Source organism: Rosa rugosa, chromosome 2 (genome assembly GCF_958449725.1).
Source record: "Rosa rugosa chromosome 2, drRosRugo1.1, whole genome shotgun sequence".
Lineage (NCBI taxonomy): Eukaryota > Viridiplantae > Streptophyta > Magnoliopsida > Rosales > Rosaceae > Rosa > Rosa rugosa.
In genome coordinates this window covers 46,138,616-46,282,794 of record NC_084821.1, presented here as the reverse complement: position 1 = coordinate 46,282,794, position 144,179 = coordinate 46,138,616, and the positions used below count along the sequence as shown (strand labels likewise).

At 40.1% G+C, this 144,179-nt stretch overlaps 8 protein-coding genes and 5 long non-coding RNA genes across 23 annotated transcripts; 5 read left to right on the top strand and 8 right to left on the bottom strand.

Moving 5' to 3' along the window:
• Positions 1–9,275: 9,275 nt before the first annotated feature.
• Positions 9,276–10,106, bottom strand: LOC133734651 (uncharacterized). Its single transcript, XR_009858473.1, has 3 exons — positions 9,916–10,106; positions 9,793–9,828; positions 9,276–9,710 (listed from the first exon to the last, which is right to left on the bottom strand). It is a non-coding gene; the product is annotated as an uncharacterized LOC133734651 (long non-coding RNA).
• A 2,407-nt stretch (positions 10,107–12,513) lies between these two features.
• Positions 12,514–13,505, bottom strand: LOC133730862 (seed lectin beta chain-like). The gene is made up of 2 exons (XM_062158374.1): positions 13,432–13,505; positions 12,514–13,345 (listed from the first exon to the last, which is right to left on the bottom strand). The coding sequence occupies exons 1-2, from the start codon at positions 13,503–13,505 to the stop codon at positions 12,514–12,516; spliced, it is 906 nt and encodes a 301-aa protein (XP_062014358.1).
• A 2,011-nt stretch (positions 13,506–15,516) lies between these two features.
• On the top strand, positions 15,517–18,056 carry LOC133733745 (uncharacterized). The gene is made up of 2 exons (XR_009857866.1): positions 15,517–15,709; positions 16,537–18,056. It is a non-coding gene; the product is annotated as an uncharacterized LOC133733745 (long non-coding RNA).
• A 47,374-nt stretch (positions 18,057–65,430) lies between these two features.
• LOC133734637 (uncharacterized) lies at positions 65,431–74,403 on the top strand. Of its 2 annotated transcripts, XM_062162250.1 has the most exons (20): positions 65,431–65,732; positions 65,806–65,894; positions 66,034–66,146; positions 66,246–66,300; positions 66,862–66,947; positions 67,735–67,801; positions 67,885–67,947; positions 68,187–68,357; positions 68,434–68,527; positions 68,624–68,703; positions 68,799–68,874; positions 69,097–69,140; positions 69,535–69,602; positions 70,234–70,319; positions 70,433–70,590; positions 70,724–72,065; positions 72,183–72,469; positions 73,123–73,317; positions 73,395–73,551; positions 73,892–74,403. In XM_062162250.1, exons 1-20 carry the CDS (start codon positions 65,621–65,623, stop codon positions 74,194–74,196), a joined length of 3,648 nt encoding a protein of 1,215 aa, XP_062018234.1. In that variant the 5' UTR covers positions 65,431–65,620; the 3' UTR covers positions 74,197–74,403. The 2 variants fall into 2 exon arrangements, with proteins under 2 accessions (XP_062018234.1, XP_062018235.1); XM_062162251.1 differs by lacking the exons at positions 65,431–65,732; positions 66,862–66,947.
• Positions 74,404–74,467: 64 nt separating this feature from the next.
• LOC133734638 (E2F transcription factor-like E2FE) lies at positions 74,468–75,963 on the bottom strand. The gene has a single exon (XM_062162252.1). It carries the CDS (start codon positions 75,792–75,794, stop codon positions 74,751–74,753), a length of 1,044 nt encoding a protein of 347 aa, XP_062018236.1. The 5' UTR covers positions 75,795–75,963; the 3' UTR covers positions 74,468–74,750.
• Positions 75,964–77,880: 1,917 nt separating this feature from the next.
• Positions 77,881–78,777, bottom strand: LOC133730861 (tobamovirus multiplication protein 3-like). Its single transcript, XM_062158373.1, has one exon. The coding sequence runs from the start codon at positions 78,775–78,777 to the stop codon at positions 77,881–77,883; it is 897 nt and encodes a 298-aa protein (XP_062014357.1).
• Positions 78,778–81,089: 2,312 nt separating this feature from the next.
• LOC133728793 (uncharacterized) lies at positions 81,090–81,910 on the top strand. Its single transcript, XR_009856014.1, has 3 exons — positions 81,090–81,384; positions 81,527–81,596; positions 81,750–81,910. It is a non-coding gene; the product is annotated as an uncharacterized LOC133728793 (long non-coding RNA).
• A 6,405-nt stretch (positions 81,911–88,315) lies between these two features.
• Positions 88,316–94,007, bottom strand: LOC133734633 (methionine aminopeptidase 1A-like). Of its 10 annotated transcripts, XM_062162244.1 has the most exons (12): positions 93,593–94,007; positions 93,271–93,410; positions 93,031–93,081; positions 92,661–92,822; positions 92,380–92,455; positions 92,177–92,224; positions 91,973–92,051; positions 90,810–90,926; positions 90,579–90,667; positions 90,403–90,489; positions 88,614–88,699; positions 88,316–88,513 (listed from the first exon to the last, which is right to left on the bottom strand). In XM_062162244.1, exons 2-8 carry the CDS (start codon positions 93,345–93,347, stop codon positions 90,880–90,882), a joined length of 540 nt encoding a protein of 179 aa, XP_062018228.1. In that variant the 5' UTR covers positions 93,348–93,410; positions 93,593–94,007; the 3' UTR covers positions 88,316–88,513; positions 88,614–88,699; positions 90,403–90,489; positions 90,579–90,667; positions 90,810–90,879. The 10 variants fall into 10 exon arrangements, with proteins under 10 accessions (XP_062018228.1, XP_062018225.1, XP_062018227.1 ...); XM_062162241.1 differs by having other exon boundaries at positions 88,614–90,489; XM_062162243.1 differs by having other exon boundaries at positions 88,316–88,781.
• Positions 94,008–95,364: 1,357 nt separating this feature from the next.
• Positions 95,365–96,758, bottom strand: LOC133733080 (uncharacterized). Its single transcript, XR_009857483.1, has 2 exons — positions 95,957–96,758; positions 95,365–95,884 (listed from the first exon to the last, which is right to left on the bottom strand). It is a non-coding gene; the product is annotated as an uncharacterized LOC133733080 (long non-coding RNA).
• Positions 96,759–111,918: 15,160 nt separating this feature from the next.
• Positions 111,919–113,419, bottom strand: LOC133728109 (zingipain-2-like). Its single transcript, XM_062155516.1, has 2 exons — positions 113,143–113,419; positions 111,919–112,684 (listed from the first exon to the last, which is right to left on the bottom strand). Exons 1-2 carry the CDS (start codon positions 113,372–113,374, stop codon positions 111,999–112,001), a joined length of 918 nt encoding a protein of 305 aa, XP_062011500.1. The 5' UTR covers positions 113,375–113,419; the 3' UTR covers positions 111,919–111,998.
• Positions 113,420–114,938: 1,519 nt separating this feature from the next.
• LOC133734399 (uncharacterized) lies at positions 114,939–115,624 on the top strand. Its single transcript, XR_009858251.1, has 2 exons — positions 114,939–115,364; positions 115,467–115,624. It is a non-coding gene; the product is annotated as an uncharacterized LOC133734399 (long non-coding RNA).
• A 1,430-nt stretch (positions 115,625–117,054) lies between these two features.
• Positions 117,055–117,758, top strand: LOC133730860 (uncharacterized). The gene is made up of 2 exons (XM_062158371.1): positions 117,055–117,068; positions 117,320–117,758. Exons 1-2 carry the CDS (start codon positions 117,055–117,057, stop codon positions 117,756–117,758), a joined length of 453 nt encoding a protein of 150 aa, XP_062014355.1.
• Positions 117,759–121,920: 4,162 nt separating this feature from the next.
• On the bottom strand, positions 121,921–126,052 carry LOC133731844 (polycomb group protein FIE1). The gene is made up of 13 exons (XM_062159273.1): positions 125,823–126,052; positions 125,511–125,576; positions 125,244–125,366; positions 125,005–125,085; positions 124,830–124,922; positions 124,607–124,682; positions 123,709–123,788; positions 123,562–123,633; positions 123,101–123,160; positions 122,736–122,832; positions 122,519–122,582; positions 122,367–122,426; positions 121,921–122,265 (listed from the first exon to the last, which is right to left on the bottom strand). The coding sequence occupies exons 1-13, from the start codon at positions 125,997–125,999 to the stop codon at positions 122,202–122,204; spliced, it is 1,113 nt and encodes a 370-aa protein (XP_062015257.1). The 5' UTR covers positions 126,000–126,052; the 3' UTR covers positions 121,921–122,201.
• Positions 126,053–144,179: the final 18,127 nt, after the last annotated feature.

The window sequence follows — 144,179 nt, the reverse complement described above, 5'->3', positions numbered from 1 at the left end:
CATATGACCTATGATAAGTCTTTCTTCGTCACGTTGTCCTCCCCATCCATAACACACGTCTCTAATGCCAATGGTGAGTCTTTTCCGGTCTTAGGAATTGGGTCAATCCAGGTTACACCGTCCATTACGCTTTATAATGTCCTCTATGTACCCTCTTTATCTCATCATCTTTTGTCTGTGTCTCAATTAAATACACAAAACAAATGCTCTGTCACCTTTTATCCTATGTATGTTATCTTTCAGGATCTGTGCACTCGGGTGATAATTGGCAAGGGAGATTTGAGGGAGAGACTGTTTCACTTGGATTGCATGTACAGAGGATCGACACAAGCACCATCAAGTCCACAAGGTCATGTTGCCCTGACATTGAGTTCTGATCGGATGAATGAATTGTGGTTGTGGCATCGCCGTTTGGGCTACCCATCCTTTGGTGTCATGAAGAAGTCCATGCCTTCCCTTTTTTTGGGAATAAGTGATTCTATTCTACATTGTGAAACCTGTTCTTTAGCCAAGAGTCATAGGTCTAGTTATCCTTCTAGCTTTCAGTCTAGTACAATGCCTTTTGAATTAATTCATTCCGATTTATGGGGACCTTCCAAAAGTTCAACTCTGTCAGGAATGCATTATTTTGTTTTATTCATTGATGACTTCACCAGATTAACTTGGGTTGTTTTGCTTAAGTCAAAAGATGCAGTTTTCTCTGCCTTTACAGCATTCCATAATCTTGTTCGTACCCAATATGATGCTCGTATTAAGGTCTTTCGGTCTAATAAAGGGGGGAGTTCGTTAACCATTCATTTCTTGATTACTTCCAATCTCATGGAATTGTTCACCAAACCACTTGCCCATAAACACCAGAACAGAATGGGGTCTTTGAGCGGAAGAATCGTCATTTATTAGACATGGGTCGCACCATTCTCCTTAGTGCCAATATACCTAAATACCTTTGGGGAGAGGCAGTGTTGTGTGCCTCCCATCTTCCTCTCTTCAAGGTCGTATTCCATTCGAGGTATTGTCTAGTTATGTCTCTATCCCATCTCTTAATACCCTTCCTGCTCGTGTCTTTGGTTGTGTAGCCTATGTCCATCTCTATAAGAACCAACGTTCTTAGTTAGATGCAAGGGCTCTCAAGTGTGTCTTTGTCGGGTATGGGACTCAGCAGAAAGGATACAAGTGTTATCATCCTCCCTCTCAGCAATTTTATGTCACCATGGATGTGACATTCAGTGAGGATACATGTTATTTTCCACCTTCTACGACTCATAGTCAGGGGGAGCAGGGTGTTTTTTATGAAGGACAGTGCCAAACAGGGCCAACGATCGATTGCTTTATCTCAAACAATTGATCGTTTAGTGAAGAGGAAGTGTCCAATGCCCCAGAAACCAACGACACTCCAACAAAAATAGAAAAGGCAATTGCCGAACAGAGTGTTGCGAGTTCCGAAACAGAAAAAGAAATTGCTGAATCGTCTAGCCTTCGCCATGCAACTGCCAAACAGAGCATTTCAAGTTCCGAAACAGAAAAGGCAATTGTTGAATCGTCTACTCTTCGCCATGCAACTACCGAACAGAGCATTGTGAATTCCGAAACAGAAAAGACAATTGCTGAATCGTCTACCCTTCAAGAAGAAGCTCCTAATCATTCAATCTCTCCCTCTCCATCAGTGGTCTCCCCTGTTCAATCTTCATCTGAGGTACGTAGTAGTTTGCCTTTGTCTGATAACTCACCTTTGTCTGATAGTGTTACTCCTTTAACTGATTCTACACATGTTCAAACATGAGTCTTACCAGAACGGTCCAATCGTGGCCAGCCTGCCAAGAAATATGAACCAAGTTTGTGTGCTAAGACCAAATATCCTGTAGCTAATTTTGTGTCTACTCATAGGTTTTCTAAACCATATGTAGCCTTTGTGAATCAATTATCTTCTGTGTCACTTCCTAGTAAAGTGCAGGATGCAATGAAGGACGAGAAGTGGACAAAAGCAATGGTTGTGGATGTAGTACCCCAGCAATTCGTTATTATTTTCTGAAGATTTTCCGGAATCTAAATTGTGGTTATAGGATGGTTTGTGGCTCGTGGACGGAGCGGAAGTGTTTCGAACAAATTAATTATTTGAAAAGTATGGTTTTAGGGGGGGTGCAAAGGTTGACTTTTTATACGTTGGGATTCTCCGAAAACTTCCTTCATGAAAGTCATAGAATGCGTCGATACGAGTTCGTGGACATGAAAAATTCGAGAATCGGAGTTCGTATGAAGAAGTTATGGGCTTCGGAAAAACTTTCCATTTTTGTATAAAAGGACGAATTTTTGGGAAAATTGCGAAAGAGCCCAGATTTCCCAAAAAGGAAACCCGAGCTCAGTCTCTCTCTCCCGAGCCCGCGCGCAGCCCAGCCATTTCGCCGGCGTCGTTCTTCCTCTTTCGGCCACCATAGGACATGAAATCAAGTGGGCTTTCTTCGCCTCAATCTCCTCTACACGTCTGTGGTAACCATCAGGTGTGGGACGAGCTGTGGTGAGCGTTGCAAGGCTGAGAAGAGGCCGCTTCGGGGATGAAATCGCCTTGATCGGAGTCGGCGATTCCGGCCACCATAGCCGGTGGTTCTTGAGGGCTTTTGGAGCCCTGAGGACGTAGATGCTTCTCCCAAAGTGGCTTGGAGCGATTTCACTTGTGGAGGACGAATCGAAGCTTTGAAGTTCTAGGGTTTCAATCGGTCCGATTTGTTCTAAGGTGCTTGTTGGACTTGTTGAACAGATTGCGGAAATTGTGCTTGTTTTGGTTAGCATGTGAAGACGCAGCGGGATTCAAAGGTGAGTAAATCTCACGATATTTGTTATGAGCATGATCGATATTCGTTATGAGCAAGACTACCCTGTTGTCTTGGAGTTATTAGGTTAACTATGACTATAGATGGTATTAGTGGCATTCCTGGGTGAATGACTACGTATATATATATTTACGTGAAATATATATGTATTGGTGCAATTGTTGTGATATGGGCAGCATAGGACGTACTGAGTTCAGTATCGTGGAAATAGTGAAATTAAGTATTGAATCTTGGTGATGATTTCCATGCAAAGCTTGTGTAGGAATATTTGTGTAATGAATCGTTGAAATCAGTGTGATGAATCTTGGTGATGATTTCCATGCAAAGCTTGTGTAGGAATATTTGTGTAATGAATCGTTGAAATTAAGTATTGAATCTTTGTGATGATTGCCATGCAAAGCTTGTGTAGGAATATTTGTGTAATGAATCGTTGAAATCAGTGTGATGAATCTTTGTAATGATTGTTATTTGTGTGATGACCGGCGAAATCTGTGTGATGACTCGCTGGACAATGGCTATCTGTGTGATGATCGGCGAAATCTGTGTGATGATCAGCTGGACAATTGCTATCTGTGTGATGACCCTCGGAATCTGTGTGATGATCAGTAGGATGATGGCTATCTGCGTGATGACCGGTGGAATCTGTGCGATGATCAGTGTGATGACTGCTCGGTAGCGGAGCTGAATTGTTATTAAGTTAACAATGATCGAGAAGACTGCTGTGATGGTCGGGGTTACCTACGGACGTCAGAGTGTGGGGTTACAGTGACTACTATGATTTGAATTGCTTGACTTAATGTGACTCCTGAACTAAGCTATATGCAGGGGTTACTATGAATTGTTTTGCTTGCTTGAATTGTGATTTCCTTGTTTTCTTCTTGATTTTATTGATTGATGGTTTGATTTATCTTAAGGGCCATAGTGGTGACGAATGGTACTCTGTGGTGAGGATAGGAAGGTGATTAATTGCTTTTCACCTTTGATGTCATGCTGATGACAAAGGCTTCCAGTGGGGAGGGAATGAGTGTGATTTTGGAATTCGCCGTAGTGCGTTAGAAGGGTATCAAACATTGCTTGAGGAAGTCTTGTTTGACTGAAATTTGTGTAATTGGATGCTAGGATTAAGAATCTGAGCATGAGGCTTTAGTCACCAGTTGACTTATGTAAGCACGATATGGAATTGATGGCTGTAGGTGTGAGATGTGTGCTTATCGTTGTTTAGGTTGAGGTGACTTAAGAAATGTGTTTTGCTTTGTGGTTTTGAGTTTACTCATACGAGCTTTCGTAAGCTTACCGAGGTTGTTGTGTGGCAACCCGGTGCACTATTCAATGGTGTAGGGATTAATCCTGCAGGTCAGGGTAATCGTGGCTGAAGCTGAGGTGGCGTGCTGGCAGCATTATGGTAGGAAGCAAATTTTGTGACTTTACCGTTGGAAGGACTTCCGTTGTAGTAGCTTTGAGAAGCATTTACGTTTTATTTTGTTGTGACAATTTAATTCGTATGCATATGTAATAGGTGACTTTGCGGAGCGAGTCTGTATTGATTAGTGGGTTCAGGGCATCAGTATGTACTTGGTCTAAAAAGAAAAAGTTTTTCAGGTATTTTGTATTGATAGCTGAACCATCACGCATGTATAATTATGAGATTATATATCGATTTTTATTTGTGTTAAAAATCAGGGGCGTGACAGTGGAGATGGATGCACTTGAAAAAAATCAAACGTGGGAGTTAGTATCACTACCTCCTAGAAAGAAAACAGTTGGGTGTCGATGGGTGTATACAGTGAAGCACAATTCAGATGGTTCGGTGGACAGATATAAGGCAAGGCTAGTAGCGAAGGGTTATACCCAAAATTATGGTGTGGACTATGATGAAACTTTTGCACCAGTAGCAAAGATCAACACAATCCGGGTACTTCTGTCTCTAGCAGCTAATCTTGATTGGCCTCTGCGACAATTTGATGTTAAAAATGCCTTTTTGCATGGTGATTTAAATGAAGAAGTATACATGGACTTGCCTCCAGGATATGGTACTTCCACTGGAGTCAAGGTGGTGTGTCGTTTAAGGAAGTCCCTATATGGCCTCAAACAATCTCCAAGAGCTTGGTTTGGTCGATTCACGACATTCATGAGGAGGATTGGGTACAGGCAGAGCAATTCAGATCATACCCTATTCCTTAAGCATCAGAAGGGTAAAGTTATAGCTTTAATTATTTATGTGGATGACATGGTGGTGACAGGTAATGATCTTGAGGAGATTACGAAGTTGCAGAGTGCATTGTCAGCAGAATTTGAAATGAAAGACTTGGGGAGTTTGAAATATTTCTTGGTAATTGAAGTTGCTAGAAGAAAAGATTGTATTATGTTGAGCCAGAGAAAGTATGTCCTTGACTTATTAGCAGAGACGAGTATACTCGATTGCCAACCAGCTGACACACCCATTGAGCAGAACCATCAGTTAGCTGAGCATCCAGATCAAGTACCCACGAATAAGACAAGATATCAGAGGTTAGTTGGAAGATTAATTTATTTGTCACACACTAGACCAGACTTAGCTTATGCAGTTAGTGTTGTGAGTCAGTTCATGCATAATCCTAATAAGGCTCATATGGAAGCTGTAGTTCGGATCTTGAGGTACTTGAAGTCTGCTCCTGGAAGAGGGTTGGTATTTTCTAAGCATAGGCATTTGGATGTTTTGGGGTATACAGATGCAGACTGGGCAGGTTGTATAACTGATCGACGGTCCACTTTCGGATACTTTACGTTTTTAAGTGGTAATTTAGTTACTTGGAAGAGTAAGAAGCAGAAGGTGGTGGCCCGTTCTAGTGCTAGCTGAAGCAGAATATAGAGGAATGGCTCATGGAGTTTGTGAGATGTTGTGGTTAAGGCACTTGTTAAGGGATTTGGGGTTCAAGCAGAAGAAAGCCATGCCCTTATTCTGTGATAACAAAGCTGCAGTTGACATTGCTCATAATCCTGTCCAACATGATCGCACAAAACATGTGGAGGTTGATAGACACTTCATCAAAGAGAAGCTGGATCAACAAACCATCTCTTTTCCCTTCGTACCTACTGAGGAGCAGTTGGCGGACATTCTTACAAAGGAAGTTTCTAGCAAGGCGTTTTGTGACTCACTTGACAAGTTGGGCATCCGTGATCTGTATGCTCCAACTTGAGAGGGAGTGTTGGCGTGAGTCACTCTCCATAATTATAGGAATTGTAGTATAATTAGGATTGTATAGTTAAGGAGAATATCACTGTGTAATTAGTTTAGTTTCCTATTAGGAATGTGTATACTTTGTATATGTACTCCATCTTTGGAGAAGATCAATATATCAGAAATTCCCAAACTTCCTCTTTGCCTTTGTTCTGTTTGACTGATACCATTTTAAACAGCAACAAGCGTGGCTCGTGGCCCACCATTGTACCGATACTGTCCCAACTTAACCACCCATTAGTTGTTGGGTTTTAATCACAAAAGACATCGGAACAATTGGGTGAGATCCACCCACTTATAAGTTATATAATATATCAGAAATTCCCAAACTTCCTCTTTGCCTTTGTTCTGTTTGACTGATACCATGTTAAACAGCGACAAGCGTGGCTCGTGGCCCACCATTGTACCGATACTGTCCCAACTTAACTACCCATTAGTTGTTGGGTTTTAATCACAAAAGGCCTCGGTACAATTGGGCGAGATCCACCCACTTATAAGTTATATTTTATTTGTCACTTTTCCAATGTGGGATCTTTCCTCTCCAACACGCCCCCTCACGTGGAACCTAACTCTAGGTCTGCACGTGAAATTAATTAACAATCCAATTCCCACATTAGAAATTGGGACACAAGTCTCATATTGGAGACTTGGCCAATATAATAATCCAAGGCCCACATCGGACACTTGGTAACAATCCAATCAGAATTTTCTGATGGCAATATAAGGAACCCAAATTTGGGCCCATGACAATTGGAGACACAATTGGAGAGAGACCCACTCTGATACCATGTTAAACAGTGACAAGCGTCACTCGTGACCCACCATTGTACTGATACTGTCCCAATTTAACCATCCATTAGGTGTTGAGTTTTAATCACAAAATGCCTCAGTACAATTGGGTGAGATCCACTCACTTATAAGTTATATTTTATTTGTCACTTTTCCAATGTGAGATCTTTCCTCTCCAACAAAATTCGTTGTCAATATAAGCGCTTCCTTCTCGAGTTATATTGACAATATCTTCTTGCTTAAAGCTCGGGAAATTAAAGCTTAATGGAGTTGCAGAAGGACAGAAGAGAAAGATCAAGAGATACAGTCTTGGTGCAAGAAGAAATCGAAGTTTTCCTGACCGGATTGATGTCATGTCACCGGAGTGATTGACAACCATTTTGAGGAGAGTTAGATAGCCAAGCCGTTTTGGATCGCAGACCAAATATCGGTGCTTAAGCAAGTAGGAGTAGAGCCATTGCTTTCCAATTATTGCCCATGCTTATTCTCCTTTGAGGACTTGGACAATTTCTTTTCAAGTCTTCTGAAGACTTGGACGTGGCCGACCATGGACTACGTACTATTCATGTGCAAGAAAGAGTGTTCATATCTTTAAACCCCCCTCGATCAACGCGTTGGTAAATACTTTAATTATGACAAGACCGCACATGCATACAGTTCGCAACTTGACTTGGTTCGCGGAGTGGTTTTTAAATAAACTTCATTTGCTATTTTCATGAGACGACGAGGAGTGGACTCCCTATTTTCCTTGCACTAAAAATCAATTTTCATTCCTGTAATTATCGAAAGTGGAAAATGTAGCATGCTCCCAAATTCCAATTTTGAGCCTTAAATCTTGAAACAAACGAGTCTTTTCGGTGCATCTTTATTTAAATATATTTTTTAATTTTCTACAATATAATCTTTGGTCGTCGATGAATATGTGACACAAATTAGAGGACACTATGCAAATTGCTAATAATAATCATAATAATCTTTTATGAAAACAACATTGCAATGTTTTTCTTTTTTACCCTTTTTTCTTTTGGTTGAAGTTTGAATGTGATATTTACTTTTCTTTATTACATACCAAGAGAAGATTAATATGTAATAAAGAAAGAAAAAAGAGAGAGAAAATTAATGGCATTAGATCAATTAGTTCTGGACAAGATGATACTTACTTAATTTGGTCATCAAATGTTCAAAACCAGAGAGAAGCATAAAATTTGATTAGTGCAAGAGATATATACAGTAAAGTGTGTCAAGAAATTGAAGAGAGAAAAAGAAAGTAATGTGTGTGAACTGTGGACTACTCGGAGAAGGAGAAAGGAAATGAGAGCGAAAATCACTTTCCTTGATTTAGGCTGAACTTTATTGGAAAAAGATGATCAACCAATCCATTCCGAAATGCACACAGACCAAGCTGTGCCATAGCCCTATTGAAAGGGATTTTGGAGACTAATTCTTAGGTGTGGCTACCCGCACCACGTGTACGGTGCGGCTGCCCAATCAAGTCTCAGAATTTTTTGTCTTTGTTTCGGAATTGTCCCTGGTTTTTAAATGTGAAATACCCAAAATACCCCCCTGCTTGGGCACTGATTGGTCAGCCGCACCACGTGGCAGTGTGGCTGCCCCACGCAAGAACCTCTCAATTTTGGATGAATACTGCCTTGCAGGTGACTGACTCATTAGACCATCTCCAACAGATGGGTCTTTTGCCAGATGGACTAAATGTTTTGACCAACCAAACTATTCTCCAACTCATTTGCCTTTTACACGTGTATTTGACATAAGACTCTCCTCTGTCAAATTTGACAGCTTCTTCACTCTCTCTCTCTCGATCTCTTTCCCTTTCACGTCTTTCTTCCTCTCCTCTCACCCAGAACTTCAAGCTTCCTCTCCTCTCACCCAAAACTTCAAGCTTCCTCTCTTCAAGTATCTTTTTTCTTCTTGAATATTAGGAACATGGATCAAAAATTTTCAGATTCATCTTCAAATGCTGCAAATGAGGAATTTTGGGATCTTGCCAATTCATCATCAGACGAAGAATTGATGAATCTACAGATTACTGCTCTACAAGAGAAGGGAAGAAGAAGACGCCGGGGTTTGTGAGCAGCTGTTTGGTTCCTTCATTTGTTGTGAGTAGCTGTTTGGTTGTTTTAACAGTCCAATTAGGTGTGAAACTGAGTTGCTTTTATTTCCAATAGCTTGTTGTGAGAAATTGAGTTGTTTAGAATGTGAACCGAGTTTTGATAAATGCATATGCGTTAATAAATGCAAATAAGTTAAAGCATGTTTGTATTGCTTTCTCTGTTAGCAAAATGGAAAGGAAAGTTGATGTGAGTCAAAGCATGCTTTTTATTGCTTTCTCTGCTAGTTTTTTGGCTGTTTCTGTTTCTGTTTCCTGCTATGTATTCCCATCTTGATATATTCTCATAATCTCAATTGCATCTCTTAAATGGAACCATTCATTGTATGATCTTTGATTACAAGATAAAAAAAAAAATTAAAAAAAAGGAAAAACAACATAAATAAAATTTTATATATTAAAGTAATATTCAAATTTGACATCTCCATTGAAGCTAAAAATAGTCAAAATGTTGCTATATCAAATTTGCCATGTCATATGTCAAATTCAAATTTGACTAAAGCCAAATAACAAAGCCATTGCAGGTGACTCATTAGCAGCCAGTCTCGGGCAGTAGAGAAATTGTCCAGGAGAGCATGGTGGTAAATATCAAAGCTGTTTAAATGAATTACATGTTTTTTTATTTATTTATTTTATCAAAGCTGTTAGTCTGAGCCTCACAGCTAGTAAATTACTAAGGAACTTTAGTAGAATAGCTCACAGACTTAAGCGGAACCTGCAGCTCCCTTCTTCCTTGGTGCAGCTTCAGTACCTATTCAAACAAACAAACCAATTAATCGCAAAACTAAAACCAGAGTAGACATCAAGGAGTACAAAACTAAAAGGATCAATACCTTCTTGAGCTGTCAAATCCTCAAGCAACGAGTAATCTGCAGAGGAAGAGGAAGAAAGTGAGTCGATGTGATGGAATTTATGAACAAACAAAGCCCAGATTCATAATCACCTTAGATACATACTCTCATATATGTGTTTGCAAGGCTGCAAGAATGCCCTTCTATCAAGAGGAACACGAAGAAAGTGAGTTGAAGGGAGAGGATCAAAAGATCGATGTGAGACTGTGAGTCGTGAATGAGGAGCGATGTGAGAAAAGTTTCGAGTGATGGAGAGAATGGAGGCACAGCGGCTGAGAATGAGAGAAGTTTAGGTCTTTACTCTTTAATGGGTTAGTCTGATTCTCAATCGTCCAACCTAGGTCATCTAGAAGGCTGGTCTCCACTCTCCAGATCCAACGGTAGCAAACGGCTACATTTCTGAAAAAAAAAAAAAAATATATATATATATATATATATATATAATATATATTATTTTACGGGATTTTAAGCGCCTATATTTATATATCGTACACTCCAAAGAGCAACCTCTATAAATTCAAAGAAAATGGAAAAACCGACCGTTGGATGAGATTATTACAATAAAATATGAGTGTGGTAAAAAATTTAGTCAATTTCACCATATTTTCGAATCCGATCGAATTGGTCAACCGTCGTCACTTGTATGTCTTCTTGGTTGACTGATGGCTTGACGACCGCGAAACGTGTTTATTTTTTCACATCACGTCTTTAAATATGTCATCGATAGATGTGCGTGTACATAAGATAAAAATTTCAATTTTCATTACAAAGACGTTGGCCTATACCAATTTGCCTCCTAAAGTTGTATGACTTGTACATTGCATTTAAATTGTTGAGGTTCATTCTAAAGCAACCATGAAGTGGAAAATGAATTTAGAGAAACCAACCGCTCGATAGAGAGATTGTAATGTTTTATGGTGGTTGTAAAAAATCCAGTCAATTTGGTTCTCGTTTCGAATTCGATCAACTAGGTCAAACTTTGTTACTCTTATAAACCTATATTTATATATCATACGCTCCAAAGAGCAACCCCTATCAATTCAAAGAAAATGAAAAAACGGACCGTTGGATGAAATTATTACAATAAATTATGAGTGTGGTAAAAAATTTAGCCAATTTCACCGTATTTTCGAATCCGATCAAATTGGTCAACCGTCGTCACTTGTATGTCTTCTTGGTTGACCGATGGCTTGACGACCGCGAAACGTGCTTATTTTTTTACATCACGTATGTAAATATCCCATCGATGGATGTGCGTGTACATAAGATAAAAATTTCAATTTTAATTACAAAGACGTTGGCATATACCAATTTGCCTCCTAAAGTTGTATGATTTGTACATTGCATTTAAATTGTTGAGGTTCATTCTAAAGCAACCATGAAGTGGAAAATGAATTTAGAGAAACCAACCGCTCGATGGAGAGATTGTAATGTTTGATGGTGGTTGTAAAAATTCTAGCCAATTTGGTTCTCGTTTCAAATTCGATCAACTAGGTCAAACTTAGTTACTCTTATAAACCTATATTTATATATTATACACTCCAAAGAGCAACCCCTATCAATTCAAAAAAAATGGAAAAACCGATTGTTGGATGAGATTATTACAATAAATTATGAGTGTGGTAAAAAATTTAGCCAATTTCACCATATTTTCTAATCCGATCAAATTAGTCAACCGTCGTCATGATATTTAGAATATATATGCACATATTGTCATATTCTACATAGAAGTATGAGAACTTCCACACACATATATAAACACACACACACACACACATATATATATATAGTCATATACATACATATATATATGTATGCATATGACTATATATATATATATATATGTATGTATGTATATGACTATATATGTGTGTGTGTGTGTGTGTGTGTGTGTGTGTGTGTGTTTATATATATATATATAGTCATGGGTAAAGCTATGGTATGTTAACATTTCTCATACATCAACTATTTTTACCCCTCTAAGGACTCATGTTATCATTTTGAGAACTAATATTACTATTTTCAGGACTCATATGGTAAACTAAGAAAATTTACCACTTTAAGGACTCATGTTACCATTTTGAGGACTAATATTACTATTTTGAGGACTCATGTGGTAACTAAGAAAATTTACCACTTTAAGGACTCATGTTACTACTTCGAGGACTAATATTACTATTTTGAGGACACATTTTACCACTTTTTAAGACAATTGTATGCATGTCATACGTTAACACATTGTAGAATTTTCCATATTGTCATATATATATATATATATATATATATATATATATATTTATATTTATAAACACACACACACACACACACACACACACACATATATATATATATATATATATATATATGCACAATATATATAAGTATATAACACACATATATAATAGTTTACGGGCTTTTAAGGGCTGGGCCTAGCGGGCTTTTGGCTTAGGTCGGGCCGGGTTTTTGCTGGCTTTTTGGCGGGCCGGCCCACTACCCACCGAGGCGGGCTTTTGCGGGCTTTTTAACGGGCCGAGCCGGGCTTTTAGCCCTCTGGGCCGGCAGGCCTCCATCGGCCCACTTGATCCGCGGGTTTTTTGATGAGGCCTAGTCTGAGGGAAGGGATACCATTATTCCTATCAGACCAAAGCCAACACACCAACTAGAATAATACTTGCACCAACCCCCAACCCAACAACTAGTCCTTTATTGCTGGAGCCTGGAGGTGGGACTAGAACTAGCCATAGGGCTAGGCGTAGGAGCAGAAAGTACACTTACCGGAGTGTTGTCCCTGGCATTCTCATCAACCAGAGGAGTTGAAGTAAAACTCCACGAGACGATCTTAAATATAGCATAAGCAGCTTCACCTGTTGAAGCCGAGAACCCAACAATGACCCAATCCGGTAAGACATTGTTCAGATCAACTGTGTAAGAAAAATAGCTCATCTTTTTGGTACCATTCATTAAAAAAGTTGTGAAGGCAATGCTAAGATTTTTTGTGCTAGAACTGTAACTGATCCGGACATCATTGTTTTGTCCATTGACAATACTACCATTCCAAGGGACGGCAATCCGCGACTTGACAGAGTTGACGTCGATACCCACATGATCTTCGGATGGGTCGTCGACGGTTTCATTTGTGTTGGGGATGGCTTCGTAGTTCTTGAAGATATCAAATTCCACCGCCACAAATGGGTACTGATGATACAAGGGGAGGCCAAGAGCAAAGCCATCTGAGTTGTTGAGTTCGGACCTGTCTGGCGCTAAGAAGAAGGCTAGTCCATCACCGGCACCCCATGTTAAATTGGCATAATTTGGCGCATAAATGGAGAATGTAAAATTTGTGGTGAAATCGGCGAGTTTTCCAGTGGTATTTTCTCGGAGCAGGAAGGGCTGGTAGTACGTGGCTCGACCAATTCCACCCGGTCGCTGGTCTTGTGAGCTATTGGTGAGGTGGAGAAATTCCTTGTCAATATAAGCGTCTCCTTCTCGCGTTATATTGACAATATCATCTTGATTAAAATTCGGGAAAGTAAAGCTTAGTAGAGTTGCAGAAGGGCAGAAGAGAAAGATCAAGAGATACAGTCTATTTTTTTTTTTTTTTTTTTGAAATGCAAGAGATACAGTCTTAGTGCAAGAAGGAATTGAAGTTTTCCTGACCGGATTGATGTCATGTCACTGGAGTGATTGACAACCATTTTGAGGAGAGTTAGATAGCCAAGCCGTTTTGGATCGCAGACCAAATATTGGTGCTTAAGAAAGTAGGAGTAGAGCCATTGCTTTCCAATTAGGGCAATGATATAGGGCCTCAATGGGGCCTAAGATTTGTGGCCTCAAGTCTTAGGTGTCATGCTTACAAATACAAATTTTATTTCAATTCCACATAATATATCTTGCAACATCATACTATTGCAATACCAACTTTACCCTTTAATATTTCCTTTTAGACGTTAGGGGGTAAATCAATTACATTAATGAATTTAATTAAGTGACGAAAAGAAAGATCAACTATTAATTATGTACTAATTTAGGAGATATATCTACAATTTTTTGACCAATATTTTCTTCATTTAATTAAATTTTTTCCTATAATTTTTCTTTCCAATGGCATTAATATATTGAATTAGGTAGTGTCAAGAAGTAGGCATTAACTTTTCTTTCCAAATATTGATTAATTTCATCCAAAAAAATAGCATTAATAAATTGAATTTGGAAAATATGTATGTCTAAATTAAGAGGTAAGAAAAAATTCCATGTGAGTAGCAGCCATTAATTATTAGGGTAAAGCTATGGTATGTTAACATTTCTCATACATCAACTATTTTTACCACTTTGAGGACTAATATTACTATTTTGAGGACTCATATGGTAAACTAAGAAAATTTACCACTTTTAAGGACTTGTGTTACCACTTTGAGGACTAATATAACAATTTTGAGGACTCATGTGGTAACTAAGAAAATTTATCACTTTAAGGACTCATGTTACCACTTTGAGGACTAATATTATTATTTTGATGACTCATTTTACCACTTTTAAGGCAATTGTATGTATGTCATACGTTAACACATTGTAGAATTTTCCTAATTATTATCTACAATCTAAATATAAGGGAAAAAGCAAACAAAAAATAATAACCTCAAATATAACGTTTAAACCCTAGCTACATAAAAAGAAAAAAATAGAACCGTCTGGAGCGAGTTCTTTGCTAGTTGGTGCGTATTTGAATACAATTGTTTAGTAGAGACTCATGATATTATTTCAGGATGTACTCTAGGTGCCTATTGTAATCAGAGGTTTAGGCTCAATGTCTGATAGGAGCATTTTATGCGACGTTTTATGTGTTTTTCTACTCACATTTTGCTATGTTATTTCCTTTAACTTAATCATATTAACTTAGCTTAATGTCTTTAGGTACATTTGAGCTACAAACGAAGAAAATGAGTTGTAGGAAGCAAAAAAATGGAAAGAAATGAAGATTCTTGAAGGTTCTTGACGTTTCTACTTCAAACAAGGCGTGGAAGACATGTGGAAGACATGTGGAAGCATCTAGAAGTCTCAAGAAGATCATTATCGAATTGGACACAAATTGTTCTTTAAAATCAAATCTATTACAGATTCGGAAAACTGCCAGTGCAGATCAGTCAACTTCAACGGAGTGTCAAAAATCGTTCAGAGCTCAGAAAATTATGATCTTTATATGGTTGGAAAGCTACGGATGTCTAGTTTCCAGAAATTTTTACAGCTCATCGATATCTATTTTCTAGAAGAAGTTATGATCATTTTAGTGCACTGAGGTCAAGTCTGCCGGAAATCTGTTTTGTGTCAAAGGAGTTCTAACTCAATTTTGTTTCTTCATCATCTTTCTTAGTTTGTTTTCAAACTTGAGTACCATTTGGACAGAACATTTAGACTGTTATAGTATAAATATATTATAGTATAAATATCTATATCTTGTAATAGGTACTTAAGTGTATAGATAAGTACTTGAGTGTGTAAATATAGGTATGAAGACTTGTGTGGAATAAAGTATATGGAGAAGCATCAAGCATGGCAGCTCTCATAATTGCAGCAACCATGTGGAGTTGCAGCTATGATCATTGAAGCCATTATAATGGACTTCTTACCATTGCATTCACACTACAATGTATTTCTATAAATACCCTATTTTGTGAGAAGAAACCACATCTCTTCCTTCATCCATTTCATCTTCTTTGTCTCTCCATTTTCCTTTTTATTCTCCAGTCTTCTAGTTCTGCATTTTCAAGCAAAGAGGAGAAGAAGAAGAAGCCGTGAGCAATCCTAGCTGCCATCGTTCCACCTTGTGCCGTGATAGTGAAGCCTTGCTTTCAAGATTCAAGATCAACGTCTCAAGTTCTTCATCATCCACTCCATTCACGGTGTAATTCAATCTTTTTCCTTGTAACCTCTTTTGGTTTTCTTTGTTTGGATTTGTAGAACTATGAATTATAGTTAAACAAATAATATTAAGGGCAAAGTTTAAAGCCCGTTTATATGTTTTGAAATAAAGTTGTGATTTCTATATGTTGATTTATATGTTGCTTATGTGAGATTGATCAATTGATTTTGTTTTATGGAAAACTTTTATATGTTTTTGTTCTTTGGTGCGCAACTTAGAATGATTGCATATAATTGGAGCTAGTAATTAGGTTCATGCTTTGTGACCCTAATTCGAATAAGTAGTAAAGGCTTTGGACAAAAGTCGAAATCAATTGGTTTGTGTTATTGAATAGACATGCTTTGTGTACTAGGAATAATACAATTATTGACTAAACTTTCACTTGCTCTTAATGATTTGAAACTTGAGTTTGCATGGTTGCTTTGATTGTGTGAAACCTGTTTTCAAAATATATTGGTTAGGTGCTTTGCTTGATCAATTGTGTAAAGGGAAGTAAAATAAGGGACATTGGTTGCTTTGATCTTTGTTTCTTGGTTGATATATTCTCGTCTCATAGATAACAAACTATTAGAATTGTAACCGGATTTCTTGCATATAGATGTAGTTTTGATCTTTGTTCCTTACGTTCCACCCTTGTAAATGTGTTTTTACATTCTCTTTATTTTATTTAATTTTAAATCCGATTCTATAATCATAAACCCCCCCCCCCCCTTTATTTGTGTTCACTTGTATATATTTTCTTTTCTATCTATTCTTTTTGTAAATAATACTTTATTATTTTAATTCTTTATTTGTTTACACAATTACAGGTGTACCCTCATTCCCCGGATAGAACGATCCCTACTTTCTTTATACTAACATTTGACAACAGGGTTAAATTGCGTGCTACTTTGAGCGTGTCAATTTTTGGCGCCGTTGCCGGGGAATTGAAAAATCACTTGTTAAATTGTGTCATTTATTTTATTTATTTGTTTTTTTTAAAATTTGTTTGAAACTTAGTTTAAATTAACTAGGATGTTATTTATATTGTTGAACGCAAGTTTTAATTGTAAGTTGTAAATTGAGAGGAATAGGTGAAGTCTCTTTTGTTAATATTGGCCTAAACCCCTTAATGGTACCTAGTTTAGGTCCCTTGAGGTTGAGAGCGGCCTTTATTAACACTTGTTGAACTGTCTTCACACTTATGATCTTTTTCATCTCTGTAAGTATATATAGCCTATGTGGAATGGTGTCTAGAAAGGGGACAACGTTCATGACGGGTTTTAGAATCCAGAAGTGTTTGCAAATGGGCCTAAACCACTATGTGGGAGTAGCTCATGCCAAAATGGATTTTTCCTCTCGTGTTCGTCCTCCCCCACCTGGCTATTTCACTAAGGTTGCCCAATGGATGTAGGCAAAAAATCACAAATGGTCACTGAGTTTTCACCCATTCGACACTTAACTCACTGACATTTCAAAAAACCACTTTAACTCACTCACTTTATGCACCGTTTATCATTTAACTCACTGCCGTCTATACAATTCTATAAACTAGGCACATGATCCATCACGTGCACTTACTAGAGGGGCATTATTGTCCAATCTGGGTCTTACTCACTATTGTACAGTATTCCCTCCAAAATGAGTTTAATTTTCCCTCCATATCCATTCCTCTCTCAATGAATCGGTTAAAATCATACATTTATGCCTTAATTACTCTCCTTCAGATATTTCATTGAAACCCATGTCTTTAAAACATTTAATTTCTCAACAAGGAATGATGGAAACAAGTTGAAAAAACACATGTTCAGAATGATGATAATGAAATTGATAATTAAATTGCACTTAAACCAAATTGTTGTCTAGTTGTTGAAGCATACAAAAGATAAAAGGTTGAGTATATAGTAGCAGTTATGAAGCCTAACATCAATTATGATTACAAAAGCTCAACCTTAAATTACAAAATGCAATGTCATCTAATCCCAGCTTCAACAAGACTATTGCTTAATAGAGCTAAAAAAACAAAAGCAGAAACCAATTTAGGTTCATGGCTTCCAATTTGGCTTGCGCTGAGATCTTTCATTTGGTGCAGGGGCTTTGTTGCGCTGAATTCTCATAGGTATTTGCTTCTTTGCTGGTGACTTAGTCTGCATTAGCCTCCCTATCTCAGAGGATGATCCGATAACACTTGGCTGTGAAGACGATTGAGGATGAGGGTAAACTTGTGACATAGATAGGTTTGTAAAAAGTGGTTGCGATGAAGTAGCTCCCACACTTGAGGGTGTTTGTATATGCACCTGCAAGCATTTTTCATTCATCGTTTAATTAACCTTCTCTATCATTAATTAAACTTTCAAGCCACATGTATCTCATTACCTCTTCTATCAGTGTGTTCTCGAATGATATATGTGTATGGGCTTGATCTTGCTGCATAGAGGTGGTGGTGTTTGGTTGAACCTAATAAACACAAATTGACATGTTCAGACTTTCAAAACATATTAACATGCACATCCACAAAGTCTTCTGGCTTCAGGCCCTTTGAAAAGATTGCACAAATTGCATGCGGACATGGAAGTCCAGTGATATTCCATCTTCTGCAGGTACAATTTCTTTTATTGAGATCAACATCATGAGTGCTTATAACACCTGATTGACATGAGACTCCTCTTCCTTGAATTTGGAACCTATTGTTTGAAGATTCTCTTGGTGCGTACTCATGGCTTCTATCAGCATTTTTCTTCAACAGTTTTGCAATTCTTGGACCGACCTTACTTTTCCATCTAAGCCCTGCACACCTTCTATTTGCCAATCTGATCATGACATTTAGTCTCAAATCTTCCAAAAGTCCTAAAATTGGCATCTTCCTAGCAGGCAATATTTTTGAATTCCAGCTCTCACAATGATTGTTTAGTAAAACATCACACTTGCAATCTTCTTTGAAGTGTGACCTGCTCCACTGTTCAGCAGGCTTGTCCTTTAAAAAATTCCATGCTTTTGTGCTCTTAGCATGAATGGTGTCAATGTTCTTCATCCAATGAGACTTAGTTGTCGACCTTGCAGCAGCCCAAAACAAGTCTTTCAGCTCTCCACCAATATTCCCATCTCCTTTGAAGTTGTTATATAAATGCCTTGCACAATGTCTATGCTCTGAATTAGGGAACAACTCCTTTACTGCGTCCAGAATCCCCTTTTGCTTATGACTTATGAAAACATATGAGTGATCATTGTTTAGGCACAGGTCATCCTTCACAAACTTGAAGAACCATATCCATGCTTCCCTTGTTTCTTTCTCAACAACAGCATATGCTATAGGATACATGCCGTTGTTCCCATCGATGCCAACAACTGTTAGTAATATCCCTTTATGCATTGTCTTCAAATGACATCCATCAACTCCTAGGATTGATCTACAACCTTCCATCCATCCTTTTTTCAATGCTCCAAAACAAATATAAATTCTTTTGAACCTTCTTACATTATCACCTACTAGATCTCCTTCGATCCAAACTGAAGTATTAGGATTTGTCTTCTTTAATATTGCTGCATAGGACTCCAAGAGGTTGTATTGGTCCTCAATTGTACCTTCTGCAATAACTGCAGCTCTTCTTTTGGCCCTGTAACACATTTGATACCCAACATGCAATCCAAAATCCCTTTGCACAGCAGATTGTATACCTTCCCTTGACCAACTCTTATCAGCAATGAAAGCATCAAGGTATCCCTTAGCTATGAATGGAGCATTGCAATGATATATTTTCCCTTCAACCACACTGCATTCATGTTCTACTTTGAGTGTCTTAATGGAAAATGTACCTGATTGTTTATCCTTTACAGAGGCCCATATCCGAAATGGACAGTCCGGACTTGTTTTGCACACAACTTGGACCCTTTTTGAATCATTGGTAATAAACCGGATTGCTTTTCTAGTCTTCACTGAAAATACCCTAACTGCATCTCTGAAGGCATCTGCATTCGGAAATTCCATACCAAGCTCAAATACTGGGTTTTTCAGATCAGTTTTCGTGAACTGTCTCCACTTGGACCACCTCTTCTTCTTCTTCCTCTCTCCTTTTTGAATTCTCTCTTCTTCATCCTCACTTGACGTAGAATCAGTCCCGCTGTCAAACCTTTCAGAATCTTCACCTTCTCCATCAGATATATCACCTGCAAATCCCATGTCATTGTACTCATTCACATTTTCAGATCCACCATCAACATTTGATTCAAATAGTACCTCATCATCCTCATCATTAAGTTCCCAATCACTATCTATAACGTCCTCAAAATCTGGATCATCGCTGTCAGATTCTTCACTTTCGTCCGCGACTCCTTCTTCAGTATAACTCATCTCCCCTTTAAATCTAGTGTCATATCTGCTTGGTTTCTTTTTCACCTTACATGTTCTTGCCTCTGGTCTAATTCTCTTACCATTTACACCCACTCCCATTCCAGCTTCAGTTGCTTCACTACTTTGCACATTTACAAACCAGTTTGTAAATCCCATGTGCTTCTTATGCTTAGGTCTACCCCCCTTGTTTTTCACCACATTTGCTTGACTTCCCTTTTCAGATCCATTTGTAATCCCTGGGCCATTTGATGTACCAACACCATTGGAATTGAATTCTAATGGTTCCACTTCTTCTATGTCCTCTACAACATTTCCCATGTACTGTAGGTGATCAATGTCTTTAATAGGCAGAATTTCAGCATCCTCTAGCTCTGCCTCCTCCTTTCTTCTCACACCACCCCCAACAATGTAAAGTTCTAAGACCCTACTACTTGGCATAAATTGCAACATGTCTTGAATATCCTTGTCGTCACTAATTGGCAATAAGCCTTCTCCATTTACACTTCCAGGTAACTTGAACCAATATGCGATTGGAGGATGTCTGTACCCCAAGTCTTCAGCAAAACAGTTCAGACAAGTCCATGAAATCTTATCAGTCTCCATTTTGTCCACATAAGACACCTCTCCTCCCTTGTAAAACCTATTACCACTTCCCAACCTATAAAACCTCCCCCCATGGTGAAATGCAATTGTGAACCAATTAGGATCTGCAAATAAGATACCAAACCATAATCTCAGTGACAAACATATTTGATCGCAATCTCCATGACAGAAATTTCAGAAAAAAAAAAAAAAAAAAACAGTAACAAACAAATTGATCATTGTTCAGAGATTTTTCATATCGAAACAGAGTAGCAAAAGCAACAGTAGAATACATGGATTTGAACTGTACGTTTTCTTTATTTTTCAAGAACAGAGGAACGTTTTCTTTAAACAAAACCCTATAGACAAATCCCAATTTCAGTAAACCCAATCCCAATTACAATAAACAAACCCCATTCCCAATTACAATAAACAAACCCCATTCCCTCCCCCCAAATTTCCATAAACAAAACAACAAACCACAAGTTATACTAAAGCTTAATTTAAAAACCCTCGTTTCAATCCCAATTTCAATCTTCATAATTTAAAAACCCTAACCCCATTTCTGGACCACTTTTATGGATTAAAAACAAAAAAATCGATAACCCAACCTATCATCGGCGTAAATGCCCTTATTGAAGGGGAAGATTCAATTACCATGAGGTCTTGGTGGCTCTCCATCAAGTCTGAAATATCTCCATTTATTTGAAATCTCTGACATCTATACTCATTCAAATTCTCAATGAGAACTCTTGATTTTGTGTCTTCGTCCCTCCCTCTTTCTCTTTCTCGCTCTAGAACTGAATTGATGGCCTGTGGAGTCGAGGTTTCAAAGCAATGGTGAGAGAGATGGGTCGAAAGAAAAACGTTCTAAATCGTTGTCCCTACTGTTGGTATGCAAAACCCTTTTTTCATAACTGATTGGACCAAAATGACCTTGGAAATAACGTCCTTTAACGATTGAGTAGACGGCCTCATCATCGAGTGAGTTAAATGATGAACGGTGCATAAAGTGAGTGAGTAAAAGTGGTTTTTTGAAATGTCAGTGAGTTAAGTGTCGAATGGGTGAAAACTCAGTGACCATTTGTGATTTTTTGCCTAGTAAGAGGGACTTTGTGTCTAGGCGACTATACTTGGGCCGCACGTTCACTTGATTTACCGCTTGGAATTTGATTCGATATCAATAATGTTTATAACAAAAGAAATACTTGTGAATACTCTATACGTGTAAATTATTTTGTTGTTTCACACTTTATACTTGTAAAAATACTTTTTACGTTTTATACTCACTTGTGTACTTAACTTGTGTCTTATGTACAATATACTTGTTAATTATACTTGTAGTTTGTAATTCCTAGTTACTTGTTTATATTTTCTTTGTTAATTATAGTTACTAACTTTATTTAATGTAGGTACCGTCTGGCTGCAAGACGTAAAATACAAGCGCTGCTTGGGAGGCAACCCAATTCAGAATATAATCAGATTTGCTTTCTCTTTCCCTAATTCTTTTTATTTTTCAATTTTTCTTTTTTTTTTTTTATTTTAGGATTTATATTTTTGTCTTTCATTGTGAGTCCTATATATTAAATAAGTAAATAAATATATAAAAAAAAAAAATCTCTACATTCATTCAGTCTTATTGATTTCAAAAATTAAAATAAAATAAAATAAAATAAAATAATAATAATAATAATAATAATATACTATACTAAGCCATGTCAGCAGCTCCGGAGGAGTTGAGACTGAGCTCAAGGGAAATGCGAGAGCCACCGCCATAACCGCTACCTCCCTCGGAAGTAGTCTTCATGTTGCCAAAGATGTCCTCACCATGCATGGGGAACAGTGGAAGGGTTTCAATCTCCTGGTGATCTTCTCCTCGTTGTTCCATGATGGATCCACCAACACCAGCAGAACAAGTTGATCCAAAATTGAGATTAATGGATCCATCAACACCAGTAGAACTAGTTGACCCAAAATTGAGATTAATGGATCCACCAACAAGCCCTGATCTTTGCATGGGCACATGAACATCGGAAGTTAACTTCTTCTTCTGCCTCTCCCGAGACTTGTGGTTCTGGAACCAATAATAGACGTTCTTGTTCTCGACCTGTCCGTACTGTTTCAGCTGGAGACAAATCCCCTGAACCTGCTCTGGAGTTGGGTTCTTAACTCCATTGTCATAAAACTCCTTGAGGATTCTTATCTGATCTGTAGTAGGAGCCCACTTGGTACTGCTCCGCCTGCAATGCATGTTAGCACTGCTCCCGGCTGCTTTGTTGCTTCCTCCATCCTCCGTTGGTTGCTGGGTTTGTGGTTCCATTAATAATGGGTTGAGAGAATGAGAGAATTGAAGAGTGGTGCTGATGAGTGATTAAGAAAGATTGGAGTTGATGAAATGGTTTTTCGGTTGGGGATTTGGGTTTAGACAAGCAATAGCTGAAAGCATGCCATAAATCAAGGAAAAGAAAGGACGCGTAGGGGAATCAAACGGATCTCGAGGAGCTGTGACAGACAAGCAATAGCTGAAAGCATGCCGTAAATCAAGGAAAAGAAAGGACGCGTGGGGGAATCAAACGAATCTCGAGGAGCTGTGACAGACAAGCTACAGTCGAAAGCAGATCTAATTGCCATAAATCAAGGAAAAGAAAGGACGCGTGGGGGAACCAAACGGTTCTCGAGGAGCTGTGACAGACAAACAATAGCCGAAAGCAGATTAATTGCCGTAAATCTCGGAAAAGAAAGGAATTTTTACACGTGGGGGAGTTTTTCATGTGCATACGTGTTTCTTGAGCCGTGAACTGTCATAACTCTTCTCCTTCCCGGAGAAGCTATGTTAAAACCATGTGCCTGTTGAAATTTCTACCATTTTTTGTGCTCTATATATACCTCCTTTTTTGTCTCCTCCGAATTTTACTAGGGTTTGTTTAAGTGTGCAGTTTCAAAAATTCCTTCTCCTTCCTCATGGTTCGAACCAAGGTTACAGCTTGCATGGGCGTCAATCAACGCCGTGTTCTCTCTTTGGAGGAAGAAGGTCGTCAAGCGGCCGCTTGCGCTGGCCTCACTCATCCTGGGGACCGTCGTCCTACACGTGAGCGTACCCGCAGTCCCCCTCCTCTGCCTCGTCGCTCTCCCAGACTACATCCTGGCGAGTCCTCTTCCTCCCCAGCTGCTCATGCTCCTCGGCCTGTGGCCACCCTGAAAAGCTTGTCTGACTCGATTGATGCTCTGCGTTCCTCTCTACGCAATGATATTATGGTGACAGATTGGCGAGTCACATGCATGATCGATTACATCTCTGAGATGAATTTCTCTTTGATCCGCTGTCACACTGCAATGAACAAGCTTGCTCAGGAAGTCCATAACATGCAGAGTTATCCTCCTGGGTTTCCTCGCAAGGACGCTACTGCATCACACCATGAGGACCCTCCTCCGGAGGCTGAAACCAGCAAGAGGGCTACCACTCGCCCGCATACCGCTCCTCCAAAGGAGTAAATGGAGGTACAAGTCTAGGCTGAAAGACTTTAAACATTAAGCGCTGCATGAGAGGCAACCCATTTCATCCGTAGCTGTGGAGGAGCCATCAACGCAGATTTGTTTTCTTGAACTCTTCCCTTCTCTTTTATTTTCGTTCACTTTGCTTTGTTTTTAGGTTTGTTGCGTTATCTCTTATGCCATGCTTGCTTGATGCTTTGTATGCTTTTAACTTGTTTATACATTGAGGACAATGCATGATTTAAGTGTGGGGGAAGGGTTTAACGTTTCACTTTGTTTTTAGAAGTTAGTTTTGTGGTTAAAAAAAAATAATAATAAATAAATAAATAAAATAATCGGAAAATTCAGAGAAAAAAAAAATAAAAAAATCGGAAAAATTAAAAAAATTTGCGTTAACTTTGTTTTAGGTTTTGTGTTTCATGTTTCGGTTTTGTTTTTTCTTTGTTTGTTTGTTTTGTTTGTTTGTTGTTAGAGTCAAAATGAATTTTGGGTAAATATCTTCTTCATTGTAGGCGCATCCAATGGGATGTGATGTCTAAGGTCTAGTTTGGATATGAGAAGTGCTGACAAAGGGTCTCGTCCCCTGTCAATCAAGTGAGCTGAGCTCCGCCAAAATCGTTCCTCTCTTCACCTGGTCATGTTCCAAAGGAGTTACCGAAAGGAGAAGAGAAATGTCCCTAAGTCCAAAACGTTTTTTTCTTGTATGTTGCGTCACTTTATGTGTTGTTTTTGTTTTTGTTTTGTTTTGAGTCTTAGGATGCCCTTTTAACTGTCTAGGATGAGCTTACATCTCTGAAATTAAGGCTAAAAGAGGATCACAAGATTGGGATAATATTTGATGATATTCTTTGGTTAAATTATGATTTATGAAAAGCATATGAATGTGTAGTAGATATGGTGCATGCGTAACTTTGGTACAGAATATGAACATGTGGATGATAAGTTATGATTCATAATAACCCTTGTGAGAATTTGAGCCATGTGCCCTTTCTTTGTTGAGTGATTAATGAAAAAAATGAATTATACTCTTATTTTCTTGGCGATGATTTTGTTGATCTCATTATTCTTTCATCTTGATTGATTACATACCATAGATTAAGTTTGATGGACTAGAGAATGCTAGAATTCACTTTTATGCTTGTTGAAACTTTTATCAATACATGTCCCTGATTTCGGAAAGGATTAAAGGCACTTAGGATTTTTACCACCATAGCCAAATATAGCTTGTTTCCCTATTTGTGCCCGTCGTGGGACTCCCCTAGTTTAACCATTTTGAGCCTACTTTGAGCCTTTTTATTTCATCACCCTCAAAATTCCTTAACCCTTAACCTTAGTATAGTTATATCTTTATCCTTTGTTCTAAAGACTTAGTGGAGCATATTTTTGAGACTTTGCTTGGAGTTTTGGCGTCAAGGAAGACTTTTGAAGACATGAAGAAGTTCAAGTGTGGGGGTAGACTTGTCCATATGTAATATTTGTATGTATTTGCCGAAGAAAAAAAAAATGAAATCGAAAGAAAAAAAGAAAAGAAAAGAATATTAGGGCAAAAAAAAATTAAAAATAAAAAATGTTGTGTTATTGTTTATGTTTATGGATTTTAGTCCCCTACACTTAGTGGATTTGGAGTTTGTTTTAAAGTGAAGGCCCATTGTTGAGAAATTTGGTCTTTGTCTAATTCACACTTGTTCAAGAGAAGGTTAGAATGAAGCATAGGCCCAACATGATGCCACTTGGCCCTTTTATAAAACTTTGGAGGATACATGGCGTCAAGTTTGTATGGTGGATTCGAAATTTAGTCTCTCTACATTAATAAGTGCTCTACTAGGTTTTTAGGATACTTTGTGATTTTTCTATCCCTTTGTTTCTTTAAACCTTAAACCTTGACCCCATTACAACCCTTTATAAAGACCTTTTTGATCCTTAAAATGGGACAACCTTTGATCTGTGGAGATGAGTTTTAAAAGTTGAACCTATGGCTTGGGTCCATTTGTGCAAGTAGTTGATATCTTTCATGAGATCTTGAAAAATTATATTCACAAAGTGCTTTTCATTTCTTATATATGTGAGCTATTTGATTGCCTCAAAATATTTTCTCTCACATATAATTGAGTGATTATAAGCTTTTAAGCATGAGCCTTGAATCTGAGAGAAGAAAGAGTGATATATCCATGTGAGGTTTGAATCATGACTTGTTTGAAATATGTTAAGCTCCACTCACCACCATTGTTTACTCCCAAGTCTTACATGCTTATATGTGGATTATATTTTGTAATTAGCTCTTGAATATCTTGATGATGTGATTCTTGGTTAAGTGCTAATCTTGGTGACTTGAAAGTATGAGATTTCTGAGACAATATGTTAAAGAGCAATAGAGGTCTTTGTGATGTCAACATCTTGGTCTTTGTCTTTGAATTTAGTTTTTGTTTTAGTCTTTTATGTGTGACGTTTTTCTTCTTTGTGTTTTGCTTTGTGTTTTACGTTTTTGGTTTCTTTGAGTCTTTGTGTTTTTGTTTCCATACTTAGTCATTTTTTTCGTTGGTTTCTTTGTTTTGTGTCATAGTCTTTTTGGTTTGTTAGTTTTTGATTTTGCTAAGGGACTAGCAAAAGCTAAGTGTGGGGGAATTTGATAGGAGCATTTTATGCGACGTTTTATGTGTTTTTCTACTCACATTTTGCTATGTTATTTCCTTTAACTTAATCATATTAACTTAGTTTAATGTCTTTAGGTACATTTGAGCTACAAACGAAGAAAATGAGTTGTAGGAAGCAAAAAAATGGAAAGAAATGAAGATTCTTGAAGGTTCTTGACGTTTCTACTTCAAACAAGGCGTGGAAGACATGTGGAAGACATGTGGAAGACATGTGGAAGCATCTAGAAGTCTCAAGAAGATCATTACCGAATTGGACACAAATTGTTCTTTAAAAATCAAATCTATTACAGATTCGGAAAACTGCCAGTGCAGATCAGTCAACTTCAACGGAGTGTCAAAAATCGTTCAGAGCTCAGAAAATTATGATCTTTATATGGTTGGAAAGCTACGGATGTCTAGTTTCCAGAAATTTTTACAGCTCATCGATATCTATTTTCTAGAAGAAGTTATGATCATTTTAGTGTACTGAGGTCAAGTCTGCCGGAAATCTGTTTTGTGTCAAAGGAGTTCTAACTCAATTTTGTTTCTTCATCATCTTTCTTAGTTTGTTTTCAAACTTGAGTACCATTTGGACAGAACATTTAGACTGTTATAGTATAAATATATTATAGTATAAATATCTATATCTTGTAATAGGTACTTAAGTGTATAGATAAGTACTTGAGTGTGTAAATATAGGTATGAAGACTTGTGTGGAATAAAGTATATGGGGAAGCATCAAGCATGGTAGCTCTCATAATTGCAGCAACCATGTGGAGTTGCAGCTATGATCATTGAAGCCATTATAATGGACTTCTTACCATTTGTACATACCTCCAACAATATGGAGTATTTGCTATCTCACCAAGCATAAGTAACGCCCTCTTTGGGACACCCACAAGCCATGGTGAGGCCCAACCGAGACATGCATCGTGTAGCCCTATGTTCAAGCTACGCCACGGTATCCGGAAATGGCAAATCCGTCGCCGGAAAGCCACGTTCCCGCCCTTGCCAACATGCCCTCATAACTAGGCATTTCTATACTAGAATAGTTGTTACTTGTCCCACATCAAAAACAATGTAAAGGAGAAGCATTTCTTCACCTATAAAAGGAATGCCTCCTCCCACTTAAACACGATCTCATTACACACTTTGTAATCTTGTTAGGCCGCAAGGCTCAACACACTAGTATAGCATTCAAGTGGACGTAGTTTCCCGCTAAGGCGGGAGATGAACCACTATACATCTTGTGTCACTCTCTCTCTCTCTCTCTCTCTCTCTAAAGCTAACTAGAGACCCCTCGGTCACTAACGTTAACATTGGCGCCGTCTGTGGGAAACCAACACAAAGGCTTTGTCACTTACCATTGAGTTAAGTCATCTTAACCGAGCTCAAAATAATTTCTTTCTTTGAGTTATATAATTGATATTCTTAGCGGCAACTTGTGCCATCTACCAAGTCAATCCTTGGTCAACGCCGGTCAGGTCTGGTCAACGCTGATGATGAGCGGTTAACACCGAACAAAGCTAAGTCAACGCTGATGGTGTTGGTCAACTCCGGTCAACGCCCATCTCAGAAAGGTCAACGTTGACCTACAAAAAAATCTCATCCTAGCGGTATCAAAAAAAAAAAAAAAAAAAATTTGGTGATTCACTCTGGACTCCCAGAAAACCTCTATGGGCACCCATCCTATCTTCAATCATCATCCTCAGCTGGCGGGGACTGGCGCCAGTTTCAAATTTCAGCTAGATTGGCATCGCCGAGCTTCTGTCAGGCTACAGCACCTAGTTTCACCGCTGGCCACCTCCGCCGGCAAGCCACCGCTAGGCTACACCGCCAACGCCATCAGCGGATCCCATCCGCCAAGCACGACACAGCCAGCTCCAAGCACTAACAAAGCCTTGACGGAGCATCAATCTCCGGCTCTCCGCTGATATCCAAAGGTTCCGCCGGCCATGAGCTCCGCCGTCAATGACCCGTTGACCATGCTCCACTCCATCAACGAGCTCCGCTCCGCCGAACTATACACCGCCGGACTGTACACCGCTGACCCCAAGCTCTTCTGTTCGACTCTCCGCCGAGCACCAAGTTCTCAGCTAGCTACAACACCGCTAGGAGACGTCGGCAGAAAAACCTCCTCCAGCCGCAAAACCGACTGCCAAAACTGCACCGTCGAGCACCTTTGCTCCATTCAGTTCCGAATCTCCGCCCAACTCTGACGCTCCGCTCCACTGAACATAGCGCCGCCAAGCTTCATAGCTCAACTCGTTACTCCATCACGAGTCTACCGCTAGCAGGCTCTACCGTTGAGCACCAAAAGGCTCCGCCAAGAATCATCTCCTCCGCTAGCGAGGCTAACCCAGCGGCCATCTCCCGCTAGTGGTCAGCGACCCAACTCCGCTGTCAGCACCCAGCGGTAATCGAGCAGCATCAACACAGCGCCAGCGGCGGCAAGGCCATCGGTCAACCATCAGCGGCAAAACCTTCAGCGACAACCGTTAGCCATTCCCCGCTGGACACCATCAGCGGCAAATCCCTTCCGCTAAATACCATCAGCTGCGAATTCCTCCGCCAAGTCTTCACTAGGCATCAAGGCTCCGCTGAACTCCAGGCCTCCGCTGACCTCCAAATCTTCGTTGAGCACCAATTCTAGGTTGAGCGCCAATTCTCCGCTGAGAACCAAGTCCTCAGCTAGCTACAACACCGCTAGAGGCCACGGCCGGCAAAACCTCCGCCAGCCGCAAACCGCTGGCCAAAGCTCCGCTACGAGCCACCGCCGACCAAAGCTGCCACCGGTAGCATCCTCCGCTAGCCTCCACCAAAGGCCAAGGCTCCGCTGAGTAGCACCCCCGCTGTCCAAGCTCCGCCAATCTACAATTTGCAATTGCAGCAGTCACCGACGTAAAGGAACATCCAAATCTGATTTGGACACCCACCACCATCTTCTTTGATCTGCACCGACCTCACCAAAGGAGGTTTCAACGATCTTCCAATCTTCTCACATGCCGAAAGATGCATATACTGAGGCAGACTCTGCCTTCATTTATGCAGTCGAACTGTGGGTTTCTATGATGGCCAGAGAGCAACCAGCAAAGCTAAGTCTCTAAGTCTCTATCCCTCACCCTTTATCTGCTATCGAGCTTTATTTTTTTTTTTAAAAAAGCACCACGTGCCCAAACTTTGCACGTCTACTCAACGACAGTTCATCGAGAATGAGCCCATTGTTTATCAATAGTCTGGTATACTAATTATATGCGGCACATGATGATCTAGTACAATGAAAAGCATAATTGGTGTGCAACGCCTACACCTGTCCGTATGACATTTTAAATTATATATGCCTGGCATCTTTGTTCTGAGAATCATAAATGCCTCTATTCTTTTTCTCAAAAGCATGCACAACTTTTGTCATATATAATTATATGTGCAGCGGCACTGAGCCTGACCATCTAGCTACTTAGCTACACAAATATATTGCTCCTTGCAAACTTGCATGTACACGTTTAATTGGTGTTTGGCCTATCTGCCTAAAGCATTATCAAACTTGACGTTGAACTTGCATGCCTTGGTCTTACAATCATATTTTCAGTTTGTATGGCATAAACTACTTGATTACATGCTCTGTAAGGGTATTACATGATCAATTGATATGGGTCATGCCTCAACACATATACTTAATTGACACGTCTATGCTTCATAGCATTTCAATTATTTGCTTCCCCCAAACACTTTCATACTTGCAATTAGGCATCAATAGCTTTGTTACACGTATATGTCTCATAGCCACTTTCTTAATTATGACTCCTCATATCATGCAAAGCTCAGTATGCCATGTCCAGAAAGTTAATTAATTCTTACTTTTGGCCTCACACAATTCAAGCGAAATACAAATTTACACTCGCTCATGCTTGTGAGACTCGAGCATCTAGATCAAAGTTAATGTCGTGAAGTCATCACATGCTATACTTCAACACATTTACATGAAACCTTATGACTAAGTTACTAATCATTTATCTTATATTAAGGGGCATAATCACCGATCACCCCCTCAAGCGGTAAAAGCATCATCACCCTTCTACTAAGGAACTTCGCCGGAGCAACGGAGCGGTCATGCTTGGACAACTCCAACATGATTTGGGTACTTATATCAATTCTAATTCCAACTCGCTCCAAATCGGCATAAGATAAGTAACTTTATCTTCTCTTTATGCTCTCTCAATTTGAGCTAGTGCCATGCTTTTACTACTTCTAAGCATGCCTACAATATATCACACTTGATATGCTTTTACATGCTTCCATAAACTTTTGAGCATGCCAAACAACATTTCGTAGATTTGGCAACACTTTCTAGACCTGACATGCTAGATATGCCATGCTTCGTATACCGATCTCAAACGATCTCTAAGCAAGTTTACAATAATGCATAATGTTATTAGCAACTTTACTACAAGTACATGCTATACACATATGCCATGCTTCTATTTTAATTGCAATTCAATTAAATAAACATGGGACACAAACAAAATATTATTACTTGGTCTATGTGTTTATCATTTTTCATGCAGATACAAACTTTACGAGTCTATGGTCTACGAACAACCGCCAAGCGGTAAGGCAACGCCTCATAATAACAATGACCGCTACGCGGCATTGCAGCAAGGGACTAGTTAACACAGCCTACGGCAGCCATTGATCCGGCAGTTAACCCCGACGCTTGGGTACCAAAGATTGGGATCGCTACCCAACACCCTCTGCTCCGTGCAGCTCCCCCTCAACAACCAATTTACCGACCATCCGGAGGTCCGTCGTGGCTGGGGAGTCAGGGACTCCCTGGCGGGCCTAGCAGGGGCCCACCCAAAAGGGCAAAAGCGTTCACTCCGACCAATTCTAGATGGACGACGCACTCGCACTAATTATGCTTGACTTCGGGGACTTGTACATACAGCCCAGCATAATTCGCACCGGTCACGCTCATGCCTCAGGGCATCACCACGAGCTTCCGCTCACGAGCTTCCCGCTCATGCCTTCCCGGCAACCCTTGAGCTTCCCGCTCATGCCTTCCCGGCAACCCACGAGCTTCCCGCTCATGCCTTCCCGGCAACCCACGAGCTCCCGCTCATGCCTTCCCGGCAACCCACGAGCTTCCCGCTCATGCCTTCCCGGCAACCCTTGAGCTTCCCGCTCATGCCTTCCCGGCAACCATTGAGCTTCCCGCTCATGCCTTCCCGGCAACCCTTGAGCTTCCCGCTCCTGCCTTCCCGACAACCCACGAGCTTCCCGCTCATGCCTTCCCGGCAACCCCGAGTTTCCCGCTCACGAGCTTTCCGCTCATGCCTACTCGACACACCACACGTTAATGGAACATTGAATTCTTCTACCATTTGTCACTTGCGACAAATTGAATTCTTTTCGCGTTCCATTAATGCGACCGACAACCACACAAACACAAAGCGTTCACATATTCATCATTCACGGATTACAAACGCTTACCTTCGCACCGCTTACATTTATCATATGCAATCCATACGCTCACACGACCATACGCGTTCTCGAGTTTGTACGTCATAATCGATCGTACTCGGCACCATTCGCGTATATGCATCAACATGTGTCACGCACCCCATACGTTTATATATGCCAACACATATCCATACAACTCACATTTGTCGCCCAATGCAACGAGCATTCTACGTATGCCTGTTGTTTTGTCTTTGTTGTGCAGGTTAGACGAGTCCCTTCTTGCTTACGGAGTTCGGGGACTTGTAGGGGCTCCGAACCGCCCGGTTACTTATGCTTGGTGACATCTTGTTTATAACTCCCCAACCAAGAAGCTCCTCTTACTTGGGGACTTCGGGGACTTGTACATACCTCCAACAATATGGAGTATTTGCTATCTCACCAAGCATAAGTAACGCCCTCTTTGGGACACCCACAAGCCATGGTGAGGCCCAACCGAGACATGCATCGTGTAGCCCTATGTTCAAGCTACGCCACGGTATCCGGAAATGGCAAATCCGTCGCCGGGAAGCCACGTTCCCGCCCTTGCCAACATGCCCTCATAACTAGGCATTTCTATACTAGAATAGTTGTTACTTGTCCCACATCGAAAACAATGTAAAGGAGAAGCATTTCTTCACCTATAAAAGGAATGCCTCCTCCCACTTAAACACGATCTCATTACACACTTTGTAATCTTGTTAGGCCGCAAGGCTCAACACACTAGTATAGCATTCAAGTGGACGTAGTTTCCCGCTAAGGCGGGAGATGAACCACTATACATCTTGTGTCACTCTCTCTCTCTCTCTCTCTCTCTCTCTCTAAAGCTAACTAGAGACCCCTCGGTCACTAACGTTAACACCATTGCATTCACACTACAATGTATTTCTATAAATACCCTATTTTGTGAGAAGAAACCACATCTCTTCCTTCATCCATTTCATCTTCTTTGTCTCTCCATTTTCCTTTTTATTCTCTAGTCTTCTAGTTCTGCATTTTCAAGCAAAGAGGAGAAGAAGAAGAAGCCGTGAGCAATCCTAGCTGCCATCGTTCCACCTTGTGCCGTGATAGTGAAGCCTTGCTTTCAAGATTCAAGATCAACGTCTCAAGTTCTTCATCATCCACTCCATTCACGGTGTAATTCAATCTTTTTCCTTGTAACCTCTTTTGGTTTTCTTTGTTTGGATTTGTAGAACTATGAATTATAGTTAAACAAATAATATTAAGGGCAAAGTTTAAAGCCCGTTTATATGTTTTGAAATAAAGTTGTGATTTCTATATGTTGATTTATATGTTGCTTATGTGAGATTGATCAATTGATTTTGTTTTATGGAAAACTTTTATATGTTTTTGTTCTTTGGTGCGCAACTTAGAATGATTGCATATAATTGGAGCTAGTAATTAGGTTCATGCTTTGTGACCCTAATTCGAATAAGTAGTAAAGGCTTTGGACAAAAGTCGAAATCAATTGGTTTGTGTTATTGAATAGACATGCTTTGTGTACTAGGAATAATACAATTATTGACTAAACTTTCACTTGCTCTTAATGATTTGAAACTTGAGTTTGCATGGTTGCTTTGATTGTGTGAAACCTGTTTTCAAAATATATTGGTTAGGTGCTTTGCTTGATCAATTGTGTAAAGGGAAGTAAAATAAGGGACATTGGTTGCTTTGATCTTTGTTTCTTGGTTGATATATTCTCGTCTCATAGATAACCAACTATTAGAATTGTAACCGGATTTCTTGCATATAGATGTAGTTTTGATCTTTGTTCCTTACGTTCCACCCTTGTAAATGTGTTTTTACATTCTCTTTATTTTATTTAATTTTAAATCCGATTCTATAATATAAACCCCCCCCCCCCCCCCCTCCCTTATTTGTGTTCACTTGTATATATTTTCTTTTCTTTCTATTCTTTTTGTAAATAATACTTTATTATTTTAATTCTTTATTTGTTTACACAATAACAGGTGTACCCTCATTCCCCGGATAGAACGATCCCTACTTTCTTTATACTAACATTTGACAACAGGGTTAAATTGCGTGCTACTTTGAGCGTGTTAATGTCCCCCCCTTGTATTCGACGGTTTCATTAATCAAGGCTTGAGGGCAGCCGCACCAGCCCTTTATTCAAAAAAAAAAAAAATTAACAAAAGAATATATATAATCATATGAATATGTATTTTTCACATTATATTTTCAAAATTTACAGGAATCCAACAAAGGTTGAATTCATATACACGTTATGCAAATCTATTAATCGAATGTATGTGCAAATCTATTGACTGAATTACATGAAATTTTTTCTATTCTTAATTGAAGAAAAAAAAAATTGTTGTTTAAATCGAAGTATGAGTGTGAAAAGAAAAAATGGAAAAAAAAAAAAGTCAAAACAATTTTATTTTTTATTTTTTAGAAGAAAGCCAAAATAACTTAGAGTCATTAGATTTTGAAAGGATAAGATGATCTTTTTCTCAAGAATTGCATGACATGATTTGACAAATAGGTGATGTGTGCAGATGACATGACACCTAAGATTGAGGCCACAAATAATTTTCCTTCCAATTATTGCCCATACTTATTCTCGTTTGAGGACTTGGACGATTTATTTTCAAGTCTTCTGAAGACTTGGACGTGGCCAACTATGGACTACATACAATTTCGTGCACATGAAGTCTCGATCAACAGGTTGGTAAATACTTTAATTATGACAAGACCGCACATGCATACAGTTCACAACTTGACTTGGTTCGCGGAGTGGTTTTTAAATAAACTTCATTTGCTATTTTCATGAGACGACGAGGAGTGGACTCCCTATTTTCCTTGCACTAAAAATCAATTTTCATTCCTGTAATTATTGAAAGTGGAAAATGTAGCATGCTCCCAAATTCCAATTTTGAGCCTTAAATCTTGAAACAAAATAGTCTTTTCGGTGCATCTTTATTTAAATATATTTTTTAATTTTCTACAATGTAATCTTTGGTCGTCGATGAATATGTGACACAAATTAGAGGACACTATGCAATTTTATTAGCAATATAATAATCATAATAATCTTTTATGAAAACAACATTGCAATGTTTTTCTTTTTTACCCTTTTTTCTTTTGGTTGAAGTTTGAATGTGATATTTACTTTTCTTTATTACATACCAAGAGAAGATTAATATGTAATAAAGAAAGAAAAAAGAGAGAGAAAATTAATGGCATTTGATCAATTAGTTCTGGACAAGATGATACTTACTTAATTTGGTCGTCAAATGTTCAAAAGCAGAGAGAAGCATAAAATTTGATTAGTGCAAGAGATGTATATGTGTCAAGAAATTGAAGAGAGAAAAAGAAAGTAATGTGTGTGAACTGTGGACTACTCGGAGAAGGAGAAAGGAAATGAGAGCGAAAATCACTTTCCTTGATTTAGGCTTAACTTTATTGGAAAAAGATGATCAACCATTCCATTCCGAAATGCACAGAGACCAAGCTGTGCCATAGCCCAATTGAAAAGGATTTTGGATGAATTGTGTTAGGACCAACCCAACAAATCTCTTTTGTTAGCTCACCATTAGCAACCCATTAGGCCCAATATGTAGAAAGAGCTGTTATGCTTGGACTGACGTGACTGGTGGTCCTGTACCACACGATCAGATCCCTTTTTGTCTATGATGGGATACCATCTTTATATGTTGTACTTTTCCTCCAGTGGAGATCAATCAAGAATTATGCATCAACTTTGAATTTCCTTTGCTTTAATCTTTCTTACTGCTTTGGCTCCAACATCTGGTATCAAAGCATGGCTCCATCCAGGACCGTGCAGACTTCCGCCCCCTCCTCCCCACCCACTTCCTCCGCTCATGTCCCACCACCACCCCCTTCACCCCCCATCATACACTTGGCCTCATCTTCCTTCCAATCTGATGACCAAACCGACTTCCATTTGGCATTGGAACTGTTGCGCGAAGAGTTTCATCACTCTTTAGACTCCGTCAACAACAACCAAGCAGCTTTTCAGAATCACATGTCGGCACAGATGGCAGCCCTCCAAAATACCTTGGTGCAGGCCTTAGTCCCCAATCGCCAACAGCAACCTACTCCATCCAATTCTCTCTGCCCAACCACACCTTTAGCCCACTCTACAGTGATACCATCCATGCCTAGCACACCTTCAACTTTCCCTCAAATTGCTTTCGGCATCATCCCTTCCCCTCTACCGAGCCACACTACCTTGGGCTCCATCTCTATTTCCCTCCCAACATCGTCCCCACACACGCCTACCCAACCCCAACTCTCTGTTCCACCAACATATTCCACCATCACCTCACTGTCAGGCCCTCACTTCACAGGGACCTCCATCCCACAGACACAAACTCACACCTCCCTACCTGACTTCACCATCCCACCAACCTCTTACCCCACCATTCCCAGATTTCACCACAACATGCATACCCCCATTTTCAGGCCACCCAAAATTGACTTGCCCCGGTTCACCGGAGCTGACCCTATTGGTTGGTTTAACATGGCCGAGCGGTACCTCCGCTCCCAACGCATTCCCCCACACGAGCATATCCCCACTGTGGCTTCCCATTTCGGACCTAACGCATGTATGTGGATGAGTTGTTTTGAACAACGTTTCCCGGCTGCGACTTGGGAAAGATTTGCTACTTCATTTCTGGAGTACTTTGGCGCCGGCAACGATGCAGACTTCCAGACCTCCCTGGCTCATCTCCAACAAACCACCTCCGTAGATGACTTCATTGTGGCCTTCACTAAGCTCGCTTGCAGAGCTCCGGGATGGTCTGATGCCCAACTCCTCTCTGTCTTCCTCGGCGGCCTCAAACCCGAGATTCGACATGACGTCATCGCCTTGGAGCCACGTTCGCTGACTTCAGCACAGCGCCTAGCGCGCCGATTTGAAGCCAAATTGGCTGATATCCGATTCTCGAGGCAACAACGAACCGCATCATGGGCCCACTCTAACAGGTCTGGTCAATTCTCTTCTCACCCATCTGCCTCCCCCTTAAGCCAAACTGGCTCACAAACCACCCACAACCAGCCAAATTCCTCAAATACCTCCCACTTCAATCCCAACAATAAGCCAAAATCTGATGTCTCTTACCGCAAATGGTCCCCTAATGAGCAACGTGAACGCAGAGCCCAAGGCCTCTGCTACACTTGTGACGAGACTTGGTCAAAGTCACATGTTTGCAAAAAGCCGTTCATGGCCATCCTGGAGTCACCATCCCTGCCAGAGGACCCACCTTTCGAGGACTGTCCAGAGGAGGAGCCCACCTCTGATTCTGAGCAGACCGTGCCCCTCCATGCCATCACCAACACCACCATGTGCGAAATGATGAGATTCAAAGGCGAGATCAACGGGCACACCGTCGATGTTTTTGTCGACTGTGGATCAGCCAGGAATTTCCTCCACCCCAGCGTTGCTTCCAAATTGGGTATTCCAATTACCACCGCCGAACCGCTTCAGTTCACCTCGGCCACTGGTCAAACGGTCTCCCCATCCGGCCAGACCATCGACATCACAGTCACCATCCAAACTTACCAATTCAAGAGTTCCTTTCTCCTTCTTCCGGTACCTGGTTGTGACTTACTCCTTGGTGCGCAGTGGTTGGATACCCTCGGATTCGTAGGCTGGCATTTCTTGGACAAGATCATGATGTTCATGGCCGACGGGCATTGCCATGTTCTCCAAGGCCTCCGAAAACAACCCTCGCTTTGTGACTCCTCCTCTCTCATGGCTCTTCTCTCACACGAGCAGTTGGACTCTGGGCTTCCAACAATGAGTCCTAAAGTGCCACAGACCGAGGCCTACGGTCCAGAAATACACCAACTACTCTCAGTCTACAAAGGTTTATTTGAGGAGCCCACGGGTCTTCCCCCCATCCGGCCCATTGACCACCGGATCCCACTCTTGTCGTCAGCTGGACCAATCAACGTTCGGCCATACCGCTACCCTCACAGCCAAAAGGCAGAGTTAGAAGCCCAAGTGAAAGACATGCTTGCCAATGGGCTCATTCGACCAAGCCGCAGTCCATTCTCATCACCGGTCCTCTTGGTCCGTAAGAAGGAAGGCACGTGGCGTTTTTGTGTCGACTACCGCTCGCTCAATGAGGTCACCATCAAGGATCGATTTCCTATTCCGGTCGTGGATGAACTATTGGATGAACTCCATGGTGCCCATTATTTCTCCAAGTTAGATTTGAGAGCCGGTTACCACCAGATTCGAATGTGGGCGGACGACATCCACAAGACGGCATTTCGTACTCACGACGGCCATTATGAATTTGTGGTAATGCCCTTTGGGCTTTCTAACGCACCTTCCACTTTTCAATCCTTGATGAATCATATCTTTAAACCACTTTTACGAAAATATGTATTAGTGTTTTTTGATGATATCTTGGTGTATAGCCCGGATTTTAAATCACACTTGGCACATCTTACCGAGGTCTTCCACTTATTGCAAGAACATCGATTGAAAGTTAAGCTTTCTAAGTGCTCCCTAGCCCAACAATCAGTGAGCTACTTGGGCCACATTATCTCAAGTGATGGAGTTGCTATGGATCCGGATAAAATTCAGTGCTTGAAGGAGTGGGCCAAACCCCAAACCGTAAAAGGCCTCAGGGGCTTCTTGGGCTTGGCCGGTTATTACAGGAGGTTTGTGAAGAATTTTGGGCTAATAGCCCAACCCTTAACAGCCATGCTCAAGGCTAACAATTTCACTTGGACACCCCAAGCAGAAGATGCCTTCCACCAGTTGAAGATCGCCGTCACCACGGCCCCGGTTCTGGCCATGCCTGACTTTTCCCTTCCGTTTACAGTGGAAACGGACGCTAGCGGATTGGGCATTGGAGCGGTTCTCTCCCAAAACCGGCACCCGATTGCCTACCTCAGCAAGACCCTTTCCCCCAAGAACCAAACCTTGTCGGTTTATGATAAGGAGATGACGGCTGTCTTGTATGCGGTCGAAAAATGGCGGCCCTACCTGCTTGGCCACCAGTTTACTATTCTCACAGACCATCAAACTTTGAAGCATCTGCTAGACCAGAGGATCTCCACTCCTTCACAACATAAGTGGTTGGCCAAATTACTCGGGTACGATTATAAGATTGAGTACAGGCCCGGCCATCTCAACACCATCCCCGATGCCCTCTCCCGCAGTCATGAACTTTATGCCATCCAGGCGGTCTCGGCCCCCATTTTCGACAGCCTCCAACAGATCCAACAGGCATGCTCAAGAGACCCAGATGCCCAACTGATCCTTCAAGCTCTCCATCAGCAACAACCCACAAAGAAAGGCTTCTCGATGATCAACAATCACCTCATGTACAAGGAGAAATTCTTCGTACCTCAAACCTCAGAATGGCGAGCCAAGATCCTTCATGAGTTCCATTCATCGCTCGAGGCTGGCCATTCGGGCTATCTCCGCACCTTGGTTCGCTTAGCCCGCAATTTCAAATGGCCGGGAATGAGGAAGGATGTCAAGACTTTTATAGCCGCCTGCGACCAGTGTCAGAGACAAAATTATGAAGCCATCAATCCACCTGGGTTGCTCCAGCCTCTCCCAATTCCCACCGGCATCTTCTGCGACATTTCCATGGACTTTGTCGATGGTCTTCCCAATTCTCAGGGCATGAATGCTATCCTGGTGGTTGTCGACCGCTTATCCAAGTATGCCCACTTCATTCCCATCACGCACCCATATACAGCTTCTCAAATTGCTGAGGTTTTTGTCAAAGAAATCTTCAAACTCCACGGCATGCCTCGTTCTATCGTGTCGGACCGAGACCCCATATTCCTCAGCCACTTCTGGGAGTCCTTCTTCAAATTACAAGGCACTCGGCTTTGCCGGAGCTCAGCCTACCATCCCCAATCGGACGGCCAGACGGAAGTTGTCAATCGCACTCTTGAGCATTATCTTCGCTGTTTTGTTGCTGACAAGCCTTCCTCTTGGCATGGCCTCCTTCATTGGGCAGAGTGGTGGTACAACACCACCTACCACTCTACCATCAAGATGCCCCCCTTCCAGGCCCTCTATGGGACTCCACCGCCTACCATTCAGCGATACCTGCCTGGTTCGACCACCGTCCACGCAGTGGATTCAGCCTTGCAATCTCGTGACGAGCTATTACAAACCCTCAAACATCACATGCATTTGGCACAGAACCGTATGAAACAACAAGCCGACAAACGTCGTACTGACCGGGAGTTCGCTGTTGATCAGTGGGTTTTCCTCAAGCTTCATCCATATCGCCAAAAGTCTCTGATCAAGAGGCCTTCCCATAAGCTATCACCCCGATTTTACGGGCCATTCAAGATCGTGGAACGGATCGGCAAAGCTGCTTATCGGCTAGATCTGCCGGCGTCCTCCAAGATTCATCCCGTTTTCCACGTTTCCTTGCTGAAGCACCACCACGGTGACTCTACTCCAACATCTCAGACCCTTCCCCACTTTGATGCAAACGGAGAAGTAGTATGGACTCCGGCCAAGGTATTGGATATGGCAGTTGTTCAGAAGAAAGGTCGTTCTGTGACCCAGTGGCTCATTCAATGGACAGGAATGCCTAGAGAGGACGCCACCTGGGAAGAGGCGCAGTCCATAATGGCTCGCTTTCCTCACTTCAGCAGCCGTGGTCGGCCTGCCGCTTAAGGGGGCCGGACTTGTTAGGACCAACCCAACAAATCTCTTTTGTTAGCTCACCATTAGCAACCCATTAGGCCCAATATGTAGAAAGAGCTGTTATGCTTGGACTGACGTGACTGGTGGTCCTGTACCACACGATCAGATCCCTTTTTGTCTATGATGGGATACCATCTTTATATGTTGTACTTTTCCTCCAGTGGAGATCAATCAAGAATTATGCATCAACTTTGAATTTCCTTTGCTTTAATCTTTCTTGCTGCTTTGGCTCCAACAAATTGTCCATAAGATGAAGACTGCCTTGCGGATGACTCATTAGAGCATCTCCAATGGAGTTTTCTTTTAGCTTGTGTCAAATTCAAATTTGACATGTGACATGGCAACCTTCTATTTTGCCTAATCTTACTCCAACCGATATGTCAAAACTTCATGTTATTTTAATATATTTTATTGAATTTATTTTATTTTTCTCAGTATAACTAATTTAAAAAAAAAAAAAAAAAAAAAAAAACAGATCTCATCCTCATCCCTTTCGCTGCTTCTTCTGTTTCTTTCAATAATCTTACTCCAACCTACTGATAATGCTGTTTTCACAGCTTAAACACAAATCTCCACCACTCTGCCATGTCCCAAGTTCAATGGCTGAAATTTTGAACACAAAGTAATTCCCTGGTAATCCTACCTTTCCTTTCATTCCCTCAAGCTTATAAACCACACAGATAGATTCTAAACAACCCAGAAACCCAAAATCAACAGGTGACAATATAACACAAACCGAATTCTTTTTTTCCATATACAAACCGAATTCTGGTCTATAAGCACCAAGCAAAGCCCAGAATTCCAGATCTCAAATTGCAGATCCCAAATCCAGATCTCAAATCCATCAGACCTCACTTCATCTCGATGTCTCAGAGGATACAGAACATCTTTTTTGAAAATATTAAGCTGTCATCCTTGACACCAGAAACATCAGTTTGAACTAAATGAGACGGTTAATACTTTATGATTCATCACAGACATTCATATACAATTCTAGGCTAATACTTTATGATTCATCATAGACAGTCATATACAATTCTAGGCTGATACTTTATGATTCATCACAGACATTCATATACAAGCAACTCTTAATCTAATTGAAATCAATTCCAAACAAATCCAAGAAATCATTATCTGCTAAATCTCCATGCTGAAAATTATAGCAAAGCCCAGATTCATTAACAAATATTGAGGCAATGAAATCTAATGAACCCTGGACGGCGGCGCCGGCGACTGCTGCTGCTTTTTTGGCTTCCGCGTAGAGTCGACGGTTGCGACACCATCAACAGAGTAATCAATTAGGTCACAGTGACTTCGAGTTATAGTTGGAGAGGAAAACCTCAAACTCAATCCTTAATTCCAGATCTCAAATTGCCATTCCATCAAAGCCCAGAAGGATCCATGAAGGTTTTTTATGAGTTGCTTTGGTCTGGGTAGGGGGAAGGGGGAGAGAGAGAGGGAGATGAGAACGCAGAAGGGAAGAGAGAGAGAGAGAGAGAGGGAGAATGAAAGAAATAATAAAAAAATAAAAGACAGAGAGAGTTGGGGCTGTCAAATTTGACAGAGGAAGCCTCAATGTCAAATCCACGTGTGTATGACCTATGGGTTGGAGAAGTTTTTCATCAGTCATTTGTTACCGTTTTGCCCTCCACGTGGATTTGACCAATCTGTTGGAGATGGTCTTAGCAGCCAGTCACGGGTAGTAGAGAAATTGTCCAGGAGAGCATGGTGGTAAATATCAAAGCTGTTTAAAAGAATAAATAAAAAACAATAGAAAATTACTTTTTAAAGATGACTTAACAAATACATCATTTAAAGATTGAATTAAACATATATGGACTAAATCTTACAAATAAGGACAATTTACTCTCCACTTGCCACATGTCAATTTATTTTTTTACCCTTAACTACTTCTTTTGACTTTTAATCCCTTTATAAGGATTAAATTTTACAAATAAAGACAATCTGCCCACCACTTGCCACATGTCATGAGTTAATTTATTTTTTTACCCTTAACTACTTCTTTTGACTTCTAATTCCTTAATATTACTTTTTTTTTTCCTGAGAATAATCTCTTTATTCGTCCAGTTATGCTACTGCACTTGTACTCGTGTTCTGCTACTGCACTCGTCATCGCCTAATCCTGCTACTGCACTCGCTGCACTCATACTCGTTGAATCTGCTACTGCACTCGTCATCGCCTAATCTTGCTACTGCACTTGTACTCGTGTTCTGCTACTGCACTCGTCATCGCCTAATCTTGCTACTGCACTAGTTCAATCCTGCTACTGCACTCATACTCGTCCAATCCTGCTACTGCACTTGTCATTGCCTAATCCTGATACCCAACATCACCATTCAAAACTCACTCAACCAAATTCCAAACTACCATCACAATAATAACAATTTGGCAAATTCAAACATGCAAGTTCATGTAATCAGGGAATCCCATTTTCAATCGCATCAACCAGGGGCATTCAAACCCCAACCAAAGCAACTATAATTCACCCACAAACTCCAAGGCCTTTTCCAATAAAATTTCAACTCACCTTATTTACAGTAACAAGAAATGGACCTTAAGCTGTTGTCCTCACTTCACGACAAGAACACAACAATTCTTGAGAAATTCCCTTCTCTCAGTTTCACCAACTCTGTAAATTAAACATATCAAACATCAGTTCTCATGCTAACAGTAAGAATCGAGCTAGTAATAACCTAAGGAAACCCGAAATCAACACCATGAATAGTTATTGGAACGAAGATTGTAAACGCCCAAATCCAACTTCCCCCAAAACGTAATCGAATTCAAAATCTATCTACACTAGCATGTAGAGCTCAGAGAGGAGATTAAGTTTCATACCATGCATGGCTCAGTCCCTAACCGAATTCGTCGGAAAATTCCCAGAAAGCTCGCCCGAAAGCTTGAGACTTCAGGCTTCAATTCGACTTCATCTGAGCTTCTCTGTGAAAACCCGAACCACAGACGTGATCGAGACACCGAGACCATTCGAACGTTGGTGGTCCGCCTCCGCATCACCGCCGGAATTTACAGAGAACCCGCCGAGATACTCAGAGCTTTTGAGCTTCGAATAGTCGCCGTCCGATGTCGGATCGAGAAATTAAGGACATGGATCACACCGCCGCACAGATGGTTCGATCTCTGTCGGGTAGATCGATTGGGTCCCTGATTCTGCAGAGGTCGCAACCGAGGCCAGGCTCGAGAATGGGTCGAGGCGTCGAGCTATCTTGATGCTTATCTGTTTTGGATTTTCGTTTTGGGTGTTAGTATTTGGTCAGTGGAATATGCGTAAATATTTCATCAAACTGAGCATTTTGGTCATTTTTCATTAAAATTAGTAGGATTGGGCATAAATCGGTTTTTCTAACCGCACCGACCGAACCGAACCGATTTTTCCAGTTCGGTAACCGAATTGTGATCAAAACGACGTCGTTTTGGAATAGAACCGCACCGAACCGCTTCACTGCGGTGCGGTTTCGGTTCATGGCTGCGAACCGCCCGCATTGAACCGCACCGGACCGAATTATTATTATTATATATATATAATTATTTTTAATGATTTTTATATATATATATATATATATATAATATCATTAACTTACCCTAGCTTAGCAGATCGCCGTTTCCTTCATTTTTCATTTTTTCCCTCATCTTTCAATCTCTCCATCATCGCTCACAGTGTGAGCCTCACACAACTACCACCACCGCCGGTTTTTCAATCGAAACTGACCCATCGAGAAGGCCTGAAGATCCGGCGATCGTGAGCTTTGCTTGTTACGGTGGTCTACGGGCCTGCGGTGGCGGTGGTCTCGCATGACTCAGCTTCTCTCGGCGCCTCTCTCTCAAGTATCTCAGCTTCTCTCATGGCTAGAACCCCATCGCCGGTAAGGATCGAGTTCCCTTCTCTTCTCAGTTCTCTCACTTCTCTGTCTCTCTCGATTTTTTTCTTTTTCCAGTTCTTGTGTTCAAAACCAGTTGATACTTTGATGAGATTATGACTTATGAGAGTGTGATGACTGATGTGACTAGTTTGTGTGATAGTTCAACGATGAGTCAGTTCTCTCACTTCTCTGTCTCTCTCGAATTTTTTTCTTTTTCCAATTCTTGTGTCAAAACCAGTTGACACCAGAGTATATAGTAACAGAGAGATAGAATGATAGGTTTACTATCAAGTTATTTGATAGCTATACCCAGCTAAGTGACCGTTGGAAATAGTTATGGAATTATGGAAGATAAGTGTGAAGTCTTGTTTTGGATTTGCTGCAGAGTTGATTGAAATAAATTGTTTTTCATGGCTACTTGCAGATAATGGAAGGGATTTCCTCAACTCCGACATCTTCACCAGCTGGAACTGTAGACTATAGCATCGGGACGACCCCCACACCGAGTCCAATTGCTGCAGTTGTTCAAAGTGATGCTCCAGTACCACCACGTCCACCACTTCCCCCACAAGGTGAACAACAAGACGGAACAAGCAAGCGGAAGAATAGCTCAATTGTGTGGCAGCATTTCGAGAAATGCAAGAATCCAGATGGGAGTTTCATGAAGCCAGGGCGTTCAAAGTGCAAGTACTGCCCCCAAACCTATGCAAGCGACTCCAGAAGCAATGGCACAACAGCAATGAGGACACACGTGATGTTCCAGTGCAGGAAATCACCAATTTATGCCCCGAATAAGAGGCAGAAGTACTTGACATTTGATTCGGCAGATTGTGGAGGTAAATTAATTTCTGTTGCTTATGATAAGACAACTTCTAAGCTAGCTTGTGCGAAAATGGTGGTTCGTGATGAATTGCCATTTTCTTTTGTTGAGAATGAAGGGTTTAGAGAATTCATGAAGGTGACTCAGCCTCAATTTAAGCCACTTTCTAGGAGAACAATAGCTAGAGACATTTGGAAGCTTTACGAGGCTGAGAGGGAGAGAATTAGGGGGTTTTTAGCTTCTAGTCAGCAAAGGGTTTCACTCACAACGGATACTTGGACAAGTATCCAAAACATTAACTACATGGTGTTGACCGCTCACTTCATAGACTCTAGTTGGAACCTACACAAGAGGATTTTAAACTTTTGTGTGATTCCAAATCACAAGGGTAAAACAATAGGCAAGTTGGTTGAATCTTGTTTGATTAAATGGGGGATCGTTAAGGTTTTTAGCATTGTTGTAGATAATGCAAGTCCAAATCAGGTGGCCCTAGATTACATGAAGGAGAAGATAGGAAATTGGAATCAGTTGGTGTTGGGAGGCAGCTTTTTGCATTTGAGATGCTGCTGCCACATTCTGAACCTCATTGTGAGGGATGGAATGGAGGAGCTAGACTCCTCCATTGATGGCATTCAGAATTCTGTCAAGTACATTAGATCATCACCTGCAAGATTAGAGAAGTTTAGGAAGTGCGCAGCTCAAGAAAAGGTTGAGCACAAGGGAGGAATTGTACCTTTAGATGTTTGCACACGATGGAATTCAACATACTTCATGTTGGATCTTGCATGCAAGTATAAGAAAGCTTTTATGAGGCTTGAGGATGAAGATCAGCAATTTGAGAATTACTTTCAGGAGAGAGTGGGTGCAAGCAAGAGACAAGGGCCTCCTAGAGCTGCAGATTGGGAAAAGGCAGCAAGGCTCGTTAAATTTCTCAAGATCTTCTATGAAGCAACCTTGAAGTTTAGTGCCACTAAGCGTGTAACTGCTAATGAGCCTCTTCTTTGGATGTGCACAATTGTTGGTGAGCTTGATAAATGCATAGCTAGTGAGGATCCTCTTCTTGTTAGCATTGGCACCTCGATGAAAAAAAAGTTTGACAAGTATTGGCTGCAGCTTGAAGATCTTAACAAAATTTTGCTTATTGCTGTGGTTTTAGATCCAAGATACAAACTATTGTATCTTGAATTCTTCTTCCCAAAGCTGCAAGCAGACCAAGGATGTGTGGAAGTGATGATCGATGAAGTGAAGACAACCTTGAGCTTGCTGTTTGATTTTTATGCAGGTTACTCTTTATTTGTTTTTTCTGTTCTCACATTTTTGATTTTGATAGTTTACAAAATATAGATACACTAATTTCTCAACTTTTCCTTCAATTGCAGACGAAGATCCAGCTGCTGCAGCAGCTTCAAGGAACGTGACAATGCCAAGGATCGAGTCTATGCATCAGCAAGTTGCTGAGGATAGTCATGCAGCAAATCTGCATCAATTCAACCTTTTGCGACAGGAGAAGGACATTGTGGTGATCAAGAATGAGCTGGACAAGTATCTATTGGAAGCTTCAGAAGACCCTTCGAACCCCGAGTTTGAAATTTTGGCTTGGTGGAAGGAGAATGCTCAAAGATATCCCATTCTGTCCCAAATCGCCAAAGATGTGTTTGCTGTACCTGCTTCAACCGTGGCGCCTGAAGCTGCATTCAGCCTTGGAAAAAGGGTCGTGGACCCTTTTAGAGCTTCCCTTACCCCTAAGATGGTTGAGGGATTAGTTTGCTTGAGTGATTGGCTAAGGGGAGCGGGATTTGATGTGTATAAGGAACCAACCAAAGATGAGCTGCAGATGTATGAGGAGTTGGAAAAGCTGGAAATTGGTAAGGGTTTCACCGTTTTAATTTTTTGTTTTTGAACTTCCTGATTTGTAAAATAGCTGTGTTTTGCATTGTTAATTCTGCGATCATTTATAAGGATATGAATCTGTAGTTTCTTTGGATTTGTAAGATAGCTTTCTGATTTGGATGGGTTTATTTGTTTTTCTGCTTTGCACTTGTTGGGAATTTGATGGACAGATGGAAGGGAATCTGCTGTTAGTGACACTGAGGAATGAAGTGAAGGAGTTGGATTGCTTGGAGGAAGCTTGAAGTCGGCACTCGGCAACTCTGAGTTTGGCACTTTGGCATTTGTTTGCTTGTTGGACTACCATTTTATTTTGGTCCGTAATTTGGCACCATTATGAACTCCCATTCTCAGTTTCCCACTTTCTGCATTTGGTTAATTTGAAGTTTTGAACTTTAACAAATGCTTTGTATTAGTGTAATTCACTAATTTGAATCTATTCAGACCGATTGTATTAGTAGTTCTGTAGTTGGTTTGTAGAAGTTTCAGTTTTTAGTTGATTTTTCTATTATTTTCAAGTCTGCAGGTTTTCAAATTTCCAGGTTTTGGTTGCATGTTTTAGTATGCGGTTTTGGGTGCAAACCGCACCGCACCGCACCGATAAAACGGTGCAACCGAAAATGCAGTCCAAACCATTTTAAAGCGGTTGCGGTTTGTAAAATAGGCCTACCGAATAATGCGGTGTGGTTGCGGTTTCAGGTCCAAACCGACCCGAACCGCACCGCGCCCAGCCCTAAAAATTAGGAGTCAGACGGCCTGGGCTCATGTCCTTATTTGTATAAATCTTTTTGAAAGTGAGTTTTCTGTGTTTACATCTTTGGTCATGTGCTACTATGTAATTTTCTATAGAATTACCAGTCGAGTATGATTATAAGAACATCTAAAAAAGTGAAAGTATTGAACAACTGAACATCACAAGGAGACATTTTGGGAACTCCAGTTGGTAAGGCTATATATAAAAAAGGCTTGTCCTTGTGTTGCGAGAAAAATTGCACAAAGTGTAAAATGTCACCCAACGTAATTTCACTCGTATTCATTAACTGAATAGAGTTTTAATTATTTCGGGTTCGACCCATTCAAGACAGAATGTGTCTCTTAATTACAATCCCTTGTTACAAGGGAACACCCTTTGATTCCATTTATGAAGAAACCAGTGTGTGGTTGTTTGTTTTTGCGGCTGCACCCGAATTTTGGAATGGGTTGCCTACGTACCCGGGAATGGATCAAGTCACTCGTAGTTCAAGAGTTCCAATGAGTGAATGACCCATTGGAAGGCTTGGATTTTTTTGAAATAGGAATAGTGTTTAGGATGCGGTTGCATCTAGATTATTTGATTCTAGATTGCCTACATACCCTTGCGGGATCAAACCACATGTAGTTCCAGGCATTTGAGAATTAAATGGGTAGATGACCCATTTATTTTTGGATTTGTGTTTGAGATATTTGTGAGGGTTTAGAGCCCTTGCATTTGCTTTTGGATAATTTGGGAATGATTTTATTTTTCTGGTGTTTGGGTGAATTTGACTGGTGGAGTCAGAGATTCGGATTGGCTGAATTTGACTGGTGGAGTCAGGGATTCGATTTGCATTTGTGGTTGCATCTAGTGGGTCGCTAGATTGCCTACATACCCTGTGAAGGGATCAAACCATTGTAGTTCTGGCTTTGTGGGTATTTGGGAATTTTCTTGGTTTTGTACCAAAAGGATATTTTTAGGTTCCGAAGTATTTTTAACGAAACCAAAGCCCGTGCATTTCGAAAAGGACACCCGCAGCACCATGCTTTGCCAAATTCTTCAAATGGGCCCTAATTTAAGATGGGCTTTGCTTGTGAGTCATGTTGGGCCCCAAATTTGATATGGGCACCCGTAGTGACCGAGCTGCTGGGATTATGCACCTCTCCCTTCATTTCCTTTTCATTTTTCACTTGTTCACCAAAACCAGATAAACACGAAGCGATGTCATAATACTCCTGCCGATCGATAAAAGATTTGGAGATGGACTGTAGATCTCCCAATCTGATCTGGAAGTGGAATCGCATTTGTGTTCTTAGCAGGGGAGGATTTCATCATCTGAAGGTTGTGATTGGTCCTCTCACTTATCTTTTGGTCTTGCCAGTCAGTGAATTCAAACAGGTGGAGTGCATCACGGAGAATACATTTAGCTTCGTGCGGTTTGTAGGAGAAGAATTAACTTCTTTTTGCTTGTTTGCAGGTGTCATCAGAACTCTAAATTCAAATATTGTATTTTTGACAATAGGTGTCATCGAAGACGAGCACACACACGTCTTGTGGTAAACCTCTTTGCCTGGAACATTTTTAAATTGGTTTACCCTTTTCTTGACTTGTATTTTTCCCTTTTGTTTAGAATTCCAGCAGTATACTTTGATGACAAGATACGTTAATTAGACTTTCATGCTTGGTCTTGCAAAACCCACCGCTCCATGTAAAAAAGCTTCCTTTATCATGTTCTCCCTCTCTTGTTGTTTTTTGCTGGCAGCAACATACTCCAAAACAAGAGTCCAGAACATGACACTACCTCCATTATTTCCAATTGCGATCAACAAAGAAACACGTAGCTCTTGACGCAGTTTTTGTCTTCATCCAATCGTTTTTTACTTGATTAGGATACATTTATGTAAACCTCCAGCAATTGCCTTCATATTTTGTTTCTTTTGCCTTATATATGTACCAATGCCATTTTGAGGTAGTTTAAATGCATACTCCTAATACGTGGCTTTACAAGGGATAATATTTTCATGCTTTGCTAATTATATGCAAAGGCCAAAATTTGTTCCCTTCAGCAACTTGGTCACCTAAAAGCCTCTGCATGAATGCAAAGCGTGTTGCAGCTTCATTTATCAATTTGGCCGGGTGATTTGTACATGTTTTGCAGCTTTTTTTTTTTTACTCATCTGTTGTGATGGTGTTCAGCTACGTAAAGAGCCTCGGCAAAGCTCGAATAGTGACCAATTGCCTTGCTTCTGGCATGGAGGGAGCAGTTTTTCGTATATGCTTCAAGACCAATGGTCACGGTTTATGATCAAGGAATAGCACATCCAAAAGAAGAGAGGTGCGTGGCTCGTCAGTAGCAGTGGTAACCTGCAGCTTTGACTTTCTTTGTGAGTTTGAAAGTGCTACAGAGACGAGACGCTGCTGCCAGGATTTGAGAGAGCAAAGTTGCCGCTGGGGGAGGCCTGCTGCTGGGATTTGAAGATGATATGGTACCCGAAGGCACCACCGGAGCTCGACGACATGGTACCCGAAGGTAACGGACGGAGCTTGTGGATGATACGGCACCCTAAGGCACGCCGTTAGAGCTCGACGACAATATCGGCACCCTAAGGCACGCCGTGTCGGAGCTTGAGGATGATACGGCACCCTAAGGCACGCCGTGCTGGGGCTCGACGACAATATCGGCACCCTAAGGCACGCCGTGTCGGAGCATTTTATGGTATCGCTTCGCTTGAGGCCTGCATCATTTGAGAACAGCAAAGGAAAAGATGCAGATTGGTGAAAGTCTCACCCTCTTCTTTCTTGCTTTCTTCCTCTCCTTGGCTGCTGTCCTCTGTTTTTTTTTTCACAGTCCTCCTATTCGTCCGCTCCTGCTGCCTCTTCACGTTGCGGCCTCCTCTTTTTCTTTTCATGTGGTGCTTATATACTGCACTAGAGATGAGTTTGGCTTGTGTACAACATTGAAAGTTTTAGAGTTCAACTTGAAGTGAAATAGCTGGACACCTTATCTCCTTTCTCTTTTGACGTCAAGGTTGTAACTTCTTTTTTTTTTTAACTGCTTGTCTAGACTTTCAAAGAAGCTAGAAGTCAAATGCTTTATAAGCAGCTTAAAAACTCTAAAGCTTTTTTTTTTTTTTTGCTTTTTGTTTAGAGTTTTATTAGCTATCAAACTTGTCCGTCCTTTTTCTTAATTAGAGGCTTTTAAACTTATTTAAATAAAGCACTCATATTTCTTCCAATGAACAAAATTCATTGCAATTGGGTCTGTTTTTTTTCATTTCAACACCTTGTGGTTGAAACCTGGAGTACATTGTTTTTGATTCTAGGCTTTTAATTGACCATGTTATTACAAGCACTAGTACAAGTTCAGCTTGTAGAATTTCTTTGATTTATGGGCATGCATCCTTATCAAGGAGAGAAGTCCTATTTCTAGAATTCCTCCCTCATACGGTCATACCATATGGGAAATTAAGACGGCTGAAGTCATCGGTCTGATTAATGTCATATGGGGTTCGCAGAGGTTAGTAAATTGATTGATCTTGGCTATAATATGAGGGTGAAGATTTTTTAAATTAGAGTATAAAGTAGCAATTATTTTTCTTATGGAAACGAATTTGAAAGTTGGTCTTAGTAGATTTCGATAATAGTTTAATTTATCTAGATATGCAATTGGTAGAACTGAAACTCGTGGTGGCGGTTTGGATCTATTGTGGTGGTCAGATTGGCGCATGGATATTGTAACAACATCAAATGGCACATAGATGGTATGGCAATTTCCCCGAATAATGTTCCTCACAGGATTATGCGGTTTTATGGTAATCCTTTGAAAAATCTGCGATCTGTTTCTTGGGAGCTACTTCGGCGTATTTCCGATACATTGAGTTCAGAGTTGTTCGTGTTTGGAGATTTTAATGAGGTCCTTACTTAGGAGGAAAAGACAGGTATGCGTGAGCGTCCTTTGGTTCAAATGCTGAGGTTCCGAGCAGTACTTGAAGAATGTAGCCTCTCCTCCGTGCCTTTTGAAGAATATCACTTTACTTGGTCAAATGGACGGGAGGCGGATGACTTGGTAGAGGAAAGAATTGATCGGGGATTTGTTAATGTGGAATTCATCGCCTGCTTCCCACATATAGTGTGCCACCATTTGGTGTCTAATTAAGTTGTCTGATCATAGACCATTATTGTTTGAGATCCTCACTGAACTACAATGGGCGGCTTCTAAGGTCAAGAAAAAACGCCGATTTCAATTTGAGGAGGTATGGGTTTCAGATGAGAATTGTAGAACTATTGTTGAACAGAGTTGGGCAACTGGTTACTGAATGTGTGGCGTCTTGTGCATAAGCTTTATCACACTGGGGCACTCATCTTTTTGGCAATATTGGAATGCAACTTCAACAAGTACGCCGTCGACTAGATAAGGCGTATACATTGGATCACAACTCTATGGCTACTTCATTTATCTCCCAACTTGAATCTCAACTTTTGGAATTAAAGAAAAGGAGGAGGTCCTCTGGAAGCAATGGTCTAGAGTTACTCGGCCTAAGTTTGGGGATATGAACACGTACAAGACATTTTCACGAAAGAGCCTCAGGTAGAAGAAGGACTAATATGGTGCAAGGTTTGTTTGATTCGGATGGCATCTGGCAAACTGATTCAGAGACTATTGGCCTGGGAATTTATTCGGTGCTTATTTCTCCAATGTTTTTTTTACTAAGGGGGGTGTATTGTATATGGAATTAGTGGAACTTTTAAAGAAATCTATGGAATTTAAAAATCTGGGTGTATTCAATATAGACTTTTAACAGTCCATGAAAGTCTTGAGGTATTCAATTAGGATTTTTAAAGACTTCATGAATTCCACCAAAATCTAGGGGTATTCAATTAGGACTTTTAAAAATGAATAAAAGTACCGAGGTATTCAAAATATCATTCATACTTATGGAATTAGAAAATCATGGATAATCATGGACTTTGTAGTGTTAACTATATATACCAAACTCCAATAATTTTCCAACTTCCAGACCAAAGATTTCAAAATGTCTATCAAAGTTTCCTCTTAAAAAAAAAAATAAAAAGGTCTATCAAAGTTCTTCTCGCTACGTACGAAGAAGTTTGTTCTTCATCATCTCTCTTTCTTAATTTTTTGTCTTTTCTCTAATCTTTTATGATATCAACCTTTTTTGATACCCAACATGCTCATTGTAGTTGTTGAATGTGAATATTTTTTTTTTTCAATTGTGATACTTCTAACCCTAATAGCAATAAAAATGATTTATGAAACTCTAATATTGTGGTCTAACCGCAAGACCTTGAACCATACTAAATTTTATCTTATTAATAAATTATTCTCATTAATTTGAATTTATATTATGGTTCAAAAAAAGGTTGAACAATTGAATTTCAATTTATTGATTATAGATCAAGACATTGACCAATATTGCTACAATATATATTAATCGGCGAAAACAAAATTGATGAGAATAATTAACCATAAACATCAAGTGATCTATATTGTATTATTTATGTTGTTGGGAGATTAGGAATGAAAATAAACTCGCTAGACAGACTAACAATATTGCTACAATATATATTAATCGGCGAAAACAAAATTGATGAGAATAATTAACCATAAACATCAAGTGATCTATATTGTATTATTTATGTTGTTGGGAGATTAGGAATGAAAATAAACTCGCTAGACAGACTAACAATAATTTATTTGAGTCAATTTCTCTTAGAAGATACTGGAGCATTGAAGAGACAACAAGTTATTATTTTGTTTTGTGTTTGGGTTGCATTTGTTTTATTTTTGTTTTTATTTTTTTTTAATATATTTTGTACATTCTAGGAAATTTGTAGAAGTCATTCATAATAAAGTATATAGATTTTAATGAATCAATATAAGTCTGTTGCTAAAATCAATGGTTTTAAGAAATTCAAAACAGTCTATCAACTTTTTAAAGAGTCTGTGGACTTTTCAAAAAGTCTGTCATTTAAAAAAAGTCTGTACAAATCCAAATACAATACACCAAGTTATTGACAAACTGATTTGAGCTAGGCCTTTAGTTTTTTTTTTTTTCTATTTGGAAACAAAATTTAGAGACAAATCCACTTAGAAATTTCCATACTACTTGTAATCAGTTCACTACTCGTGTTAAAGAGTTGGAACAAAAATGTTTTTGGAAACATTCTTAAGAAAATAGATTACTTGAATAGTAGAAGTAATGAGATAATGATCTTTCCTTTTTCTGATTATTTGCAGCAACAAAAAAAGCTAGTCAAGGATGCTCTCATGCAATGTTACCAAGATGAAGAAACCTATTGGGCACAAAAAGCCTAGCTAACTTGCTAAACTGGTGAAATAGGAATACAAAGTTCTTCCAAACTCAAGCCAGTTTAAAAAAAAGTACCTTTATTTCAAAAATCAAAGATAGCCTAAAGATAACCACCACAGGTGGTCGAGTTGGTAAGAGCCTCCAAGTGTGGAACCCCCACACATAGTTTCAAATCCCGACATCGCTGATTGAAGTTTAAATCTCAATCTATTCTTGGTGGTCAAGAGGGGAAGTGTTTTGACGTGACTCCCGCACAAGGATTAATCTCTGAGCTTAGAAAACTTTTAAGGATACAGTGTGATCTCGATTAAAAAAAAAAAAAAGATAGCCTAAAGATATCACTAATGTCTTTGTACAGGATTTCAAGAGAAGATTTCACGCATATACAAATCCAAGCTTTAATAGGCTTGAAGACTTTCTCCAAATAGTAGAGCCTTGTATAACTGATATTGATAATACATACATCTTTACTGAAACAACAGATATCTGCTGAGGAAATCTTAGATATGTGAAATCTATTGGACCACTTAAAGCTCTTGGCCCTGATGAATTACATGCTGCCCCCTTTTTCTTTTCTTTTTTTCAAAGCTGTTGGTTTGAGGTAAAGAATACCATTATTCCTATAATTAAAACTATTTTCAATCAAAATAGGCCTTTACATCTCATTTATCATACTAATATAGCTCTGATATTAAAAGTGGATAACTCAGAGTTGGTCACAGACTTTAGACTTATAGTTTATGTAATGTGTCCTACAAAATCATAACAACGATTTTAGTTAAAAGGCTAAGGCCTACCTTAGAAAATGCATTTCCAAAAGCTAAGGTGCCTTTGCACTTGGTAGATCAATTCAAGATAACATCTTGATTGCTCATGAACTTTTTTTCTGATTTTCAAAAAAAAAAAAAAAGATGAGAAAAATAGAAGCCGTGACTGTTAAGCTAGACATGCAAAAAGTTTATTGTGGGAGCATGGATTTTTCCATTTATATAGACTCGACTGATAGGTCAGGATACCTGCAGAAGAATACTGCCTTCAGTACACTGTGAACCACGTAAGAGTTTGGTAGCATGGAAGATAATTAATGGAATGATTCTTACTGATGATGCTTTGCAAATAAGAGGTATTTTTTTATGCTCCCAATGTTCTCTTTGTCGTACTCAAGGTGAGACAATCAATCATCTATTCTTTGATTGTCATCTAGTTCATGAGTTTTGGAGTTGGCTTGCCTCATTTTTTCAAGTGCAATTGATGCCAAGCACAAGTCTTTTGGACCTTATCTTCCATGATTTAATTAATACCATGGTCCAATCTACTAGACTATTATGGGGTTTTGCTTTTTGCAATGCTTTATGGTGTCTCTGGACGACTGGACTGAGAGGAATAAGATTAGGTTTGATCGATGAGGCTTCTTTTGATTTAACAAGGTTTAAGCATTTCTTTCTCATTTCTTTGAAGGAATCTGCTTCCATCCATTTTGCTCCATGTGTAGTAACCTCGAGAGTACATAATATGTTCAATATGCTTGGGCTTTCGTCGTTAACAGTAAAAGCTCCAAAATTTATTCCTTTGCAATGGGTGTCTCCACCGGTTAATTGGTTGAAGGTCAATACTGATAGTTCTTTTTGTGACCCAAGCACAGCAGGTTTTGGAGGTATTTTCAGAGACCATGATGGCTTATTTCTGGGAGCTTTTGCCAAGAGAGTTGAGGTCCCAAGAGCCATTGATGCAGAGGTGTTGGCAGTGATTGAAGCTTTGCAGGTTGCCTGGTCAAAGCGATGGACTCATATTTGGCTTGAAACTGATTCATCTCTTGTAGTTCATTACTTCAGAAATCCATTGCTTGTGCCATGGATACTACGGGTAGCTTGGAATAATTGTCTTTTTTTGGTTCGCATGATTCAGTTTAAAGTTAGCCATATTTACAGGGAGGGGAATACAGTAACAGATGCTCTAGCAAACTATGGTGCTATTAATGTTGGCTCTAGCTGGTGGGATGCTTTACCTGCCTTCATCGCTGGCCCGTATGTGCGTGATTTGTCTTCAGCAAATGTTTATAGGTTTCGTTAGCCTTTTTTCGTTTGTTCTATTTTCAGTTCGTATGTTGGATTTAGTTGGTCCTTATATTAGTACTTTCTTGTTTTGGTTTGTGTATTGCGGAAATGGTTTAGACCTAGTCCCCCATTTCTATGTACTTTTTCTTATTATTAATAAAATTTCGAATGAGAACGAGGAGTTAGCCTTTATTTCGCTTCTATAAAAAAAAAAGGATTAAATACTTGTTACTCCCTGTACTTTGCTCCAGAAAACAGTTCAGTCCCTCACCTTTTAAATTAAACAATTTAGTCCTTATTCTCTCTAATTCTCACACAAAAGGTCCAAAATGATTCAAAGTGACTATTATACCCCTCACTTCGTCTTTTTATTTTTTCTCTATTTTTTTTTCTCCCCTTTTTTATACTCTCTCTCTCTTCTGTCTTTCTCTCTCCCTCCCCCTTCCTGAAAACAAAATTCCTCTTCCTCTCTTTTCTTTCTTTTCTTTCTTCTTCTTCGCATCTTCTTCCTCCTGAAAACAAAATTCCCCTTCACAGGCCGCAGATCCCGCACACCTAGCCCATCTCGATCCGGCAGCAGCCTGCCCACCCGCGCTGCCCACAGCCGGCCAGCCTCATCCCCGCGCCCTCTAGCAGACCTGAACGCATCTCCACCCAGCGTTCACCGCCTGCATCACCGACCGCAGCCCCAGTTCCCGGCGTCGCTCCACCTCCTGCGCGTTGCTCCCAGCCCACTGTCGCATCTAAGCCCCGTCGCTCAAGCACCCAACCCAGTCTCCGCCGTTGACTTGAATCGCGTCCCCTACGACAACGCCAAGCTCGGAACCAACGAGCTAGTTCTAAATTGTACTTGGTTTCTGGTTTTCATTGTTGTTGCTGGGTCGAGTGATGGTGGACTGAGTCGTCGGAGGAGGAGGAGGAAGGGTTCCGGCACCGACAGAGGGATGAATCGGAAAATCTAGAGGAAGAGGAAGGGTACAATGGGGTTTTCGAAGCGGAGGAGGGGTAGGATTTGGGGTTGGGAAAGGTAAGGTTGGGAGGAGCTGGGGTTGGAGCAGAGATGGAAGCCATTGAAAAAGAAGAGAGAGAGAGAGAAGTGTGGGTGGTTGGAAAGTTTGGATGAGAGTGAAAACCAAGAGAGAGAAGATCGATCTGTGGAGAGGGAGAGAGAGAAAAGCAGAAAAAATAAATAAAAAAAGAGAGAGAAATTGAAAAAAGAGAGAAAAAAATAATAAAAAGGATCTTGGGGGTAGAATAGTCATTTTAGATCTGTTTTGGACTTGTTGTGTGAGAATTAGAAAGAATAAGGACTATCCAGTTTAATTTGAAAGGCGAGGGACTAAACTGTTTTTCAGGCAAAAGTTTGAGGAGTTGTTTGGACCCAAAATGAACATTTTGGCCTGACAAGGCATGTGTTGGAGAAATTGAGCCAATGTCAGTGGCTCAAGCTATATATTGTCGACAAGCTCGAAATATATATTTAGAGGCTAAATAAAGCCTACTATGGAAGTATGACAAGTCAACTTTAGCACATTTTCCTACTTCGGCTAGGAGAAACCGAGCTAAACAAGGAAGGAGGGGCGGCCGCCTGACCAAATGAACTTGAAATGAGCTGAAACTCTGCAGATCCATTCTAGACAGCCCAAGGATCATTTCTTATGAAGAGTGCAAGAGCTTTTTTTTGAGTGGAAGGCCTTCAAACAATCAGCCCAATTTTCTACAGAAGCAAAACTGGAAAACTGGACCTGTAAGAGGTCCAGCAGCATTTTCGGCCCAACCACATGGAATAAAAATCTGAAAATTTGTCAGAATGATCTACACTCATAGTGGAACATTTCATATGAAGAAGTCGAAGGCATATAATGAAGTCTTGTTGGAGAAATAATTGAAGGAATAAAGGGGCAGAAACTGACCTAAAACCAGCTCAATATTCACATGTTCATGTTTCCTACCCACATGAAGAAAGCTAGATGCTTTTCTCTTTTTCCTTGGATATATTTTTCAAGACAATCTCTTTAATAGATCATCACCACTTCCATGTTGCTGCACCTTCATGCTTTGCTTTCATTTCATCTTTTCTCTATCTTTTCCATATTTTACAAGTGAACTTAGATCTACTTTCATTATTTTTCTTCCACTCATCATTTCACTCTTCTTTTTCTTCCCTATATAAACACCTTCTCCTCTCATTCTAAGACACACATTCACAACACAACATCAAAACATCTCTAAGATGATCTAAGTTCTCTCTAGAGCAACCTCTCTAAGAGCAACTCCTCTCCTTCTCTTTCTCTTAGCGGTGATCACACTCCTAGTCCTAGTCTTCTCAGAAGCCGACTTTCAGTGCCACCAAACCCTCTGTCAACGTGCTTCGGTCCTAGTCTCCTCAGGAGCCGACGGTAGTGCCGCGACCACAACGGTTACAGAACCAGCCAAGCAAGGGTAACGCCCTAGCAACCCAGCCAAGCTAAAGTCACGCTTTAGCAAGTTCTCCTCCCTTCCCAGTGGTTCTCGCTCTGCTCGATCTACAACATCGAGTATCGATTGTGATTTTCAAGAAGCTCAGCAAAAGTCCTCGCCACGAGGCACAAAGAATCCCACGACGAGGTTGGTGCTCTCCTCGTCCACAATTGCTTGAAAGAAGTCAGGTCAAGGGACACCCCCGACGACCGCACCCGAACGGTGCTGGCACGCCCGCGCAACAAAAGAGACTGTTGACCAGCTGCAGTAAAATTGGAGCCAAACAGGAGTAACAAGTATTTAATCCAAAAAATAATAATAATAAAAGAGGCAATACACTCTGTGAACCAATAAGCCTTAGAGGAGGCCTATTCCAAATAATATCCCCTTAGTGAGCCTCGGGGGAAGCCCTAACTAATAAAGTATCCCTGTGATAAATGCCACACATCTTATGTAATATCCCAAAAGGGAAGGAAATCCTAAGGGATCCCAAGGGATATACAGCCCGAATATGATTATAATGAAGTATTTTGCATACTAGATTCAGTATGTATATAACCCTGGTGTGGTACCAGACAAAGACCTTTCAGCAAGCTTGATCTTTCTTTTGGGGATCAGACACAAAATGCCCTCATTGTGGCTTGGGAACAGGTCTGTACATCTAAAGGTGTAGGAGGCTTAGGAATTACACCTTTTGCAATTTTCAGTAATGCAGAATTAGCAAAACTTGCTTGGAAAATTGTCCATGACCAAGATAACTGGTGGGTTCAAATCATGAAAAGAAAATACCTGAGAAAGGTTTTATGTTTCCTTTTAGGCTAAGAAGAAACAATGATTTCTTAGCTTGGAAGGGTGTGCTCGATTCTAGAGAGATCATTTTACAAGGTATGAGATTAGACCTGTAAATTGACCGGATTTTGATCCGGACCCGCTCTGGATCCGTGGCTATTGGATGAGTTTGGATTGAAAATTTTGATCCGTTGATCCGTTAATGATCCGAATCCGTTAACCCGTTTATTTAACGGATCAAATACGGATTTAGGTCGATCCGATCCGTTTTCATAATAATAAAATATTATTTTTTATTAATACATTATTATTTTTTGAAAAATATAAAATATTGAGAATTTCTTAATACAATTTTTTTGCAAAAATCTAAGGGACGGTCTTCATAAATAGAGTCCATCAGTCCATCACTCAAGAAGCATTATTGATAAAGGCTTTGTTTAGTTTACCAAAAAGCTAAGAAGGTTGTAGAATCACAATTAATCTCATACACATCTCCTAACGTCTCTCTTAATTTATCAGGTCTAGTGAATATTTTGATAATGTAATTCTACTTTCGGTGATACTCTTCATGTTGTTTTAATATTTTATTAATATTTTATGAGGTATCATGATATAAATTTATTATTACTATTTAAAATGTAAAAATATTTAAAATTATAAACAGATCGGGTATCAGTTAATCCAGCCAATACGGATTTGGATCGAGCTATCAACGATCTGCTGGGTTAACGGAATGGGTTCGTGTTGAAATTTTTTATGAGTAAACGAATTTGGATTTTAGAATGGGGTGGACTAAAAAAATTATTTTATTAAAAGTTTACTAAATTTTTTTAAAGTTTTACAAGTAACCTATTTTATTCTTTTCTTAAATTAAACCACATCATAATTAAACACATTTCAAATAATCAAATAGCTAACTGATCCAAAAAAATAAACATTATAACATTTGATAGAAATTTAATAACAAAAGTCTAAGATGAAATAATATACCTACTCAAATTGTACCCTGCGCACTTGGCTAGAAGTGATATATTAATCTATAATTAGTAAATATGTATCATAATTCTCAACCAACTCTTTTTCAATGTGGACAATCATATTATCGGTCAAAAAGTCATTCTCCATCTTGTTGCACAATGTTGTTTTGATATGTTTCATAGCTGAAAATTCTCTTTCTGTAGTTGCTGTAGAAACCAGCAAAGTCAAAATAAGATGAATCAACCGATCAATCATTTGATATCTCTGTGATATTTTGTTTCAAAAAATCCTCAACATAACTCAGAAAAGAGTAGTCACATTCTTTAGCACATCATGATGAGGTACATCAGACTCATAAATGATCAATTCACTTCTCAAAAGGAAATAACATATATCGGACCAAAAATAAAATAATATATGGGCTAAGTTTAGAAATTTGAGGTGGGCTACTTTTTGATATTTAATTTTTTAAACTAAAATTAAGCTACAAATTAATGTTTTTTTTTTTTTTTCAAAATTTGGGGTGGGCTGTAACCCACTGGAGCCCGTATGTAGTTACACCCTTATCAAAGTATAGTAGATTAAATCATTAGAATTCCTATCCCTGCTACTAATCAGGAAGATGAGTTTGTTTGGGGTCCTGCTTCTAACGGTAAATTCATTATTAAATCTGCAATTTGGATGCAATATGGAAATTCAGATAAGTGTGAGCATATTGACCTTATCAATAAAATGTAGAAGCTTAACATTCCACTAGAGGTTAAGATGTTTGCTTGGGATCTGGCTCCTCTAAAGTGAGGAGGTTGTAAATTTACGTCAATTTCATAAAATCTTAACCATCTGTCTAATCTAAGGGTCCTGACAATTGACACATCACTATTCCACCAATTTTTGGTTTTTCATCTTAACCCTAGTTAACTTTCCGTTAACTCCAAAAAAAAAATTAAAAAAAATTGGGAATTTCTCGTCAAGTTCCTTCTTCGTTCTTCCTTTCCTATTTTTCTTTACTTCCACGGCTGCGTACTAACCATAGAATGACTTCTTGCACTTGTGTTAATTAATAAATTCATCAAGCTAGAATCAATTCTATGTTATTCATTCTATTTTCATAATTACGACTCAAATTATCAAATTGTTTATGGTTTTGGTACTAGAGAACTCGGATGACCAGATTCAATTTTCATAATCCTATGCTCATCTTTGATGGACCTGAGAATTAGAAAATTGTTTATCAGCTTGATCATGCATCATCAATATTAATGAACTCATCTTCAGCATCGCAATTGAGAATCTGCTATGTGATGAGTTCAAAAAATTAATCATGAAATTGAGTTCAAGAGTTCTTAAAATTCATCAAGATGCAATACTAAATTGGGATATATTAACTCCATTGGAAAAAAAAAACAACAAAAGCAAGTTCAGTGTGTATTTTGGTCTTCGATCATGGTTTAGGTATCTTCAGATGTCTGTATTAATGGAATTCCACTTCAAATCAACATTTTCAAAAGCCCTAATCCTCTGTACAGTGTACAACATCAGATTTGTGATTATGAAAACAGAATAAATAGCATAGGATTATTTCTTTATGAATTTATTAATTAACAGAACTGCAAGAACAGTCATTCCATGGTTAATGCACAACCATGGTAGCAAAAGAGAAATAGAAAAGGAAGTACAAAGAAGAACTTGACGCAGAGAGTTTCCTCTTTTTTTTTTTTTAGAGAGTTAACGGCAAGTTAACTAGGATTTAGATAAAAAATAAAAAATTGGTGGAATAGTGATGTGTCAATTGTCAGGACCCTTAGATTAGATAGAGAGTCAAGATTTTATGAAATTGACAGAAATTCACAACCTTCGAACTTTAGAGGAGCCGGATCCGTTTGCTTGGCTCCTCCTGAGAGGTAGACTAAAACCAAGGGACATGTTTTCCAGACTTAAAGTTATAGATAATAACTCTTGCCCCTTTTGTGATAGTGATAATGAAACCGCTAATCATGCATTTGGCTATTGGCAATTTACTAGAAAAGTGTTGAGATTTGCCAATCTAACTTATCTTTAGATCGATTACAATACTGGCTATTTAAAGGTTTTTCAGGATTTTTCTATTAATCAAGCTTATGATTCTAAGTTGTTTGCTAGAATGATTACACTTTGTTGGAAGATTTGAAAGGCAAGAAATAATGTTGTTTTTAGATAAAGCTCAACTAATCCAGCTTGTGTAGCAACTACTGCCGCAACCTTGGACAATGTTGCTATTCATGTAGGAGAGAAGGGACTAAGTAAGGTTGTATATCAAAACACCAAACCACTATAATGTGGCAACCTCCTCCTAATGAAACATATAAGATCAACTTTGATGGCTCAGTACTTGGAAAATCGATAGCTAGTGGATTTATAATTAGAGACTCTAATGGAATCCCTCGGGCTGCTACTGCAAAAAGGGTTGGAACAACTACTATTCTGGTGGCTAAAGCTTTAGCATTTCATGACAGCCCGCTTAGAGCTCTTCGAAATAGCTACAGAAGTATACACCGTGGAAGGAGATTCTAATCTAGTCATTGATTATGCTAATGGAATAACTACACCACCTTGGAGGCTTTTGGAGATTATCCAAAATATTCGGCAACTTACTCAAGCTTATGACACGATCTTTTTCAAGCATTTTTTTAGGAAGGCAAATTTTGTAATAGAGGCAATTGTAAATGGAAGCCTGTTGTCAATAATTTCTAGTGAGGCATTGATATTTGGATGGTCTAGTGTGAACCAATTTCATATCTAGTGAGGCTTCTAGAGCCTGTTGTCAATAATTTCGCCAGAATCTATCTGTGAGGTTTTGTTGATTGATGTACTTTGTCATTATTAGTAGATAATTGCCCATCACTTGCTCAAGAAAAAAAAAAAACCGAGTACTTTAGATCTTAAGAGAAAATTAGCAAGAGAAATGATTTTGTATACAATTAGCTCATCATCTGTGCTAAACAAGTAGCTCATCATCTGTGCTAAACAAGAATTGTCTATCTCTACCAACTATACTACTAATCTGCAAAACATATTCTTATGTTCCTTTGGGTGAATAGACTCATTCACCGGCCCCCTTTAAGACTGAAGCATATTCACTTTATAATTTCATAATTCTACTATTCATGTTTTATAACATAATGTAAAAAGATCAATTATATCCGAGACATTTTTTTTCGGGCAACGCGGAAGACAGATTCATTGATAAAAATCATACGACCTTATAAGGTTGGAGAGGTCCCAGAAGCTCTCATAATACATCACCTGCTCAATTTTAAAAGACTAAAATCCGAAAGAACCGGAAACTCTAAAAACTAAAATCCGAAAGAGAAATGCAAAAAACGAAAATGTAGAAATATATATGAAATATATGGACGGTTCAACATAATACTATTGTTCGATACAAATTGACTGTTAACCGATCCGATTCAATTGATATTAGCAGAGATAATTTTTAAAGATAATTTAAAAATATTTAAAAATATTAGCAGAAATAATTTTTAAAGATAATTTAAAAATATTTATAGCTGGAAAGGTTGGGGTTGATGAGGGTTTAGAATTATTTATCAAATTAATAATAAATGTAACGCCTCTCTCTATAGCATTGATACCAATAAAGACAGCTAGACGAGACCAATTTTTCACCCCAGACGCTTCTTCCATCAAATTCTAATGCCTTTTCTTCAAACTTAAATACTTATTATTTTCTGTGATAAGGTACAGACATTCTTTTGCATGTGATTGAATGAATAATGTATTCCCACCGACCGATTTCAAACTATAAAACATTGTTTTTCAATTCAAATGGAAGTTTTCATTTTTTTTTTTTCTGGATCGAGGTTATACAGTATCATCAAATGTTTTCTAGGTCTAGAAATTAATCCGTGCGGGGTCATGTCAGAACTTTTCCTTCCATAAACACTGAGAATAGATTGAGATTTAACTCCAATTAGCGTCGACAGGATTCGAACTCCGATGTGGGGTTCCACCCCTTCAAACTCTTATCAACTTGACCATTTTAACCGCCAAAGGCTCTCCTCTACAGTCTTAATAACAAAACACAATTTTTTTTATCTTGCAATCTCAAAGATCTCAACCAATCTTACAATCCCATTTCTTCAATCCATAAAACTCCAAAGACCGTTCTCGCCGAAGTCCAAACTAAAAGCAATTTATAGAGCGACTACAATTTCCAACAGAAGTGACCGAGAAACCAAACTTTTACAGAACGGTAGATCACAAGTTTGAAGGTTTGATTGTTGATGCTTTGAAGGTTTGATAGCTGATACTTGGGTAAGTTACAGTAGATGCGGTAAAAAATATGAACGGTAAAAAAGGTTAGAATTGTAATTTCCCCACTGAAAATATGCCGACAAATCCACTGTAGAGACTGCCATGTCTCTGCCGGGTTTCTGACACATGGGGGGCACAAATCCCCAGATCCAACGCACAATAAATCTAAAGCCTCACGTGCCCCAGACTCACGGTCACGTGCCATCCACCCCCAAACCCCCCCCGCCTCTTTCACCTCCCATTGTTCTCAGATTCCCACCGAAAGCAAGAAAAGAATTTCTCCTTTCCCTCTCACAATTCGCAAACCCCAGATGCCCGATCCGAACCCGACTAGGGTTCTCGCATTCCCGATCGCCTAGATCCGAACAGCTCCGGAGCTCCGCCGCAGCTTGTCGGAATTCCGAAGGTCATTTCCAGCAATGGAGACCCTTCTGGGTCGAGCGCTGGAGTATACTCTCAAGTACTGGCTCAAATCCTTCTCCAGAGACCAGTTCAAGTGGCAGGGACGGACGGTTCAGCTTTCCAATTTAGGTAAATTCAGCTACTCATTGCCTCAATTTTGCAGCGATCACGGTTCGTTAATCGCGGTGGTTTTGGATGACAGATATGGACGGCGATGCTTTGCACTCCAGCATGGGATTGCCGCCGGCGCTGCACGTGACCACGGCCAGAGTCGGCAAACTTGTGATAGTGGTTGGTATTTTGATTCTGCATTCATTTTGTTACCTATTCGATATAATTCACTTTTCGAATAGGTGTAGTGAAAATTGGAAGGAAATGAAATGAGGAGTTTCATACTTATGCGTTTTTTTTTTTGGGTATGATTTAATAGCTCCCATCATCTTTGAGCAATGTTCAAGTGGAACCGATAGTAGTGCAGATTGATAAGCTGGATTTGGTTTTAGAGGAGAATTCGGAGTTGGATGCGAGAAACAGTCCGAGCAGGTTATTCGGAATTATATGTTTAGCTTGATGTTACATACCAAGCTTGTAACAAGCTTGGCAGCTGACTGTAGATACTGAGCACTAATGTCTTGCATGCAGTTCGCCATCATCCACTAGCTCCGGGAAAGGAAGTGGTTATGGATTTGCTGATAAGGTTAGGTTTGCTCAATGCAGTTAATGTGTGCATTTTATATCAACAAGGTCTTGTCCTTCTTTCTGTCTATTGGAACTGTCAGCCTCAGAACTTGTGCCTTTGATACTACTTTTGCGATGCTAGAGGTAGAGTACCATTTTTAGGTAAAAAATTGAACATGGTGAGATTGTTGTCAAAATGGTGATCGTAGCTTGTTAGCCAAGGTACTGAGTATATACACACCCTTAAACCAGCGAGGAAGCTGATAAACCATACTTCTCTGTTATATTCCAAACAGTTGAACTCCTCTGGGAATCTTTCAACAAAATGTCTCTCCAGGCACTTAAAGAGCCAAGCTTGTTTAGCAACCTATTTTGCCATTTCCTCATTGACTAATTCTCAACCCCCCCAAACCCTCCCTCCCTCCCTCCCTCTCTCTCTCTCAAAGCTGTTACCTCTGAGACTTTTTATATATTTTTTCTCTTTTTGTTCATGTCATTCTTCTTTTGCTCTCCTTCTTGTATTTCATCTCCCACAGGACTTTTATTAAAGGTACATTATTTGACCTTTGTAAACTATCAGATTGCAGATGGAATGACTATAGAGATTCACACAGTTAATCTTCTACTTGAAACTCGTGGGGGTGGTCGCCAAGGAGGGGCAGCTTGGTAATTCTGAAGACCATTTGTCTAGTTTTACTTTTTATATTCCCATATGGCAGTATCCTGCTCCTATCTGCTCCATGAATTGCCCTTAAGATTTTACTACCTTATTATAGATTGTATAATTTTGGAAGTTATAGTTGGTGGGAACACCTCAGTTTCTGATTTTAATTTGCTGCAAGCAGTAATGGTCTCTCTGTGCCTGGAATATACTATATAGTTGTAAGTAAGTACCTTTGGGCTCTGAACAAGGAATTGGTTTTTATAAGTTTATAAATGACCGTGGTCAACAAGAATAAACCGTTCACCCTTAAATGGCATATGTAAGTAGTAAGGGATTGTAAGTTGGTGCCGTTGTGCACTATAGCTGTCTTTCTTAAATAGCTTTCTTTTTACTATTAAACAGATTTTTTTTTTTTTTTTGACGTAGTACATATCGTAATGTAGTCAGTTGTTTCAGGATTTGTGAAAAATTAAAAGTTGCAAGTCCTAGGACTGTTAAAGGAGGAACATTTACTTTGAAACAACAAGACGTAGAATATTGAACATGATGGAAAAAAGTAGGAGGAAGCTAAAAATTTTGCTGCTGAGATTTTTGGATGGCACTGTCTAAAGGATTCAAGGATGTCTGCATAATTATTTTAGATTAAAAAGTGTAGGGTTTATGAGTTCAGGTTCTTGGACAAAAAAAGAGTAGAGACTAGGATTTCTTCCAATTTTGATTGATGGACTTGTAAGTAACTTCTTATGCTCATCCTTCTCTCATTATTTCAATTTTTTTTCCTTACCCCAGGGCATCTCCTCTGGCTTCTATCACTATACGCAACCTTTTGCTGTATTCTACTAATGAAAATTGGCAGGTAATATATTGTTATGCACATATGATAGTTGTTGACTACTTCTGTAACGTCAGCTGCTTACTTGAACAAATGCTCTGTGACAGGTAGTAAATCTTAAAGAAGCACGGGAGTTCTCCACCAACAAAAAGTTCATTTATGTTTTCAAAGTAAAGTGCCTACCTCTGTGTGTTACAACGATTATTTCTCTCTATCTTTATTTTCTCTTACATGTGGTGGGGTTGGGGTCCTGCTCTTTTTTCGTGAACTGCTCTTATTGTGTTTTCATTTCCCATTGTCTTGTTTCTCAAATGTATGAACCTGCATGTGCCATTGTTCTCTGACCAGGGATGTTTTACTTTTCAAGTTTAAATTAGTATTACATGATGATAAATTATTTTCTTACTAGAAAATTGAGTGGGAATCTTTGTCCATCGATCTCCTGCCTCACCCTGATATGTTCACGGATGCTAATATAGCGAGCACTCAAAATGGAGGAACCCAGAGAGATGATGATGGTGCAAAGCGAGCTTTCTTTGGTGGGGAGCGCTTTATAGAAGGAATTTCAGGAGAAGCTTATGTAATGCAGATCTAAACTTTGTAGTTTCCTGGTATTGATGTTACTGTATCATTCTTGACTTGGTGATTATGACCAGATCACAGTGCAAAGGACTGAATTAAATAGTCCACTCGGGCTTGAGGTTCAGTTACATATCACAGAGGCCATTTGTCCTGCAATAAGTGAACCAGGTAATGTTCGGAATGTTTGTAGATCACTTGTTTCATTGGTCTTAAATTATATGGTGTACATATAGCTCAGAGCTAATATATGATCATGCCACACAGGACTACGTGCTCTTCTCCGCTTTATGACTGGATTATATGTCTGTCTGAATAGAGGAGATGTTGATTCAAACACTCAGCAGGTTTGCAGTTTCCTTTACTTTATTTACTTACTATTATCATGCTTAGGGACCATCTTAATTTCCCCTTGTCTTTCTATTGTGATGGTATTTTTCAGCGGTCAACTGAAGCAGCAGGCCGTTCTATCGTTTCAATTGTTGTAGACCACATATTTCTCTGCATTAAAGATACTGGTATGTGAAATAGGGATTTCATACTTTTGTTACATGTAAGAAACAGGATTCATCCTAATGAACCAAATTTAAGCCAAAATAGTCTGGGAGTTCAGTTTGTTGGTAGCTAGTTTTCTTACTCTGTTCAAGGTTGCATGTCATGTTCTTTTTCGGATTATACTGTTTGTATTTCTGATGTAATTCTACGTAAAGAATTCTTAGAATTTTTGACTTTACTTGCAGAATTCAAGCTTGAACTTTTGATGCAGTCACTCTTCTTTTCACGGGTACTGTTCTGTGACTTAAAGTTAACATGGTTATCAATTCTGCTATCAACATTTTAATATTATGATACTCTATTAGACGCAATCGACATAGTGCTGATACTTCAAGGAGGGTTCTACATTATGTATTACACTTCATGAATGTGTCTGGGTTTAATGTGAAAATGATTTGGCATTGGAAATGTGTTAAATATTGAAAAAAAATCTTATATATGTACTAGAAGAAAACCACACTTTTTTTTTTTTTGGTTACATACAGTCAGATTTCAAGCCATTAGATATCATTGGGGAGCCTACAAATTGTAGGCTGATCCATATCTTGTAGTGTTTGTGCTGTGCCATGTTTTCTCTACTCATTTAGCAGTCCAAAAATTTATAAGAATATCCACTTTTGCAGACAAGTGTTTCTGATGGAGAAATTGACAATAACTTGTCTAAGGTTATGATTGGTGGGCTCTTTTTAAGGTAAACTTTGTTCTGTTTCAATTTTTCTAGATATTTGATGCTTAGACAGCTAGTAAATTTTTCTGGCGCACATTCTCCTGGAGTTCAATGTTCTACAGTTTTGATTGCATGTATGTAAACATATGTGTGGCGCATATATGAAAATTTACCACCTTTTGGGTGTTTGTGCATTTGTCCCCTTGTCTTTTAGTTGTGCAGACAAGGATATTGATATTTTTTTTTTCAAGGGTTATATTACTATCAAAGTATGTGTAGAACTTGAGTAGCTTTTCCCCCTTATCTTTTAGTTACGTGCAGACAAGTTATTTTGATTATTTTTTTTTTCAAGGGTTGAATTACTATTAAAGTATGTGTAGAACTTGACTAGCTGATCCTATTTGTTTGGCTAAAAGCATAATTGGTTAAGTAGTGTTTGTCTGTTGCTTACCTGTCACAGTTCAAATTTTGCCTCTGCAGAGACATCGGCACTCTGTAATCCTTATGTATACCTACTTATTGAAGCAAATAAATTTTAATGGTGTTTCGGAAGAGAAAATTATTAAGTTGTACAACAGTATAGAATCGTCCCTGCTTTCAATTTTTATTCTGCTAGATGACTAAATCATAGTTAATGTTGGTGGCTGGAATGTAGGGATACCTATTCGAGACCTCCTTGCACCTTAGTGCAACCATCAATGGATGCCATTTCCGAAGAACCTGTGCATGTTCCTGACTTTGGTATGGGCTAAATTTATTATATATTCTGGAAAAAAAAAAAAAAAGAGATTTTATTTGTGTATCAAATTATGGGTATGTGTAATTTGAAGTTTATCTCCATTTTTTTTGGACAGGTAAGGACTTTTGCCCTCCCATATATCCTTTGGGAGCTCAGCAGTGGCAGTTGATCGTGGGTGTCCCTCTTTTATGCCTTCATTCTCTTCAGACCAAGCCCTCCCCTGTGCCTCCAGCTTTTGCTACACAAACAGTCATTGATTGCCAACCCCTGATGGTATGCAATACTTGTTCCCTATCAACACCTTATATGAACAAACGGTCATTTATTTTAGGTCTGTCTTTTATTTTCTTGTTCTTTTCTGAATTTGAAAAGTACCGCTTCTTAATCTTTTTCTTTTTAATCCCAGATTCATCTTCAGGAAGGATCCTGTTTGAGGATCTCTTCCTTCCTGGCCGATGGAATTGTTGTCAATCCCGGTGCTGTTTTACCAGATTTCTCGGTAAATTCCTTGATTTTCACCCTCAAGGAATTAGATGTTACTGTTCCCTTGGACGTGGACAATTTGCGTAGTCATGGTAACAACAGGAGCAGTATCAACCAGAGTTCCTTTTCTGGAGCAAGGCTTCACATTGAGAACTTGTTCTTCTCAGAGTCACCTTCACTAAAACTAAGGCTACTGAATTTGGACAAGGATCCTGCTTGCTTCTGTCTCTGGGAAGGTCAACCAGTTGATGCTAGCCAGAAGAAATGGACTACTAGAGCATCACACCTTACTTTGTCTCTCGAAACGTGTACTGCATCAGCTGGACTTCAGAGTTCTCTTGACGGGACCTCAGGCTTGTGGAGATGTGTTGAGCTGAAAGATGCTTGCATAGAAGTAGCTATGGTAACTGCTGATGGGAGCCCATTAACAAATGTTCCTCCTCCTGGTGGTATTGTCAGGATAGGGCTAGCTTGTGAAAAGTATCTCTCAAATACTTCTGTTGAACAGTTGTATTTTGTTTTGGATCTTTATGCGTACTTTGGCAGAGTTAGTGAAAAGATAGTTCTTGTTGGAAAATATCCTAGACCAAAGATGAGTACGGATGATACGTTCAAGGGGAAGCTAATTGACAAGGTTCCCAATGATACAGCAGTTAGTTTAGTGGTGAATAATCTTCAGCTACGATTTCTGGAATCTTCTTCCATGCATATTGAAGGAACGCCTCTAGTTCAGTTTGTTGGGCATGATCTCTTTATAAGAGTTACTCACAGAACTCTTGGTGGTGCAGTTGCTGTTTCCTCCACTATACGTTGGGATGGTGTTGAGGTGGACTGCGTAGACAGTGAGGGAAACTTGGCATGTGAGAATGGCAGCGATTTAATTTCTATTGAAAATGGTCATGGTTTTTTGGCAAGTGGAAATGGGTATCCTCAACTAAGACATGTCTTTTGGATACATAACCAAATAAACCATTCATCAAATGGTAAAGCTATTGTAGATCGATTTCTTGACATAAGCGTGGAACATGTAATTCCTTTAAATGAACAAGATGTAGAGTGTCATAGTTTGAATGTGTCAGCTTGTATTTCTGGCATTCGCCTAGGTGGCGGAATGAACTATGCTGAATCCTTGCTGCATCGCTTTGGAATACTTGACGCTGATGGTGGTCCTGGGAAGGGGCTATCTAAAGAGTTGGAGAATTTACGAGCAGGCCCTCTTTCAAAACTTTTCGAACCAGCATCTCTCATTGTTGATTCAAAAGAGGGTATGTGGCAATTGCATTTGGGTGTTGTTATGGTGTTCTCTGTTCAATTTTTTTTTTTTAAATTTTACTCAATTTAATTTTACTGCAATCGCCCTAATGTTCAATTTTTTTTTTCAGATGGAAGTTCAGGAGATGGGAAAAAGAGTGAGGTTTTGCACTGGGGAAAGCCAGATGATGTGAGCGTGTCCATAGAATTGAAAAATTGGTTATTTGCTCTTGAAGGTGCACAGGAAATGGCAGTGTTTAGAAGTTCCTACAATCAGGAGGGTGTGAGCAGAGAAGAGAGGTCTTGGCACACAACATTCCACAATCTGCACCTAAAAGGAAAAAGCAGTCCAAAACAAATGATGAATGGCATTAGAAAGTCATACAGGACACCAAAATATCCTTTAGAATTGGTGACGGTAAGCATGTCTCTCTCTTGCCTTGATCCCTATGTTTTTATGTCCTGTTATGCTAGAGAGATGCAAAAATTGTTTGATCATACATGCATGAATATTTATTAACAGTGAATGAGACTGTTGGATGGATTGTTTGTTCACCTGCTAGCGCCAGCTTGGGTATGTTCGATTTCAACAAAGATAATCACTTAACGGAAACAATCTCTCCCCACTTCCCCCTATTAAAATTACGTTTTCATCATTACATTCTCTCTTTACATAGACTAATAGACACATACGAATGTCTTTTGTTCAATACATGCATTTGATGTCTTACATAATTTCTAATGTCTTACATAATTTCAGTTTAATTTTTTATAAATTATTCATCGTTTCTCTTGACTGTCGACGATATCAATAGTTAGGGTCAGAGGCTGAATGTTGGACTAGTGATGAAAATATTGATATCAAAATATCTGTTAATATTTCTGTAAGTTTGAGTTCTAATATTTTTGTAACTGGTTCCAACATCAATGTCATACCCTAAATATACATTAACACTGTATTTCAATATAAAGATAGATGTTTGTGATTGATTTCTTTATGTGTCTTTATATAATCTTGGGATTAATAGAGGTATCCGATTATTTTCTCTTACATCATAAAAATGGTTTCAGGTTGGTGTGGAAGGCTTGCAGATATTGAAGCCACATGCCCACAACTATCATAATCCTGCTGTCTTACATGTCAATGGGACCAAGGAATCTGCAGGTGTAAATCTTGAACTTCGCCTGGTGACAATGGAGGACAGTGTTGATCATGAAATGGGGGAATGGGTTGTAGAAAATGTGAAATTCTCTGTTGAGCAACCGGTAATTAAATTTTCGAGTTAATTATTGTCTTATTTTCTAAAATAGTGTTCTGCATTATCAAACTTTTTTCTCTACAGATTGAGGCGGTTGTATCTAAGGATGAGCTGCAACATCTTGTTTTATTGTGCAAGTCGGAAGTTGACTCAATGGGTCGAATAACAGCTGGAATTCTGCGGCTATTTAAGTTGGAGGAGACCATAGGCCAGGCTGCTATGGATCAACTGACCAACCTTGGTATGTAGTAAACTGTTTGCCAGTAAATAAGTACAGTTCATTAATTCTGGTCAGGATGTATGCTTCTGGTCTTCCAACATCCAAGTTTCCAAAGTTCATTCAAATGGCATTTCTTGACATATGCACTTTGCTTCTCCGCCCTACATGTGTTAAGTTGCTCAATTTATTTGTGGAAATCAGATATCATTTTGTATTTTTCTTTAGCTGTCAAGTTTTATTTCTGGCTTATATGATTGGGGTACTGCTGGAATAATTACTTGGTATTTCAGTTTGTGCCGAGACTCATGCTCAGTTTTGTTTGTCCGATCTTCATTCATGAATTTTGGAAAATGAATTGCAGGAAGTGAGGGCATTGACAAGATCTTCACTCCTGAGAAGCTCAGCAGGGGTAGCAGCTTCTACAGTGCTGGGCTCTCTCAATCAAATTTGATAAATGAAGGCCCAGTTACAAGTACAAGCACCTCAGAAATGACCGTGGCTTCACTTGAGGAGGTAGTTACTGATTCACAGGTCAAGTGTGCTGCTCTTCTTACCGAACTGGGCACTTCAGAATCTTCCGTGCAACATCTTGCAACTGTAAAGCAACTCACTCAAAAACTTCAGAGTATGCAGAGTTTATTGACAAAACTAAAGTCTCAGATATAGTTGGCCATTCTTTCCCCTGTAATAGTTTGGGATTAAAATGATCCCATTCAATAGCTTAGCCATTCTTTTTTTGTATATAAAGAGAGACATTGGCATGGTCGTGGGTATATCCGTATATGTAATAGACCGGTGATCAGTTTTGTACGGATTTGAGTTCCCAAAGTAATATATCATCCTCAACTTCAATTCAACAATATTACGTTCACACTCGATTCAAGTTTTGCAAGTTTTAGCAAATAAGCAGACAGTTGATAAAATTACTCGTGCAATTAGTAGATGCTCTTTTTCATTCATATGCCAATGTTGGGTAACAATCTATAAACTTCTTTTCCTTGCTAATATAGGAAACTCAAAATGAGGAAAGCTGAGAATACAAGGATAGGGAATACACATCAGTTGCACAAAACAAAGCAACCAATAAATCTGTGTCGAATGTCAATACAATGAGACTAACAATGTCACCAAAACCAAAATGAAATATGAGTCCAACAATATGCAGGTGACCCATCTCTTCTTTGTCGAGTCAACAAAACAATGAGAATCGAATCGAAGCATCAAGAACTCTGAATTGGATTCTTGTCAGCAACTTGAGAGTTCCACAACATCCACGCTTCCCTATAATGCGAAAACAGCTCCTTCATCGCTTGGTTCTGATACTGAGGCCGATAATAAGCCCCCAGACTCTCCCAGCAAACCTTGTTGATGTCAACACCCTTCCTAGCTCTTGGAACCGCCACCGGAGCGAAAGGACCAAACTGGTAGCTCTTCGAACTCTCCTTCGCCCCACAGCCATCCGAATTGCAGTTCTCAACCTCACCCTGATCTTGAACTCTCTTCTCCACAACCTTGCTCCTCTTACTACTCGCATTCGTCAGATCTGTCCCAAAGCTCCTCTTCTTAGCCTGCTCCGAATTCGGCTCCGAATTCAAATTCAAACCATCTCTTCTCCCATTCAGCCCCAACCACCTGTACGCCGGCTTCCCTGTATCCGCCGTATGAGTCTTCTCAATCAAATTCACCGACGACAATACATTCGCAATGTCATAGATCCTCCTCACCTTCGTCCTCATCACTGATACATTGTGAGCATCTCCAACTCCAAGCAGTAATTTTGCAGCTTCATCAAGAGAAATCGATTTCGATTCCGATCCGGTACACACGAACAGCTTCACGAAATTCTGAGCCAGAAGCGCCAGAGACTTTTCCCTCTTGGTCTCATCCAGGGTGTTGTTGTTATTGCAGGCCGCCGGGATCGGAGTCAGATCCAGGCCTTCTTCTCTGAGCTCCTTCAGGGCGTTAGGGACCGCGCCGAAACCCTTCCACGTGTACGTGTTCTTGGACTTTCTTGATAGGAGCCCGACGCTCTCCAGGACGTTGACGATGTCGTAGATCCGGCGGCGGACGACGCCGAGGCGCGAGGCGGCGTCGTCGAGGCCGATCAGGGCGGTGGCGCCGTCGTCGCGGTTGTAGAGGCTGAGGAAATTGGAGCAGAGGAGGCTCAGGGACTTCTGCTTTCGGCTGTAGGAGGCGTCGCGGCGGGTGGTGGTGGTGGTGGCCGGAGGACGATCGACGACGGCGGCGGCGGAGGAGGAGGACATGGTCGAATTGAAAGGACCGTTAGAGAGAGAGAAGAGGGTTTGGGTTTGAAATTTGAAATTCACGAGCGTTTGGTTTTTGGGGATCTGAAGGAAATAGAGAAATAGAGAGAGAGAGAGAGGGAGACGCACCGACTTGGATTCAAAAATTAAAAAAGGTTTCAAGGAGCGGGAATCTTTTACATCAGCTTTTTTTACTTTTTAACTTTCCAAATTAACCTGTGTACACTGTACATGGTAGACTTTGGGTTCTATTTTTTACCCACCTCCTTATGGTCTTTTTTCCCATTTCGGGTCATTGTATGGATTTTTCTCCGGCCTATTAAGACAATTTGACGTAATCTGTTTGTTTGTCGCACATTAAGTTAAATTTTATCATATTGTTTGAACGACTCTGATTACTATTTGTGCGAAAAGTTTACTTTGATTTCATGGATTATTACTACGTGTTTATACTAATGTAATAGTGAGAATTTTGTGCGAGCTATACATGTGAAAAAATCATAAAAGAAGGCCATCTGACCAATTGACAACAAAATTAGGTGAGCTGGACCAATCAAGTTAACCTAAAGTATCGTACACGTGGTATTCTGAAAATGTATGAAAATATCCCATTTATTTGTTTATCAATTTCAAAAAAAAAAAAAAAAAAAAAACAATCAAAATTTTGCGTCTGTTCTTCAGCCTGAAGCATATGGCCCAAGGTTTGGCTTGCCTCTGGGCATAAAGACTCAAATTACCAATGTTTGAGTACACAAATTCCATGGAAAATTCAAATCATAATTCAAGATGTCAATTTCCTAAGTTTCAACTACAACTCCATCTATACTTAAATTTTTCGAGAAGTAAACATGGTGGACAAACTACCTTATCAAAGTCATAATCTGCATAAAAACACTTTGTGCATGGTTTAACAACTTTTCGTACTGAAATTTCTCATGCCAGACCGAACCCCAAACCCTCCCCTTTGCTGAATGCTGATAAGCCCCAGTCCATCCCTTTTAATCAGTCCTGGCCACCAATCAAACGACATCGACAGCCTCCTTGGGCAGGAGACCCACCTAAGCGTTCAAAGCCAACGCCCTCGCATATCTTCTCACACCCCTAAAACCTGCCACTAGCAATATGAGTATAGCTTTCTGGCCGTCGTAGACAATCCAATAAACTGGATTGTCTATGTCACCATGAGAAACAAAATCACTCCAGCAATGCCCAACAAGCCCTGCAAATCTTCCTAACGATCAGAATCGTCGTTGAGAAGGACGCTCACCAGATCGAGGAGTGTCTGGATGCTGAACATTGAGGATGGGATCCTACTCATCCTAGCCCAAAATGACTAGGGTTAGGCTCTATTCAAGCCTTTCTTATTTAAGATCCATAGCGGAGGATATTGTTTTTAACTTTTATGCACATCCATAAAGATAAAAAATTGTACTTTAAGCATTTTAGGGCTTGACTAGTTGACCTGGCCTAGTCTTTTTATTGACTCATTCATCGGTGCTTAAATTGTTATTTAAGCATTTTTGGGCTTGATTAGTCGGCTTTATTTATGGCATGTTTATGGAGATAAAAGAGATGACTCCAATACGTACATGACTTCCCTTGCGTTTAACCGTTTACAAACACAGTTTGCACTGAAATACAATTTAGACTCCACATTGTAAACATGACTTCCCTAGCCTTTTCCTTTTTTTTTTCGTTACACCAATTAATACATATGTTTTTTTGAACTAAATTAATAGAGATGTTATCGATTACTCCTATACGAAACATATATACATACACTCCTTAAAGACGCTGTTCAAACTTCAAACTTCAAACAACAAAGCACCAATCATATGATTTGACGACAAACAAAATAAAAACACCATGATGCTAAGTTACTAACATACACGAGACACTCCTTAAAAAGGCTAGGTCAATTCTTTTTGACATATCTACCACCCCTGCTGAGAACAAAAACTTCCCAATACAACAGTTCAGAATGGTCATCTTTGAGTCGTAGCTTGATGATGATTTCATTGTCCTCAAAAGTAGATCTCAAAGTCCATGTAGTCCTTACTGCCTGACCCTTGGTTAATTGCTTTCATCATACCTTCAGAGCGCGATCGCGAATAGGTTGATATTGTGTGATCCCAATCTTTGGAGGCAACTTCCTCAGAATGAAAAGAACCAAAGAAGAAGGCGATATCTCCACCAACAGGTAATAGATCAAGTTTAGAAGGTGATTCAAAACATCAAGGTCTGCCGCCTTGTCGAATGCACATAAGCCCATCATTACGCATCTCACAAGGAAACACGTAAAACATATGGTTGTCACGTAGCCAACCTCATGCAGCTTCTTACGTCTTGCTTTCGATTCCACAGGAAATCTCTGCAACATCAGAAACAGTCTTCCACCATACACAAGAAATCCAAGGGCTGCAAATAAGGAGACCCCTGCGAAGAACAGTTTAGATAACAAGACCACGACTGGGATAGGGTTCCACCATAATATCAACCACATAGATATCTGAACTAGATAAACCGCAGCGTTGATTGTAAAGAAGCTCGGCCTTAGTCCATCTGTAGAAACAGCACGCGCCTTATAGTAGATTTCAGCCCAGAACAGAACCAGAAGCGCGTAAGTTGTGAAGAAAGCCAAACTTGGCATATCAAGCAACACATGTTGGAGAATCTCTGGATGCAGCTTCTGTACTTGCCGGCGGAAAATAAACACTGCTGATCGAACTGCATTGACAATAAAATTGAGAAATTGGAAGACCTTCTGGGTGGTCCAGCCGTACTCCGGCACTCGCACCTGTGTCCCAACCAATTGAACTAGGGCAACGAAAGCGACGAGGACGTAGAGAATGGCGAGGCCGTGGAAGATTCGGTCTTGCCAGAGCGGCGAGGCATTGATGTCGTGCCACCAACTTGACGACTGTCTGAGATTGTAAGCTATCACCGCCGCCGCCGACTGCACCACACCAACGCTATGCCCCATCACAGATTGCCGCGAATTTTCTGTGAATTTTGTGATGGACCGAAGAGGTTGATTGATTTAGATTTGGGATTGCAACCGCGAGAAGAAACAAATGATTAAAATCCAAGCTCAAAGTCTAATGCATTTTTTTTCTTCTTGTTGTTTCTGTTATTTATATTTATTTTTCTTTTTCCGGAAAGCTGGAGAATTCCAAGTCGGGCTAAGTGGCCAACATACCTTTTCCTTTGTGAAATAGGTTTTATGCAAAACCTAGAGCTCATAAATAAAGTCTGTAAACAAAAAAGTAATCTATATCTCGGACACACACACACACACACACATATATATATATAGGGGTTAGACGGTTCATTGGATAAATGAAAACAATTTCAAGGTTGGAATAGTACATACACCAACACAAAACACAGGCCTACACCTACATTGATACACAAATTACTCCAAAAAACATTAAAGCACAAGAGTCTAAAACTAATAAAAGAACTTCGGTTCATTGTGATGACTACGGTTAAGTCAGTGAGCTATTCCATTCTGATTAATGGTACTCCTACAGGTTTTATCTTGCCTTCTAGTGGTATTCGACAGGGAGATCCTCTCTCCCCATATCTTTTTATTCTATGTGCTGAGGGTCTCTCTGCATTAATCTCTTCGTCAGTTCATCAGGGATTGGTCAAGGGTCTGAAAATGTCTCCCACGGCACCTACTATTCATCATCTCCTATTTGCGGATGATAGCTTTCTATTTGGAGAAGCTTCAGTGGGGGAATGCCTAGCCTTCAAGCACATCTTAGCCGTGTACGCCAAAGCTTCCGGTCAGCATATCAATTTACAGAAATCAAGTGTGGTCTTTAGTGGTAATGTTAGCCTTCAGACGAGGAATCAACTAGCTGCAATCTTGGGTGTGACATGTGTTAAAGAGAATGGCTTGTACTTGGGGCTTCCTATACATGTAGGGCATAACAAGACGGCCATCTTTGCCTATCTGAAAGAACGCCTCACAAAAAAGCTCATTAGCTGGCGTGCTAAGATTCTCAGCGTTGGCGGTAAGGAATTACTTATCAAAGTTGTTGCTCAAACCTTGCCAACTTATGTGATGAACTGTTATGCCCTACCTAAGTCTCTCTGTGATGATCTCCAGCAACTTTGTTGCCAATTTTTTTGGGGTAGTATTGATGATAAGCGTAAAATCCATTGGCACTCTTGGGAGCGAATGTGTCTTCCTAAAGAACAGGGAGGTATGGGGTTCAAGCATTTATACGCTCATAATCTTGCCATGCTAGCTAAGCAAGGATGGCGTCTTCTTACACATCCTAGTTCTCTTGTGGCTCAAGTCTTCAAAGCCGTTTATTATCCGCATGGAACTTTTCTTACGGCAGACATGGGGGAGAGGCCATCTTACTCTTGGAGGAGTATTATGGAGGCTAGGGCGGTCTTGCAGGCTGGTTTATCTTGGAGAATCGGCAATGGTAGTTCTGTGGGCATTTGGGATTCCGATTGGATTCCTTTTGTTTCTGTTCACACTCTCACTCGGCCTCCGGATACAGTTTTTGAGCGGGTTGCAGATCTCATTAATGCGGACACCTGGTCGTGGGATGAAGCTGTTGTTCATTTATGTTTTGATCCTCACGTGGCTACTCGGGTTTTGTCTATTCCACTTAGTAGACGCCATGGTCAGGATAGAGCGTCTTGGAAATTGGATAAGCGAGGTTTCTTCTCGGTGAAGTCTGCTTATGTTATAGCTCGTGAGTTTATCATGGGTCATCATTTTGCTTCCTCTTCCGTTGGTGATCCATGTGGACCAGTGTGGAGGGCCTTATGGATGGCCAAAGTCCCCCGTAAGGTCGCCATATTTGGGTGGCGAGCTGTTCAGAATCTCCTCCCTACTCGTGCTGCCCTAGCTACCAAGGGTTTCTCCGGTGATCTTCAGTGCGTCATTTGCTCCGATGAGGTTGAAACGGTGGAACATTTGTTTTGTCAGTGTCATTTATCCACTGGAATTTTAGGTGCTGCCCCTTTTTATATTCAGCCTTCTTCTTTGACCTGGAAGGATTGGTTTCTGGAGAGAGCTACTACCACTACTAGAATAATGTTAATAGACATCATGTCATAGACATCGGTCAGGAATTCACGCGATGTAAAAGAGATTTGTAACATCAGTTCTTGGAAAATCGATTTCTATTTCTACAATTAACATCGTTTATCATTTTTGACCGATGTCTCTGTTTTTTTGCAAAATTTTGAGAAAGCGCGGAAACGACTAAGTTACAAAATTGATGAGGCGGGGGAACAAATTTTCGTTTGCCTCCAACACTTTGTCAGTTTCCCACGCGACTACACTCGGTTAATTTTCTCTCTTAAACCCTAAACACCACGACTACACTTCGTTTGCCTCCTCTTCCTCATCCTCCTCCTCCGACCAGCACCCAACTGCTCTCTGCCTCAGCCTCTGCCTCCACTCTCCTCCGCCTCCGCTATCCTCCTCCTCCTCTTCCTTTTGGCACACCTGTTCTCTCATCTCTCTTCTCCAATTCACCAGATCTGCTAAAGACGCAGTCCACGCCGGAGCTCCGCCTTGCCCCTCCTCCTTCTCTTTTCTCCTTCCACCCCGACGGTATCACTTTCATCTTTATCCTCTCAATTTTGCTTGAATTTTTGGGTTGAATTGAATTTCTGGGTTTAATGTTTTCAATCGATCTGTTCTGGGTTTACAATCGATCTATGTCTCACTCTTTCGTTAATTTCTGGGTTTTCAGTGTATCGGGCTCGTGGTCAACTGATCTTGCTCTTGGAAACTTGGTTCGATTCAGAAATTTTCAAGCTCGGGTAAGTTGCTGCTTTACTCTTGATTAAATGAATGAATGTTCAAATTGCTCTTGCTGCCTTGCTGTTGGTTCGATTTCATTCTGTCAGTTCCAATTGGGTTGGATGCTGAGTCCTAGTTATTTCGCTTATCAAGTTGTGCTTGGGTCTTTGCAGATACAAGAGTATGTTGAAACTACAAGCTTCTGTCAATTCTGGAGGTAAGGAACATAAAATTAATGTTGACATTTATGAATAATTTTCAGATGGGTTTGTTTTGATTTTTGTTGTGTTCTTGATTTTATTTGGTCATTTTTGTTTCCTGGTGGGTTTTTGGGAGAGAAGGGGCTTTTGGATGGCCTGGTTTGGCACCTTTAACAACTTCAAGATGAGAGCAACCCAGATTTTGTTGTGGAAGTGGTGTCTCTGTTCTTTGATGATTCTGAGAAGCTTCTCAATTATATCACCAGAGCTCTGTGAGGCCCCAAGATTTTTCTTTTTCAATCTGTCTTTATATCTTTTGGATTGGGTTGCTTTGTTTTGTGCTGATGCTTTGCTTTTGGATACTTCGATTTTGTTGTTCATCAAGATATAAACCAAAACCGATGTCTAAAACAATTATGGACATCGATAAAAACACAAAACCGATGTCTACAATTAATATGGACATCGATATATAAACAAAAACCGAAGTCTAGAGTAACTATGGACATCGATACAAACATAAAATCGATGTCTAGAATTAATATGGACATCGATGTATAAACAAAAACCGATGTCTAGAGTAACAATGGACATCGATATAAATACAAAACCGATGTCTAGAATTTAATATGGACATCAAGATATAAACAAAAACCGATGTCTAGAGTAACTATGGACATCGATCTAAGTAGAAAACCGATGTCTAGCTTATGAACCAGATGTAAAAATTTATTAGAACCGATGTGTAAAATATTATTAGACATCGTTTCTAAATCAGAAACGATGTTAAAATGGATAATTGTGTTGTTAAACTTATATTTCATTAAGCATCTAATGCCAAAATATGAAGGTTCGACAATAGATAAACACACCAAAATGGTGATCACATAAACGTTTTTACATCGGTTCTTAACCTTAAACCGATGTCTTGTGGCAAACTAGACATCAGTTGTGAACCGATGTCTTAGTTTTGGTGATCTTTAACATCACCCACTAAGACATCGGATTTTTTTTTTTTTAACATCAGTTGTGAACTGATGTCTATGAACTTTATCCTAGTAGTGTACTCTGACAGCTGAGTGCTTTGATAAGTTGTTGGTGCTGATGTGGAGTATCCGGAGGAATAGGAATGAGAAGTTGTGGAGGGATCGATCTCAAACAAGGCTGGGCCTTGTGGCCGGTGCTATGGCCTGATATGAGGAATTTTCTCGAGTTCAGCAGGAATCTGGTGGTCGTACTCAGACTGGTCTTGTACGTACAAATATTTGGACGACACCGCCTATGGAGGTTGTTAAGTTGAACGTAGATGGAGCTTTTCTCTCGGAAGTGCAGTATGGAGGCACAGGTGGTGTCCTGAGGAATTCTTTTGGACACTTCATTGCGGGGTTTGCTTATAGAGCCAGTTTGGTGAATTCTGCATTACATGCGGAACTGCTCGCTGTCCAGAATGGTTTGGACTTTTTGAGGGCCTTGAATGTTACCAAGGCTGTGATTGAGAGTGATTGTCTACATGTCGTCCAAGCCATCAACTCCTTAACTGAGGATTTGTCCGAGTTCGCAGCTCTGATCTTCGATATTCAAGGCTCACTGCATGAGCTGGGGGAGGTTACAGTCTGTTTTGCTCCTCGACAGGCCAACGTGGTGGCTTATCGTCTAGCTGGTTTTAGTTTTGATTCCAATATTCATATTGAATGGTTTACTCATGCTCCAGATTTTATACTGGATGCCCTTATATACGATTGTAATTGTATTTAGTTAATAAAGTTTGTTCTATTTCAAAAAAAAAAAAAAAAAGAACTTCGACTTCAAAGGAAAATATACCTAGGTAGTTGCTTAACCTACATCAAGCATGCAATTGTAGTACGCACGTTGGGCAACACTTCTAAGAAGACTCATAAAAAATCTTCAACTAGGCTAGACTAGACCAAGACCAAACCCTAGGCAAGCACCATCTCCTTCCCCTTAGGATTAGAGTTCCCATCTTCACTAGGCTAGCTAAAAGTTAGCTCTCCCTTCTTCTTGTTGGTTTGGCTCAAAGCAACAATCATGAGCCCAAATCCAAGAGCCCTAATCATGAGCCAATAGTTTGCCCTACACAACTTGGGCCCAACCCAAATACCACCAAGGTAATAGCACCGCTACCACAGCTATACTCCGAGGCTCCTCCGATGCAGAGAATCACCACGCCATTCGCACAACCTCTTGGACCACCACCAACGTCTAGCTCAACCACATGCGAAAATCTCTTCCCATCACCGACCCAGATTTAGAAGATAACCTGGGCGAGAACAATTTGTTGTCAGATTGGTAAATCTTTATGTTTTTATCATTAATGAAATGATTACTTCGATGACCATGCACTTTACCACAACCCACGGCAACTGATGTAAAAGCGGTAATTTTTGTTCTATTAATAGTAATTATTCAACCTAAACTAATGTACTAGTTTATGAACAATTTAACAAGTGTGACAACAAATTTGTTGTTATAGTGGTAAATCTTTATGTTTTTATCATTAATGAAATGATTACTATAATGACTACACATTTTACCACAACCCATGCCACAACAATTGATGTAAAAGTGTTAACTTTTATTCGATTTGCAGTAATTACTTCAAAAACTACATCATTTACAAGATTATCAACATTTTACAATTCCAACAACATTTGTGTTGGGAATATGGTAAAACAAATATTGAACAAAAGATATGTAAGTACTCAGTATTGTAAGGAGGTTCTCCATTTGATAAAAGTTGTCCAACTATGATATTTACATCTTTGACCACTCAATTACAATACCCATAATAAGTGTCGTCATAAGTCGTAATTTTAGTTCTACTATGTGTAATTTATTATTTTGACCATATTTGTTACATGTTTCTGAACAATATTACACTTCAAGAAAGAATGTGTTGTTAATATGGTAAATTTTATTTTTAAAATGATCGACACATGTCAACATTTAAGCAGGTAACCTATTAACCAGTTCAATAGATTTCCACTACATTAATTTATTAAAAATAAAAAAATAAGGGTATGACATACATCAAGGTACCCTAGACGACCCCGAAGAAGAAATCGTCCTCGAGTACCATTCCAATTTGTTCAAACCGTTGTTATTGGTCTGATCTTCCAGTTGAGCTGTCACGATTAGTGGCTGAACGTCTGATGTCTCATTATCCTGATTTTCTTACCTCTTGTGGTATGCAAAAACTGGCAGCGAGCTTTTTCTGACCGCGGTGAGCTTCAGCAACGTGAAATACTTCCTATAATGCGGGTTGAAGCTTCTCTTTACTCCTATGGTACCGTTTGTATAGCACAGTTCTTTGATTTGGGGTCCAAAAAAATTAACCCCATTAGAACGGTGGTTGAAGAACAAGTGCGAAAAGCCAACCTCGATCAAGTATCCAAGCTTTTGTTGTTTATACTCTGGTTGGTTTCTTTTGTTAATTAAAATAGGGCTAAATACAAATTACTACCCTGTGGTTTAGGTCCAAAATCAATTCAGTCCCTGAACTTCTAATTTCATCAAAAACACCCCTGCACTTTCAATTTTGATCTAATAGGTCCAATTTGTTAGTTTTCCAATAATTGAGTTATTTAACTTGTTAATGTGGATCATATATGGCCTATATTTTATGATGTGGTGTCAAGGTGGTCTGCATTGTCAATTTAGGAGTGAGTCCTACTATTAAAAATAAATAGTTTTTCAACAAATAATCCAACTATTTGAAAGAATATTAACGAATTGGACCTATTAGATCAAAATTGAAAGTGCAGGGGTGTTTTTGATCAAATTAGAAGTCCAGGGACTGAATTGATTTTAGACCTAAACCATAGGGTACTAACTAGTATTTAGCCCATTAAAATAAGATTATGATACAAAGGGATCCAAGTTCTTTGTTCATAATCCTTTTTGATATGAGACTGTGCAAGTGAAACTGCCTCGATTAGGTTGGTGCATACTATGGACAAAGGAAAGTCGATGTAGCAAACTTCCTGACCACTTCAACTTCTCTTAATTGTGTAATCTTTGTCTTATGGAAAATTTCCAATGCAATGGTTATGACTCTGAATTTGGTTATGAGGAGTGGGATGAATTTACTATAACCACATGTAGGCCTGGGATTTTGAACTCGAGAACCGGTGGAACCAGAGGTTCGGTTAGGTTTCAACTTCTGAAAACATGACTAAATGGAAGCACCGAACCATTTTAGAAAACCCGGTTCGGTTCCGGTTATGCCTTTTCCATACTCTCCAGAACCGTTGGAACCGGTATATGCAGGCCTGTAGGTCCAGTAGCCCATATATTCATTCACTAAAACCCATGTATATGCAGACCTCACGACCTCAGGCCCGTTTCTTTACAAGTCAACACGACATCACGACTTAAACACTCGACAACCTCGACCTAAATGGCTAAACCTAAAACTCTTAACTCTCTCAACTCTCAAAGCCTCAAACACTCGACCTCAGACCCGCAGTCGAACACAGTGCACTTCCCTCAGTTCCCTGATTCAAAGTTCCAAACCCAGAATCTGTCTATATTCATAACCCCATATGTGCTTCAAAATCCAAAATCCCAATTCCTAAATCCCAATTTGTATCCCAAACTGGCAAATCGTAATCCCAAATTCCCAATTCCTCCCAAATCGTTCAACATTTCGACTGCAAATGAGTTCGAATTCACTTTCTTTGAATTCAAGTACTTGGAGTCCTCGAAATGAGATTGTACCTGCAACACAACAAGGAGAAGAGACTGAAGGAGTTCAGTCGCATCATCTTAGCACCACGAAGAAAGGTGCTGCAAAGAGAAAGAGGGCAGAGAAAGTTCAGAAATTGAAGAAATCTAAGGAGAGAAGTTGGATTTGGGCACATTTCATAAAGGTGGAGCACCCGCTTATGGAGAGTGTGGATGGAATTGAGCAGGAAGTTGGCCGCACCACAAGAGCACAATGTAAGTATTGTCCTACTCACCTCACATGTAATTCGACTAGTAATGGAACTAGTTCTCTGATTAAACACATAGAGGCTAGGTAATATGCAAGGAATATCCGGGTAGAAAAGAATTAGCAGCGAGTCAAACTCAGCTTGGTGCTGATGACTTGGATGAAATTATGGTAACTAGGCACTGGACTCAAGAAGCTTGCATTCAAGCTGCTACGGTTATGATAGTGATGGATGAAATGCCTTTTAGTTCCATAGAAAGACAAGGGTTTAAGTATTTCTGTAAGGTGGCTATTCCGAAATGGAAAATTCCTTGTAGGAAGGTTATAGTGAATTTTTTTTTGAAAATGTATCAGTCGAAGAAGGAAGAGCTTAGAAAAGAATTAAGTTGTCATTGTGTGTGCTTGACAACCGATACTTGGACATCCCTTCAAAACATCAACTATATGGTCTTAACTGCCCATTTCATAGATAATGGGTGGAAATTGCACAAGAGAGTTCTCAATTTTTGTGTAATTTCAAATCATCAAGGAGTTACAATCGGAAAATTTTTGGAGTCATATTTGAGGGCTTGGTCTATTGATAGAGTCTTAACTATTTCTATGGATAATGCTTATGCAAATAAGCATGCCATAGATTACATTAGGAACAAAATGAACGATTGGGAAAAGAGTGCTATTTTTGTTGGGAAATATCTGCATGTCCGCTATTTAGCACATATAGTCAATCTCACTGTGAGCTCTGCCCTACCACTACTAGAAATCTGTTCATTTACATCAGTCCAGAACCGATGTAAAACTAAATTCTGACCGATCTCTTAGTGGCTGATGTAAAAGATGCAGACATCAGTATAAGCGCGTTTTTAACCGATGTCCTAGACAACGACCAACATCGATTCTAAAACACAAATCGATGTATAATCGTTATAATCATCATAATCTTATATGTTAACTATATTTAATTCTTCATATTTTCACATTTTATGCTTAATAAAGTATATCTCGAACAATACCTAAGTGAACATTTAAATCGATTACAATTTCAGAAATGATGTCTAATACTCTTGTAGACATCAGTCTCCAAAAAATTTTGTTTGTTCGTGTCCATTTTTACGTGCATCTTGCCGCCTTATTCTTCTGAGAACGATGTATGTGCCTTTAGGCAACATCAGTTAATCTATTAAGAATGATGCTTTATGTTACTAGGAACATCGTTTTCGTTAGTTGAAACGATGTCTAGTTGTTTTGTAGACATCAATTCTATTTTTCAAAACCGATGTCCTGTATTTCATGGTAAATCGGTTTACTTTATAACAGCTGATTTGTACGTTGACAGTAGATAACGGTTTGGTGTTTAGATATCGATGTGCATTGATTTTGTGTACATCGATTTTTGGGTGACATTTCGATATGTTCATAATCATGAGACATCAGTCCAGTTTTAGGTACTGATTTGTAATCTCTGAATTGACATCGTTTTCTTTGACATTAGTGTTTTGTTTCCCATTTATATGCATCAGTTCATATATAAGAATGATATGCAAATAATCATCTAGCTGCTGGTGGTGGGAAAAGATAATCTAGAAATACATTTCTCATCATCCAAAAATTGGGACTTTCCATTAATTTTCTCATCTTCATTCACGATTCTACATAATTCACAAAATAAAACCCCAAATCCTACAAAGGCTAGCCCATAAACATAATAGCAACCAACTACATTATCCATTGCAATATTGAACTTGGCTGCCCTCTCTGTCAAAATCTTCCGAATTTCCCTACTAACAGTCTGAAATTGAAAGAATAAACGAATGTCAAATCACAGACGTTGTCCAATCTTCAACTTATCCTTCAGACAATGTACAAAGATGGAAAAGGTCTATTCATACCATCTAGAGGTCACGGCTTCCAGCAGTGCTGTCCACGAAATGGGGTTGTGCGCGGACATCATAGATGATTGGCCTCTCATCTATAACTGTATGAAAAAATAAATAAGATAGAAAATTCCACCTGACACTGCGTTTGAGCAAGTTTCCATATCTATTGATCATATCCACCTGACATTAGAGATTGTACATTCGACATGCATAATTGCATATTACGAAATGATCATATCAAAGACCATCCAAGACATCAGAAATTCACAGCCTATCTATAAATCTAACCAAGAGCTGGAAAATATATCAGCATGTTCATATTGATTTAAAAATTATCAACTGAAATCAAACCTTCCAAAAGAACTGAAATGAAGGTTCAGATGAAATCAGCAACCAAAAGGTTTGAGTGAAGTATATAGGCAGTAAGAATAAAAAACCATATTCACAGAAAGAGACAGAAACCTATGAAAAGGTATATACCTGAGAAGCTAAGTTACTTCAAAGCCTAGAATGAAAGAACAGCAGCACAAAACATAGAGCTGAAGAGAAGAGTAATGTTACACAATTTTTTATTGTTATCCTAATTTGGTTATCTTTCAGCTAAGGCTTTGAAACTAAACAACTAAATGAATGCTCCGACGTTACACCCCAAACGGAGGCATTCCCGACAGAATGTTGACCTCAGTGGCTGCGTCCCATTTGCTCATCCTTAACAGTGAATGCAGTAATATACAAATTCTCCTTTTCACAACCAAAAAAAAAAACTTTTTACAAACATGGGAAAAGAATAAAGTGGGAGGTTGAAAGTTCATCTCAAAAGCATACAATATCGGTAAAGTGTGAAAACCATTAAAATCAAAAGATGAAAACCAGAGCAATTTTCAGCTTTTATGAAATCCAAAGGTAGATGTTATTATGTATGGATTGCAAATTCTAAAAATATGAGTAATATAAAATAACATCACAACAGAAAGTGCATCAATTGATGAGAACAAAAAGCAGCTGATGAATCATACCATATATGATTAGCCAAATGAATGGAGAGACACATATAGTTATGCTGATATCTACTACCAATTGTATCTTATCTGCTTAGCCAAATGAACGGAGAAGTAAACGATGAAGCAAATACTGCCTAATATCCCATTCAACTGATGAGAACAAAAAGCAGCTTAATCTAACCAAGGTGAGGCTTAGTTCTACAAATTTAATACAATTACTTCATCCACCTGAGGCAAGGCTTCTAATTTTCAGACATCAGAATGCTTTGGGAGTTACTACGTAACTTTCTATAGCCAGATACCCAATGAAAGTAAGATATGTTTTCTACACCATAAATGAATTATTGATCAATCGTAAATGAACTAACAAAAGCATTGACAAAAACGACAGCTTCCGCCTTAGCAAAACTGACCCCAAAAAAAAAAAAAAAAAATTTGAAGCTTAACTTTCTTTGAGGCAGGAATAAGCATTGCCAAACTTCTTTGTCAATACTCCGATTACTTTTTCAAACTCCCTACTTCTCTACTTTGTCTAGTCTCTCAGTTAATACTCCGATTACTGAAATCATATTAAAGACTTAAACTCAGATAGGACATCATGCCTGCATGCACTTTTCCTCATAACTCTTAGGGCTGAGATCAATTATAAGCAGTTATAAACCAACCTATTTTACATATTTCATCATTCTTTATTTTATTTTATTTCATTTCATTTAGGATTTTAGATAATCCAGTACAAACAAATAACCTTTTTGTTATCACATTTATGTAAATCTTCACTTGAACATGACTCTTATTACCTGTCAACTCCAAACCATTTCCCATTCCCCTTCTTGGAGTTCCAATTCACCTATACTTTGATATAAGGAAATAAACTCCTCGATTACCTGCAGTATTAATATGGTAGCCAGAAACCATATCAGCAAGAAAAGTTGTTTTGACATACAAAGTACACAATTGGATTCACAAATATTACCTCTTTAACTCTTGTACCAGTGGACATGATTGTCAATAGTCTTTGCCTAAGTTCAGCTCTCTCTTGCAGAACAAATGTTGTTCCCTGCACTACAAAGTTATTTGTCGATATTTTTAGCTAGGAGCAACTGAATTTTAGTTTTAAGTAACTATACATCACTACATGGTCGGATAAAATAAAGCAGTCAACAGTTAGAATATAGAGCGTGCTAGATATTCAAGTCACTATCACCTTATTTCTTCTTGAGATACGAAAATTGCTAGATTGGGACAGATATGTGGTATCCAACCAACCCTTTGCCTCATCTCCAAGTAGTGATGTATATTCGTTTTTGATTATTGCTTCTGCCTGTGCAAAAACAAAAAAAATTGAACATAAAGGAGAAGAAATACTCCAAATCTTTTATAAAATTTGCTTATCTTCTCCTTTAATGTTCAATACAAAATGGTTAAAGTAACTCTTCTTAGAGACTGAGCAGCAAATAGGATTTATCCAACTGAAGTAACAAGCTTAGCAAGAGTAGTTAGAACAAGCAAACCACCATCAGTCCTAATAACATTTCTCCCTTAGACTAAATCACTCAATTAGAGACTGAGCAATAGCTAGAGCTTCACCATGTGTGGGCTTATTCCGAAAAGAAAACATTGATCAGAATGTTCTGATCAGAAAGCATAGAAAACACTGGTTTGTAATTACTTTCGAACAAAGACAACCTTTTCTAAGCCTTTCGAACTGAAGTTAAGTTTCAAGGCATGCTTTGCATGTCTAATCCGACTCACTAAAGATCGAAGACAGAAAAATAAGTGTAAAGGTTCTCAAATCAATTGTTTGCAACAATAAGCTGCAAGTTTGAGAAAATTTCAGAAAACTGGTAACAAGCAAGAAAATTTCACCAACAATTTTGTCTTTTAGTGATTTCAAGCAAAACTTTCCAGATTTGAAGTAGACATGCAAAGCTACTATTTTGCAAAGTTTCATGCTAATCGAAGTTCAAATGGAGGGTCAAACAAGAATCTGAAATTACAGAAAAGCTGGATTCTGCAGAAATCCTGAAACAGTGCAGTAACTTCAAAATAGCACTAGTATCTCATTTTAACTCCGTTTTTCGTGAAACCAAGCTCAAAATGATCATTGAAGAGTCTACTTTAAGCTGTGAAAAACTGAGAGTAAAACAAGGAGTATAGGTTTTTCGAAAATGATAGAAAGCCCACTGGTTCAGCTTGGGTGTTGTCTTTGAGGCATAACATCAAACACTTGGAGTGCAGTAAAAAAGTTCAATTCCAGTCCTATCCATCCTAATGGGGTTACCAAAGCTGGGTAATTATCAAAAGTGCATTCCACAAGAACCTTGAATAGATTTAAGAACAGGAATTTAACAGAGTAGAAGTTCTTACCAAGAGAAGTAGATTTCTGGTATTGAAGCAAAATAGAGAGAAGCTCAGTGGTTTGAAATCTCAAAGTCCTCCATTTGTTCTGTCATAGTGAAATATGTGAATTAGAAGAGGTGGGGCAATTGTTGAATTGAAGAAGAAGAATATCTGAATACAATCACCAAGCCTGCAAATTAAGGCAGATTAACTTATCAAGTACATCCTTACCTCAACAACACGCTGCAGGTCACTACTGGGTTCCTCTTTTGGGATTCCCTGCAATTTTTCAAAGGTCAAAACCATGACGACATATTTGCATCTAGAAGTAGCAACACAATGCAACATCTACTTCCAATTTTTTACAGCAAAAGATGCAGTGCATCTATGCAAATAAACCATGAGGATTACATAGAAATGATTCCAAAACTTACATCAGCTGCCCAATCAGGTAGATCAATATGAGAAGGTACCACACGCTTACTAGATATAGGATATGGTCTCAATGTCCTGCACAAGACAGATATCAGTTTCCGAAACTCCATAAGCTGAGCAATTCTTGTGATTTATAACAATTTATATGATGTCATAGCCATGATACGTAACTTTTCACACCATAAGACTAAGAATGCCAAGAGTCAGACCCGTCCAGCATGATTAACATTAATGCATAATTAACATTAATGAAAAGGCAGGCAAAAACATAGAAACATACCCTGTCCAATCAAAATAAAGAAGTTTCGGAGTTCGACCCTGTCCTTTCTTCATGCAATATTGCCAGCCTTCATTCTCTGGATTTCCCGCCCCATTGGACTGCTTGGCCTTTAAATGTACTGATTTATGCAAGCTCCACAAAGCCTTAAAACAATCCTGAGTGCTGATAAGAGTCCAAATCTCCATAATCAGTCAAACTTTCAAATCATTTTCAAACTTCTATCAACATACGCTATCGATTCTAGTCAAATCAAACCGCTAATGTGTTCTAAATCCTGATCAAGCTAAACCCAAAAAGCTCAACTCACTATAATTTCTACAGGGCACCCTAATAATCCACTATAAACTCAAAGAAGGAAATCATTACAAACCAGAAAGCGGCATCTTCACGAGGAAGCTTCAATGCCACACACTTGGGACACCTGCAAATGGAAAATTAAAGCTTAATTCAACAAAAGTTCCAGTCTTTCAAGCCATGAACATTCAAGAATTCTCAGAATCAAGTATTTCTGATTCAGTAGCATCAAGATTATAGCTTTATTAATAAATAAAAAAATCATAAAGATTAGCGAAATTGAAAAAAAAAAATTGAGAGTGAGAAATTGACATACTGAAGATTGGCGGGTTTGCTGCAACGAGCACACGACAGGGTGACGACGTCGGCCATGATCGCATTCAGTAGCCTCATGCGAGCTGTGAGACAAGAGGAGGAGGGGCTAGGGTTTGAGTTGAGAGGGAAAGTAGCTCCAATCTGGGCCAGACCAACATATTCAGATTATCAGGATACATTCATACATACAATTTCATTACTCTGAGGAATTCAATTTCAATTTCAAATGGGTGATTCATGATTCAATCAGATTAAGAAGAAGAAGATAAGAAGAGGAAGAGGAGTAGAAGAAGACGGAGAGGGAGACTGGGAGAGAGAGATACCTGGAGCTCGGAGAGGCTGAGACGGAGAGTCAGAAACGGCGGAGACGGAGACACGTAGTCACGGAGAGAGTCAGAAACGGCGCAGTTGAGTGCAGCTGGGTTGCTGTGTTCGGGTTTAGGGCTCCAACCCCGACTTCGGTGGGGCTTGAGAGGAAAGAACCATTCCTCTTTAATTTCTTCAACTCTACCAATCTCAGATCGAGGCCGGGGTCAGGATTCAGAGCTGTTACTTCAATTTTAGATCGAGGTCGGGATCTCGGCGCTTCAGATTCCGCCCGAAAATGGAGGAGGGAGGATTGTGATGGTGAGGAGCAGGAAGAGGAGCTCGAGTTTAGGAGGAGCTCGAGTCTGGGTTGAGAATGGAGGTCGACACTGAGCTTAGGGTTTGTGTTTCAATTTTGGGGTCGGGCGCAATTTTTTTAGTCCCCGCTTCTTCATTTCACTTAAAAGACTTATCGCTTTTTGCAAACATAGGTTCCCACAAATTTTCGAACTAAATTTTTAACACCAGTCATTTTAAGAACTGATGTTAATGACATACATTTAAATCGGTATTTTCATAAAACGATGTTAGATTACTTTTTTACATCGTGGGCAAGTCTGACCGATTTAAATGATGTGATGTAAATGAACAGATTTCTAGTAGTGTACATTTAATGGATAAATCTGTGTCTAGTATAAGGAATGCAGTTCGATATGTTAGATCAAGCTCATCAAGGTTAGATGCATTTAGGTCTTGTATTGAAAAAGTGGCGGATGATTGCAAGAGGATTTGTGTGTTGGATGTTCCAACAAGGTGGAATTCCACCTACATTATGTTGGAAACAGCTTTAGAGCTTAGAAAGGCATTTGATAGGCTAAAAGATGATGAGGACAGCAAGTACAAGTCTTATTTTGATGAAGATGAAGAGGCTGTTGAGGAAGATGGTGAAGAGCCGGATGATTTTAGTGTTGATTTATCTGCAATTAGGAGCAGGGCATCTAGGAAGAGGGTTGGACGACCTAATGCAGCAGATTGGGCAAAGGCAGTTGTGTTGGTCAAATTCTTGAAGGTATTTTACAATGTGTTGAGACCGAAATTTTCACAAACCCAAAATAAAAAAAGTGGTTCGATGCAAAAGTGAGAATCCAATAGCTTTCAAGTTGGTTAGCTTGATTATCTCCAAAGCATGATAATGTATAGGTTTGTTGTGACCAAAGAAAGAAGAGTTCTAGTTGTCTTCAAATGCATAACAGAAACTCTATCTTCAAAATAAATTTAAAAAAAGAGAAGAAGAAAGCAACATAACAAATCATGCATGCATCACGTGGATTGGTACTCAATGCATCAGAATTCAAATTTAGAATCTTGGATAATCTTCCCATCTTGCAAATTCAAGACCGAGTCAATGTTGATATCTATACAAAGTTTGAATGACCAAAAGACATCAGAAACTTTCAACGTGGAAGATAGAAGGTGGTTGTTGCTATAATCGTTTCAATTCAAATTGACAAAGGCTATCATAACCTCAATTTGAATTGAATTGATGGCTATCTTAATCAAGTTTATCCAGTTGCCTATAAAAAGGCACGTCTTCTGCAGCAAACGAGGAGGAGAAAGACTGGAGAGCAGCAAAACAAAAAGAGAGGGCAGAGAGGCAACGATAGAAGAAAAAAAAAAAAAAAAAAGAGAGAGCAGAAGGGAAAAACGCAGGAGCAGAGAAAGAAGAGAAGAATAATTCGAAGCTAAGAAGAGACCACGAGAAGCTACAAACATAGAGCAGTGGGTATAATTTCTTCTATATGCTGTCAATTATCATTTTCACTCAAGTGTTCTCTTTGTTCTACATTATATGATTACAGAAAGCGAAATAGGTGATCTTGTAAGACTATGAGCACTCCAAACAAGAAGTTGATGGTCTATCCTCTCTCCAAGAGTCCCTCGTTGTTGTCATCCTCACAAATCTCACCAATGGCTTCCGGGTAAGACACAAAGTCGACATCAAGCCCTCATTCACAGCCGTGGTGTCACTCCATGCTGCACTTGCTTTCGATGCCTATACTGCGGTGCGTCTTGCGTATAGGTGGCGGAAGCAAGCTTCAAGTACAAGGGGGTTCACCATACTTGTTTTTGATGCCTGTATCGCGGTGCGTCCTGCATATGGGTGGCAAAAATGAGTATGTCAGGTGAATGCTTGGTGGCTGCCAGTTCACGTCAAGTACGGTCCTGCAAAATTCCCGAGTTCACAATAGTGGGGAAGCTGCTCCAAAGTGATCCCCGTGCAGGGTTTCAACGCCAAGCTATGGCTCCACCTGCATCAAAGTTATCATCAAAATGCTGCTCCTGAAAGTAAAGTGGCCACCTCTCTATAAAAGGGTGCCTACCTCCAGCCGCAAGTTTGCAGAATGCTCGGTTTACCTTCAATCACAAATCAGCAGCGTGTTCTACTTGGCTCACCTGCGATCACAAAAACTGCAGAAAACACAAAGTGACTGCAGCGGTGCTTGAGTAGTGAAGACAATGAATGTCGAAGCTCACAACCCACCATGAATGAAGAAGTCCAGATGCCACAAAGGATGGAATAAACCAGAGCAATCCCAGAACATATGTCAAAGTTTCAAACGTGACTGCCTCTTGTGGAGTGATGACTTGTATGTTATTTTGTGTCTGCAAGACAATATTTGAATCAAAAGGCAAAGAAAGCAAATGCAAGTCTACAATCGGTGTCGTGTTTGATTTCTTCCTCAAGATTGAAGCAAGCGGCAAGAAGGTCAACAATAAAATCCTTTCGGCTTTTCCGCTCTCTGTTCAAGTTATTGTACTATTCAATATAAAAAAAAAGGGCAGCAGCTCACCTCTCAAGTAGCCACGTTAAACTTGGAGGTGGAGGAATGTTCAAGACCTGCACCAAAAGGCAAAAGAGTTTTAAATTATGATTGTCAAAGTTTGCTGCAAGGTTGCTTTGAATAAGAGTCAGGCAACGAGGACCAAGAAACAATGCAAGTTTAAGTTCATGAAGTGATAAACACACAACAAGACAAAAATCTCATTGTGCAATTATGCATAATTGTCAAACCATGGTGTTGTTGTAGCTTTATTCTGAAATGGGGATTAAATGGCAAGATGACAGAGAGCTAATGTCCAGGTCTTTGAAAAAGAGACAAATCATGCAATTGAATCGGTGGCATAAATAAAAAAAGGGCTAAATGAAGCGGTGCCGTACTCGTGCAGTTCCAATGATGTCTACTGCGGGTCTTTGAGTTTGTCGAAAACAAAAATTGGGCTCAAGTTGGGTACATATGTAAAATTAATGGGTGTCCATATCACTCTACGCCTTGCAAGCTTTTGGGTTGTTTCGGTGTACTACAGAGCCTACTTCAAACCAGCATCACGCTCAATAAACTTCAGAGGCCCAAATCCCGTTTCAAGTCTCAAGGCCTGTTAAAAATCTCGGCACGACAGGGGGCCCAAATCAAATCGGTGGATACTCTGCCAAATTGGATGTCCACCCCAGAATATATTTTTGCTTGACGGATTCAAAATATGTACACATCCATCAACACAAAAGTCGGTACAAAACCGAAAATTTAATTCACTTGAACTACAGTGGTTTGATCCCTTCACAGGGTATGTAGGCAGTCTAGCGACCCACTAGATGCAACCGCAACTCCAAACAGAATCCCTGACTCCGCCAGTCAAATTCTACCAGTCTCAAATGAATCACTGACTCCAGTCAAATTCTCCCAGCACCAGAAAATCAAATCATTCCCAAATCACACAAAATTCAAAGGCTCTAAACCTTTCAAATCTCCCAAACACAAATCTAAAATAAATGGGTCATCTACCCATTTAAATCTCAAATGCCGGAACTACATGTGGTTTGATCCCGCAAAGGGTATGTAGGCAATCTAGAAACAAACTAATCTAGATACAACCGTGTCCTAAACACAAAATCGAATCCCTGGTCCATTTAAACCAAATTCGTCCCAAACACTACTCTCATTCCAAAATCAAAGCCCTCCAATGAGTCATTCACTCATTGGAACTCTTGACCTACGAGTGGCTTGATCCCTCTCCAAGGGTACGTAGGCAACTCATTCAAATATCCGGGTGCAGCCGCAAAAACAAACATACACACATCCCATCAATTGGTTTCTTCATAAATGGAATCAAAGGGTGTTTCCCTGTAACAAAGGATTGTAATTAAGAGACACATTCTGTCTTGAATGGGTCGAACCCGAAATAATAAAAACTCTATTCACTAAATGAATACGAGTGAAATTATGTTTGGTGACATTTTCGCTCACTGTGTGCAATTTTCTCTCAACATAATTTTTGGCAAGCCCAGTGGGACCCATTCTCCTTTTCATCTCCATTTATAACTAATCATATTTGTTACTTGTTTGCCAGAGGATACAATATGGCACCACAAGTGAAAATGAACATCCAAGAGCTCAAAGCTACTGAGTCAAAGGCTAGAGATGTAGGATGAGCTGATCATCGTGTTTCATGCATCATCGATCAAGCTCTAATCACAAGTGACATCCTAAAGCTCAATCATGCCCCCACCACAACTCAGATAATGATTGGTTCTATTCCAATCACTTTGGTCGTTACACCACATGAGGTTCCAACAAGGCCCGAAGCCCGGTCCCTCAAGTCCCCACAACAAGTATATCTGCAATCACCGACAGCTAACATAGCTTCCGAACCTCAGATAGTCAAGTTCACCTCAACCTCTGACAGCTCATCTGGCCGGGAGGACAAAGTTGTTAAAGTGCACCACCAACAGAGTCTATCAGCGGTCAACAAAAAAGTTTCTACAAAGTCCAAGAAAACATGTATACCAGTGGGGGCATTCGAAGCACGTAAACTACAGGAGGCATTCCCGGACTCTTTAGCAGAATCAAGACCACATATGGTCCCTGTTGTTAGTCCAAATACTCAAGAAATTTTTGAGACACATAACGGCGCAAAGCCTGAGACCATGTCAGTTATGGTCACAAACGCATCAACAATAGAAGAGCAGCTAGAAGAAATGAAGACAATGCTAGCTGAAAAAGATGCTCAAATAGCAGCACTGACTTCTCAATTAGCCGCTATGGCTAACATTGGCAATCACAAAAATCATGAAAAAACTGATTGTGAAAAGAAAATAGGAGGACATGGATCCGTAATCGCAAGTCTTGAAGACATAAAGACACTAATTGCAGAAGGAATCCGAGAAGTATACACGTCCTCAAACCCACAGTTCTCTGGGTACTTGAAACCCTACCCTGCTCATTATGATGCATTACCATTCCCTAAGGGTTATCAGAGGCCAACTTTTGACAAGTTCGATGGAGTAGATGGCTCTCCGCATGAACATTTGGCTCATTTCTGTTGTATTGAACTAGATCATCTGAGGTGACTCAAACTGCTGGCAGTAGCAGATACACTTCAACTAGAGTTACCAGCAAGATGGTAGATATGCTTGAGGACTGGGATAGAGAGCTTGAAGATGGTGATGCAGTGGTGGTGAACATGAGGTAGATAGGTACATTCTAGACCCTATAGAGAAGCCTCCCAAAGGCACTGAGTTCAAGATTTTGACATGGTGGAAGCTGAATGGTCCTAAATATCCTAACCTCCAAACTGGCAAGTGAATCTACTTTTAGCACCAGAAAGAGGATTATAGATCCTCATAAGAGTTCTTTGACTCCTAGATCAGTTGAGGCATTAATTTGCCTTCAAAACTGGCTGAAATCAGATTGCATTACCGGCTTGGCTTATGTTCCTACTCTGGAGGAAATGGAATAGTTTGAAGAAGTGGAACAAGGTGTGATAACTTGAGTTGCTTGTGTTTTTATTTTTCTGTCACTTTCGATGCAGTTTCTAACTTTCTGATCTAATCCAATTGTTTCCAATATTTGTTATGCAGAACAAGATAAAGAAGAAAGGGAAAGGAAGGAGAAGGAGGCAACTACATCATCGATATATACCTTCAAAGGCTAGTAAGGTCAGCAGGACATCCACAATTTCTGATGCAGCTAAGTCAACCAACAAAACTTCAAGAACCATCAAACTGACTGCCTAAGGTGAGCAACTTTGTTTCTGTTTTGATTTCAGTGTGTATCAATCAATTTGTGACTTTGTTCAATTCAGTAAGTATAGAATGCATGCAGTTTATGCTGATGATATCAGTTTATACTTTGTTCATTGTGTTATGTATTAATGTCTAAAAGAGTGATACAAATCAGTTTATGTCATTTTAGTTTATGACTTTATGCTTTGTTCATTTTGTTGTTCAATTTTGGCTATTTTGTTCAATTTGTTAGTATCAATTTTGTTCATATCATTAGAGCCACTTGACTTGTTAGTATCAAATTATCAATTTTGTTCATTTTAGTTTGATATTGCAATGATGCAATTGTTTGAACCTAAATTTGGCAAGGCCTACGTGACATTAAGCCAGGTCACACATGAAGCAGGCCTGGGTCATAGTGAGCCGTGATATAATAAATATTTAGCCGAGGCCCGACTCACTTCAGCTGAGGTTCGGCTCACTTCACCTCAGCCGAGGTCCGACTCCCTTCACCTCAGCCGAGGCCCGGCTCACTTCAGCCGAGGTTCGGCTCACTTCACCTCAGTTGAGGCTCGGCTCACTTCAGGCTCACTTCACCTCAGCCGAGGCCCGGCTCACTTCAGCCGAGGTCCGACTCGCTTCACCTCAGCCGAGGTCCGGCTCACATGAGTCGATTTCTGGTTTACTTGTGGCTGAGAAAGTCCTATCCAAAACCCGTCAGAGACACTGATAGCATGACATTATGAGCAGATAAATGCCAACTTCTACGTTACAGCACTAAGTGTGGCTGTTACAAAATAATCATTGAAGAGTCATGATGGCTGATTGTCAGTTATGCACATCAAATGAATTTTATTCTTAGAATTCAATTTGTAATCAATCCAGTCTCAACAATTAAGGCTGAGATTGTACGTATTAGTTTTGTTATCTTTATTCTGTACTATAAAAGGGGCCATAGACATCTTTGTTAAAGGTCCTCGACCAAACGCTCTACGCGATTACTCAAATTTTATCTCAATACATTTCAATATTTCTGCAACACTTATCAATCTTCACGCGTTTATCTGATTGCTTTTATTTTACCGGTACTTATCTTTCCTGCACTTTACTTTGTCGTTCTTTACATTCCAGCAATTTATCTTTTTGCTTGTTACTTGTCTGCACTTTATTTCCCGCGGTTTATATTCTTGTTGTTTATTTTTATTTGCTGCACTTCTACTTTGCATTATTTACATTCTTGCGCTCATAAATACAAAATCACAAAAAGAATCAATCACCGAGTTACACAGCACTGCGGCCAGATAAGGCCGATCTGTGCTAAAGTCCTTGCATTCAAGGCAGAGAGAACCCCGCGGCCGAGATTGATCCTTCCTCGGCCCACAATCAACTGATCAAAAGTCAGATCGGCGCAAGACCTACAATCTATAACAAAACCTCGCTTGGCCCACCAGCCGCGAGTTGGCACGCCCGCGCACACGTCACCACTCCAGAAGGACACGTGTAAGCCAAAGAAGCCCTCGGCCTAGTGACACGCGGCCGAGACAATTTTTGAGCGAACATCTTTTGGCACGCCCAGTGGGACCACATTTGGTGAATTTAGTGAAATATTAAATATTATGTATTTCCACTAATGAGTTATTATGAGCCGAATTTACACGGCTCTATTTCAATAAATGATTACAATGACCAATATGGCCGAGATCAATTTTATGGTTATGATGGAAGATATAGCTATCATGCGTATCAAAGTTTTGTTGATTTAAACTGCCATGCATCTTTGGATCAAGAAAATCCCACAATACTACCTCAATATGGCTTTGATCACCAAAATGGATATGGTAGCCAGCATGGTTATGGGTCGGCCAACGAGCCGTATGATAATTGTGGCCAAACAGTTAATGCACCATACAATAGTTATGATTCAAATTATAATCATAACAACCAAGATGGCTACAACCAAATAGGACCCTACAACAATTTTGATGGCTTGAGTAGCCAGCCTGTATGGAAAACTCAACTAGCCGCGCCCCTGTACGATCAACAAGTTGGTCACAATCAAATGGTTGAAGAAAATGTAAGCTCTTGGGGAGGTGTTGTAAAATCTTTTGAAAAAGCCATAAATGTCAACAAGATCATTCAAAAAGGGGTGGCAGAAATAGCTGCACACTTTTCTATTTTCAGAAAAGAGATGAAGTCACACCTGAATAAGATGAAGATGCTAAGACATCAAAAAATACTAAAGGAAGCACGCCACTATAACCACGACCATGACCTCAAAAAAGAAGTATCCATTGATGATCAGATAGAAACTCGGCCACCTGTTGTTCTTCCTTCAAATTTGGAGGCAAACATGGTAGGCCAAAATTTGCAAAATGTCAAGGAGAATGACCATCGCATGGTTGAGTGTACAATTAACGAGACTATTCATATGGATAGGTTTCTCGAAAAGAAAGTCAACCTCAACAATTCGCGGCTTGATGAAGATCTTAATCTTGTAGCCAAGGAATGTCGACTCGCTGAGCATAATGTGGTCAATGGTGGTGATCAGCTAATTCAAGATGTCATGCATGTTGACATGATTATTGGAAACAAAGCTGACTTGGAGAAGCCACTGTCAGATAAAGTGGAACCGAGTACATTTGAAGAGCATATAATTTCGGCTCACATGAAAGCTGAAAAGAAAACAAATCTCAATCATTCCCTTTGGTCAAAAAAGATCAACCTCGAAAATTTTGTAATTCATGCCGAGAATACAAAATGTTCAAAACTTGGGGTGAAACATTGTTGGCCACCTCCATAACGGCACATAAGATTTTTACATTTTATTTTCTTGCTTTAGTTTCCGCAAAAAAAAAAAAATAAATAAATAAATAAATAAAATAAAATAAAATAAATGAAAAGTTGTGTTTCTGGGAGCCGTTCAATTGCTCGGTAGGCTGAACGGCTCGAGACTGTAAGGCCGAAATATTTCTATGATCACGGCTGGAAAAAATTTGAACGTCATTCGACAATGAGGACGACTTTGTTTATTAGTTCCTTCACCACTCGGCTCGAGCCGAGGCTCAAGGATTTAGGGAGGGAAGTCTACGATATTGCTTGACATGGGCTTGAATTAATCCAATTAATTGAAGGGAAGGAAAGTATATGCATGCACGTTTCCTTGGAAGACAAGAGCAGCATTATGGAATGCTCAGCAAACTCTGAGGCCAAGATTTATAAAAAAAAATTTCACAACTCATCAGCTTATGCCAAGCTATAAAAAAAAAGAGAGAGAGAGAGAGAGAGACTCGACTAGAATTATTGTTCATGATGCTGAGCTATACCAATATTTATTATGCTAGTACCTTGAGGCCTAGTTACCTTAAAGGGAAAGTCACGGCTTGATTTGAAGCCGAGTTATAGAAAGAAAGGAGAGTTCGGGTAGCTTTCATGAAGCTGAAGTTCCAAAAAGTTTTTACCTCAACTAGACTTCATGAAGCCGAGCTCCATAAATTATTTGTGTTTTGACTCAGCTAGCTTTTATGAAGCCAAAGTTCATAGAAGTATTTACCTTTAGATAGATTCATGAAGCCGAGATCTATAATTTATTTTAACTCGGCTAGCTATTTTTGAAGCCGAGGTTGAAAAAAAAATACGGCCAAGTAAGGCCGCGATCAGGTGGCAGCCCAGTTGAGTTGCTTACAAAGAATGGAAGTGTACCAGACATGGCATGGTGTAGGTTGGAGCAGATGAGTTAGAAAAAGTAGGCCCTTGCCAAACCAAAGTACATCGGTAATCCTACAATCCCTCAACCACTCGGCATTGAAGCCGAAGCTCAAGGGACTGGGGGGGCTCTGTTTGAACCTAAATTTGGCAAGGCCTACGTGACATTAAGCCAGGTCACACATGAAGCAGGCCTGGGTCATAGTGAGCCGTGATATAATAAATATTTAGCCGAGGCCCGACTCACTTCAGCTGAGGTTCGGCTCACTTCACCTCAGCCGAGGTCCGGCTCCCTTCACCTCAGCCGAGGCCCGGCTCACTTCAGCCGAGGTTCGGCTCACTTCACCTCAGTTGAGGCTCGGCTCACTTCAGGCTCACTTCACCTCAGCCGAGGCCCGGCTCACTTCAGCCGAGGTCCGACTCGCTTCACCTCAGCCGAGGTCCGGCTCACATGAGTCGATTTCTGGTTTACTTGTGGCTGAGAAAGTCCTATCCAAAACCCGTCAGAGACACTGATAGCATGACATTATGAGCAGATAAATGCCAACTTCTACGTTACAGCACTAAGTGTGGCTGTTACAAAATAATCATTGAAGAGTCATGATGGCTGATTGTCAGTTATGCACATCAAATGAATTTTATTCTTAGAATTCAATTTGTAATCAATCCAGTCTCAACAATTAAGGCTGAGATTGTACGTATTAGTTTTGTTATCTTTATTCTGTACTATAAAAGGGGCCATAGACATCTTTGTTAAAGGTCCTCGACCAAACGCTCTACGCGATTACTCAAATTTTATCTCAATACATTTCAATATTTCTGCAACACTTATCAATCTTCACGCGTTTATCTGATTGCTTTTATTTTACCGGTACTTATCTTTCCTGCACTTTACTTTGTCGTTCTTTACATTCCAGCAATTTATCTTTTTGCTTGTTACTTGTCTGCACTTTATTTCCCGCGGTTTATATTCTTGTTGTTTATTTTTATTTGCTGCACTTCTACTTTGCATTATTTACATTCTTGCGCTCATAAATACAAAATCACAAAAAGAATCAATCACCGAGTTACACAGCACTGCGGCCAGATAAGGCCGATCTGTGCTAAAGTCCTTGCATTCAAGGCAGAGAGAACCCCGCGGCCGAGATTGATCCTTCCTCGGCCCACAATCAACTGATCAAAAGTCAGATCGGCGCAAGACCTACAATCTATAACAAAACCTCGCTTGGCCCACCAGCCGCGAGTTGGCACGCCCGCGCACACGTCACCACTCCAGAAGGACACGTGTAAGCCAAAGAAGCCCTCGGCCTAGTGACACGCGGCCGAGACAATTTTTGAGCGAACAGCAATATGTTATTTTGTTCATTTCAGTTGGTATCAATTTTGTCCTGTTTATGTATTGATACAGTTTCTGGTTTGATTATGGCATTATGCAGCTTTTGACTCATTTGTGTACTCAGTTCATTATTGATGTAGTTTGCCACTTTCATTCAATGTGGTTTTTGATTCTCTTTTGGTTTGATTATTGCCACTTGCATTGTGTTTTTGCTTCTATTTTGGTTCCAGGTTTTGGAATTGTTTTGCTTCTGTTTTGGTTCCAGGTTTTTGAACTATTTTGCTTCTGTTTTGGTTCCAGGTTTTAGAACTGTTTTGCTTTTGTTTTGGTTCCAAGTTTTGGGAGTGTTTTGCATCTGTTTTGGTCCATGTGTTGGGCACTACAAAAAAGAATTCAAATTGCCACGGCGTTGTGCCGTCGCGGAAAGTGAAATTGCCGTCGCAAAAGAGCAATGGCGACGGCTAGGCGACGGTAATTGCGCCGATGTCGTTGAGGGCGTCGCCATTGGTATCTGCGACGGCAATTGTGCCGTCGCAAGCTTAATAGCGACGGCAAACCTTGCCATCGCAAGAATTTTGCTACTGAAAAATGCCGTAGCAAATATCCATGGCGACGCCACCGACCACTACCAAAGCTTTGCGACGGCAATTTTGCCATCGCAAAAGTTTATTTATGAATTAAAAAAAAAATCTGGCATGCAAAATATGCATGCTAGATATATATATATATATATATATATTTTTTTTTTTGGGTGGATAAAAGCTGTACAAAATGAAATTAAGCATATTGAAAAGGAAATGTTTCATGTTAATTTTTCTCATGAATGTCACAAAGGAAATGAAGCTCTTATACATGAGTTTACAAGATAATACAAGGTAGTTTTTTTTCCCTATACTTCAAGATAAGCCTTGCCGGGACCTCCCAAGAACTTGAAGATGCTGTGAAACATAATGGATGATTTAAACCTGCACAATATCTGTCCACTCCTTTATTCAGGAAAGAAATATGCAAAGATAAACTGAAAACAGAATAATAACACAATAAGCAAACTGATTTAAAATTATCTTGGAAATCATAACCATATCATAGGAGTCACTTACTCTGCTTGAGATAGATCCTATAAACACAATTAAAAGAACATGAGCTCAAGAACCTCCACCAACACCTAATTTACATCACAGTACTGGAAGCTAGCATATATAGCAGTTAAACCACATAGTTGCACAAACATTATCTATAACATAAGCTACAGCTAATGATTTGGGGTCCTATTGCAGACATATAATCATAATCTACTAGCAAACCTTAAAGCAACTTTTACTTAAGAAACTGAAAGTGTAGCTTCTAAATATATAGCAGGCTACAGTCTGAAACAGATACAAGAGACCAAAAAACATATATGTTTAACATCTAGAGTTCAATATTAACCTTGTCGGTCCTGAGCTGAAATAAAAACTTCATAAGGCACAAGCACCTGTCAAAGAAGAATTATAGTAATCAGTATGGTGAAACTAGATACCATGTCCCCGTGTCAAGTTCATGAAGAATGAGAGGTGCTAAAAAGTTAAGTTGTCTTGATATCAACTATAGGCAAAACAGAAAGGTTGTCCTAACAATAGCTTCATGTCTATGTATAAGTTACATAGTACTAGGACTTCTAGCAGTATATGATTATGTAAAAGTTATGCCTCAAAATTTCATTTAAAAAACCACAGCTCACCTTAGTTAAGATACCAATAAACATTACGATCTAGGCATTAGAAGGCCCTTAGAAACATATCTTGTGTTAATTCGGCCAAAACAACCAAAACTATCCTTGACACACACAACCTGCAGTCACTACAAAATCAAATTGGATTAGAATTCCAATATATTTTCTTTCTCCACATGTCTAACAACAACTGAATTACTAACTATTCAAGTACATATTTTTCATTTCTTGTACGGACTTCTGCCTCGTTTCATAAGCTGTCTCCTAAAAGAAAACATAGAAATGAATAATCACAGTACTTAAAAATCACTCAAATAACCCTGGAAACAAAAATATCAATTCTGAAGGATCCCCAATCCTAGAAACACAGTCAAATTCATGCACATACCAAAACATAGGACCAACAGATCATTCTGCAATCAAATTCAAGAAAATTGTAAACTGAGCTGACCTTCAAGTGCGCAGTGGCTTTGTCCTTGTCAGTGAACACTCCAGTAGACTCCACAACAATATCGGCACCAAACTGACCCCATGGGATCTCCCTTGGAAGAATGTAATAGAGCTACCATTGAAAGTACACAAAATAGAGCATTAGAATCAACCTACGATAAACAAGACCATACCATTGGAATGATGATACTTATCAGCCATCTAATATTAAACAAAGCTACTTATTGAAATACACAGTAGCATGACTGATACAAAACTCAAATGAACACATCTCCGCTCAAGCAAACAAAGGTAGCAGAGCATTCACCAAAGCTTCAAATGAGCTAGATCTTGCAAGTTGCAATAAGGATGAGCAATATTTCTTTGTGATCTACATGCTTACAGACATGAGGACACAAGCAGAGGTTTGACTGTCTGGGCAATGGGGGTAAAACAGAGAATTGCAAGGAGAGATATCAATACCTAACCTCTACAAATCCATCTGGATGATGTTCTAAAATATACAACACCTACTCAAAGAATTCTCAGGAGATATCAAAGTTAACAGACTACCAAGCTTTTTGGGGGGCAGCTGAATTTTGAACATCTAATAGCTCGAACAAATTGTACAGGAAATGCAATTTATAGTAGCAAAGGCAGAAAAAACAAAATCATGCAATTGCCACAGTTCTAATAATTAAGTTTGCGTTTGCAGTGAGTAAATGCTGACAGAGAAATGCAACAACTTAATAGTACAAATTCACAGCCACACAATGATATCTACAAATCAAGCTTGTAAAAAGTAATTCATAATAACCCTAACATTTCTTTGCAGTAAAAGCCCTAACATTTCAAAACAAAAGAAAAATTGCAGAAAAAGCACCAACCCATGAGTTTTCCCCAAACAAGCACCAACCCAGCTTTGCTCCATCCTTTCTCCAAAACTAATACAAAACCATTCACTCAATACGATCAATTTTGAACCTCAATTCATGATTACACTAGAAGAAATCTTCAAGACGTCTTCGAAGTTCAAATGATTACAGAAACCTCTCACTGATCCAAACAACAAAAAAGACAAAAAAGTTCAAATGTTCAAAAGTTCAAATGTTAAACTGTGAAAAACAACTAAAGAAACTTACACATGGCTGTGCAAAGACAAAAAAGATAGAGATTGTGCAAAGACAAAAAAGATAGAGAACATAGCAGCAACATATGGAACCTATAACATTTCAAAATGTATCATAACACGAAACCATTACAAACAGAACACCACATACCGAAGAGCTAATGATGTCTTCTAAGGTCTTCTTAAAATTTTCATCTAGCAACACCTCGTTTCCGGCCCAAGGCTTACAAAGTGTATTCTCCTCCTTAAGGGACTTAGAACCAATGGAAGTAGACCTACATTGTTCATGACATGTATCTATCAGCCATTAATAAATAGAACTGAAGAGACTAAACTATTAACAAAGTATGAATTGATCAATAGAAAATAACTCAATGACAGTAAAAGATAGGTAAGATCTATATCAGATTGCTACCCGTTGTATCTGTAAATAGGTGCAAAAATCAACCAAGACCAAGAGACTCTACCTGTGAAGGGAATTTGCAAACTCTACCTGAAGTCCCATTGAGGATACTAATCTTAGCATTTCACCAATAAGCAAAAGAAACTAGTGCCCAGAAGAAGATAGTAGAAAGTTTGAAACTATATTTACATATACACATCCCAAAACATACAACCTAAATGGTGATAGCAGATGTGTTTTATTTCAAACTACATCTCTTTCAAATCCCAATTTTCAGTCTAGATGGTACAGGAATGATATAAGATAGCCCCGAGGAACTGAAGGCACACACGGTTTGCATATCTAGCTACAATGAGTTTGGCCACACACGGTTTGCATATCTAGCTACAATGAGTTTGGCCACGGTTTCCATCCTGATATGTAGATGTTAAGAAGCCAGTACAAGAATAAACTGCACTACATATTCTGGAACCACCAGTTACCAAATGGGCATGCTTCATGGACTTTTGAATGAAAAATCAACCAAGTATAATCAAAACCCATAATCAAATACCAAACATGAATCTAAAGCAAGAGATCAACCCCAGAAAAAGATAATTGAAAAAGTAATAAGAAACCCCAAAAAAGCAGAAAGAGAGAGAGTATGTTCTACCTGAGAGTGCAGAAATGAAAAATTCGAAATAAACCAAAATTAGTACGAAAAACCCTCAATTTCCTCAATTTTAGAAGAAATTGAACAATTCAATAAGCCATATACTCATCATATAAAATAGAGACAGTGAGAAACAAAGTGGTGTTAGAATTGGAAGAGTAGAATAGATGAAAGTGAAAGTGATTTTTGTTTTCCCAGAAAGATGGCTGGAGATTTAAGTAAAAGAATCAAAATTTAACTTAGCCAAACAAAGAGAGCAAAGATCTAGGAGAAATAGGAAATACCAGAGACGAGCCTCGAACTGTGAACGATTTCATTGAAACGACGAGATCTAGGGTTGAACGAATGGGTGACCAAGAGACTACAGAGAAAGAAGATGTAGTTGGGACTTTTGGATTCGAGTACCCAAACGCTAGATAGTTCATCGATCATAGATCTGATGAAAGAAAGACAGAAAGAAAGAAGCACGTAGAGAGCAGAAATTCAACAGAGAAGGCGTCACCCAAAGAAAAACTGCTCGACTATTTTTCTGTTTATGATTTGATTCTCTTTTGCAATCTAACATAGAGTTTAGAACCCGACGGCAGAGACTTGGGGTAGCAATTGATATCAAAAAATGCGACGGGGTAGTTTTGCCGTCGTATAAAAATATGATTTATGCGACGGGGAAGTTCTGCCGTCGTATAAAAATATGATTTATGCGACGGGGTAATTCTGCCGTAGTACACCATTCTTGTCTCTGCGACGGAGTCAATTTGCTGAAGCAAATTGTCCACTTTCCGCCACGGCAATTACACGCCGACGCTAATCAGTGTAGCCAAAACAATTCTTTTTTGTAGTGGGGACTGTTATGCTTATGTTTTGGTTCCATGTTTTGGTCTCATGTCCAATTATACTATTAATGCAGGAATTCAGTTTTAAAGCAGCTCTCTCTATGGATCACAGAAGGATGCAATTTGGAAGTTGGAATGTGGAGTAAACTGGTTTATTGATTTCAGTTTGGTTCCTTTTTCATTGAAAGATGTTTATGTGCAAGACTGCAACATTTGTGGATTAATGCTTTGTGCAATGTAGTGATTGTACTGCATCAGTTCATTGTTGGACTGTTATCTTTGTTTCATTGAAAGATGTTTATGTGCAAGACTGTAATATTTGTGGATTAATGCTATGTATTTCACTATTTCTGGAGATGGAACATTGAAGTTCATCAGTTGAATCAGTTTATATGTGCTGTGCTGCAGTCTTGTCACTCTTGTGTAGCTGGGAAACTGTAAAACACTTTCAGTTTGTGGTTATGTACAGGAACCGAAAACAGGTCAAAACCGAACCGAACAGAACGGTTCGGTTCAAGAGCGGTTCCTACTAAAAATAACATTGTAATCTAACTGGAATAAGCTAAACGGTTCGGTTACAGTTCCGGCTAAAACTAACGTTTTCAGAACCGATCCCAGGCCTAACCACATGTAACCAAAAAGATAGAATATGGAATATCTATAAACTTCCACTTTTCAATCCCAATAATGAGTAGTGGAATAAGGACGTAGTTTTTGTGGATGGAAGTTTTTTATTGTGCTGTTCAATGTATGCATGGATTCATCGGTTTTATTGGGCAGCTTCAATGTAGCACTTAAAAAGTGGGTTATGATGAACAGTTCCACCTCCATCCTGAGACTGCCGTATCGCCCTATACACGTACATCTGCTTGGTTCAATCTGATCGGGAGCTCTTATTGGTGGCTGTTTATCATAAGGAGCAAGGTGGTGTTGAACTTCTCTGCCATATTTACTGGTTTGATTTATCACGAAAAAATTGAGAAGAGTTAAGAATTTGGGAAACCCAGTATTGATTTTACGCGCGTCGCTCTTCATCCATACTCCATAGCGACTCTAGCTGTTAGCAAATTAGCAAACATGATATTTTCTCATGGTTCGGACAGCTGCTTTTACTTGGGAAAATGAAGGCGAATGGAGATGGCGGTCCAAAAACAATGAAGGAAATATTCGATGGCATCAAAGCCTAGAGATCCAACATGGTTTGGCTCTAAATTATTAATTCTATATTACTATTTCAGAAGAAAATTATTTCTCTTCATTTTGATGCATGTATTGTATGCCCTTTTGTGTAAGCCATCTTAGAATTTGCTACAGCGATCACAATGGAGGAAAGCAACAGTAAGAACAAGAAAAATCATATAGATGTACATAATGGATATGCATATTTGATAGAAAACTACTTGGAGACCACACTAATCCGCAGATGAGTTCTCACATCTGATATAATCAAGTCATTAACGGTACACTTTGAAGTTCCTAAACCGCTTTTTCTAATTTCGACCACTAAACCAACTCGCATTGTGAAACCCTAATTTGACACACTCGATACAACTAGACTCAAACAGACCTTCAGTAAATGATTCAAAAAGGCCATTGTAGCAAAAAGAGAGCTAGGGTTTAGAGGGGGAAAGGTTACCATTTCTTTGAGGATATTGTTGCCGTCTTTAGTGATTATTTCAAGCAAAAGAACTTCTTGTACGTTCCTATCAAGCCAATAAATTCTATAAACACAACAGATTAATTAAAATAAAAATAACCCTTAGTTTTTTTTTTTCATTACATTCTTGATAACATTTGAAGGCTACCTATAAGATATCCAAAAAATAAAAAATAAATAAAGAGAGGGAGACAGTTGCCGTATAAAATCCAGAAGGTTGCCTAAAAGAATCCATTCAGGTTTGGTTCCCATTTCTCAAAAGCATAACATCTCAATGCATGAATGGGAGTAGGAAATTCACAAAACGAAGATTGGAATAATTAAACTGAATAGAGAAGTTTTGCAGAATTCAAAGCACCAAAAGTAATCATATAGGCTTTGATTAATATTACATGAAAAACCGGATCAAAATCATCAAGTTATAGCTAAGTTCAGTAATCACTTTTTATTTCTTAGTTTTCTTTCCATAGAAGGACATGAGATGAGATGATGACTTAATTGTAAGTACGTCTATCCTTCCGGGGTTTGACCTGGACCCCCAACTATCTTACTTGGACCTTCGGGGTTTGACCGGGACGGAGCAATATCATCGGTTGGGTATATAGGAGCACTAGCAATTCCGCAAATACCTTCCGGCTTAGTCGCAACATTCCTTCGCATTTTCATATAACCCTTGTCACCCCATTCCTCTCCCCATGAATTTTTTATTTTCCAATAATCTACACCGTTTTCAGTCCCGTACCCAACTATAGTAATGGCATGGTTCGCCTTATCTATATCAAAATTACATTTCCCCTCTCGGTCCTCAAATATATACCAACCTGTGTAATAATCAAATTCGTCACATGTGAAAACTGAGGCAGTGACTGGTTGATTGGCCACAGCTCTCATCAGATCCATTTCATTATTAGGGACCCGTTCATAGCCAGTTATTGTGGCTGCTGGATAACTGACGGTGGTGTTGTCGCATGCTTGCGTGTCCGTACCTTTGTATGGATACTTGTCACTATAAGCGACTCCATGTTCTTTAATGTAATTAAAGGCCTTCAATCTGTGACCACTTCCCCTGCAGCCATTGGTACCAAAGTCTCTACTGCAGTCCAATAGTTGTTGCTCCGACAATACTCTCAATTCGCCGGTCGCTCTTTGGGCAATTCCTTCGACAGCAGCTACAGCTGCAAACGCCCAGCAACTACCTACACGTACACACAAAATGATTCAAGGGACAAACTTAAAAACAGTTATGCGCGGACTGGAGACTTGCAACTCCATTATCGTATATAAAGTTCGTCATTTGCAATATAATTCACAATGCTAGCTGAAAATTCATGTACTTTAGACAAGAGAACAAGATGAACTTGATTTGATTATAGTGAAGCAGCGAATAGAACCCCCTCCTACTAAATAAATGAAAGGAGAAGCATCCCTCATGCCAATGACCACCAAAAAAGCTAAAAGCAAAATGGAGAGTGTTTCAATTAAGCCATGTTGCAATTGTACGTACCTATCTTTTTGTAATATATGTGATATACAACAATTTAGTGTCTAGCAAATAATAAAGGATGACGATTTCTTCTTAAAGTTAAAAGAAGACAAACGATTTAAACAACAAATTAAGATGACCACACAAGAAAAATTATTTGTTGCTTCTTACCACACCCTAGTTGGTTCTTGACTGGGGTAACTAGTCCTTCTTTTACCCAGTCGATTTCTGTGGGAAGATCGTTAAGGTTCAAGCTTTTGTACCTAAAGTTAAAAGATGAGTTTGATGATAAGGTGGTGGTGGTATTAGTGGAACTCGGTTTTGTTGGGGGCATGCGCGGTGTGGCTTCAGCAAACAATGGCAAGAAAAATAGGGTAACAATGAGAAACATTTTCTGATCCATTGGTTATCTACGGAGAAAACAGAGAGTTAGAGAGTTGGGGTTATGGTGTATGGGTTCTTGACTTATTGTTCTTAAGTCTATATATATAGTACTGCTAGCTAGTTAGGTTCAGTCATTCAGATGTTGAATTCATTTCAAGGATATATCTGTTTCTTTATAAATTGGATTACATAATTATGATCTGTTTGTGTCTAAACGATTTGTGCATGCTAGTTGCTTCGTCAACATCTAGATTGCGTCACCATGCACTATCTAATCGTTTCCTGTCACTATGGAAATCCACTAAGTAATCGTTTCCTGTCATTGTCGATCGATCACCATGCATATATACTCATTCGTCTCATAGCTAGTTTGTCCAACCTTCAAATGTCCCGAAAAGGCATGTACGTGCTGCTTTCAGTAATTTTCTTTTTCCACTCTATAGCCTATGCCCTATGGGATTCCTCCTTAATCACGAATACGCGTTTTTTTTCAATATTAGCTTAATCTGAAGGAAGGCTGCTTCAGCGGTTTGCTTTCTTTTATAGTTTTCCTAAATTTTAACCTTTCTTAAATGTTCATTTCATGCATAAAAAGCTATTTCTTTGTTTCTTTTCTTATTTCTTCAGCCAAATCCTATCCTACATGAGCTCCAAAACAAGGACTTGAAATTTATATTATTGTCCTGACCTACTCTTTTAAGTCTTTCTTAAATAGACTCTTCAAGCTAGTTGCATAGCCGTTTGAATTGTACCTACGTAGTGATAACGTACAGCTAGTAACCTAGTAGCAGTAGCTTCGATGAGTTGATTTGTGTCATTTTGATCACCAATACGCGTTTAGAATTCCCAATGTGAATTGAAACCTGCTTTACGGATTTGCTTTCTGTTTTAATCTTCCTAAATTGCCTCCTAAATTGCCAAGGGCCGGTGTTGATCGAACTGCATGTTGATCATCATCCATACCCCCCTTTCTATTTGAAGAACTAATTTTTGTTTCATGGTTTTCGGTCCTTTTTGGACCCCTACGATATACCTTCAGTCTTTATAACAATCAAGCCTTATATACTTTCGCATTTAATTACCAGTTGTTATGTTTAAATTTTCAAGCCCTTGATCGATGGACTATTACGAGACTATTTGTATGTTAGACTAAAGGGTGGACTCAATGTCATTGCTTCAAGAAAATTCACATTAATGACATCGATTGTCCATATTTTGAGACCAAGATTGGTAAAAGCTCCCCATAATTTCACTATCGGATTAGTCAATGAATGTATTTTAGGGTCAGATTTTATTTGGTACTTTTGCCTTTTCAAAGATCGTAGAAGAGATTGATGATATTTCAAACCCATAGATTGATGATATTTCAAACCCACAGATTTACTCGTATATCATGGGGGTTTTGATTGATTGACGTTTTATATATCCAAATTTGGATTACACGCATTACTCTTTTTGAATGATGGCCAACTTTTTATTTGCTTGTACTGTAATATCCGGAGAGTTACTGAGCTGTAATTCCACGTACACCAGCGACTTAATTAATTTGCTATATAAACAGCACCACCAACTCTCTCCCTCCCTCAAGGATCAATACTTACAAATTAAACAGAATCAGAAGGGGAAATGATGCGTAACTTTCTCCTCCTCGTTCTCTTCGCTTGTTTCCTCCTTTCTCCGGCTGCCGCAGACGCCTCTCCTGGACAGAGGGACGACATTGAAGAAGGCGGTTGGGAAGAGTCCTATAACATAGACAAAGCTCAACGGATCGCCGGGTGGGCGCTCTCCAAACACAACTCGAATTCTTCCTTTCTCGATACCTATTTGAGCCTCGCGGGCATCGACAGCGTCTACACTCAGGTCGTATCGGGACATCTCTACAAGATTAGGATGAAGGTCGTCATTCCGTACTCCAGTGACCCTTCTTCTGAATACACCTATGAAACTCTTGTGTGGGAGCAGCCTTGGATCAACTTTAGGCAATTGGAATACCTCCGTGCAGTGTGATGGTGAGAAGTATTATGGATCAGGCTAGGCCGGTTGTCAATATTTCTATCCTAGCTATGTACTCTGATTCATCCTCTTATCGTTTTGTTTGTTCTGATTTACAGGGTCGATCAAATGAATGAAATAAAGGCTCAATAAAACTATTTTACCCTGGGTTTCTGACTATTTGGGCCTCTTTCTGTTTGTATTTACTGTCTGTTTTTTCTGTACTGTGTTCACCAACAAAAAATGAAATGAGATGTACGCTTATTTAGTTAATGTACGTGTTCTAATCTTCTCTCCTTAATCTGCCTTTTAATGTTCAACTTTTACCCAACTTAGTCTGCCAGTGACATCGTTTCTTCATTTTCTTAACTTCAATTTTGTTATAAAACAATTAACAATTTTGACCTCCAATTCCCAGCTTAACTAGCTTGGACCCATAATTTTTCCTTCAACTTGCATTGAAATTTATTTTTTGTAGAACTTCGTAAATTTGTTTTGCCAAATTAAATAGCATGTTCTTGTGGAGTAGTTCTGGGAGTTAATTTCTTTCTACTACACCAGCCTCATTCGCAGCACTCAAAACACTATTTCCTTGCTTTTCTTAGGCCATGGAAACTCCATTTCATAAACTTTAGGTTTCCTATTAAATAAGCAAATTTATAGAGGTATTATGGACATGCAACTGGATATGATCACACAACATTGCACAGTCGATCAGATGAGTTTGCTTTGGCGGCTTAATTTAGAATGCTATCAGCAGAGAGTAAAATAAAAACCATATTAGTGAGATTGAAGTCATGGGTTGGTTATGTTATTGTGTTTTATGAGATACATGAATTTGAGAGAGCTAGTTTTCTCGCGTACTAGGCTACTAGCTAGCGGTATGTTTTTTTGTTTTGTTTTTATTTTTTATTTTTAATAGATATACTATGAGTAAGTTAATTTCATAAGATGAGATGTATGTGATATCCAAAAAAATAGTTCACCTAACATTACTTTACTTTAGAGTTTTAAAGCAGCTCATTTTGCAGATGAACAAAAGAAATTGGCTGCTTCTTCTAAGTTAATTAATTAGAAGATCGCATTTCATTTAGGCTAAACCTGCCAATGAACTAGATTTTGATCCGTCTCCATTCTTAACTAACGGATTTGAATTTGATAATTCAGATCCGTTAACAATTTGGATCCATTAATCCGTTAACTTAACGAATCAAATACTGATATAAGTTGATCCGATATTTCTTGACAATAACAAAATATTATATTTATCAGTATATAATTATTCTCTTTAAATATAAAAATAATTATATATATAGATTTAGATAAAAATTTACAAAAACTAAAAATCTTTAAACAGTTGAATATTTTACCATTTTGTATTGCCTAGCTATTGTGATAAAAGTTTAATACTTTTCATTTAAAAATCTAATAAGACTTAAGACTTAAGGGTCCTTGACCCACAGCACTAAAATGAGCAAAAATTATATCACTCACTCCAGCAACAGACTTTTATTCCCACTAACCTAATTTGAAGCAAACTGACTATTCTACCCTCAACTTAATTACTAAATTACAGCCACTACCTCTCTCTCTCTCTCTCTCTCTCTCTCTCTCTCTCTCTCTCTCTCTCTCTCTCTCTCTCTCTCTCTCTCTCTCTCTCTCTCTCTCTCTCTCTCTCTCTCTCTCTCTCTCTCTCTCTCTCCAACGATGCCGGCATATAGGTAAGGTAATTGCTTATGCTTCTAATAGTTGAAGCCACATGAGTTGAATTATCCAACACATGACCTTGAGCTTGCAGCCATAGTTTTTGCCCTCAAACTGTGGAGACATTACCTATATGGAGCCCAGTGTCAAATCTTTACAGACCATAAAAGCCTTAAGTATGTGTTTTCACAGAAAGAACTAAATTTGAGACAAAGAAGGTGGATGGAATTGATTAAAGATTATGATTGTACTATTGAGTATCATCCAGGCAACTTGTTGGCCCTAAAATTATCGAAATCACAACTGATAAAATCAAGGTGATCAAGGAGAGGCTCAAAACAGCACAAAGTAGACAAAAGAGCTATGCTGATAATCATAGGAGGCACCTTGAGTTCCAGATAGGTGATTGGGTTTTCTTGAAGCTATCTCATTGGAAAGGTGTGGTAAGATTTGGTAAGCGTGGGAAACTTTGTCCAAGATACATTGGTCCTTATAAGATTGTGGAGCGAGTTGGTCTTGTCGCCTATCGCTTGGCATTATCCCCACAGTTGTCTAGGATACATGATGTCTTCCACGTATCCATGCTTCGCAAGTATGTGGCTGATCCTTCACATGTGTTACGAGCTCAACCCATTACACTCAGGGAGTATTTAACTTATGAAGAAGAACCAGTTCAGATCCTTGACCTCCGTGAGCAAGCACTCTGAAACAAAGTCATACCTTTGGTTAAGGTATTATGGAGAAATCACCTGGTCGAAGAAGTTGCTTGGGAACCAGAGGATCAAATGAGACAGCAGTACCCATGTCTTTTTTCTTGACAGGTACAAAATTTTGGGGACGAAATTTTATAAGGTGGGGAGAATGTTATTCCCCGTACCAAAATACTTTAACTTACTACTAGTTACAGTTAGTAAAAGACGATTTTCGCTTCGTGGACTTCTACTATGACTTGGTATCAGTGTTGGCAGTCGACCGAGTTGAAGTTGATGGCAAATCGACCGAGTTTGTGTAGCCAGCGATCGTCGTGCGGCGGCGCCATCGATCATGCAGCCGGCGGTGACTTCGTGCAACTCCGGTAAGTTAGCTTGAAGACGCTGCTGAAGACGACTTGGGTCCCGGGTAGACCTGTAAATGGATCGGATCGACCTAAATCCAAATCCGTTTACTTAAAAAAAAATTTGATCCAAACCCGCTCCGTTAACCCGGTGGATCATTGTTAGCTTGATCCAAATCCGTATCCGCCGGATTAACGGATACCCGATCCGTTAATCCGATCCGTTTATAATTTCAAATATTTTAAAATTTTAGATAGTAATATTAAATTTATATCATGATACCTCATAAGATATTAATAAAATATTAAAACAACATGAAAAGTATCACCAAAATTAGAATTACATTATCAAAATTCTTAATGCTTCTTGGAATCTTGGGTGATGGACTGTCCCTTAGATTTCTGCAAAAAAATTTGTATTAGAAATTTTTCATATTTTATATTTTATATTTTTTTTTAAAAAAATTATATTAATAAAAAATAATATTTTATTATTACAAAAACGGGTCGGATCATTAACGGATCGGATAGACCTAAATCCGTATTGATCCGTTAAATAAATGGGTTAACGGATTCGGATCATTAACGGATCAACGGATCAAAATTTTCGATCCAAACACGTCCAATAGCCACAGATCTGGAGCGGGTCTGGATCAAAATCCGGTCCATTTACAGGTCTAATCCCGGGTCTGTAACCGGAAGGAGAAGAGGAAGTGGGTGCCCAAATCATTTTTTTTTTTGTAAAATGAGTGCAGAATTATTATTACTATTATTTTTTTTTTTGGTAAAATGGGGGCAGAAGGCGCAGAAAGAACGAAAAAAGAAAACAAAAGTTCTATTGGGGGGCAATTAATAAATGTTTTGAATTGATGTAATCTCCTTGTTTTTTTTTTTCCTTAGTCAAAGTTTTATTTGTCTAATTTTAGAGAGATTAATTCGCATTCCGGCGATCGAAAGGTCTACTGGGGGGCAATAAACCTCTCCGCTCCCATGTGAGATCTCCGACAACCTCTTTGGGGACTTCCGGCGAGGTTTCATAAACCTCTATTGCCCCCCAATAGGCCCCGAATAAAGGTCTATTGGGAGGCAATAGACGTTTATTGCCCCTCTATTTGGGGGCAATACAGATCTATTTGGGGCAATAAAATTTTCCGGCGACCTATGAGATCTCTGACGACCTCTTTAGGGACCTTCGGCGAGGTTTTCAGAGAAGCCCGGTGGACAGCAGCCGGTGACGGGAATCCGGGGATCGATGGCCGGACTCTGGTGAAGTCTCCTATGACTTCTTTCTCTTCCATTTTCTCTCTAACAAAAGGGTGAAGGTAAAATAGTCTTGAAAAAAAAAAATCTTAATTGTGTATTACGGAATACCTTATTAGAGTCTTTATGGGTAAGGGAGAATTAAAAAAACTTAATGGGGTAAGCAGAAAAAAAATAACTAGAATTAGGATAAATGGACGAAAACCTAGACTTAATATACTAAACGAAGTGGGATTAGTGAACCGAGTATTGGATCGAGGTTGAAATTTATTTGTTACTAAAGGGATCTGTATTTAGGTTTTTCTCTTTTTAGCGGCCAATAAACCCTAATTAGAACCTATAAATACATACATACAGCTACTTGTCGGCCAGTAGATTTCTTTTCTTTTCCCTGCCGAATCACAAAAACTCGAGTTGATCCTATCATTCATATCGAATTATTCGATCATGATGAAAAATTCTAACAGAAAGAAAAACTCGTGTGATCAAACTCGAGCAGATCGTATCACTCCAACCCGTTCAAACCATCGTTGTTGGTCTGATCTTCCAGTTGACCTGTCAAGATCAGTGGCTGAGCGTCTCATATATCCTGATTTTCTTCGCTTTCGTGCCGTATGCAAAAACTGGCAGGGAGCTTTTTCCGACGACGATGACCTTCAGCGACGTGCAGTATTTCCTTTGATACGGGTTGACAGTTCTCATTACTTCCACTCTACCAAAACCCAAACCGTTTGTACAGCGCGCTTCTTTGATTTGCTGTCCCCATTACAAGTCTTCCCTATCAGAAACGTCCCTATCAGAAACGTGGTACAAGAACAAGAACAAGTGCAAAAAGAGGACCTCGTTTATCCAAGCTTTTGCTGTTCATACTCCGGTTGGTTGCTGTTGTTAAAATCACATCCCTCAGATTACTATAAAGAGATAAAGTCCAGACTCTTTGTTCATAATCCTTTTTGCAACGAGACTCTGGAATTGCATCTGCCTCCATCACTTCGGGGGCACTACCTAAACAGAGAGGTAGAGGTAGCAGGCTTCTCGACCACTCCAACTTCTCCGGATTGTGTTATCTTTCTCCTGTGGAAAATTCATAAATGCAATGGTTATGATTCTGATCCTAATTACGAGGAGTGGGATGAGTTCTTTATAACCACATACAACAGAAAACATCGAAACCAAAAGTATAGAAGTTGGAGTGTGCATGAACTTCCTCTTCGCAATCCCAAAAATAAGGAGTGGAAATTTATCAAGGACGTGGCTTACGTGGATGGAAGTTTCTATTGTGCTGTGGATATGAATTCAAAGGTTGTATTGGGTACCTTCAATGTAGCACTTCAAGAGTGGGTTATGATGATGAAGAGATCCTTGAGACTACCATCTCGTCCAGAACTCATGAACTTGGTTAAATCTGATGAAGGGCTACTATTGACAGTTTGTTATAAGGAGCAAGATGGTGATGAACTTTTCTACCATATTTACCAGTTTGATTTGTCACGAAAAGAATGGACAAGAGTTAAAAGTTTGGGAAACCGAGTATTGATGTTGCATAGCCGTCCGTCAGTTGCGACTCCGGCGGTGGGGATGATCAGTAAATTAGCAAACATGATATTTGTCCGTGGCTTGGACTCGGACAGCTATGTTGCTTTTACTTGGGAAGTTGAAGGCGAATGGAGATGGCGGCAATTAGATAGCATTATATCTCAGTAGTCAGTAGGGATTTCGACTTTGAATAGTCTAGACTCTAGAGAACATGGTTCAGCGTTGAATCAGGATTATCGTAGGCAATCATCTCTCTAGATTATGATCGTCATGGCTATGGCATGGTAAATTTCAAACCACAGTCGTCAAGGTAGTTCTCATTTGTAGGCTTTAACTGTAAGCCATCATTCAGGCGTTACTTGGCAATTCATCAGGTTGGTTGAAGGCCAATCTTGATAGAGCTCCTTTAGTCACTTTTAATATATTCTTTATTTATTTGGTTTCTAGCAGTATATGACATGGTTGATGATTCTTTGGTTCTTCTGTCAAAGTTTCTTTCCTTTACTAAGGAAGTAGTCCAGTGCTGAGATGAATTTATGCATCAAGTTATTATAAACAGCACGTAAAATTTGAAAAAGAAGATGACACAGAATCGCATATTTTGGGCTATATAGGGTTATAAGAAAGCAAACACATTGGCACTCCTGGTTTTCAAAGGAATACATGGTTCTGCGCTCCTCACCCGATTTGTTTCTATTCATCTGGAGTTAAAACGGTTTAGTTCTGGAGTAATAGTTGGGAGAGAAGATAGCAACCTAGGTATGACATATCATTCATATATTTGTACGTATGGAAACTTGAAGCAACTCGTTTATCTTTCAGAAAACGGACATAGTTTAACACCTTAACACAACAAATGAATTTCCAGGCAGCTTCCAATTCAGAGAGGAATTGATGAGTGGAATTGATACTAAAGTCTAAGTGGTCTCTGATCACATTAATTGCGGACTACAAAATTGCAGCCTTAAACCCAGTATTTCTTCACATAGGTAACACTCATGCAATGCCACAACAGGAAATGCCAATCCAAGAACTATAACATACTTTTAGAATATTTCAATTACAGACTCGGAACTAGAGTTGCTATAAACATTACATAACTAGGCTTGAGTAAAAAGGTTCACAATTTAATTAACTCTACTCTAAATTTCCATCCGTATTTCATGCCAGTAAGGTTGCTCCCTTGGTTCTATTCTGAATAACACCAAATACATTACCACAAATGAAAAAAAAAAAAAAAAAACTGACCAAGAACATCGCTAAGCCCTTTGACCAATTAATCCACATGGATAGGCTAGCTTTAAGAATTTTCCATGACATCCCAGCGCCAAATAGTGCCGTCCTCACAGCAGCTGAGAATGGTGCTGCAATACACAAACAGGAAAAGTTGCAAATTATCAGTTGTTATTGCAGTAACAATCATAAAATATTTATGCGAAGAATAAATTAACCGTGCAAGAGTCACCTTCCATCAAAGGACATGGCAGTTTGTCTAATTGGAGATTTTGATTGAGGATGAGACAACCTGAAAAAGGTACAAGGGTATGATTACTGATGTATATTCAAACGAGCAACTTTCTTTAGCATGGACTTTTGATAACAGCAAGTCAAACTAACTTTGCGATAAGGACTGGGGGGCTCGATTGTAGTTCCCAAATGAATATCTTTCCTTCTCTATTCCCTGCAAATCAGAAAAGTATAGAGACTAAGTAGTCTGCATATAATTGTGCTACAATTGGCCGGTGTTTCTGAAACTTCAAAAAACTATAAAACAAACTAGTGTAAACTGTAACTCCAACCATGTAACAGAACTTCACAATGCACTTTGCATTACCTATAGCAGCTGCATTATAATGGAAATCACAGGAAAACTTGATAAACCAAATATCACACCCTGGAACAGGGTACTTTTGAAGGATGTCAACAGTGCCCTAATGAGAAAGCAGCAAATAATATTTTAGGCCAACATAATGAGAATTACTGGAGTTCTACACAAATAAACCAAATGAGACAGATGACAGAGGTGAAGCTGAGAAGAGAGAATGATTTACTCTATGGAATTGTTGTTAGATTTTATATATTCCCTTTCATCACCCTCCTCTTATCTCCAACATATTTTCTCTAGTCTCTTGAGTAAAAGAAGGATAACATTATCTAAGGGGCTCTTAACATAAAAAAGAAGAGGGTAGGTATTCTAACCTCCCCGGGAGACTGCTCCTTCATTTTCGGTTCCCATAGCACAATTTCACTGTCAACACTCTGGAAATTCACAGCATACAATTAGCGTAATCATTTGAATATATGAAATATGGCTGTAAGGAGTCTAGAAGCAAATATAAGCGGCCCATATGTGCAACTCATTTTATATCTGGACAAATCATATTACACCATGGAAAATCAATCAAATAGCATTTAAACTTTATTTGGCTTTTGGTTGCTCGCATAAGCTATGTAGATGTTCATACCACCACAAACAGATAGACCAACTTTTGAGAAATATGAATCCGTGTTGATTCGAGTTAGCCAATCAGAAAAGCCAACATATAACTCAACATAATGACATAGACTTTCCATCCCAACAATGCAACTCCTTTCCATTTGCAAAGCACCTTTAGATATGATATGAATAAAAGCACATGATGGATAAAGTTACAACTCACCTTTGAGAGCATAAAATCTCCAAGCCACCTATTACAGTCAACATAGTTTGTGTGAATGGAGGCTAGGAATACCTGAAAGATTAAAGTATTCTCAGTTAAAGTTGGAAAAAACTCTAATGTGTAACACAGATAACAAGAAGTACTCACAGGAAATTGTACGTATTTTGTAGGGAATTTTGATGGAAGATCTGTCCATGTGAAAGATTTCTCTACATATGTCCAGAACTCTGAAACAAAACCAATTATGTAAAGGAAAAAAATAGAAAAACATTTGAATATGCACAGACGACAACCATCCAAACAAGTACACAAGCTGAGCTTCAGAAAAGTGATTACTTTATAGCAATAGCATTACATATTCATGCATATAAGAAGTAGCAAGTTAACAAAAAGGTCAATTTTGCACCAGGTATAGCCCAAAACTCCACATATTTTTTTACTTATCGTAAGACTTGGCTGACACTTATTGCCAGGCAGTAAGGTCTATTGCTCATGGTACTGACTTGCTTTTACCTCATTTTTGTCCTCTTTGTCTCTTGTATCAAGCCTAAAAATTGTAAGGAATTACATGCAGGGAAGTAAATTTGATTTTTTTTTTTTATCAACAATATTGAAAATCTGAAAGCTGTGTACAAAACTGCAGACAGTTATTGCAAAAGTATCTCCAAACAGTTCGAATGGCTCTGTGTGCTGGTCTGCAAAGGAATTTCCAGTTTGGTGGTTAGTTTTCGTGAAATTACTTTCCTAGTAAAATGAAGCTAATTAACAATCAAAAAGAAATTTGAAAAAGAGAGCGGCTTCCTACGTTGTGTCATTAATGCTTCTCTACCTCCCTTAAAGATTATAAGTACACACACTCTACTGACACTTTTGCCTGCAATCTGTTCAATCTCAACAATCCAGTCTAGCAGACAGGATATCTTGAATGGCTAAAATAAATATTGCCACTTTTGTAATGCATGTCATATGCTCGCATCAAATAGCAGAACTATGTCTTAACATCAAATGTATAAATACTCGTATGGTCAGCACCATGAAGTCTTACCTTTCATCGACCATATCTTAATTGTGTTGTCCATGCCACAACTTGCAATGCGATAAATGTCAGATGGATGGAAGTCCTATAATTGTGAGCAAAAGATAAGTAAAATTAACTTCCGAAATCATTTTTTTGTAATCTTCGTTTTTCAAATAATGAAACAATGGAGTTGTCTTTTGAGAAAATTTAATGAATGGGCAGCAGGACATAACTCCTTTTATATACATACCACACTCAAGACTTCATTTCGATGACCCCCTGCTCCAGCGAATATCAAAATACATATTCCAGTATGAACATTCCATAGTCGAACTGACTCATCCTGGTCACATGTGGGATTAATTATGCAGTAGATATATAACTTATATGAAAACGAAAACAAGAAAAGACGTTCTCGTATTTACTTTGCTCGCTGACACTACAAGTGATGACTTCAATGGCTGAGTCCTGATTTCGTTTATCGAGTCACCATGGCCAACAAAACTCTGCACAAAGATGAGTATGTTATAGGGAAAAATCATGGAAGGAATAATAATATTTTTCCTCTATTTTCATTTCAAGTCAAGCATGTTTATATACTTAAGAAAGTTTCAGACTGCACCACGACAAAGTCTAGGAGCCTCAGACCCTAGTAACAATTTACCTTGTCTATCTTCTCACTGCCACAATCAATGACACGCATTGTACCATTGAATCCTCCAGCCACAAGCAATGGTGTTCCATCAACGTTGCACGCCCAGCTCACAGTGTAAAAAGACTCATCCTTCTGATCTACATAGCGCACGAAAATCACATATTCGCAAACAGCTTTAGAAACAGCCAAGGAATACACCACCATTTGATTCATAACCACTAAATAAAGACTAATGCATTCGACAAAAGAACCGAAAGGGCGGCCGTCTTTACTTACATCTTCATCAATGTAAGACTGCAACACAGCTATCACTCCCCCTTCTAAGCATTCATACACAGTCACCTGAAAATTTTCAGAATAAAAAACTTTTTACTCATATGATTTCAATTACTGTAATTTCAGCAGTAAATCTATAACGTTGTGCCTGACATTGAAGTAATTAACCCTACATTACAGCTCAGAATGACCATAATTACCACTACCCTAAAGTACAATTGGCAAATTACTAATCTCTTACAAAGACAAGTTCTTTGTATTTGGGTTTAGTATATCCTAGTGGAGGGCTTATAGGGGATGAGAGAAACAAACCCGGTTGCCGCCGACGGTGGCGAAGACGTTGAAGTAGCGAGAGTCGATGAAGTTGAAAACGACGGCGTATATGGGTTTCTTGCCCTCTTGGAGGCGGTTGGTGACTCTGTACTCTCTCTTCTTGGAGGATGAGAGGGAGCCCACCACCGGTTCCGATCCTAAAGCGAACTTGGCCATGGCCGCAGATACCAGGTTCAACGGCAACTTCTTTGTAAGACGGAATTTAAACAGAAAAATAGGTCCATTATTTTATTTTCCTTATTTATTATTATTACTAGCTTTCCTGCACGCGTGCGTATGGACCGAACTTGCACGTGTATGGTTGAATATTTAATTTTTTGGAGCATTTATTGGCATACTTCTTTTTCATTCGTTGGATAATCTTACGTCTCTAGTTTAGTTAACTTGGATAGGTTGGATCTAGTTGGGATGTCTACTGGATCGAAATATTGAATTTACAATTGCTCGATTGTACGAAGTCTGGGTGTTGGGACCTAAAAATATATAACTGGACCTTCCCAAGCAGCCAGTTTGGTTCAGTGTTTAAGAAAAGAAAAACAATTATGGTTTAGTGTCAAACAGGGCTCATTTAGTGGAGATATTTTTCATGGCATGAAATGAATACATGGTATCGATAGTTTGTGTATTCATGGTGACAAACTTACACATGAAAAATTGATGCATAGTCAAGTGCATGCATTGGCCATAAATGCATAATTAAGTTGATGCATTGAGAATATATGGTGACCTCTAGAAATTTATTTGTCGAGCTAAGTTGATATCGTTGGGAATATATGGTTAATTAATTAAGTGTTCGAGGATATTTTTTAGAATTTTTCACAAGGTTAAATTTTTTATTTAAGAGTTTGATAATAAAGTATGCGACAAGACGAGTTCGTGGGAATTTTTTTGATACCCGAGCTAATTATTATAATTTTTCAAAGTTTTGGAATTTTGAAAATTATTTAAGAAAATAGAAAATCACATGGTGCGATCTGGGCCGTCCATTTTCACCACCGCTAAGTTAGAAGGGGCCAGATTAGATGATTCAAGATAGGTCCAGAAGCTTCGAGCTTCCTCGACCCGAAAGAGAAGCCGCAGACTCAGAAACAAGATATGACCAGAAATTCGTCCCCCTACCACCTCCGGCCAGCGAACCGGCACCATCTTCTTTGTCTCAGCATTGCCGTCACATATGTAGTCTCTGTTCATCCGATTGTCCACCGTAGAGGAAGAATCGAACGCCGAAAGTTTCTGCAGCTCCGACGGTTTCAGCTTTTTTCAGCGACTCCGACCACCTTGAAGAAAACTAGATAGAAACTTGTGGAAGGTTTTCTGGTATATTGCTTCTTGAAGAAAGACAAGCATAAGATTACACTATATAGATACATTGAGGAGGAAACAGACTTCCATCACCCTTAATCTAAGGAACAACTCTATCAACTAAACCCGGCCATAACTATGATCACAACTCTTTCTTTCTTAACAAACTCTATCAACTAAGGTAAGGTGAGGTAAGGTATTAACAGTAAAAGATAATGCTAGAGTCTGTAAAGTGATATAGCCATACTGCCAATACTTCCCCTCAAGCTGGATCAAGAGGATTTATTGATCCAAGCTTACCCAAAAATTTTTGAAATTGAGCAGTAGGAAGCGATTCAGTGAAAATATCAGCCAACTGATCATGGCTTCGAGTGTAATGAGTATCAATGATCTTGGATTCAACTTGAGCTCGAATGTAGTGATAGTCAACCTCTATGTGTTTCGTTCTTTCATGAAAAACTGGATTAGAAGCAATGTGCATTCTAGCTTGATTAATGTCACAGAAAAGAGACATTGGTTGACTACTAGGATACCCCAAATCACATAGAAGACCTTTCAACCAAATAAGCTCACAAGTAGTGGAGGCCATCTCTCTGTATTCAGCCTTTGCACTAGAGCGAGCAACAACAATTTGCTTCTTGCTCTTCCAAGTAACTAGGTTACCACCAACAAATGTGCAAAACCCAGTAGTGGATTTTCGATTAAGAGAGTTGCATGCCCAATCAGCATCAACGCGTATCCCATTATGTGAGTGTTTCCATTGTTTTTCAGTAAAATGCCTCTACCAACAAAGCCTTTGAGATAACGAAGGATTCGCTTTACAATGTGAAAATAAACCAAGGTTGGAGCATGCATGAATTGGCTGACAATGCTTACAGCATAAGCAATGTCAGGTCGAGTGATGGTGAGATAGATAAGCTTACCAACTAATCTTTGATAGGAACTTAGATTAAAGAGTGGCTCACTCAACACATCAAGTTGCAAGCTTGCTATCAAGGGGAGTGCGAGCTAGTTTGCAATCCCTCATATCTGCATCTTACAGCAGATCAAGGACATACTTTCTTTGGTTGAGAAAGAGGCCTTTATGAGAAGTAGCCGTTTCTATACCAAGAAAATACTTAAGGATCCCCAAATCTTTGATAGCAAAATTGCTTCGAAGAGATTGTTTAAGAGTATTAATCGCTTCAACATTGTCACCTATCACAATTAAATCATCAACATATATGAGAACCACAAGCTTACTAGTTGAACCAATTCAAACAAACAGAGAGGAATCAGCATTGCTTCTGTGAAAACTGACTTCTTCAAGTACTGAACTGAGTTTGGCATACCATTCACATGGGGATTGTTTTAAGCCATAAATGGCTTTGTGTAGCTTGCACACTATATCAGGATCATGAGACTTAGAATGATCAGGAAGCAACTTCATATAGACCTCCTCTTCAAGATCACCATGTGTACTTACATGAGCATTTGCTAAGCATAATTAGTTAGAATGAGCCACGCTCATGCTACCGCCAGCGGTACCAACTACCACCAACGGTGTAACCTACGGAAACACAGCCAAGCAGGTTACCGCCTGAGCCCCGGCTCACACCCAGATCACCGCTGACGCGCCGTGCCAAGATAGCATCAGAAGCTCCAGAAGCTGGGAATTGAAGCATATCAGTCCCACATCGAAAGTAAGGAAGAGGTCAGCCTCTTCCCAACCTATAAAAGGTTCTCTCCTCTCTCCTCATTAATTACGCATTTACTACTTACCTACTGTTACGTTGTCAACATAAATACATTGACTAACTTAGGCATCGGAGAAGAGAAGACCGCCCAGTGCGGTCTCCCTTTGACGCCTCTTTGTAATTTACTTGACAGGTAGCGGGAGTATCGATCATATCTCAAGTAGCGGTCTGCCCATCGGACCAGCGTTAACCAAGGTTCAGTTACTGCTGAACTTTAGACATTAACATTGGCGCCGTCTGTGGGAATCCTTGAGCAAAAGGCCCATCCCACCATAACAATCACCATGACTAACGGTAGCGAGGCAAACGCTGAAGAGCAGGCTGATCAATCCGCCAACCCCCATCCCACCAACCCAACGACTAACGTTAACCCAGCGGTTAACGTTAACCGTGCATTATTCAATACACCGATCAACCCTAGCGGGGAACCCCAGATTACTCCCTAGGTCCCACCAACTCAAACTACGGCGGAGGCTCGGCCGAATAGCAGTCGCCCACAGGTGCAGGACCTCGCCGCTATGTATGAGATGGCACTGGCGGACCTCCACAAGGCAAACAGGGAGCGCGAGGAGGAGCGTAGAGAAAAGGCTGAGGCCCAAAAGCAGGTGGCCACGCTGATGTCAAGATTTGACGAGCTGAAGAAGGCTAACCCAGCGCAGAGCGAGCAATCACGGAGCACCAGACGCAGTCGACCCAATACCGGCGGATTGGTACCCGCACCAATCATACAAATGCCAGTACCGCTGAACCCACCAGAACTATTCAGAATGGGGCCACCTCCCCTGCCCCGACTAATGTTGGAGCAGGAAGCGGAGTCACAGCCGCACACCAACTGCTCGTTAATCAGGGCTAGAACTTAAGGTAATCCACCTGCCCCCAGGCGGGAGCTGGCACAGCGGAACCTCCAGGCGGGGCCTACTGGTGACTCAACCGCTCTAATCCTGGAAAGGATGCAACAATTGGAGCAAAGGCTAATCCAGGAGAAGGCAGGCGCCCCAGCGCCAATTCCAAATCCGCTCTTTGCGTCCAGGTCAGGACCATTCACCGCCAGGATCCTGCATGCCATCCGGCCGGCACATGCGAAAACACCAAAGTTGTCACATTACAGCGGCATGACTGACCCCTTCGTCCACATGGACACCTTCAAAAAAGTCACTAACAACAAGGGGTTCGATAACGCCACACTGTGCCACTTATTCAGCGAAACATTGGATAGCGAGGCAATGAGTTGGTTCTTTGAGTGCCCGCCAGGATCCATTGACTCATTCCACGCACTGTCAAACGCTTTCCTCTCTCGGTTCATCCTGTTGGCCGCCGGACACCACAACACAAGTCAGTTGTTCAACGTCAAACAAGGCGCAGAGGAAACATTGAAGTTATTTGTCACCAGGTGGCGAGCGGCGGCATCCCAGTGCCGAGATCTTGATAAAACAATGGCGCTGGCAGCCTTCAAGCAAGGACTTCTAAAGGGACTATTCCTCTATCATCTCAATTATAACCACCTAAATGCTGCATATGACCACATCATGGGCGAAGCTGTCATCCATGCGCAGGCAGAATTCATCACATATGGAGAAACACCACCTCCTCCGCCAACACCAGTAAAGGCCACTCAGCCTTCCTCCAGCCATCAGGAGACCGCTAACAAAACCCCTGCTTCACCGCCAACTGATAAGAAGAGAGAGTGGCAACAGGGCAACTACCAGAGCAAGTGGCAGAAAGACCAACATTACCACAAAGGCAACCGCTCATCCTAGGGGGATAACCGTAACAAACAGACGGAGTCCTCCCAGTGGTACGCAGTGTTTACAGTCCTCACGGCCTCGTATGAAGAGATATACGACCAGTGCAAGGACCAGATCCCACCGCCACCCCCAAGAAAGTACCCAAGAGTGGGAAAATCGAGAAACACTGGCAAGTGGTGCAAGTACCACGAGAATAGCGGTCACAACACCAACAACTGCAACGCTCTCAAGACGGCAAGTGAGACTTTATATCGTGATGGTAAGTTGGAACAGTTCAAGGTACATCAGCCGCCACCTGTGGTCACCAACATCGAGCCCATGCGCCGCATCAACACCATCGACGGCGGCGCTCCAATCACCAACATGTCTCATAGGGCAAAAAAGCGTTATGCACGCGCTAACCACCCCAAGGAAGTTTGCAACATCCGTTATGAGAGATCCGCTAAACTCCCAAAGGCTGGTTGGGAACCCATCACCTTCTTGAGGAGGAGGAACGCGGCGTGTACCTGCCCCACGACGATCCATTCTTGATCGACGCCATGCTCGATAAATGGTCATTGGGAAGGGTCCTGGTCGACAGCGATTCCGCTGTCAATGTCATCTTCAATGGCTGCTACAACCAACTACAGCGGAATAGGAAGCTACTCCAGGATCATGAGCCGCTGCTCAGCTTCTCCGGTGACGTCACACAACCCCTTGGTTCTGACTACTGCGCCTGGTCATCGGCGCAAGCCCATGCACAGCAGAAATACATACAGAGTTCATCGTTGTCGATTGCTTCAGCTCATACAATGCCATCATTGGTCAACCAGCGCTCAACAAACTAAAGTGCATCACAGCCGGGTACATGCTTCTCATGAGGTTCCCTACTCCCAACGGGACAGGCTGTGTGAAATGAAGTCAGCAACTGGCACAAGAATGTTATTCAACGACTGTGTCACGGTCGACGCGCCGCCATGAGATCTTAACGGTGGGAAGCCATGCACCAGCACCAGATCTTTTTTAGGACCCTAGGGATGACGAGGAGAAATATGTAAAAAAGGAGCCTGTCAACCACGAAACATCGTTGAAGGTCATCAGCATCTCCGACGACCACCCTGAGCGGACAGTCCGCATAGGCGCTCAGCTAGCCCCAGAGATAGCGGCAGAGCTCACTCAGTTTCTAGGTGACAACGCCGCTGTCTTTGCATGGTCCTACGCCGGTATGCCAGGCATCTCCCCTGAAATCATTACGCACAAGTTGAGCATAAAACCATCCTTCTATCCAGTCAAGCAGCGGCGAAGGGCCTTTGACGAGGAGAGATATCGTGCAATAGGGGAGGAAGTCGCCAAGCTCCAGGACATTGGATTCATCCACCAAGTCAATTATCCTTAGTGGATTTCCAACTTGGTCATGGTCAAGAAACCTAGCGGCAATTGGCGGATGTGCGTAGACTTTAAGGGTCTCAACAAGGCATGTCCCAAGGATAGCTTCCCGCTACCCAACATTGATCAATTGGTCGATGCAACCGCTGGACACGAGTTGCTCAGCATGATGGACGCCTTCTCCAGCTATAATCAAATCAAGATGCACCCCGACGACCAAGAGTGCACCACCTTCACAACCGACAAAGGCCTATACTGCTATAATGTCATGCCTTTCGGTTTGAAGAACGCTGGGGCAACATACCAGCGGTTGATGAACGCCATGTTCGCGGAACACCTTGGCAAAATAATTGAGGTCTACGTGGACGACATGTTGGTTAAGAGTATCAAAGCCAGCGGACACGTGGCAAACCTCCGCATCATATTCGCCATTCTTTTGGCCTACGGCATGCGCCTCAACCCAGAAAAATGTTTCTTCAGCGTCACCGCCAGCAAATTTATGGGTTACATCGTCAGTGAACGGGGCATTGAGGCCAACCCTGACAAGGTGAAAGCCATCCTCAACATGACGGCCCCAAAGTGGAAGGTACAGGTTCAGAGCCTACAGGGAAAGCTAACCGTCCTCTCTCGGTTCATCTCCAGACTCACTGACAGACGCCTCCCATTTTTCAAAGTTCTGAAAAGGACCCACAAGAAAGAAATTGACTGGACCCCAAACTGCAAGGCGGCATTCCAGAGCCGGAAGGAATACTTGGCGGCAGTCCCACTTCTTTCCATTCCTGTACAAGGCGAGGTACTGTACATTTACCTGGAGGTATCCGCATCAGCGGTAAGCTGCGCCATTGTTCGACGGGAGGACCAGGAAGAGCTCCTAGTATTCTACGTTGGCAGAGGCATGAATGGGGCAGAAACAAGATATACCCCCTGGAGCAGCTCGCCCTCGCACTCATTGTCGCCGCTAGACGCCTCCGCCAGTACTTTCAGGCCCACACAATTCATGTCCTAACAAATCAACCGCTGAGGCAGGTAATGCAAAATCCTGAGCACTCAGGGCGCCTTAGCAAGTGGGCCATCGAGCTCAGCGAGTTCGATATTGACTACAAGCCAAGGACCGCCATGAAAGGCCAAGCGGTGGCAGATTTCATCGCTGAGCTAATCCAGCGTCAGAATGAACCCAACCCAAGGGTAGAGACCAGCACAGAAATGGTAACCGCTGAAGAACCAGCCCCACAGCAGTCAGACTGGAACCTCCATGTGGACGGCTCCGCTTGCGCCAAGGCATGCGGTGCCGGAGTCATCTTGAAGGGACCGGGGGGACTAAACGTGGAATACGCGTTAAAGTTCAATTTCACAGCCTCAAATAACATGGCGGAGTATGAAGCGTTCATTGCAGGCTTACTCCTTGCCATCGACTCAGGGGCTGACAGCGTCAACATGTTCAGCGACTCCCAACTAGTCGTTAACCAGGTCAACGATAGTTTCCAGGCCAAAGACCAGCAGTTAGCGGCGTACTTGGGGTACGTCAAGACGCTTCTAAAAAAATTCAAATTTCACACCATCACATAGATCCCCAGGGAAAAAAATGCCAAGGCTGATTCACTGGCAAGACTAGCAACCGCCCAACCTCACCAAAGTCCAGCGAACACACGGGTGGAATGCCTTGACAAGCCAAGCATCACAAAAACCTTGGCCGAAATTTTCAGCATTGAGGTCAATCCCAGCTGGATGGATGAGATCATCGAGTACAAGCGCAATGGAACACTGCCCACCGACAAGGTCGAGGCAAGGCAGCTTAAGCGGAGAGCAACCCACTACAACATCCAAAATGGCAAGCTATACCGCCAGGGATTCACCCATCCTAACCTCCGATGGCTCACCCCAGAGGAAGGAAGGGTTGTTCTGGCAATGATACACGCAGGAGAATGCGGAAACTACTCCGCCGCCAGATCTCTGGCCAACCGTACAATGCAACAGGGCTACTTCTGGCCCTCGCTCGGCAACGACGCCAAGAAGGTTTCCAGGTCTTGCCACAAGTGCCAACAGTACGCTGACCTCCCCCATGCACCGGCGGCACCCTTGTCAATCATCATTAGCCAATGGATTCACTCCATGTGGGGCCTAGACTTTCTCGGCAAATTTCCAACTGCCAAGGGTCAATTCAAGTACATCATTGTCTCCATAGACTACAACAACAAATGGATCGAAGCAGAACCGCTGACGGCAATAACTACCGCCAAGGTAACTCACTTCCTCTGGAAGAATATCTACTGCCGCTACGGCATTCCCCATACCATCATCACAGACAATGGCACGCAGTTCAACAACAAGGAACTCATATATTTCACCGCTAACCTGGGCACCAAGATGAGCTTTGCATCTGTCGCTCACCCCCAAACCAACAGCCAGGTCGAAGCAGCAAACAAGATAATCAAGAAGCTGCTAAAAAAGAAACTAGACGACGCCAAGGGTTTGTGGGCGGAGAAACTCCCGGAAGTTCTGTGGGCCATCAGGACTGCCCCAACTTCCGCCACTAGTGAAACACCATTCTGTATGATGTACGGTACTGAGGCCGTCCTACCCATTGAGGTCTCCCAACCTACCGCTAGGGTCGAGGGCTATCGCTCCGAGACCAACGGCGAGGGTGTTAGCCTCGACAAAGACCTCCTCGAGGAGAAACGACACAAGGCCCATTTGCACAACTTGCAAAACAAGCAGCGGGTATCGCGTTTCTACAATGCCAGAGTCAAAGCCCGGAACCTCCAACTGGGGGACTGGGTAATGAAGGAAGTCATTCCACCGCCAACAACACTCCTCCCAACTTGGGAAGGACCATACAAAATTGTGGAAGTCGTTAGCCCCAGCACCTTCTACTTAATGGACAAGGATGGCGTCACAACGACCCACCCTTGGAATACTAAACACCTTCGGTATTATTACAAATAGTCATACCGCTACCAAAGAGCATCTTGACTTAGCTAAATTTTTGTTCTATATTTAGCTAAGGGAAGCTACCCAACGGGTACAACCCCACTTTTGTAAACGTTGATCTGTCAACTATCAATGAAACGAGGAATTATTCAAACCATTGTCACCAAGTCCAAGCACAAGAATTAACTAGCAACGCCAGCAATATTCGGCGGACCACATCCGCTACATCGTGCACTTGGAACAATTTTAATTCCTTTAATGTTTCGTTGATTGACAAAAGCCTAAGTCAAAACTCTAGCGGTATGTCAACATGCAAACACCGCAATCATTAGAAATAATCCCACACTTAGAAAATATTAGAGAAATAACGTTTCATATATCTAGGTCGGGACTACCCGCCCAAAAGGTACTGTCAAAATTACAAAAACAAGAGGCCTTAGCGGCATTACAAAAAGCTACGAAGCAATCTTCACGGATTGCTGGGCGTAGCAGCGGCACTCTCTTCGACCACCGGCGGCTGTGGGTTCACCAGGCGACTCGTCTGGTCTGAGCCAGGAGCGGTGGGGCTCGGCGTCACCATAGTGCCATCCTCCCGAGTGTTGGCCGCCATAAACTCGGCACGGGACACTTTGGATTGAGTAGGCATGGGGGTCTGCTGAGTATCGTCCGCCAGACCATGGTCAGTCTCACCGCTACCTGAGCGCGCATAACCAGTCTGATCAGCGGTAGGCCCACCCACGGGCACGGGAGGCTGGCTCGAGGTACTGGCGGACTGAGACGCTTTGACCCAGTCAATGGCGCCCTTCTGGTTCAGCATATCCAAATTAGAGGCGGCGCCAGCCTTCGCCGCCTCCATCATTGCTTGCTTATACTTCGGGGACTGCTTGAACGACTCCATGGCGGCAACCTCCGAGCGGCTCCTCTCAGCTTCCAGCCGAGCAACCTCACCCTCCAACTTCTTCACCTCCGCAGCTTTGGCAGCAGAGTCCCGCTGAAGAATCTCAACCTTCTTAGCCTTCGCCGCTAGTTGGTCCTTCAGCAGAGCTATGTCTTGCTCTAGCTGGGATACGTGGTCATTTCGCTCAATGTCCCGCTCAATGGCGACATTCAACTTGCCGTGAGCATCCAGAGCGTCGTATTCTGCCGAGGTCAGGCGCCGCTCAACATCCGCCAGCTTATCCTTGGCCTCCTCCAACTCCCTCTGGAGACCCTTGATCTCCTCCCTCAGTTACCGCTCAACCCAAGGCTGGCTCGACGTCGCCAGGAACAACTCATGCAGCCCAACAGACAAATGCCCGAAGGCCGAACTGAAGGGCGATTGCTGAACAGCTGTTGCGCGAACAGTCCCATCCAAACTGCCAAACCCTAGCCTATCGCAGAGGTGGAAGAGAAACTCCCTCTCGGGGTCGGTCATTAATTCAGCGTAGGTGGCGAAGGAGTCCAGACCACTTACATTCACCTCCCCGACAACGGCCGCGGTAGCCTTTGGCGGGGCCTGTCTTGCCCTCTTCTACTGGCGGGCCCCGATGGTCAGTAGGTCGTCCGCCTCATCTTCTTCAGCGGCGTCATTTTGTTGCCGTTTCCACAACACAGTGCCTTGTGTGGCGGCCACATTGGTGGACCGCGGTGGGTCCTGCGGCTCTAGGGCCTCAATAGACACTGGTTGCCTCACGGACACCACCCTCTCCTTCTGGGGCCCACGTCGGTTAACGGGTGCCCTCTCCTTCGGTTGCACAAGAGTGGCAAGGGCCTTGCTCCCTCTAACAGCCCCTTGCTCGTCGCCACCCTCGACCGCCGCCACGGTCTGCCCAGCGGGGGTGATGTGCGAGTGATGAGGCATGGGCATCACCACAAGAGTCTCCGACTGGCTCACCGCCAGTGTCTGTGGATCAACAACAGTTTGTTGCGCCGCCAGCCCAGCGACATACATGCTCTCCAGGTAATTTTTAATCTCCGCGCGATCCATAGATTTGGCAAAGGCGTCGCGGCTTGCTTTATTACCCGGCGGAGAATCTACAACAAAAACAACGAGTTAGCCTGGTACAAAGTGAGCTAGGGTTCAGACCAACGGAAATTCCTTACCAAGGGCGCGCGTCAACTGTTGATCGACCAACAACTCCCAACCGGTGAGCAAACAAAGGTCCAGCAGGTTGAGATTTCGCCAGCAGCCTTTAATCCTTGCCAAGCGGCACTCTTCCTCGCGCGTTAGGTTAAAACGCAAGCCCGCTACACAGAAAAAACGAGGTAATGGTTAGAACAAAACAGAAGAATTATCATACAAGCAAAACCGCTAGCGGAACTTCTCCCTTTTCATCTTGCAAGCTAGTCTCCGCTAAGCGTAACACCGCTAGCGGAACTTCTCCCTCCATCTTGCAAGCGAAACAGTCGGCGGAACGGCAACCAGCCAGGTCCCCGCGACACTTCTTGCCGCTTACTATCAGCGGAGGGACTTCCGCCAACGGCGGTTCCCGAGGTAACGCCTTAAGTCTGTGACGACCGCCACGCGGCGTTACAGTCAAGTCTACGACGACTGCCTCGCGGAGTTGCAGAAGCTACGTCCCTACGGGACAGGGGGACTTGTCAACAGTCTACGACGGCCCTGATCAGGCATGTTGACCCCCGCCACTCGGGTATCAAAGATTGGGCTCGCTACCCAACACCCTCTGCTCCGCGCAGCTCCCCTCAACAAACAATACACCGACCACATGAAGGTCTATCTTAGCCGGGGAGTGGGGGACTCCCTGGGGGGCCTAGCAGGGGACCGCCCGAAAGGGTATAAAGTGTTTGCTCAGTAAGTCCATGGTTGACAACGCACTGACGCTAATTATGCTCTTGCAAGTCTAGCAGAAGTAACACTTCAAACCGCTAGGCAACTCCCCAACCAAGATTGCCCTCCTTGATTTGGGGGACTTGTACTTACATGAGCATTTGCCAAGCATAATTAGCTAGAATGAGCCATGCTCATGCTACCGCCAGCGGTACCAACTACCACTAACGGTGTAACCTACGGAAACACAGCCAAGCAGGCTACCGCCTGAGCCCCGGCTCACTCCCAGATCACCGCTGACGCGCCGTGCCAAGATAGCATCAGAAGCTCCAGAAGCTGGGAACTGAAGATATCAGTCCCATATCGAAAGCAAGGAAGAGATCAGCCTCTTCCCAACCTATAAAAGGTTCTCTCCTCTCTCCTCATTAATTACGCATTTACTACTTACCTACTGTTACGTTGTCAACATAAATTCATTGACTAACTTAGGCATCGGAGAAGAGAAGACCGCCCAGCGCGGTCTCCCTTTGACGCCTCTTTGTATTTTACTTGACAGGTAGCGGGAGTATCGATCATATCGCAAGTAGCGGTCCGCCCATCGGACCAGCGTTTACCAAGGTTTAGTTACCGCTGAACTTTAGACATTAACACCATGTAAGAAAGAGTTTTTCACATCCATTTGGTAGAGTGGCCATGCATGATTAACTACAACTAATAACAAAACTCTCACTGTATTCATTTTAGCAACAGGAGCAAAGGTCTCCTTGTAGTCTACCCCATAAATTTGAGTAAAACCACGAACCACTAAATGAGCTTTATGTCTCTCCACAGTGCCATCAGAATGAAACTTAGTCTTATAAACCCATCTGCAACCTACAACCTTCTTCCCTTTAGGAATTCGAACAACACTCTAAGTATTATTGTCATTAAGAGCTTGAAGTTCATCTATCATAGCCTGCTTCCATTCATCACGATGATTGGCTTCCTCAAAACTTTGAGGTTCATGAGTATTATCAAGGACACTCAGAAATGCAAAATGAGCATAGGAAAGTTTCTTATAAGAGATGAAGTTTGTCATTGGATACCTTGCATTGTAGGTTACATAGTCATTGAGCTTTGATGGAGGATTTCTACGAAGAACAACAGGAGGTGGAGAGAAGGACTCAACAACTTCTGGATCAGAAGTTATAGCTGGAACTTCTTGAATTGGAGTATCAGGATTGATAGACTGACTGCAATCCTCATCAACAGAAAGATTAGGACTTGGAAATAGATCAGATAAAAACTCCCCCTGACCAGTATCACATGATTTTCTGGTGAAATAAGGAGTAACCTCATCAAATCTTACATCCCTAGAGATAATGAGTTTCCCACTAGCTTAGTTGTAGCATTTATACCCTTTTGGGTAGATGAATATCCGAGGAAAACACACTTATCATCTCTAGGATCAAGTTTATCACGTTGATGAGCTTGAATATGAAAAAAACATTTGCAGCCAAAGACTTTCAAGTGACACAGATCAATCTTTCTACCTTTCAACACTTCAAGAGGAGACTTAAAACCAAGCACTCTACTAGGTAGCTTGTTGATGAGATATGTGGTAGTGAGAACACCTTGAGACCAAAATTTTTTAGGAACATTCATTTGAAACATAAGAGCTATGGTTTTTTCAAGAAGGTCTTAATTTTTTCTCTCAGCAATCCCATTCTGTTGAGGGGTACCAGCACAGCTGGTTTGATGCACAATGTCGTGTGTGCTCAAGTATTGTGACATACTATTAGACATATACTCAGAATCATTATTGGATCTTAAAACATGAATATATGATGAAAATTGAGTGATGACAAGTTTATGAAAATCCTTAAAAACATCCACAACTTCACTTTTGAGTTTCAAAAGATAAAACAAAGTAATCCTCGTAAAATCATCTACAAAGGTTACAAAATACTTAAATCCATCATAGGACTCAAGAACTAGACCCCAAATGTCTGAATGAACGATTTCAAAAGGATTACTAGCTCTAGAAACAGAAGAAGTAAAAGGTAGCCTAGAAGATTTTGACAGATGACAGACATCACATTGATTATCTGCATGCTTTGCACATATTTGGAAACAAAAAAGATAACACTTTCTCTGAAGGATGAGCCAAGCATTGATGCCATAGATGATGATCTTGAGCTGAACATGAACTAACTTGAAAAACCTTGGAATCAAAGGAATCAAACCATTCAAAAAGAAACCTTTACCAATTGTCTTCTTGGTGATGAGATCCTGAAATGTGACATTATCAGGAGAAAAAATGACCAGAAATTTTAAGGTGTATGTAATTCTTCCAACAGATAGGAGTTGAAAAGGAAAATAAGGAACATAAAAAGCAATTGACTCAACAAGACTAGAGAGTAACTTTATTTTTCCTTTTCCCAAAACTGAGACACCTTTGCCATTTGCTATAGACACTTTAGAAGGAATAGACATTTTTTTCAAAATCATGCAAATTTGTAAGTTTATTTGTCATGTGATCTGTAGCTCCTGAGTTTATAATCCAACAGTCATCCATAGCACAAACAATGAGAGCAGTAGAGAAGGATTTTAGAGTACTTGAAGCTTCTTCTTGTGGAACACAATCAGTTTCTGCAAGAAAGCCAGCAAATTTTTAGAAGAGTGTGGTGTGACTTTCACTCCCAGACATGACTGTTTCTTCACCTCCACTATGCATCTGCCTCTTGCTGAGATAGGTAGCAAATTCATTGATTAAAGCAGTAGGATTAGAGGTGAAGTTCAGCATACTCTCAGAAGGAGCAGAAGAAGTTGTTGCAAGGTTTGCTCTTGGTGGATTCCAACTCTTTCGAGAACCTTTGCCTTCCTTTGAAAACTTTGGTTTCTGTTCAGGATAGAGAATCCAACATCTATCCTTAACATGTCCAACAGCCTCACAGTAGCTGCATTTCAAGTCAGGTCACTTACCTTTGTACACTCTAGCTTCAACTTGTCTGTGATTAGAAACATAAGCTCTAGTTTTAGATACACTTGTCTTGGTTTCCATATTCATCACCTTTTTTTTAACCTCTTCCCTTTGAATGGTAGCACACACATTGTTGAAAGATGGGAGCTCAGCATTCATAAGAATGTGACTTCTCAAATCTTCATAATCTGAGCTTAAGCTTGCAAGGAGTTGAAAAATTTTGTCCTCCTCAGCTCTCTTTAACAAAACACTAGCCTGGGTGTTATGAGGTATGTAAACATCTAGCTCATTCCACATGCTTGTAAGGCTACCAAGGTGTTGAACAAAAGTCTTACCGTCTTGTTGAAGATCAGCAATATCTCACTTGAGTTGAAAAACTCGAGCAACATTATTCTGATTTCCATACATCTCTTTAACATGCTTCTAGAGATGCATAGAAGACTCAGAAAAACTGAAAATCTCTGCTATTATGCTCTCCATAGAGTTGAGTAACCAAGACATGACAAGTTGATCCTTGCACAGCCAAGAATCATATGTAGAGGAGTCAACTTTAGGCTTCTGTATAACTCCATTGACACAACCACGCTTGGACCTTCCTCCGAGAGCAAGTGTAACAGCTCTAGCCCAAGAAAGATAATTGAATTCATCATATAAAATTTGCTTATGAGCAAAGAAAAATACATAGCAAGCAAAAACAATCCTTCCTTGGATATTTTAAGCTCTCAGCAACATTTTTCTGTAAGCATGCTCCTCATCTCCCTGCAGGTCAGCAAGTGATGTCTCACAGACTCTGTGCTTGAGTCCTTCTGAAGCAATCTGTTAACAATCCATAGAGTTGTTAAAAGTGTGAACAATGTTGACAATTATAAAGAAATAAATTCAAACGGTCTCACCCAAGTGATACCATATTGGTTGGAACCCACAGCAGGTCCATATATATCTAGTGCATATTGCTTGTGGAATAACCTAGTAGAATAAAAGCAAACACCAAATCAAATTAAAATTCACCCCAACCATATACGAGCATAAAGGTTAGAACCACAATGCCAAATCATGGAAAAAAAACTCACCTCTCTGAAAAACAGGACAAAAGTCACAGAGAGGATTATAGCAACATACTAATTGAAAAGCTTGTCCAAATATATAGGAAGAGCCTGCAGATAGCAAATTGAATTAGTTAAAAACAATTCTCGACCAGAATACTCAAATTGCATCTTCAAATATTTCATAACCAATTTAACTTTTGCGCAATCAAATAACAAAGCAAGTGAAAAGCAGATAGAATGCAATTGATCAAAGTACTTACATCCATATCTAATCATCTATTTCGGAGGCAAACGCTCAACAAACTTAACACTAACCCTAGAAGGAATTCAACCACCACCTGTATTCCCAGTAATCCACTTTCAAATAGATAAACAATTAAAACAAAACCAGATCCATTTTAGCTATTTAAATCAGTAATCCAAGTCCTCCACAGACTATCATTAAAGAGCGTCACTTTATGACCTCCCACATTGACCCTATGCACAACTTGAAGAGCTTTCTTAGCCAACCCATTGAAACCCACAACTTTCCCATCACTCACATACATTGCAGTATTAGCAACAAGGTCCTTAGGTGCAGAACGACCTCAATCGCATTCACAAACGCAAAGCTTGAATTTTTATCAGGAACAAATCGAATTACAAGCTTTTCAGTACTGACCCAAATCAAGTACTCCCTAACCATTGGACCCAATACACCCGCAAATCCAAAGTTACTGACTTTCAGAACCACAAACCCATTGACCAAGACATGAAACTGAGCACTATTCCAATCAAAATTACGAGAATTAAAGCTTTGGAAATGGAGTTGTACCATGTGGGTGCCCAGGTCACGGATCTGGAACTCATACTAGGACGACCACTGGAAAACCTTAGCGGTTTGGTAAATTTGGGAGGAATTGGGATTGGGGTTTTGGTTTTGGAGTGAAATTGAGCGAGCTGAAGTGGACGAGTCCGGAACGAAGCGGCGACCATTGTCAAAGGTGAAGCCGCAGTCGAAGACGTAGTTGTTGACGGGAGAGAAGGCAGAGAGGGCGAGGGAGAGGGTAAAGAGAAAAAGAGCGTGAGGTTTGTGTAGGGAAACGCCATCAGAAATTCAAAGGTGGAAGATCCAACGATTACATGGGTAGGTGATTTTGGGTGTTTGCCATGAGACAGCCTCCGTTTTGGGAGTTTTTTTTTTTTTTTTTGAGCCGAGGGCAAATCTCGTGGTTTTCATAGCAAACTTCCAGTAAAGAGGGAAATTATAATTTGAGCCAAAAATAATAGCGGGCTCTTCAAACTTTTTGGCATTTACAGCACATCAAATTGGGAAGTCTTTTACGGCGCACATAAAAGCACGCCGTAAACATAATGTAATATTTTTTTACGACGCACATGAAAAACATACCATAAAAGATCAAAAAAAGAGAGAAGTCTTTTACTGCACACATTCTATGTGTGCCGTAAATATAATGTGACATTTACGGCACACACGAAATGCACGCCGTAAAAGATCAGAAAGAGAAGTCTTTTACGGCGCACAAGAAAACACACCGTAAAAGACATTATTTTACGGCGTGCAGGGCATGCACGCCGTAATTTGCGCGTCGTAAAAGACAAGTTTTCTGGTAGTGATGCCTGTTTAATTAGTTTTTGAAATTGATTGAGTTTTGATGATTTTAGTTTCTGGGTTGGTTTTGGCTTCGCCGTGTTTTTTCATCACCGGCAACTGTTTTGGGTTTCTTGGTTTGTCATTGGTTTCCTCAAGCACAAGCTGAAGTGTTGGTCAGCTTGGGAGCTTGGAGTTGCTGGAATTGCACAGAGGTCTGACCAAAAGGGGTTGCTGATTTTAGAGTTTCGTTAACCCAGATTAAGTTTGGGCAACGTACTGAACCTTAGAGGTAAACTGCGAAATCAAATTTGGATTTCAGCATTTCTTAGTATTTGTCCAGCTTGGGTTATTGTGTTATGGTTGGAATTATAGGTGAGCAAGCTTTATTAATAGGAAATGGAATGAGGAATGGTCTAGTGTAGATAGATTTTTGGAGTGTTGTTTATTTTATTACATCCCACTGTGATTTGTGTTTCGAGAATTGGTAGTTTGGTTTGGTGAGAAATGAAAAGGAATGAAAAATTAATATATTGGATATACATTGAAATGGTTGTGAACAGTGGCGGAACTAGAAAGTTATATGTTGGGGGGGCCGAAAAATGATGAAGTATTTTTGACAAAAAAATCTATTATAAAAATTAATTTAACATATGATATATTTATCAGTTGTAAATCAAGCTTTAATATTTTAAGTTACGTATTAATGTTTTCTTTTACAGCATTCATTTAGGTCTTCTTTTTATTTTTTCACAAGCATTTATTAATAGATTAGATAAACAAATTGTGTGAAATATATTATTATTTCTTATTGCTTTCATCAGTTCATGCATAGCTGAGTAATTGAGGGGGCCAATCATGATGATTATGGTCTCAATCTCATTAAATCCACAA

Excerpts from the sequence above, each read along its gene's own strand:
- LOC133730862 (XM_062158374.1), bottom strand. The coding sequence starts at position 13,505 with ATGGTTGTCAATCACTCCAGTGACATGACATCAATCCGGTCAGGAAAA. Across the intron at positions 13,346-13,431 it reads TTCCTTCTTGCACTAAGACT|CTTTACTTTCCCGAATTTTA; the intron begins GTATCTCTTGCA and ends AACTCTACTAAG.
- LOC133734637 (XM_062162250.1), top strand. The coding sequence starts at position 65,621 with ATGGAGACCCTTCTGGGTCGAGCGCTGGAGTATACTCTCAAGTACTGG. Across the intron at positions 66,948-67,734 it reads CGCCAAGGAGGGGCAGCTTG|GGCATCTCCTCTGGCTTCTA; the intron begins GTAATTCTGAAG and ends TCCTTACCCCAG. Across the intron at positions 68,704-68,798 it reads TTGATTCAAACACTCAGCAG|CGGTCAACTGAAGCAGCAGG; the intron begins GTTTGCAGTTTC and ends GGTATTTTTCAG.
- LOC133734638 (XM_062162252.1), bottom strand. The coding sequence starts at position 75,794 with ATGTCCTCCTCCTCCGCCGCCGCCGTCGTCGATCGTCCTCCGGCCACC.
- LOC133730861 (XM_062158373.1), bottom strand. The coding sequence starts at position 78,777 with ATGGGGCATAGCGTTGGTGTGGTGCAGTCGGCGGCGGCGGTGATAGCT.
- LOC133734633 (XM_062162239.1), bottom strand. The coding sequence starts at position 93,347 with ATGAGGCTACTGAATGCGATCATGGCCGACGTCGTCACCCTGTCGTGT. Across the intron at positions 92,823-93,030 it reads CGTGAAGATGCCGCTTTCTG|CACTCAGGATTGTTTTAAGG; the intron begins GTTTGTAATGAT and ends GACTCTTATCAG. Across the intron at positions 92,456-92,660 it reads CTTTATTTTGATTGGACAGG|GACATTGAGACCATATCCTA; the intron begins GTATGTTTCTAT and ends TGTCTTGTGCAG.
- LOC133728109 (XM_062155516.1), bottom strand. The coding sequence starts at position 113,374 with ATGGATCAGAAAATGTTTCTCATTGTTACCCTATTTTTCTTGCCATTG. Across the intron at positions 112,685-113,142 it reads CAAGAACCAACTAGGGTGTG|GTAGTTGCTGGGCGTTTGCA; the intron begins GTAAGAAGCAAC and ends GTGTACGTGTAG.
- LOC133731844 (XM_062159273.1), bottom strand. The coding sequence starts at position 125,999 with ATGGCCAAGTTCGCTTTAGGATCGGAACCGGTGGTGGGCTCCCTCTCA. Across the intron at positions 125,367-125,510 it reads AGTCTTACATTGATGAAGAT|AAGGATGAGTCTTTTTACAC; the intron begins GTAAGTAAAGAC and ends TATGTAGATCAG. Across the intron at positions 122,583-122,735 it reads TTATAATGCAGCTGCTATAG|GGAATAGAGAAGGAAAGATA; the intron begins GTAATGCAAAGT and ends TCTGATTTGCAG.